The 144,179-nt window shown below is 34.3% G+C and overlaps 1 non-coding gene across 1 annotated transcript; it reads right to left on the reverse strand.

The window, feature by feature from the left end:
• Positions 1-80,547: 80,547 nt before the first annotated feature.
• Positions 80,548-80,653, reverse strand: LOC129064329 (U6 spliceosomal RNA). The gene has a single exon (XR_008528439.1). It is a non-coding gene; the product is annotated as a U6 spliceosomal RNA (small nuclear RNA).
• Between the last annotated feature and the right edge of the window lie 63,526 nt (positions 80,654-144,179).

Genomic DNA, 144,179 nt, shown 5'->3' on the forward strand with positions numbered 1-144,179 from the left:
GCTAAAGGAATTTCAAGAGAGATATTTAGCATACACACACATATTAAATCTAAGTGTCAGTTTCAGTAGTTAAAACACTTTTTTATTCCCTGCAATCATTTTATCCTAGGGGAATTTGTCTAAATATTATAGACAAACAATATATATAATACTGATAAATCTAATCCAGGAGGCAGACTTGTTTTAGCGTGATGACGATTTAAGTTTAGTCGTGGCAACTACTGTTAGAACTTTGGCAATTTTAAGTCTTTCTAGTCTGAAATCTCCTCATCTGACTTTAGATCAACAATAATATAACCTTAAGGCTATTGTGTGTGAGTGTCAAATAGGGTAACAGGTTAGTATTAAAAATGCCATTAATGCTCCCATTGGAAGGCCGTCTTGTTGCCTGACTTGTTTACTGCCATCAAGTAGAGACTGAGAGCCTGCCTGGGTTCTGCAGTCAGATTGCCTGATTTCAGTTCTGAGACCTTACACTGTGTAACCTTGAGCAAGTTACAGTGATTAATGAATGCCAGCCTTAGTTTGCTGATCTGTAACATAAGGTATAATAACAGCACCTGCTCATAGGGTTTTTGTGCGAATACAATGACAAAGTTATTTAAAATACCTAGAAACAGCACTGGTTATTGTTATTACTGCAGTATATAATAGTTCCTGTCACATAGTAGATGCTCATTAAATGCTGCTTGCATAAATGAAGAAAATCTATAACTTATTTTTATTAATTTCACATTTAAAATTTATATTATGTATATTACTTAAATTTATTTTAGGCATAACAATTTTCTTACCTATTCTGCAATAGAAAATTAAAGAATAAAAATATAAGACCAAAGATTGCTTAATGTATATTTCTAGATAGAACAAAGGTCTCACATCAAACCTGCTTTCCATGCCCACCTTTATTTCAGCCCCCTGTTCATATTCATGTTGGTAACTGCATCATTTGACTATTTCCATTTTGGCACCAACTAACTCTATTTTAGTTCCAGTATACAACAGTTTTACTTTGAGATAATTCTGTTCACGATAAATCTCTATTTGCTATTGTTTTAATTGCCTAGATGTTTAAAAGAAACATATTCCACTTGACTTAAAAATAAGTTAGCTACTCCCATGGTGCACTAATTCATTGGCTGTGTCGTATCATCATGGGTCCAGGTACTTTCCATTTCTCTGCTCTACCATATTCAGTGTGTCACCTTTGATCCTCACAGAAACTCACCTATTGACAAGATAGCTATAATAGTTCTAGTCACAAAATGAAAGAGAAGAAATTCCTCTTTTTTGCGGGGGAAAACTTTGTCCAAATTTTCTTGCATTATTCCCCTCCCCAAACATTCTTCCTTGTATGTGTTCTTGACCAGACTGAGTTATTTATCCACACCCAAATCAACCTCTCCCAAAGGGCATGATTGGGTGGCAGTATTCAGGATCTAACAATGATTCTGAGGGAAAGAGGTGGGTGCATTTAACAACCAGAGCTCTGCTAGCATACAAGATGGAGAGGAAGGGTTTTGTGGTGAACCACCGGTAAGAATTAAGCTTGAGATGCCACCTGATTTCTCTGGACTTTTATTTATCTATTTTTAATAAGGAAAAACAGTTTAGTTGTGGTCTTTTAGTTAACTTCAGAGAAACTGGGCAACTCAGGGGATCACAATTTAAAAGTCACTGAAATAAATAGCTACTGAGGTCCATTTCGGCTTTGAATCTTAGGAAAATGGAAAGAAAAGAAAGAGAGAGAGATAATAAAAGTTCAGAGCTGCATTCCTTTCTTGTGGGGCTGTAACACACTTCCACAAACTTTGTTGCTTAAAACAACAAAAATGTATCCTCTCACATCTAGAGGCCAGAAGCTCAACATCAGTTTCACTGAGCTAAAGGAGGTCAGCAGGGATGCTCCCCCTGGAAGCTGTAGGAGAGAATCCATTCCTTCTTCCTCTAGCTCCTAGTGTCTGCTACAACTCTTCTTGTGACCCCACCATTCCAACAAATCCTCCATGGTGACATGCCTTCTTCTTTTCTGTGTTTTTTTAAAGATTTTATTTATTTTTTAGAGAGAGGGGAAGGTGGGAGAAAGAGAGGGAGAGAAATATCAATGTGTGGTTGCCCCTCATGCGTCCCCTACTGGAGACATGGCTTGCAACCCAAGCATGTGCTCTGACTGGGACTCGAACCAATGACCCTTTGGTTCGTGGGCCGGCACTCAGTCCACTGAGTCACACCAGGCAGGGCTCTCCTGAGTTTGTTTATCTCACTCTGCCTCTTCCCTGAAAGGACACATGTGATTACACTGAGAACCCACCACATAATGCAGGCTGATCTCCCTCTGCTGAGGCTGAGGATCCTGTCAAGATCCTCAATTTAATCATATATGCATAGACCTTTCTTTTTTTCTTTTAAAGTAACAATTACAAATTCTAGGGATTAAGACAATATTTTTAGCTAAACTTGATTTAGTTTATTACCAGGATGTAGAAAAGGACACATATGAAAGAGCCATAAAAACATAATTATACATTTCTTACTTGGACAGAAAAAAGAAAAAATGATACTGGAATAAACAATTGCAAAGATTCCTAATTCATTGAGATCTTATGGAAATATATTTAAAGGAAGCTTTATTCACAAGGCTGCCAAACAACTGATGCTTCTTTAGATCAATTTTCAGTTCGATACTATTGGATTTTAATGGAAAGAATATCAATAAATGAATTATTCCTATGTTGCAAAAATAAAATTCATAATTTTATTATTTTATATTTACAAAAAACTCAAATTTTATACATGTTGAACAATTATATGTAAATATATAAATATGTATATCAGAACAAGAAAATTTGAATTAAGACACATCTTTCTTTTGCTTTCCTTCAGTTCTTGAAATACATTTGATGCTGTAAATTCCTCTGCCCTATAAAGTGGAAGAATACAAGACAGGATATTCCCTAATAATTACTGGATATTATAAAGCCTTTTCAGTAACAAACAAAGGCTACTCCAAAGCCAGTAACTAAAGCATCCCACATATGTATAGTTACACCTTGATGTTTTAAATTGATTTAAAATGATTTCTTTTCTCCTCTATGACCTCTTTTGCATGGAACATCTAACTGTAAAATAAATGGGGGCAGGTTTGGTTTCTTTTCCTCCTTTTTTTTTTTCCATATTTAACCCTCCTGCACTTCCTGGAGTTTTTATTTTACATTTTTTTAATATTATTTATTTACTTTTTAGAGAGACGGGAGGGGAGGGAGAAAGAGAAGGAAAGAAATTTTACGTGTAAGAGAAATGCCAATCAGGTACTTCTTAGGAGACCAGGTCCCAAGCCAGACATGTTCCCTGACCAGAATTAAACCCCGAGGAAAACGCCCAAGCAAATGAGCCACACTGGTCAGAGCCTGGAGCTGTTTTGCTCTCCTGTGGGTATTAGTAGAAGGAGAATGAAAGGAGGTGAGAGGTAGGACAATGCTCCTTTAGCTAGGTGGCCTAGAGCCCTGTAGGTCTAGAAAGTGATAAAAACTAAGGCCTCCAACTTGTGCCCGCAGAGGGTTGAGTGAATTTACTCATGAGCACATTGTAACTATTAGGCAGCTCCTTCCTGGACTTCCTGTCCCCTACTTTCCTTATGTGATTACCAGCCTCTATAGGGTAAGTAGCAACTTCATTTTCTTTTGTTAGCCACTGAGCGTTTGGTGGAATAAACTAGCCTCTCTTCGCTAAGATTTGCTTACCTCATCCGGGAGCCCTACAGAAAATGGCCCATGGCAAGCAACCACAGCACCATGAGCAAAAGATCCAAGGCAAACATTCAAAAATCCAGTGAACTCTGGAAATCATCTGAGTTCTAGGTAGGAGGTTGAAATTCAGACTTCCATTCACAATCCCATCATAGCTGTCTAAGATGTAATTAAGGCATGAGTTTTTGGTCTAGAAAGCAATGGAAATATTTACATATTCCAATTTTTCCAAGTCCTAATCAAAAGGGTGGTAGCCTCATGGAACTATTGTACAAAACCTTTCCTCCTCAAATTCTGATTTTTCTTTCTTTTTTTATATTCTTGGAGGAGGTGCTAGAACTCAAAAGTGGTGGATACTTTTTTTTTGTCTGAAAAGCTTCATATGCATATTGGTCTCATAATCATTTTGATATCTAATTCTGCCTCATTGGCATTTCAATAGGCATTTAAGAAGAATGAGTCTTTTATAATGGTCTGTTGTAAAAATTTTAAATGCAAGAAACTAGCATATTTGTGTACACAATGGAAACAGTTGTAAGTGCTATATTTTTAATGGCTGGTATAAATGCAAACTGAAAAAAATTCTTAGGGTTTTATATATTACTTTAAAAAAAAAATAGTATCGTATTCAGATTAAACCTAGACAGGCACCATCCAGTCAGAGTTACTCCACAGAGAGGAAATTAAAGCCTGAGCATTTCTAGTAAAAAGTACATTACAGCTTTTCAAACACCCAATTTCTCTCACTGGTGTGGGATATACAATGATAGGTAGCACTTCTCTAACTTAAATGGCTCTTATACATCATCTGCTTTTAAACGGCGTAAACTGCTTTTCAGTTTTTAATTTTTCATTCTTCAAGGAAGTGTTAAGGATAGAGCAATCGTGTACAAAAAATCATTTATTTTTTAGTCTTTCAGAGCAAAGGGTTATGAATCTAATAGCACAAGCTTGGATTTAATGTTTTTGCATTTTTTTGGACTTTTTCTGTGATTAGGTAAAAATATATAAAATTATTTAACATTTTTTTCTTGTACTAATATATACCATTGGAACATATAAGATATGTTCTGCTTGTTTTTAAAAAGAAAATAAAATATGTAAGAGAAAACAATGCTAGGTAATAAAAATCAGTAACATTATTTTTAATACAGATGTCATTGCCTGTATGAAAGTTTTGCAAATATTGTAGATGTAAGAAATTATAATTTCTCTATGTAAGGGAGAGAGAGAGAGCAGGAGAGAGAGAGAGAAACATCTCTTTGTTGTTCCACCCATTTATGCATTCACCATCAGTTCCTTCTTATGTATGCCCTCATCCAGGATCAAAGCCCCAACCTTCATGTATAAGGAAGATGCTCTGACCAACTAAACTATTGAACCAGAGCCAGGAAAGTAAATTTTAATATTACTCCTGTTTAGCATGGACAAAGGAGTTTTCAAAGTATTAGCAAATGAAAATGGAAGATCAGCAAGTATTTAGGGCCCACATCAGAGTAGGAACCCAAATAAGATGACAAGGGAATAACGCAGTTTCTAAAAGAGAAATGTTGCAATGATTAGGAAAGTTGAAAAGTGTTCTGGTTTTTTCTCTAGGTCCTTGAAATACTGAGATCAGGAGTGATCCTGTGTGCTGTTTAAGCCATTGGCTGGTGAGTAAAAATATATGTGGTGCTTTCTGATATATGCTTTCTACATAAAAAATATATGTAGAAATGTGAAGAATCTGTATGAAATTATCAAAAAACACAACTCTGTATCATGGTGGCTATTGAAAGCATATGTTAAGAAGCAGTTTCATTCAGCCAACTAACCAATAAGCCTACTGACCAATAAGCCAATGAATCGTGTGTTTACTGCAGCATGACCTACTCTATCCTGACAGATAAAGGAAATTACACATACCAACTGATTTTAGGAAAATATTTTTGTTAACTATTTTAAGGATTTAATTGAAGATGCAAAGAAATATTTATCAGCCTATTTGTCCATTTACAATTTGTTTAAACTACAAAAGGGAGGAAACTAAGTGACAAATAATGGCATATTTATTAATCATGGATATGTATACATAACTTACTATTTAGAAACCAAAATGATTTTAACCATGACTTTATGAATGTAGACCTGTATTAATTATATATAAACATGTACATACCACAAACACACACCAAGGTCTGTATAGAAATCATACAGACATGTAATATGAAAAATAAAGACATTTATTGAAGAAGATATAAGATATAAGAAACATTGTACAGGACAATTATATCTCAGTCCCCTTCAAAGTAGGCACCTTGGGACCGCACACAATTCTCCCAAACGCCATCAGCTGGCATGTCATATTTTCCTGAATCTCATCGATGGCCTGAAATCTCTTTCCTTTCAAAGGTGACTTTAGTTTTGGGAAAAATCAGACATCACAGGGCACCAAATCTGGGATGTAGGGGGGCTGAATCACCTAGGTAATTCGATGTTTTACCAAAAAACTCTGCACTACAGGTGATGCATAGGTGGGCAAGTCATCATGATGAAGCTGCTCATCACCAGTTACCATAGCTCTGGCCTTCTGAATCATCTGAATAGATTTTGCAAAGGAATGTTCAAGCTTAATGCAAAATTTGATGCAGATTTGTTGCTCTGCCAGCTAAGTCATCCTGAATGCAATGGCCACACAGTACACCTGCTCACTCAACGGCGTCTACCTCTGCCACTGACTTGTACAGTGAAGTTGTCATTGTTCACGCATGCATATTACAGTCCACTCTCCTTGGCTGCCAGGTTACATCGATGTCATTCAAACTGTTTTTGTTATATTAAAAATGGTTGAACTTTTTCTGAACATCCTATGTGTGTGTGTATATATGACTATTATGATTATTCTTAAGGGAGGATAGGCTGATTTTGGAAGAGTTTTAGTGAAGAACAGAATTATTGTTTGTCTTCATTCAAAAATAACCAGTAAGTACTCTATGTCAAGCACCGTACTTGGCATTGAGAATAAGTTAGAAACAAAACATGTTTCCTAAAATCATTCAGCTTCAAAGCTAAAAAGACATGGTATCTGTGATAATATTGTCCCCACACTAATAAATATATGATGACAAATGTGAAGGATTATGTGAAAATATACTGAGTAAAAATGATGGACCTTTTTTATATTGTAGTGACAGGGGACTCCTTCTTTAAGAAAACCTAAAGAATAGTAGAGCATGCTCAGTTGAAGATTTGTTAGATAATCTGTCCAGCAGAAGCACAAACCTGTGCATGCCTTGAAAGTAGAAAGCCATTTGGCATATTTCAAAAGATGTGAGAAGGGAAATATAGGGAATATAGAGGGACCTTTCATGTAAATCAAGGGCTAACTCTTGAACATATTATTTTTGTGATGAATACATGCATCTGAAACTTGGAAGAGAATAAAAGTGAGGGATATCAATCTAAACTGACAGTACAAAAAGGCTTTGCAATTTATGCAGTAATGGAATCACCAGGAGCTAAACGAATGAGAAGAGAATGGGTCCTTGAGGAATTTGACCATGTAAAGATTCCAGAAAGGATAAGTGTCAAGTACCATGAAGGTTTTTTAGATTCTTCATATAAGTAATATCATAAATACTTGTCTGTGAACTCATCGAAGCAGAGAGTAGAATGATAGGTACCAAGGGATGGCTACAAAGAGGATTAGGGGAATTACGGAGATTTTGGTCAAAGTGTATAAATTTTCAGTTAGACGATGAGTAAGTTCTGAAGATCAATGTACAGCAATGTAATTATACTCAAGAATACTGTACTTACTATATACTTCAAAGTTGCTAAAAGATTAGATCTTAAATGTTCTTACCACAGAATAAAATAATTATGTGACTTGATGGAGATGTTAGCTCACCTTATGGTGACAATCACATTGCAATATATAAATGTATCAAATCAGCATGCTGCACACCTTAAACTTACAGTGTTATATATCAATTAAAAAGAAAAAAAGAACTGTGAAGGGTATGAAACTTTTGTCCTATTTGCAAGTTAAAAATTTAGCCTGAAAATTTTATTCCCAGGGGTAGAATACACGAGACTGACTCCCCAGTTCATGTCTCAGCAAGTACCATGGCATCATTGTACTTGTAGCAGTTTTCCTTACCCCAGAGCCCCACAGGTCAATGCATGCAGACTCAGATTGATGGCCACATATACACTGAACTATGTTACTGGCCAGACACTCTGAGATTAGGAAACCCAATTTTTTTATAAAAGGAAGTAAGTCCTCCTACCCTATGATCTGCAAGACAACATTATCTTTATTATACAGAGACAATAAACATGCTTCCAGAGTGGGCAACACCCTGATCTTCCAAGGCTGGTTGCTCTACAAATATTTGTGTAAATGTTGAATAAAACAAAGTGCAAATAGTGCTTTGCACAAAATGTGAAGAAATTCCAAAGACCCAGGGAGAATTGTCTCTCAACAGTAATGAGACTGCAAAGGCCACCAGGGAAAAGCAAGCAGAAAACAAGTGTAGAAACCAAGAAGAGAGTGTTACCATAAGGAAAACGCACTCAGTGGTGGATAAATCTCTTAAGAAATGAAATCAGATAATAACTGCAGCATTCATTACAGTAAAGCCATTATAAGTGATGCAATTAATATTTGTAATAGCATACAATAGAATATGATTGACTTAACCTGAGCAAGAAAGGAAGATGATCATCTCTTGTCTTTTGTACGGGGAATCCTGAGTGTATATGGAGTCTTGATGTAATGATTAATAGCATCTCCATTAACTCTCAATAATGTCCTGGTTTGGACTGTAAACTGTATCTGGTTAATATAATAGTTCATAAAAGTAAAGTAAGAGGAGATTATGTAAGATCAAATATGATAGGAACACAGGCTGCTGCAAGATCTTTCAGAAGGAGGATCTTATGGACATTTTTTGGAGAGGTACTGATCAATGACAGTTTTTAGTTTTTATATCTCATTATTTAAGTATTTAAATATTATTTAAAGATTTAGAAATAGTTCACTTTGCTTTAGCTGTCTTTGCACTTATTTTAATCATCCAAGCCAGAAGATATCAGAAGGAGAAAATAAATTTTTACTGGAGGATATTAATGAGTCAGCAATGATCTCACTTGATGTTTCCTGCATTGGCGGTAAAAAAGAGAGCAATTTAGGTGGTGCTGTGGGAGCAAAAGCCAGATTAGACTGGGTGGAAATATATATGGACAAAAAATAAAGATTTCATATCCAGACAATTCCTACAAAACATTTTGCTGTGAAAAGGGTAGATGAGTACATTGCCGTTAAGATTAGGACAACATTTGGCAGTTTCAAGAACCGATGCCGGTGGTGAAGGGTTAATGATGTAGGGGGGTATTTAACAAGTGACATGTGTTTTCAAAGTCATCAGCAGTGGTGAGGATTCACTGTGCACATGGAATAAATGGTTCTTGACTAAAAAAAAAGAATTTCAGCTATTGTGCACAGAAGTAGAAAGGAGAACATGGCTACACATATAGGGGAGTTTAGAAATTTGATATCAGGAAGATGAGAAAGCTCTTTGACGGCATTCACTTTTTATGTGAATCATAAGATTATATGATGAGAATCAAGTAGGGGAAAGACAATTTTAAGATTAAAGGTAGAGAACACATAAAGTTGTTTCAGAAGCTAGGAAAAAAATGAGGACAAAATAAAACCCTGGACAGTTTCAAGACCTTAGTTCATATTAGTGTTCAAAACTGTATACTGTTATCAACTTGCCAATTATGGATTCATAGTGACAATGGTTATATTTGCATAAATTCCAAATCAAATCATGGCATATGTAGTCTATTAGTAGTACATAATATTTTAAATCCGAGAAAACCTGATTTTTAAGTGTATATTTTCCGGCCTTCTCAAACGGTATTAGGGAAAATTATTGGGTATTTCTTTCCTTTTATTCGTGAACATAAATTTAAATCTGGAGAGTAAAAATATTTGAGATACAAAAAAATTGCATCTATTTTCTCCATAGGTCTCACATCTCATACATTATTTATGATTGGAAATATATGGGTAGTTTCCATATCTTCTAATAAGAAACATTTCACTCTGAGAAACCAGACGTACCAGGAAGAACCTAGGAGATAAGGAAACAAGATACTGCCTGCAGGACTTGTGTGGTCCTGGTGCAGAGCATTCATTTAACAAGCATTAGCTGAATGGGGAAAAATAGGGGAGGGGGGAATCATAAATGAGTGAATTGAGTGGCATAGAGACCAGGAGAATAGGTCTGAGATTTAATTTTTTTAAATTTATTATTTGAGATATAGAATATTCATTTGGCTAGACTGTCCATTGGATGCCATTTCTCAGAAATCTAAGCATGATGTTAGGTGCAGGATACAAATTAATTTCTCAATATCTCATGCAATAATTATCTCTTGGCAGTAGTTGTTTATGGGTTGCAGAATGAGAATCAAGTCAGTTAAATTTCCATAGTAGGTCTCTTTAATTTCTCATGGGGTGTGACATTTTAGTTGTATGGATTAATCATATTTTTAAATCTGATTATATCATTTGTGATGTATATTTCTTGTTATACTTTAAACCGTTCCCCCTTCCTATTCCCAAACCATCCATTTCCCTAACAATCTATAACTTCTTTAAGAAATAAAGGAATTATGTGAGAGTTTCCACCCAGGCATGTAAATTTAAGAGTGAATTTAAAGCTTATTGATATCTCTTTATAATATTATCAACATTTGGTTTTGTTTTCCTAAAATTTAACTGATATACATGAGAAATGTTAACTCATCTATTATTATACACTGAGTCTACATATCAAAACTGATAATACTTTGCTGTGCTAAGAAGTAATTTGCCCTTCTTTGGAATCTGGTATGACCACATTTCATATCTTAAGTCAGAATGAAAAGTATACCAGATATTGAGAAAGATGTGTTAAAACTTACTCTGGCCCTAGCTGAGTGGCTCAGTTGGTTGGAACATCACCCCATACATCAAAAGTTTACAGGTTTGATTCTTGGTCACAGCACACACCTAGGTTGCGTGTTCCATGCCTGGTTGGGGTATGTATGGGGGGCAACTGATTGATGTTTCTCTCTCTCTCTCTCTCTCTCTCTCACTACCCCTTCCTTTCTCTCTAAAATCAATGAAACGTATCCTCAGAGAGGACTGAAAAAAATATAGATACTTTGTGGTTTTTGAGTTTTCTACATCTACTTTTTACTGGCATATAGTTACTGGTATACATTATCCTTAATCTTCTTCTTAGATCTATAGTTCGTGCAGCTACTGAAACATTTGCATTTTAATACAGCCTTTAGTATTGCTGTATTTCCTACTTGTGCTATGTTCTTTTATCTTTACTCACTCTCCTTTGGACTGAGATACAGGTTTTGCTCTATTTATCTATTTTGTTCGTGTAATTCTAACATTCCCTTTCTATTGACTTGTTATTAATACTCTGTTGCTATTTTTGTTTTTACACTAAAGTTTATCTAAGTACCCCAAATTAAAATTTGATATAACTTGCTCATTTTATATCTTTCTAATCATATATATTTTAATCCCCTGAGACATTATTGGTGTTTTCTACCAGTGATTTGTGGGTATATTTGCTGGTATATTTATCTTTCAATTTTTTTCTTTATAATTATTTTGTCATTTTTCTTAGGACCAGACAATGCCAATTAATATACTTTTATGTGGATCTGCTGGTTTAACATTTTATCTGATTTTATTGAAAATATAATTATTTTATATCTAAATTATATTTACTGTGTATAAAATTTGGGCTGTCTCATTATATTTCAACATGAAGAATTAATTCCATTGACTTCTGTTTTCCATTGTTCAGGTGAATAATACTATTTCATTATTGCTACTTCTTTAAAAGTGATCTGTCTTTTTCCATTGGCTGTTTTTAAGAACATTATTTTTGTCTTTAATTTGAAACAGTTTTTTCTAAAATATAAATTTAAGTTGATTTTTCCCCATTTTACCTGCCTGTTCTTCTTTAGGTCCAAGTAGAATTATGTTAGGTTTTTTTACTCTGTCCTCATTATCTCTTACCACTATTTTCTTTGGGATTTTTTTTTTTGTATCATTGGGGATTATATGATGTGAAAGAAGAAAATCTGAAAAAAAAATCTATATAATAGAATTTATAGGTGAATAAGACAAAGTGTGGATAGAAAATCAATCTATTGTATAGAACTAATTTTTATTTCTATCTACTATTACCAAACTAATATAAAATGAAAATTTTTCAAGTGTCCACTACAATAGTGTCAAGTCACCAAACATCTAAAAAATCTTTAAAAAAATATGTTCAGGGACTCTATGCTGCAAACTAAAAAACATTGCTGTACGATGGTGGAGAAGATGTAAATTTAATGAAGATATGCATCTTCTGGTATGCTATACTCTTCTGTTCCTGATCTAAGTATTGGTTACAAATACGTGAAAAATCTGTATATCTACTCAGTTACGATATTCATACTTTTCTTAATATATGATATACCTCATGGAAAAGTTTATTAAGAAAACTAAATGGGACATTTACCACAAAATACCTATGAACAGGCAATTCCCAGAAAAATAAAAAGAATTAAAACTACTGTAGCGATAGTAATGAGTCAAGTTACAGATATATATGTATATTCATTCCACACACAAAAATGATAAGAATGGCTTTAAAGGAGTTAGTTGCCAGATCTTCACCTTCCATAAATTCCTTTTCCTAAGACTGATCTGCCAAATATATATTTTCTAGTAAAGAAATTTGTGACGTCTTCTTTTTCCTCCCCACTTAAAGGAAAATATTTTCACCTCTTTTGAATTTTAGTTATCATATATGAAAGTGTTAAAACTTCCAAAATATCAAAGAAAAAGGCAGTGTTAAATACTGATGTTCATAAAACCTCCTTTGATCAAGGGAGTTTACATGAATTCAGCTTTCATATCTTTCTGTCTCAGAGATATTTCTGGTATGGAAAATCATTATGTTAAAAAACAGAATCTTTGACCCTTAGAGGTGTGTTCTGAATTCAAATATTTTGTTGAGCAGTGCAGCAGCATGATAACCATTTTAATTTATCCTGTTTTTCCACACCCTCTCCATTGTCAAAGAATGCATTGCTCTTGTGGAAGTGTCCCAAGACAGTAAAAAGATTGTCAGGAAGATGTAGTGAAGAATGGGGCACTAATTGTTCACAGATAAAAAATTCATAGCAAAGCATATGTTTACCCCAACATCACCTCATTACAATTTCTCCAATATAATATTCCTTTGATGAAGGTTTCTCAGCCTGTATATGATTGAAAATATTAACCATGTCCTGTACATTGTAGTTTTTTTTAGCAATAGCTACCCACTATAAGCCAGCAGCATTTCTTCCTTACTACTTCCTCACCCCCACCAGTTCTCACAATCTAGAAAGTCCTCAGACATTGCCAAATATCCCCAGGGTTGTAAAATATTTCTCCATTGAGAACCACTGCTCAGTGGGAAAGATAACTAAGTAGAAGTGTTAGTGTTATATAAGTGTTAGTAAAGCTTTCTTTATATTTCTCAAAAATTTGGAAAGTAATAACTAATGTAGGTATCAAATGCTCTTGGGAGAGAATTGGTTTCAAATTTGTTGCTTTATCATAATGGAGAGGGAGATCTAAACAATTTGTCAGTTGGTTATTGACAATAATTTTATGGTAGGTCATTATTGATTTTTGGCTGATAATTACAAAGTTATATATTCAAAGAATACATTTAAATAAGTTTCTCAGTTTTATGTTTATACACTTATGCAGGTTTTCCAACACACACAAATAAATATAAAAAATAGTATTAGAATTGATTAAATGAGAATAATTTAAAAAGGAGTGTAATATACTCATGTTTTAGCAATGAGTAATGTAATTTATTCAAATGTGTTATGTGAAGAAAATCAGCTCCAATTTCTTGTCTGCTGCCAATATTCGATTGGCATCTGTCTTAGGTTGTATACCTCAGCTCGAGATAACTTACCCATCATGGATCACCAACCATCACAGGGCAAAGCAGAGGCAGAAGCTATGCCCCTGCCAGTGGGGAATAGGCTATGTCTCCTCAGGGTCCTGTTTCTCCAAGGTCTCCTGCTTATTTCCAGTCTTGGGGCCCTCCCACCTGTCAGCAGGGTTATAGTTCCTTAAACCAGGCAGGGTGTTTCCCAACAGATTTATATGTCTATTCCCTTCATCAAGTCAGGAAAGTTTTCTTTATTTTTTCAAATAGGTTCCCAATTTCTTTATCTCTTCTCCTTCCAGCAACCCCTCTGATTTGCTTCTTAACTTCATCCACTCTACTATTGATTTCCTATATATTTTTTTAATTTTAATTAGTGTATCCTTCCTTTTTAACTTGATCTTTTTATGCTACTGAGGTTCTCACTAAGTTCATTGAGCATACTAATAACCAGTGTTTTGAACTCTTCATCTAGTAGATTGCTTGTCTACAATTTGTTTAATTCTTTTTCTGGAGTTTTGTTTTGTTCTTTCATTTGAGCCATGTTTCTTTGTCTCTTTGTTTGGCACTCCCTATGTTTGTTTCTATGATTTAGATTGAGCTGCTATAGCTCTCAGGCTTGGCAGAGTGATGTAATATAGTAGGTATCCTGTAGGGTCCTGTGGTACAACTTCCCTGGTTACCCAAGCTGGGTACTAAAGGTGTGCGCACTGTATGGACTGTGTATACCCTCCTGTTATTGTTGAGCCTTGACTACTGTTGGCATATCCAAGGTTAGTCACCACATATGTTCTATCCAGGGCCACACAGCATAAGCTACAAAGAGATCTAAGAATGTCTGCTACTTTTCCTGGGCTTGGAGTTTCCCAGGTGAAGCCAAGAACCAAGTCTGCCTGCTGCTAGAGCAGGGCCTGGGGCAACTTAATAAGAGGCATGGGGTTCAGTGAAGTCAGATGCTGCTTATTTGAGAGAATTTAGAAAAATCTGAAGCATGAGCCAACAAAAGCCATTTGTAGGGAAAACTTCTTGGAAATACTGGGGTGGGCCCAAAAGTTAGGGGAGGCAAAACCTTAGGGAATCCCCAGGATGGGGCAAACATTGGGAGTCAGGTTGATGGAGTCTCTTATATGGTGCCTGCTTGTCTGCTCTTTAGGGGAAGGACTCAGAAAAAGGAGCAATGGCCTCTACTAGCACTTTTGTCTGGGAGAAAGCTGCCCCCAGATCTTGCCTTTATTCTAGACTCATAAGTTCCTCCCTGTATGCCTTCAGTGCCTTTCAATCTGCTGCTTCTGTACTGGAGCGAAGAGAGAATGAGTTCAAGCAAGTCTGTGTTTAAAAGGTTAAAGGGACCATACACAGACTTACACTCAAAGAGTCCAGCAGTTTCTGTCTTCCACAGCCTCAATCCTCACTGGTTATTACAGCCAGAAGTTACAGAAACTTCTCTCTCTAGCACTGGAACCCTGGAATGAGCAGTTTGGTATGGTGCTGGGCCTCTTTGGTCTTGAAATATCACTCTCAATTTTTATCTTCCACAAATGGGTGTGGGACCAGCCCTTTCCACATCTCCACCCCTCCTACCAGTCTTGATGCAGTTTTTTCTTTAATTCTGTAGTTGTAGGACTTCCATTCAGCTAAATTTCTGATGGTTCTGAATGATGGTTGTTCAAAAAAGTACAAAAAGTACAAAATATCAATGAAACCAAGTTGGTTTATTTTTTCATAAGATAAACAAGATTAACAAAATATTAGCCAGACCTACCAAGTAAAGAAGTGAGAACACCCAGATAAAATCTGAAATGAAAGAGGAGAAGTAACAACTGACACCAACAAATTGGACAATCTGGATGAAATTGGTAAATTCCTAGCAACATACAATCTTCCAAAACTGAATCAGGAAGAATCAAAAAATATGAACAGACTGAATACAAATAATGAAATTGGAACAGTAATGATCACTCAAAAAAAAATTCATCAATCAAGTGGCTTCATGGGTGAGTCTTACCAATCATTCAAAGAACTAACACTTATCCTTCCGAATCTATTCCAAAAAATTCAAGAAAAAAAAAGACTCCCAAGTCATTCTATGAGGAGAGCATTATCTTTATTCCAAAAACAGATGAAGACACTACAAAGAAAGAAAAGTATATGCCAATATCATTGATGAACATAGATGCTAAAATCCTTAACAAAATATTAGCAAACTAGATCCAGCAATACATTAAAAAGACCATTCCCCTTCATCAAATGCGATGTATTCCAAGGATGCAAAGTTAGTACAATATCTGCAAATCAATCACTGTTATATACCACATAAGCAAAATTAAAGATAAAAATCACATGATCATATTAATAGACTCAGAAAACGCATTTGACAAAATCCAGCATTCATTTTTTGATAAAAACTCTCAGCAAAATGGGAATGGAATGAACATACATCAACATAATAAAGACCATATGTGACAAATCCACAGCTAACATTATACTCAAAGAGGAAAAATTAAAATGTTCTCCTTATGATCATGAACAAGACAGGGATGTTCACTTTCACCACTCTTATTCAGTATAGTTCTGGAAGTTCCAGACAAAACAATCAGAGGAAATAAAAGACAATCGAGCTACAAAGGAAGAAGTAAAACAGTAATTTTTTTAAGATGACAAGATACTATATAAGGAGAACCCTAAAGATTCCACCAAAAAACCCGCTAGACCTAACAAATGAATTCAGTAAAGTAGCAGGATACAAAATAAATATCCAGAAATAAGATACATTTCTATACCCCTATAATGAACTGTCAGGGAAACTATGAAAACAATCTAATTTGCAATTGCATCTAAAAATACCAGGGGAAAAATTTTAAAAAGGGGTTAAAATATCTGTACCTGGAAAATCACAGGACACTGGGGAAAGAAATTGCAAAAAATACAAATAAATGGAAGCATATATTGTGCTTATGAATAGGAAGAATTAACATCCTTAAAATGTTTATGTTATCCAAAGCAATCTATAAATTCAATGCAATCTCTATCAAACAATTATTTTTGTTATGTTTCTACATAACAAAAATAATTTAAAAATTTATGTGGACCCACAAAAGACCATGAATAGCCACAACAAACTTTAGGGGAAAAAAACTTTGGGGCATATTTTGGTATCAAAATATACTACAAGTATGATAATCAAAACAGCATGGTGCTGGCATAAAAACAGACATACAAATCAATGAAAAAAAATAGAGAACCCATGTGCATATGGTCAATCAAAATTTGACAAAAACCTACAATGAGGTAATGACAATCTATTCAATAAATAGTGTTGGGAAATTTGGACAGATATATGCAAAAAATAAACTAGATACCTTCTTATATCATATATGAGAATAAACCCAAAATGTATTGAAGGCTTAAATGTAAAACTTGAATCCATACAGCTCCTAGAAGTAAACTTAGGCAAGTAAAATCTCTGACATTTCTTGTAGCAATATTCTCTGATATTTTGCCTCAGGAAAGGTAAACAAAAGAAAAAATAAACAAATGTCAGTATATCAAACTAAAAAATTTTTGCACACCAAAGAAAACCATTAATAAAACAGAAGACAAATTACTAAATGGGAGAACATATTTGCCAGTGATACATCTTATAAGAAGTTAGTAACAAAAGTTTTAAAAAACTGATAAAACTCAACACCATTACCCCCCAAAAGTGAAAATCAATCCAATTAAAAAATGGGCAAAGGACCTGCATAGACACTTCTCCAAATAATACATACAGATGGCCAACAGACATATGAAAAGGTGTTTGAAGTCATTAATCATTAGAGAAATGCAAATTATAGCCATAATGGGATATTACCTTACACCTGTCAGTATGGCTATTATCCTAAATCCACAAACAGCAAGTGTTGACAAGGATGCGGAGAAAAGGGAACCTTTGTGCACTGTTGGTGGTAGTACAGATTGGTGCATCCAATGTGGAAAACCGTGTGGAGGGTTCTCAAAACATTAAAATAGAAACTGCCTTATGAATCAGAGATTCCACTTCTGGGTACATATCTAAAGAAACCAAAAACACTAATTCAAAAGAATAAGTACATTCTTATGTTCATTACAACATTGTTTACAATAGCCAAGATATGGAAGCAACTCAAGTGCCCATCAGTATATGAGTGGATAAAAAACAGTGGTATCTGTATACAATAAAATATTACCTGGCCATGAAAAACAAATTAAATCTTACCATTTGTCACAGCAGGAATGGGCGTAGAGGGCATTATGCTAAGTAAAAACAAGCCAGGAAAAGATAAATACTATATGATTTTACTCATGTGGAATCTAAGAACAAAATAAATGAACGATAAGTGAAACAGACCCTTAGATACAAAGAGTGGACTGGTGCTTACCAGAGTGGAGAGGGATTAGGGCACTGAGCGAAAGACATAAGGGATTAAAAAGTACAAATCGGTGATTGTAAAATAATCATAGGGATGTAAAGTACAGTAGAGAGAATACAGTTAATAATATTGTGATAACTATGTATGGTGCCAGGTGAGTACTGGAAGGTATCTGGCGAAACACTTTGTAAAGTATATGATTGCCTAACCACGGTGCTGTATGCCTGAAACTAATACAAAATAATACTAAATGTAATTTGTAATTGAAAAATAAAATGTGGCCCTGGCTGGTATGACTCAGTGGATTGAGCGCTGGCCTGCGAACCAAAGGGTTGCTGTTCAATTCCAGTCAGGGCACAAGCCTAAGTTACAATTCAAGTCCCCGGTAAGGGGCACATGAGAGGCAACCACACATTGATGTTTTTCTCTCTCTCTTTCTCCCTCTTTTCCCCTCCCTCAAAAAATAAATAAATAAAATATTTAAAAAATAAAATGTGAAGTTCTTTAAAAATATTCTAATATATAAATGAAAAAATATATATTTTAATTTGTATCGAAGACTCCAAATTATACCTTCTGATTTCAATGTAAATAATGAATACCTATATAATTATAGTATTAATGGAAATCACCTAGCATGTAGAAAGAGAAACTTTTCTGAGACAATAAAATTAGCTTATAATATTTATTTTCAGAATAGTATGAAATCAACATACTTGATTTTTTTGCAGGTTATGGAGACCTGATTTATTTATATATTGGTGTTTACAAAATAATTATAGTGTATAAATGTCTTGAAGGCAAATCTTTCAGATCTATAAGGATGATTAATAGAAATAGCACACTAGCATAAGTCAAGGAATAAAACTAACCCAAAATGTCTGTTCAATCCAGTGAGTCCATTCTTGAGATTTGAAATCTGTACTCCAATTTAATTTTCTATACTCTGTTGGAGAAATGTATTGTTGTATTAGACAAATAGGAAATAAAATGTAATTTTATTTAAAATAAGGAATTATTTGTAATTCCCTCTCATAATATTCTAAATGTTGAGAATTTTAAATAAGTATAATGAAGAAAATCAATGGCTTCTCTTTATTTATTCAGGATATCTTATTAAAACTTTATTTGCATAAAACAATCAACAATATGATTTGTTTCTATCATTTTTAAATTATGTAATTAGTTCTCTTTGACTATTTTAAAAATTCTCTGTCATGCCAAAATTTTTAATAAATTTAACCATTGAATGACATTTTTATTATACACTGAAAATTAGCCATTTTCCTTAAAGGTTCTCTAACCCTTTGAGGATTTCAAATTTTCTTTGATAAAAACAATGATAGATCAGATATTTTAAAAGGTATACAAATGATAGTAGAACAGTTGGGTTAGATTTCATTTTCTTTAAAAATGTCATTATAATTCACATTAGAAAAGACATTTACTGTAAAATATTCACTAACAATTGTATTTTGAAATATTTATCTGTAACATCTATGGTATGAAAATAAGAGAGAATACAGAGAAACATATACCAACAGAAATCTATGTCAGACTCAACACAATGCAGGGAAACACTACTTTTAATCAATCAGATTAAAAATTGAACATATAGCAAGGTCTCATGGACAAAAACAAAGGGGAAGGATTGAGGGAGGGAGGGGGAAGGGGGCAAGGGAAAGTGGTGGGGGGAAGGCAGAGACAAATGTATTTGAAAAAATAAATAAAAAAATAAACATAAAAAAATACATAATATTTTAACAGTTCCCCTGCAAATTCATAAAACTGCAAAGACACTTATATGTATTTCAATATAATTCCTTATTTGAATGATGACTCACTCAATTTTTTTTCATGTTTGTTATTCATCACGATTTAAAGGCAAGTCACTAAAGCTCTGGACTTTAAAATTTGTGAAGCTAGCATTAAAAACCATAATAGAAGAGATCTGAAGAAGATAATATAATTTGCAATTTGATCTAAGAAAATTGATCTTTTGTGTTTACCTATTTGAACTGATGGCTGCTTTTTCCTGAAAATCATCTGAATGCACTCTTCTCTTTCTGACTCTCAATGAAAAATGTTTTTCTCTGAATGTATTTTTATGACAAATGACACTAGATCATTTAAAAAAGTGTTGCCATTAAAAGTAAAATAAGCAAATAGTTTAAATTATTTTTTTATTTTTTAGACTCACAGACATCTATCATTTGTTACTATAACCAGAGTGTACCTGTTGAAATGAAACACTGCAATCTCAGCTGCCAGCTACAGCATGGCTTCTCACTTCTGAAAAAAAAAGAAAGAAAAAATATTTAAGTACTTAAACATATTATAAAGAGTACATCTACAGCATCATCACTATTATCTTTACATTTATGATTATTATTCTTAATTATTAACTTTCTCTTTAACATTATTCACTATTATGACACATATTGCATTAAACTTGAATATTATATCTTTTTGATATGTAATTCCTTTATTCTCTCTCTTATTAATTATTCAAATTAAATATAACATTTTTGTAAATTGTAGTTTTAAGCCTGGCTTGATGACTAAATTGTCACTCTTGTACCTTCCAATAATATTTGTGTAAAACAAAACAAATTTTGTTTTCTATGATTACAACAAATTCCACAAGCAGAGAATTAAATATTCTAGGCAGTCAATATTACTGTTTATTACATAATTTCAGGTCTTTACATTCCAGACAAAAAGTAGGTCTGCACTTTCTGACTTTTTTTTTTTTTGGTGGCTATTGGCCACAACATTGTTTTGGCAAATGAAACTGTAAACTAAAGTGACTGAAGTTGTATCAGTTACCAGTATGAAGTTTAAAAACTAGTATATGAGTTACTATATCCCCTCTGCTCTGCTACAGTGATCTTGGAGGTACATGTTGATGTGAAGGCTTTATCAGCCTCAGTTGCTGCAGTGAGAAAAACCATCCTGCCCTAGACACATGAACACAGTGGATGTAGAGCATTAATGATACGTAATACTTGACCGTGTTAACCTGTTGGCATTTTTTGGTTGTTTGGTACCTCATCACAATCTCATACAATCTCATTGATTCATAAGGAGAGAAATTATACTGAATTTTTTATACAGAATGACACAAAATTCTTGAAGGAAACACACAAATGATTTTAGTGGTATTCGGATTATATCACTATTTTTTATTGCAGTATGCCTGGTTAGAAAAGTATTTAGAAATAACATTGGAAATTAGAAATACTGTGATATTGTGAACATATCATAGGATTAATAATTCACTTACTCAAAAAAAAAAGTCTATTCTATCTATATGTGTTTATCACTGGCGACATAATGATGAAGTGAACTAATGAAACCCTGCCTCTTAGAATTATTTTCTATATGGGACAAGTAATAAATATGAGAACTAGTTGGTAAAATAATTTCTATATGAACTACTATTATCAAGAACATGGGCTCTAATTCCTGATAGTGACCATGACTTTGAAAAGTTTATTTTATAAGTTTATTCACTTATAAAGAAACACATTACAGAAGAATGAATACATCCCTTCAAAACTCATTCTAAACATTTTCCATTTTTCTCCTTCTCTTCTTGAAGAAGTTCTAAAATGTTGATTCAAAGGCTATACTGGCCCTCAGGATGTGTCTTTCTGCAATCTTCTTTGCATCTTTTGTGGGCCACTGAAACTGCTATGTGAGAAGTCACTGATGACCGTCAATCTAACTGAAGAACTTTATCATTCTGAAGCCTTTGGGTTTCCTCTTGGACAACTTAATTCTCCCCATGATTTTACCTACGTCTATTTCTCTCTTATTTTATGTATTACTTCCAAAGTGAAATCTCTAGCTATGGAGTTTGTTGTGATATCCATTCTTAAACTTTCAAAAGCTTTTGTGTATTTTAAGTCTTTTAAAATATGTTTAATATTGAACATAATTTTAATTTAGTATATTTTCAAAGAGGGAATTTCTTCAACATAGCTAGGAAATCTCTAGCTATGGAGTTTGTTGTGATATCCATTCTTAAACTTTCAAAAGCTTTTGTGTATTTTAAGTCTTTTAAGATATGTTTAATATTGAACATAATTTTAATTTAGTATATTTTCAAAGAGGGAATTTCTTCAACTAGTTAACTACATTTTGATAAACTTTTAATCATAGTAATGTACACATGGAAACTATATGAGTCTATTAACAAATATCACCCCAATAAATTAAACAAAAATATTGTTAAAATTTTAATATTAGTTTTAACTTTGAAAACTGAGAGGGGAGATTAGTTGTTCTGTTGATGAAATCATTTTTAAATTGCTGTTCAAGTGCAGTTGTCTCCATTTTCCCCCCACCACTACTCCCTGCCCCACCCACCCCCACCTCCCACCCTCGAACCTATCCCCTTCGGCTTTGTCCATGGATCCTTTATACATGTTCCTTGAAGACCCTTCCCCTATTTTTCCCTATTATCCCTCTCTTCCCTCCCCTCTAGTTACTGTCAACTTATTTTTTATTTCAATGTCTCTGGTTATATTTTGCTTGTTTGTTTTGTTGATTAGTTTCTACTTTTAGGTGAGATCATATGGTATTTGTCTTTCACCCCCCGGCTTATTTCGCTTAGCATAATGCAGTCCAGTTCCATCCATGCTGTCACAAAGGGGAGGAGCTCCTTCTTTCTTTCTGCTGCATACTATTCCATTGTGTAAATGTACCATAGTTTTTTGATCTACCCATTTACTGATCCAAACCTCCTTATTATATTAATATTGTCTTATAAATTTAAAAAATCAGAGTTGTCCTTCATTATAGTTTTTGCCCTCAAAGATTTTTGCTTACAAATTTAGTTGATTCTTCTTTTAGCTAAATTGAATTTTATTTATCCATACATTCTTACCAACCTAGTTCATGCTGTTTTCCCTCACATGTACACAATCTAAAAGTTGTCTAAATGGTCTTTCTATCCACTTCTATCTCCAATATATATAAATTTATCTATTATCCAGGTTGTCAAAAAACCTAGTAAATTAACTGAGGTTACTTTTAAAAAGACAAAAAAATAATAATTACAGTCTATATTGTATAGCACAAAATCAAATTTATATGCAAATATTTACACATTTTTATCTTACCAAATGTACTACCAAGGCTTTGAAGGCATAGTCTGTGGTTACAGTTAATTTTATTTCTTAAAAGATTTAACAAATGTTTTGTACTTTGTGTGGTCAGTAATTATTAGGTCACTGAATTTTAGTAAACATTTTGCAAAATCATGAAATATTGTGAAAAAAAATGTTTAGGCCTGGTTGAGGTCGGGGAAATCTAATAACTACACGTTTTTTTCTGCATCAAAAGCAAAATAATAGTAACATACATTAGCCACGATAACAATATTTATATATAAACAATATTTATATTAAGTCTGAATAAATTCTCCTTGATCTTTTGATATTTTTATTAATTTTCTTTTTTCCCCTATATTTGGACTTCTCAGGAATTTTAGTAAACTGCAGACCATAAATCATGTGTTGTTTTTTTTCTGGTCACATGAAGGGTATATCACTTTATATTGTACTGTTATTGCATGGGTTTTATTAGGATTAATTGATTTGCATATGCACTGGAATTTCCTCAGATTGCTTAATATAAAGTTTATTTTTCTTGGGCCACAAGAATTTTATCCCAATACTATTACAAGATGAAGTAATACCTTCTGGCAATAGTAAAATATCCTACAGTATTTCTATTTCTGGTGCCAAATTTCATTAAGTTTAGTACCAGTATAAATAATTGTTAGATATGAAACTAAAAGATAAATTTTGATTTGAGAATTTTACACAGGCTATATTAGTTTGGCTTAGTTAAATTTTACTGCTATTTTTTTTAAATTTTGAACATGTTAATTTGAACATGTGCTAATTCTCCATTTTATGTTTTTGCAGCTATGTTAATTTTAGTTATCCAGGGTTATATAATGTATCTTATGTTTATAAAACTAACTTTTAAATTTTTTTTTTATTTCTGCAAAGGAAACTGTACCATAATTTATGTTATTAAAAAAATCTATGAATTAAATTACACATTTGTCCTTGTAATATTCTATGTATTGAAAATCAGTTTTTCTCCCTCACTTTCCTAAGTAATGTTTTTTTAATAAAATGACCTGATATCCTAGTTTGAATTCTTTTGTTCACCCTAAATAATGGGAAGACACAAACAGGCATATGCACCAGATGTACAAGATCATTAACTTTCAGGTCATAGAGTCCCAAACCAGCATGGTGGTAAAAAAGTAGAAATAACCTGATTTATTTTAAGGAATTATTATTACCTTTTCAGGCTTTGAATAAAAATATTAGAAATAAGATTTTTCTTATTTAGGCCATTTCATTACCTCTCTAATGAAACTATTTAAACGATACTTTTATTTGTGTTTTTAACAGTCTTCCTGACACAACCCTGTACATATGTAAAATGAGTAAATTATTCCTGGTGCATGTCATATGAGATCAGGTTTTACTTTTACTTTGATATGACTGCTATATTTTAAATAGAGTGATAAATACATATCTAGTATTCAGAAGAAAAGATATTTGTATTGGTGATCAAAAGTTAACAGTTTTGTCAAGTACAATACATAAAATAAATTCCCTCTGTCTGTTTCACAGACAAGGTTGGAACAGAGGTACAAAATGCTCAGGCAGGCCTGACTTTATTTTAATAGTTTATGAATCTGAAAGTTTTTCCAACTCTACTTGGTAATTTGGTAATTATATTTACTCTTATTTAGTTTGATAATAATAGTATGTTAACATTATCCTCATAGAATAGAAAGTATTTACCAGAAATATTCATTATGTATGTGTGAATATAAATACAATAATGTTTGATGCATCTGCTAACCTCAGTGAGCTTAACTAAAATCACATAGTGACCACATATTGGTGAAGAGCTAACCACAGTCCAAATTAGTGGTAATGGTGTGGAACTTGGGGATTCTCATGTATTCTGATGAAAGTATAAAAAAGCAAAGCCAGTTCATCAAAATCTAAGTTGAAGATATGGTTTCTATTGATTTAGTACTTTTTACTCTTAGTGTACGTGACGGAGCCTCAAATTTGTACAAAAATATAAACAAGTGTGTTTATTGCAACCATATTTGTACTAGAAAATAATTCTTAAAATTATAACAGCAAAATACCACAGACTGGGTTGCTTAAACAGCAAAAATGTATTTACCCACAGTTCTGGAGGCTCAAACTCCAAAATCAAAGCGTAAGCAGATTTTGTTTTTTGGTGAGTCCTCTGTCTTGGGCTTGCAGGTAGCTACCTTTCCCCATGTCCTCACATGGACTTTTGTCTGTGTATGTGCATTCATGGAATCTTTCTCTTGTAAATGGTACAAGTCCTATTGGATCAGAGCCCAACCCTCATGATCTCATATAACCTTAATTATTTATTTAAAGGATCTATTTTTAACTGGAGTCATCCTAGGGCAAGAACTTCAACAAATGAATTTGGTGAGGAAACGCAAATCAATCAATAGCAATCAACAAAAAAATGGGTACAAAATTTTACACAATAAAATGAAACTAAATAACATCAGTCAGCCTAACCTAAGTTATTCTGCAGTAACAAACAATCTCAGTGGTTTACAAAGATGTTTATTACTCTCTCACACTACATTCTAGGTTATTCTCTATTCTGTTCTTTCACCTTTGCACTCTAGCAATAAATAATGTCCCTATATAGTTCATTAAACATTTTGTAAAACGGGAAGAAATCACAAAGATATGCTGCTGATACTCATCATTTCCCTGAACATTTTATTGCCTAAAACAAATCTTACGGCCACTTCTGACATCAACAGGACATAAATAATTTTTCCACTGGAGAAGTAGCAAATATTTTGCACATATCACAAAAATCATTTTTTAGATAGCAGTACAGAGAAATCGTACATAAAAAAGTAATGAAAAGGAAACTGAAGATTAATTTATACAGTAATTATAATATCATACTAGCATTAAATACAACTAAATAATTTGAAGATATTTATTTATTTAATATCACCTTAAAGGCATACACAAGACATGATACATACAAAATTGGGCTGAGTGGATTCTATTAAAGAGAGAGCATGGGGCTATGTTTGGAGGAATGGACACAAAGATTAAAAAAGATACTATTTTTTAGTGTCTTCTTCATGTTTGAGATACAATATAAAAAATTGTTAAAAAAAAAACAAAAAAACACCAGAAATGGTTATTATGAAGATAATGAGATTTATGTTGGATTTTATCATACATTTTAGTGGTTTATTATTACTTTTTATATTGAAGTAAATCTGATATGAGAAGAGTACATGATATACTTTCCTTGTTTAAAACTTCTAAGAATTATAACCTTTTCTTGCAGTTATATACATATATTTCTTAGACTGTATGCAGTTTGAGGAGTTATAAGTCATACAGTTGTACGAATTGTGCCTAGAATGTAATTATTAGAAATAAATAAATCAAACTACAAGCTCTTCCTTTTATGTATGCTTTTAGCTTTCTAAATGTATGAAAATTACTTTCAAAAAAGAAAAACATTAAAATTCCACTTTAATTTTGTCTTATGTTGTCTAGTAATCAGTGTGCTATCTAGTTTAATGTTTAATTCCTTAACCTACTCATTACCAATGACCTTCTCCTTTATTTTACTGTCTTTACTAGCTCACATGAACAGATCTTAATGCACTGCCATTTCTTTATATTTAAAAATATTTCAAGTTAAACATTCAACTTCTAATCACATTTTCAATTTTTCATAAATATTTAGCTTTGGAGATTTTACATAAGGATGTGAAAAAATGACAAAAGAACAAGAAAGTTTAAGACAGTGACAAGAGTACTATGCAATGCTGAACTATAGCAAATACTGTAGATAGTACATAGTACACTCTGCTTTCAATTTCTTACAAAATCTTTTTTAGTTGGAAGCAGCACCAGAAAACAAATCAAGGTTGGGGTTGGGGATGGGGAAGGGTACTTCTGCAAATGCATTTTTTTTTCTTTTTAATAATAAGAAACCCCTTTTGCTCCCCTTTCTCTTCTTTCTTGTTTGGAACACTAGTAAGAAGACCTTCTGACCATGAAAAAATAAAAAGCAAAAAATGGGACAGACACCAACTCAGGGAACTGATATTATTGCACTAATGAAGGATCTCAAGTCTTTATTTCCAGTCCTCTTGTTGTATGAGGAAATTAATATCTTTTTCTAACTCATTCAAAGTCATTATTTTTCTTCTAGCAAAAATAAATCTTGATGACTGTTGGGAAATCCCCTGCCTGGTTTCAGGGACTGTGGCCTTGATGACAGGCAAGAAGACCCCAAAGCTGGAGCTAATGAAGGAGGCCTTGGGAAAACAGGCGACGGAGGAGACAAAACCTGTCCCCCTGGCTAGGGCACAGCCCCTGCCTCCTTCACGTCACCCTGCTTGGCCCTGTGATGGTTGGTTGTTGATGACGGGTAGGTTCTCTCAAGAAGAGGGACAACCTAAGCCAGACGCTGGCCAGTATGGGCAGCAGATAAGGACTTGGGGGGGACACAGAGAAAAGGCAAAAAGGCCCACACCCCTTGGCTCAGCTTGGACAAGGCCAGAGTCCTCATTATATCTGAAAGAAGTCTCCTTATCTCAGGCTCAGGCTTAAAACAATACTAAAGGCAGGTACAGCCCTAAACTGAATCGAACAGTTCCTGAAGGGAAATCAGGCATAGAAGTAAGTTCCTTGAAGCATGCTTTGTTCTTCCCTCAAAAACGATTATAACTGTCTCATACTGGGAAGGAGATTTATATTATTCATAGACCTTGACCTGAGGCAGATCTCTTGTTTTCCTTTAATTGTTATCAATGATCTTTATGTGTTTCCTGTAAACATAGCCTTTTGACATTGATTGATGAGTTTCGCTGCATACCCCTGTGCATATGGTTCTCAATAAAAGCCTTTTGGACATGGGGGTTCAGGGTCTTCTCTCCCGTAGAAGGAAGAGCCATGTCCCCTCTCCTGGCAAACAGAGAAGTGTTTGAGATGACTGGTGTTTATTCCCTGATCCGTGAGAACCTTGGAACGGGCTCTGTGGAATTCAGAGCCTCGCTCCTGTCTCAGATGGCTCCAGACAGTAACCTTCAGATCCAGGAGCCCCAAGCTCCACCGCAGTGCTCCCTGCTATGCGTCGTCCCCTGTGACAGATGATAAGATCAAATCTGACTAGGTAGAAAAATTTCAAAGGAAATAGACATGATACACAGATTGAAAGGAAACAGAATAGAGGTGAGATTTAGGGAAAACCCTTTTAAGAGATAGGTTTAAAACTATAGCAAATTGATCCTCAAATTAACTTAAAATTAATTCAATACTCCCAACTTCAAATTAACTATAAATATTGCCCAAAGTTTCTGCTAATTTCTTTAGGTCAGCTCACTGTTGGTTTTACATAATGAGATCTCCACTCTACTCAAACTTCCATTTCCACTAATTCTGACTCCTTGTTTGTATCAGGAGGTACTTCTCCCTATATTCATCTATACATCAATTTTAGAAAGACTTTCATGTTCTGCTTCCTCACTTCCCTCTTGTAATCCAGAGCCTCTTCTTTCTCTTACCTCTGGGCAATGCTTCCACCATTTCCTAAAGTTTTATATTCTTCTTACATATCCAGAAGCAGATTTTATTGATAGTTTCTATCTCCTTTTAAACTCCCACTCAAGTGGCTTTTGTAAAAAATCTTAAAAACTTATTTAGAAGTATCTGACCAACTCTTTTGTCTTTTCTGTTTTATTGTCTGCCTTTTGCTTATTGATTTATAGTTCTTTTAATATTCTTCATGTTAGATATTTGTATTTTGAGAATTGCCATGCATAGTTATTGCAAACAGCTTTTTTATACCCTGTTCAATATATTTCCATTGTCTTTGTCTCCCCTTCATAACATGAGATTCTAATTTCAATGCTATCAAATATATAATTTTATTCAGTGGTCATTTTTTGGTGTTTGTTTTAGGAAATATTTTTCCATTCCAAGTTCACAAAGTTAGATTTCTATTTTTTCCCTGATTTAACCAGTCACATTTAGAAACACATTCAATTGCACTTGAGGATGATAGAGGAGTGAGTGGAAGTCTCATTGACCTTCTCCCAGGACCAATCTGGAATTACAACTAAATTGTGGAGAAATCACCTGGAAAATAATAGAAAATAGTGAGACAGGAGCCTTAAAACTTCAGACAGACAGAGGAATTGGATTTAGCACAACCTACCTGGTAAAGAGTGTGGTAGAGGCTCAAGAAGGTGGACTGGGTTCCCACAGGCAGCAGCACCAGAGGGATATTGAAATGACCAGCTGGATCCCCCTGAGAAGAGTTGGGGTCTAAACCATAAGCGGTAATCTCCAGCCTACAGCACCAGATCCCAAAAAGCACAGAGAATACAGCTAGCTATGAAAAGCAGCAGGGTGCTCTCTACCAGAGACAGATGGCTGGAGATGCAAAGAGCCATGTAAAGGGACAATACAAAAACCTGTAGTGGCAGCCACTTACCCTGGGCTCCAGCAGAGGTGGGAGCAGAGTGGGCTGGAGCCACCTGATGAGAGACTGTAGAGGGAGGCTTTGTAGAGAGAACTGAGAAAGTGGATGGCAGAGTCCCAGTGTTGACTTACCCCATCTGGCTCAGGTAGACCACTCCCCTGAACAGCAGCAGTGTGAAAGGACACAATAGCCCCGCCCACAGAAGGCTCTGCCCTGGCCACACGGTGCACAGGCCTCGTTTCTCACTACAGAGCTGCAGTCACAGGTAGTAGATCCTTGGCTAAAGGGAATGCAAAATGGTCTAGAGAATTTGAGGAGAGCTGGGTGATGAAGGCATTGTGGAGAGAACTGAGGGAGTACCAGGGGGATCCCAGTGCTGACACCTCCCATGTACAGAAGCAGCCATCTTGCTCAGGCAGTCTACTCTCCTGAGTGGCAGCAGTGTAAAAGGATACAACAACCTGCAGGCAGGAGGGACTCTGCCCGGCCAGGCTGCTGAGGGTAAGGTGACTAGACTAACAAATGGAAGAGACAAACACAGAGAGTAGATTCCTGGAAGTCTCTTAAAGACTGCCTAAGGTCAGATGGATCAACAGCTGACACCATCAGAGGCAGATCCAGAAAGAAAGGAAAAAAAATCCTTTCACACCACAAAGTCAGGAAATTAAGACATGTCAATTTAAGAAGCAGAAACAAAAAGAAGAGTCTTAAAGTAATGGGAAGAAAAAGAAACACCTCCCAATCAAAGGGAAAGGGGGATATTGAGTTTAAAACAATGATTCTAAGGAAGCTCAGTAAGCTCAGTGAGCTCAAGACATAAACCAAAAACTACAGGGAAGCTATGAGGAACTTAGTGCAAACTATATCAGCATGAAAAAAGATATAGAAACTATCAATAAGAGAAAAGAGGAAATGAAGAATATGATTTCTGAATTGAAGAACACAGTAGAAGGAATCAAAAGTGGACTTGATGAAGCAGAGGATCAAATCAGGGAGCTAGAGGATAAGGTAGAAAAAAGCTCCCAGAAAGAGCAAGAAATGGAAAAATGACTCAGAAAGAATGAAGAAGCATTTAGGGAAATTCAGGACAACCTGAAATGTAAGAATATCCATATAATAGGGACAGCAAAGGAGAAGAACAACAATGGATAGAGAAACTGTTTGAAAAAGTAATGGTGGAAAACTTCCCTAATTGGAGGAGAGGAAAAGTCACACAAGTCCAGGAAGCACAGAGGGTCCCATTCAAGAGGAAACCAATGAGGCCCACTCCAAGACACATCATCATTAAGATGGCAAATATCAAAGACAAACATAGAATCCTAAAGGCAGCCAGGGAGAAACAGTTAGTAACATACAAGTGATCTGCAGTAAGGCCAGCAGCTGACTTCTCAACAGAAACTCTACAAGACAGAAGGGAATGGCAAGAAATATTCCAAGTTTTGAAAAATGAGGGTCTGCAGCCAAGACTCCTATACCCAGCAAGGCTCTCAGTTAAAATGGAAGGCGAAATAAGGAGTTTCCCATACAAAAGAAGGCTAAAAGAATACACCTTCATCAAATGAGAACTAAAAGATATGCTAAAGGGACTGCTTTAAAAAGAGGAAGAAAAAGAGTGAGAAAGAGAGGATCACAGATACAGAGGGAAAAAATGAATAAGTACCTATCAATAATAACTTTAAATGTAAATGGATTAAATGCCCCATTCAAAGACATAGGATAGCTGAATGCATACGAAAACATGAGCCACACAAATTCTGCTTACAAGAGACCCACCTCAGAACAAAGGACCTACACAAACTGAAAGTCAAGGGATGGAAAAAAAATATTCAAAGAAAATGGACAGGAAAAGAAAGCCAGGGTAACACTATTTATATCAGATAGAATATATTTCAAAACAAAGGCCATAAAAAGAGACCCAGAAGGCCACTTCATAATACTCAGATAGATCTTCCAAACAAAACATCAAGGGTATATTGTGGAATTGAACGACACATTAGATCAAATAGACTTAACTGACATATATAGAACCTTTCATCCTAAAGGAAAAATAAATGCACATTCTTTTCAAATGCACATGGAACATTTTCAAAGATGGACCACATGATAGGATACAAAACAAACCTCAACAAATTCAGGAAAATCAAAATCATAACAAGTATTTTCTTAGACCACAAGGGCTTGAAAACAGAAACCAACATCAAGGACAAAACTCAAAAACATTGAAACTCATGCAGACAGCATAGCACACTATTGAACAATGAATGGGTCATTAACGAGATCAAAGAAGAAATCAAAAAGTTTCTGGAAACAAATGAAAATGAATGCACAGCAGACCAAAACCTATGATACACAGTGAAGGCAGTCTTGAGAGGGAAGTTCATAGCAATACAGGCTTCCCTAAAAAAGATAGAAACATTTCAAATAAAAGACCTAACACTACAACTTCAAGAACTGGAGAAACAACAGCATATAAACCCCAGAGCAAGTAGAAGGAAGGAAATAATCAAGATTAGAGCAGAATTGAATGACATAGAGACTAAAAGGATAATTCAAAGGATCAACCAATCCAGGAGCTGGTTCTCTGAAAAGATAAATAAAATCGACAAGCCTTTAAGCAGACTCATCAAGAAAAAAAGGGAGAGGACCCAAATAAATAATATCAGAAATGAAAGACTAAAAATAATAACTGATACCACAGAAATACAAAGGATTGTAAGAAATTACTATGAATAATTATATGTCAAGAAATTTGGAAATCTCAAATGGACAAATTTCTAGAAAAATATAATCTTCCAACATTGAAGCCGAAGAAACAGAAAACTTGAACAGACCGGTAACAGCTGGGGAAATTGAAGCAGTAATCAAGAAAATCCCGGCACACAAAAGCCCTGGACCAAACAGTTTCACAGGAGAATTTTACAAAACATTTAAGGAAGAGCCCCTCTCTTTCTCAGACTATTCCGAAAAAACCAAGAAGGGGAAAGACTTCCAAACTCTTTTTACAAGGCCAGCATCATCCTAATCCCAAAACCAGATAAAGATACAGCCAAGAAAGAAAACTACAGGCCAATTTTGCTGATGAACATAGAGGCTAAAATCCTCAAAAAAATATTGGCAAACTGCATCCAACAACAAATTAAAAAGATCATTCAACATAACCAAGTGGGATTCATCCAAGGGATGCAAGGATGGGTCAATATTTGCAAATCAATAAATGTAAAACATCACATAAACAAAAGGAAAGACAAAAACCACATGATCATCTCAATAGATGTGGAATAAGCATTTGACAAGGTACAGCACCCACTTATGATAAAAACACTCAGCAAAGTGGGAGTAAAGGGGGTATACCTCAACATAATAAAGGCCATATATGAAAAACCTATAGCCAGCCTCTTACTCAATGGACAAAAACTAAAAACTTTCCCACTAAGATCAGGAACAAGACAAGGATGTCTGCTTTAACCACTTCTATTCAACATAGCATTGGAAGTCCTAGCCACAGTGATCAGACAAGAAAAAGAAATAAAAGGCATCCAAATTGGAAAGGAGGAAGTAAAACTATCATTGTTTGCAGGTGACATGATAATGTACATAGAAAACCCCATAGACTCCATCAAAAATCTACTCAACCTAATAAGTGAATTTGGCAAAACAGCAGGATACAAATTCAATATTCAGAAAATGAAGGCATTTTTGAACACCAACAATGAAGTATCAGAAGCAGAAATCAAGAAAAAAAATCTCCTTTGCTATTGCAAAAAGAAAAATAAACTATCTAGGAATAAACTTAACTAAGGAGGTAAAAGACCTGTAGGCAGAAGTCTACACAACACTGAAGAAAGAAATTAAGGAACACTTAAGGAAATTAAGGAAATAAATGGAAGCATATACCATGTTCATGGATTTGAAGAATTAACATCATTATAATGTCCTTATTACCCAAAGCAATTTATAGATTTAATGCAATCTTTATTAAAATACCAACGACGCATTTCACAAACATAGAAAAAACACTTAAAAATTTTATATAGAACATAAGTGACCCAGAATAGCCACAGCAATTTTGAGAAGGGAAAAACAAAGTAGGAGAGATCACAATACCTGACATCAAACTATTTTACAAGGCCACTGTAATCAGAACAGTCTGATAATGTCATAAGAACAGACACATAGATCAATGGAACATAATAGAGAGCCCAGAAATAAACCCATGTCTCTATAGTGAATCAATATTCGACAAAGGGTGCAGAAGTATAAAGCCGAGTAAAAATAGCTTCCTCAATAAATTGTGCTGGGAGAGCTGGACAAGTACATGCAAAAAAATTAAATTCAACCACCAACTTACACCATACACAAAAATAAACTCAATATGCATAAAAGACTTAAATATAAGTACAACACTATAAAAATCTTGGAGGGAACATAGGCAGGAAACTCTCAGATATTCCACTCAGCAATATTTTTACCTATATGTCCCCTAGAGCAAGGGACATAAAGGAAAAATAATCAATTGAGACTTCATCAAAATAAGAAGCTTCTACATCGCTAAAGAAAACAACAGCAAAATGAAAAGGGAGCCAACTGTATGAGAAAATATATTTGCCAATCATACCTCAGACAGGGATTTAATTTCCAAAATATATAAAGTACTCACAGGAGTCCACTCCAGGTAGACAAACAATCCAATTAAAAAATGGGCAAAGGACCTGAACAAACACTTCTCCAAGAAGGACATACACAGGACCCAGAGACATATGAAAGTTTGTTCATCATCACTAGCCATTGGGGAAATGCAAATTAAAACCACAATGAGATACCACTTCACACAGGTCAGAATGGCCATCATAAACAAATCAACAAACAACGGGTGCTAGCGAGATTGTGGAGAGAAGGGAACCGTAGTACTCTGGTGGTGGGAATGCAGACTGGTGCAGCCACTGTGGAAAACAGTTTGGAATTTCTTCAAAAAGCTAAAAATGGAATTGCCTTTTGACCCAGCAATTCCACTGCTGGGATTATACCCTAAGAATCCCAAAACACCTATTCAAAAGAACCTGTGAACCCCAGTGTTCATAGCAGCACAATTTACAATAGCCAAGTGCTGGAAACAACCTAAGTGCCCATCAGTAAATGAGTGGATCAAAGAACTGGTACATTTACACAGTGGAATACTATGCAGCAGAAAGAAAAAAAGAGCTACTATCCTTTGTGATAGCGTGGATGGAACTAGCATTATGGTAACTGAAATAAGCCAGGAGGTGAAAAACAAGTACCATATGACCTCACCCATAAGTGGAACCTAATCAGCAAAGCAAGCAGGCAAAGAAAATATAACCAGCAACAATGAAAGAAGAAACCTAAAGGGATGGGAGGGAGGGATGGAGTGAGGTAACGGGGAGGAGAAGGGGAAGGGTCAGATTATGGAACATGTGTGAAGGACACATAGACAAAGCCAAAGCCAAAGCGAAAGCCAAAGCCAAAGTGGGGAAAGATTGAAGGGGAGAAGTGAGGGTGCGTGGGGCAGGAGAAACTAGTGGTGGGTAAATGGAGAGAAATGTATTTGAAAAATTTTTTTTAAAAGAAAGAAAGAAATACATAATAAAAAATAAAACAAATTTCTAAAAATATGGAAATGCAAATCATTTAGAATATATACTAAAGGGACTGCTTTAAAAAGATGAAGTAAAAGAGTGAAAAAGAGTTTAATTTAATTATGATTTCTTGACTTTGCATAAATATAGAAATATTTATACATATAAATACATAAATGTTATATAAGTATATATGATAAGTATATAAATGTACATATAAGTCTATAAATTATATATAGAAATAATATGTAAACAAAATCAATATATAGAGAAGCATTAAAATTTATTTTGTTGTATGAAAATTCATTTGACCCTATACCATTTATTGAAAAGATTAACATTTTTTATTATATCTTGGTGTTATTTTGTCATATACCAAGGAACTATGTATGAAAGTGTCTTTCTCTGAATGCTGAATTCTCTTTCATTTCTATATTGGTTTATCTTTGTGTCAGTATCTCATTGTTTTATTTTATTTTACTGTAAGTCCAGATACCTGACAGCTGAAATCCTTCAGATATTTTTCTCTAAGATTGTCTTGGAAATTTTCTTTCCTTGATATTTCCAAATAAATATTATAATTGGTTTGTTAATTTACATGAAACAAACAACTGTCAAAATTCTTTTGAATCCATAAATAAATTTGAAGAGTTGAAATTTTTACAAAATTAACCTTCCAATCCGTGAACATGGTATATTTTTCCATTTAATTAGAACTTTTAAAATCCCTTTAATTAGTATAGCTTTACAGTTTTCATTGAAAGATTTGAGTCTTAGGCTTTGAATAATTTTATGTTACTCTAATTGAAAAACGTACTTTTGTTAATAGTTTAAAGAAATACAATTATTTTTGTATATCTAATTTGGAATATAGATTGTTGTAAAAAAATCTTTAAACATTTGTATAGACTGTTTATGGATTCTCTGAAATGTTCTAGTACACATTGCCCCCTGTGAATAATGACGCTTGTATTTCTTCTTTTCCATTCTGAATTCATTTTATTTATTATTGTCATATTATTGTGCTGGTTAGAGCCACTGTTACAATGCTAAACAAAAGAGTCAATAGTGGCATCTTTGTCTAATTTTTTATTTCAAAGAGAAAACTTTCAATATTTCACCATTTACTAGGATGACTCTGATAGGTATTTTGTAAAAACTTATTTTCAGATTTAAAAAGTTCATTTTATTCTTAATGCGATAAGATTTATTTTTATCATAAACTGGTGGTGATTTTTATCAAGTTCTTTTTCTCTATCTAAGTGATCATAAAATATTTCATTTTTTTGTTAATGTGATGGCTTACATTGATGAACCTTCAACTATGAAGTGTCTCATTCATTTCTGGCATAAAGGGACTCTTATGTTCTTTTCCTTTTATTGCATATAGTCTGCTAATATTTCTTTAAAATATTTTTAACTCTAATTTTGGAGACATTATCTCTAATTTCAGTGTCTATTATTGTTTTTGACAAGTTTTGGTGTAAAAATTCCGTATACGAGTTGGGAAATTTTTTAATCTATTCTTTGGGAGAGTTTGTGAAATGGTATTATTTCCTCTAATTGTTTAGAAGAATTAACTACTAAAGACAATTGGGTTGGAGATTTGGGGTTATGATTTTAAATATTGGATTTAACATTTATTTTGTTCTAGTTTCAAGTGTTGAATCCTAAACTTTGAAATTTCAAACAGATTTAAAAAACTGGTGTCATTTTGCTTTAACTGCTGAGACTTTATAATGAACTTTTTTTTTTTTTCACTATGGAGAAGAGACATTTACTGAAGAAGATACAAGATACAAGAAACATTGTACATAAGACAAAGATGTCCCCTTCAAAGTAGACACCTTGGGACCTCATATAGTTCTCCCAGCATCTCTTCCACTGTTCAAAACATTCTGCAAAATCCTTTGTTGGAATCACCATCAGCTGCCCCGCAGTATTTTCCTGAATCCCATCTACGGTCTGAAATCTCTTCCCTTTCAAAGGTGATTTAAGTTTTGGGAAAAGCCAGAAGTTGCAGGGCACCAAATCTGGGCTGTATCAGGGCTGAGTCACCACAGTGATCTGATGTTTCAACGAAAGACTGCACAAGAAGTGATGCATGAGCTGGTGCACTGTTGTGAGGAAGCTGCCAATCACCAGTTTCCCATAGCCATGGCAGTTTTCATTTATTGCATCTCTCAACCAATGGAGAACATGGAAGTAGAACTTACTATTAATTGTTTGGCCTGGAGGGGCATACTTGTGATGATCAATACCTTCCCAATTAAAAAACACAGTTAACAAGGTCTTGATCTTGCAACTTTGGCATACCTTCTTCAGGCATGGAGAACCAGATGATTTACACTGGGACAACTGGCCTTCATTCCTAGAGTATACCCATAGACCCATGATTCATCTCTGTTATGACTTTCCTGATGAAATCTTGTTCATTAGTAGCAGTTTGAATCAAGCCATTAGCAACTGCGGTATGATGTTCCTTCTGTTCTGGTAGCAGAAACTGCAGAACGAATTTTGCCATGACACAATTCATGCCAATATCCTGAGTCAAAATCTTGGACACAGTAGTTTTTGTAATCTCCAGATTAGCTTCTAGTTTTCCCACTGTCAGTCACTGATCTTTGTTGGTTACAATCCATACATGATCAACATCCTCCAGTGTTAAGCTTGTTGCAGGCCTTCCAGAATGTGGATCACTTGTAACAGATTCTTGACCATTTTTGAAGTGTTTTTGCCACACTTTTATCTGCACTGCACTCATTGCACCATCCCCAAAAGCCTTCTTAATCATCTGAATAGTTTCCATGCGGAAATGTCAAGCTTAACACAAAATTTGATGCAAATCTGTGGCTCTACTTGCTCAGTCATTTCGAATGTGATGGCCATACAGTACACGTGTTCACTCAACTGTGTCTACCGCTCCAAATGACTAATACAGTGAAGTTGTCATTGTTCACACCTATGCATTCCAGTTCACTCTCCTTGGCTCCCAGCTTACATCAATGTTGCGCAAACTTAATTTTTTTAAGATTTTATAGTGGATTTTGACATTTAAAATAAATAAATAAATAAAATTTGCATTAAAGAAAAAGAAAGAAGAAACTCCTACCTTTTGCAACAACATGGATGGAACTGGAGAATATTATGCTAAGTGAAATAAACCAGTCAGTGAAAGACAAATACCATATGATCTCATCTATAAGTGGAATCTATTCAACAAAATTAACTAACAAACAAAATAAACCACAAGCATGGAAACATGGAGCAGACGGAAAGGGACCAGAGGGGATGAGGAAGGAGGATAATGGTGGAAAGAAGGAGAAGGAACTAAACAAAGAACATGTATGAATGACCCATGGACAACAGAGTGAGCATTGACTGTGTGAGCATGGGGTGGGGTGGGATGGGTGGAGGGGGGCAAAGGGAGAAAAATTGAGACAACTGCAATAGAATAAACATGATTTAAAAATAAAAATTAAAATAAAAATTCAAATATGGCTTCCTACTCTTTATTATATACTGTTTAAATTATTTTTAAGTATATATATTTTTTCAATTATAGTTGTATATTATATTAGTTTCAAATGTACAACCCAGTAATTAGACATGTATGTAACTTACAAAGTGATCACCCTGATAAATCTAGTACTTGTCTGGTACATACATAATTATTACAATATTATTGACTATCTTTCCAATGCTATACTTTATATACTTGTGACTGTTTTATAATACAAATTTGTACTTCTTAATCCCTTCACCTTTTTCATGCATTCCCCTAACTCCCCTCTTTTCTGAAGACTGTCAAAATGTTTTCTGTATATATGAATCTGTTTTTGTTTTATTTATTCTGTTCTTTAGATTCTGCATATGGTATTTGTCTTTCTCTCTCTGACTTATTTCACCCAGCACAAAATCTCTATGACTGTTCATGTTGTCACAAATGGCTAGATTTCATTCCTTTATATGGTTGAGTAATATTTCATTGTAGAAATGTACCACATCTTCTTTATCTATTTGTCTATTGATGGGCACATAGGTAGCTAACATATCTTGTCTATTGTAAAAAATGCTGCAATGAATGAATGATTTTTAAAATCAGTGTTTTTGTGTTTCTTCTAATAAGTACCCAGAAATGAAATTGCTGGATCCTTCTTTATCTCTTTTTACAGTCTTTGATTTAAGGTCTCTTTTGTCTAGTATAAGTATTGCTACCCCAGATTTTTTTTTTCATTTTCATTTTCATGCAATGCCTTTTATTGAGATTTTATTTATTTATTTTTAGACAGAGGGGAAGGGAGGGAAGAAGGGGAGAAACATCAATGTGTGGTTGCCTTTTGTGCACCCCCTACTGGGGATCTGGCTTGTAACCCAGGCATGTACCCTGATTGTGAATCAAACCAGTGAAACTTTGGTTCACAGGCCAGTCCTCAATCCCCTGAGCCACATCAGGCAGGGCTATGAAATGCCTTTTTAATCCTTCTAATTTCAGTCTGCATGTGTCTTTCAATCTGAAGTGAGTCTTATAGACAACATAAGTGTGGGTCTTATTTTCTTATCTATTCAGCCACCCAGTGTCATATGATTGGAATATATAATCCATATACATTTAAAGTAATTGCTTTAATCTAATCTTTATTATACTTTTTGCATTACCATTTAGTCCACTCATAGCCCCTCCCCCCAGCAATCACCACACTGTTTCCCATGTCCATGAGTACTTTTCTCTTTTTGCTCAATCCTCCAACCCCTTACCCTCCCACTCCATTAGCTGTCATCTGATAGATATGTATTTACTGCAATTTTATTATTGAAATTTTTTTTACTTCTTTTCTTCTCCTCAAAAAAGAAAAACAAAAAACCCTGTAATATTTCTTGGTTTGGAATATTGGAATACTTGGAATACTGGTTTGATGTTTATGAACTCTTTTCAGTTTTTCTTGCCTGGGAAGATAAGAGCTTTGCTGGGTAGAGCCTTCTTAGTTGTTGGTCCTTACTTTTCATCAGTCTGGATATTTCATGTCAATCCCTTCTGACCTACAAAGTTTCAGTTGAGAAATCAGTTGATATTCTTATGGGAGCTCCCTTGTAGATAACTGCTTATCTCTTGCTGTTTTTAAGATTCTTTAACTTCTTGCATTTTTAATTATGATGTGCTTGATGTGGGCCTCTCTGTGTTCATGTTGTTTGGGACATTCTGTGCTTCATGGATTTTTATATCTAGTTCATTTGCCATGTTGGGAAAATTTTCTATAATTATTTTTCAAATAGGTTTTCAAGTTCTTACCTCTTTCTTCTCCTTCCAGCATCCCCATGATGCAAATACTGGCGTATCTGATATTGTCCCAGGGGTCCTTTAAACTATCCTTACTTTTTAAAATTCTTTTTCCTTTTTGCTCTTCTGATTGGGCATTTTCTGCTACTTATAGTCTAAATTCCTGATTCAATGCTCTGCTTCGTCTAATCTGCTTTTCTAATCTACTAATCTACTAGTGTACTTTTCATTTCAGTTATTGTATCCTTCATTGTAGTCTGTATTATATTATGGCTGGTCCTTTTTTATGCCTTCTACTTCCTTTTTTATCTTTTCTGTATTTTGTTGAAGGTCTCACTGAATAGATTTATTTTTCATCTAACTTGTTGAGCATCCTTATAACCAGTGCTTTGAACTCCACATCTAGTAGATTGCTTGTCTCCATTTTGTTTTATTCTTTTTCTGGAGTTTTGTCCTGCCCTTTCATTTAGGGCACTTTTCTTTGTCTCTCCATTTTGGATGCTTCCCTGTGTTTGTTTCTATGTACGAGACAGAGCTGCTCTGTCTCCTGGTCTCTGTAGAGTAGCTTTATGTAGTAGGCTTTCCTGTGGGGCCCAGTGGCACAGCCCCTCTGGTCACCCAAGAGAAGCATTCAAGTATGTCCCCCCTCTGCCCCCATTTATACTGTGTGAACCCTCCTGTTCAAGTTAAGTTGATTTCTATTTGCATATCGATGGGAGAGACTGATGCTCCATGCCAATGGATTGCAAGAATCAGCCGTGGCTAGAGCAGAGGAATTACTGTGCAGGTCCCACCCTATTGTGTGGGACTTGCCTCAGCAGGGCTCTTGTGACTGCTGAGACTGTCCCTTAAGTGTGTCACTCGTGGAGGTGGTTGGGTGGTGCTCTCGCATGGTCTGAAGCTGTCCACTGGTTCCACTGGCAATGGGGCCTCCAGAGAGGTGCAACCCAATGTTAGGTACTGCCTGTGCTCTGCATGATGTCACCCAGCATAAGCTATAAAGTGTTCTGTGTATTTTTTCTACTTATGTTGAGCTTGAAGGTACCCAGGAGAGGCCAGCTGTGAACTGAGGTCAGCTTCTACTGGCGCCAAGTCTGGGGATGCTTAGCAAATGGTACATGGCATGACAAGCCTAGATGCTGCTTGTTTGGGGTTTGTGGACCTTTGAGAGATTTCAGAAAATGCTGTAGCATGAGCAGACAGTCTCTTTGTATGGAAAAGCCACAGGAAGTGGCTTGGGTGTACCTCAAAATTTAGAAGGGATGAGGTCTCAGGGAATTACCAGAGCAGAGTAAACAGTATTAGCCAGGTTGATGGAGATTCAGATATGATGTCCTCCTGAATCTCCAGGGAAAGAGCTCAGTAAGGTAACAGTGGCTTCTGCCAGCATTTCTTTCTAGAGAAAGCTGCCCCTTTAGCCCTTACCTTGAAGTCATACAATTAGTTCCTCTGGTATGTCTTTGGTGCCTTTTGAGCTGCTGCCCAGGTGCTGAAGCTCAGAGCGAGTAAATCCAAGTAAGTCCATGCATCAGCCTTTTAAGAGGAACACCTGGGACTGCAGGGGCCCTCTGTCTCCCTCATCCACAACCTCCACTGGTTTTCACAGCCAGATGTTAAAAAGACTTCTTTTTCCAGCACTGGACCCTGGACTGGGAAGCCCGGTGTGGGGCTAGGACTCTCCCTTTTAGGAGGGACCTCTGCAACTGAGACATCCCTCCCAATTTTTACTGGCTACATGTGGGTGTGGATGCTACAATCTGAGTCTCTTAATCTCCTTCCAGTCTGAATTTTGCATCTTCCTTGCAACTATCCTTAGTTGTAGAGACCTTTTTCAGCTAGATTTTAGGCAGTTCTGAATGATAGTGGCTCTGTAGTTCAGTTGTGATTTTGATGTGGTTGTGGGAAGATGTAAGTACTTCCTTTACTTACTCTGTCTTCTTGACCAGCAGCCCCATCTAACTAAATTCTTATGATAGAAAGTTATGAGCACAATAATGAAAAAAAATGCTAATGCACTAAGAATGAGCCCAGATGGTAATATAGTGAGACATAGCAGTATTTCTACATATGAGTTTTATTGTAATATGTTAGACTACTTCTTAAAAACATATTTAAGGATAGTAGTCTAATTTATATTTTATAAAAGACTAACAAATGAGTTAAAACAAAAGAAAAACACTTTTGAGTAATATTCTACTCAATTGTTAAAGTAAGAGTATACTTTGTAGAATATGATATAATAAATTATTCTGACAGATTGTGGTATAGGATTGATTTAGTAATCAGAAAAAATACATATTCAAATATATTTTAATATTTTATTAACATATTCATGTCATTCAACTAAAATTCTAGTTCTTATTTATGAGGGGGGACCCCAAAAAACACAGAATTTATTTATAAAAAATTTGTACATTCATTCTTACATTGTTTAAACTTCAGTCACCTTCAAAGTACTCTCCATTTGATGCAATATACATATTAAGATGTTTACACTGCTCAAAACAGTGTTTGAACTCACCGATTTTTAGTGCTTCTGCAGTTTTTTATTTCACTTCTTCCACATCAGCAAAGTGTTTCCCTTTGAAGAATATTTTTATCCGGGAAACAAATAAAAAAGGTCACACAGCAAGATTGGGTGAATAGGGAGGGTGGGGCACAGGGGTCATGTCTATCTGGGTCAAAACATGCTGAACACTCAGCATGGTTTGGGCAGGTGTGCTCATAAATCACCCATTATGAAATGGCCAAATACATTGAAAGAGCTTAAAAAAAATTCATTGAAGCACTTCCAGTCAAGATGGAAGCATATGTAGATACACTACACCTCCTCACACAGCACAGAAAGAATCACAGCTAACCTCAAAACAAAACACCCAGGACTGTCAGAAAATTGAACTGTATGGAAGTCTGACAATCAAGGGTTTAAAGAAGCCAAATTCATCCAGACAGGTATGAGGGGCAGACACAGGGGGCTGGGGTGGAAAGGATGCAGTGGAGTGAGGAGAGGCAATGGTGGTGGGATGGGTGGTCCCACATTCACCCATGATGGTTAAAAATTGGAAGGGATACCCTGGGGAGCAAGCAATCCCAGACCCAGGCCAGACTGGACAGTCTGCAGTTCCAGCACCTGGCAGATTAAGCCTCAGAGCTTCTGGCTGTAAAAACCAGTAGGGTTTGGAGCAGAAGAAGAAACTGTTGGTTTCTCAACAGAGTCTAGGGTCCTAGAATGTACCCAAACCCACCCGCTCTAGGAATCATCACCAGGGCAGCAGCTAGAAGGGCATCAGTCACATACAGGAAGAGGGTGAAGTGAAGTAACTGAAAAAGGGGCAAGTGCCAGGCAAGCCTAGGGAGGCCAGGCAGTGATATTGTCCCCTCTCCAACTCCTCTACCCTACACAATGCCACAAAGCAGTAAAGTGACTTGCACCACCCTGGCAAATCCCTAAATCCCCACCCCTTATAATTTAACTGGTGTGCTAAGGCAGGGAGTCAAAGCAGCTCTACCTCGTACACAGAAACAAACACAGAGAAGCTGCCAAGCTGGGGAGACAAAGAAATATGGGCCAAATGAAAGAACAAACAAAACCCTAGAAAAAGAACTAAGCAAAATGGAGACAGTCAACTAATTAGATGCAGAATTCAAAACACTGGTGTTAAGGATGCTCAGAGAACTCATTGAATATGGCAAAAACATAGGGAAGAAATGAAGGCTACATTAAGTAAAATAAAGAAAAATTCACAGGGAACCAACAGTGAAGAAAAGTAAGCTGGGGTCAACAATTTGGAACATATGGAAGAAATAATGATTCAAGCAGAACAGGAAGTAAAAAGAATTAAAAAAAACAAGGATACTATAAGGACCCTCTGGAATATCTACAAACACACCAACATCTGAATCATAGGAGTGCCAGAAGGAGAAGAGGAAGAGCAAGAAATTGAAAACTTATTTGAAAAAATAATGAAAGAAAACTTCCCTAATTTGGCAAAGGAAATAGAAATACAAGTCCAGGAAGCATAGAGAGTCCCAAATAAGTAGGATCCAAAGAGGACCACACCAAGACACATCATAATTAAAACGCCAAAGATTAAAGATAAAGACAGAATCTTAAAGGCAGCAAGAGAAAAGAGAGTTATCTGCAAAGAAGTTCCCATAAGATTGTCAACTCATTTCTCAAAAGAAACTTTGCAGGCATGAAAGGACTGGCACGAAGTATTCAAAGTGATAAAAAGCAAGGACCTACAACCAAGATTACTCTATCTAGTAAAGCTATCACTTAGAATGGAATGTTAGATAAAGTGCTTCCCAGACAAGGTAAAGCTAAAGGAATTTATCATCACCAAGCCATTATTACATGAAATATTAAAGGGGCTTGTTTAAGAAAAAGAAGATCAAAACTACGAACATTAAAATGACAACAAACTCACACTATCAACAACTGAATCTAAAAAACAAAAACAAACACAAACTAAGCAATCAAATAGAACAGGAACAGAATCATAGACATGGAGATCACTTGAAGGGTTATCAGCTGGGAGGGGAAGGGGCTGAAAGAGGGAACAGGTACAGGGATTAAGAAGCATAATTGGTAGGTGCAAAGTAGATAAGGAGGTGTTAAGAATAGTATAGGAAATGGAGAAGCCGAAGAACTAATATGCACAACCCATGGACATGAGCTAAGCAGGGGATTGCTGGAGGAAAGGGGGTACTGGGTAGAGGGAAAAAAGGGGGAAAATGAGACAACCATAATAGCATAATTAATAAAATACATTTAAAAAAATCTCCTTGCTCCCTGCAGAGAGGAGAGGGTGTTAAAATACACATCCCCAGGCCCTGCATCATCAGAGTTGCATCATCAGAATCTCTAGGATAAAAGCCTAAGAATTAGAAGTTTCAATAGCCTCCCCAGGTAATTCTTCTGTTTTTAAAACCCTCACCTGAGGATGTTTTTTATTGACTTTAAAGAGAAAGGAGGAGGGAGAGAAACCTTGATGTGAGAAACATCAATCAGTTGCCTCCCATATGTACCCCAACTAGAGACTGAACGAGCAACCCAAGTATGTGCCCTGATTGGGAATTGATCTGGCGACATCTTCATGCACAGGATGATGCTCCAACCAGTTGAGCCACCCAGCCCAGGTAATCACCCCAGGTAATTCTTAATTAAGTAAGCAGTTTATGATGAAGGTGTTGTAGGCAGTTAGACGGACATGAGCAGAGGTAGGATGATGCGCCAGGTACAGGTCACCAGAGCAGAAAGCCTCGCGTGCCTAGCAATGGGAAAATAAGGACCTCATCCCCAGGGTAAATGTTCCTCCCCTAGCACATTTCTGGCCATGCAGTTTAGACCCCCTATCCTTTCATATTGCTGCTCCTGTGTTTTGGACCCTCCCCTGATTTTTCCTCCCCTGGGTGTTGCTAGCCATGTGGGTTAGATCCCCTTAGAACAGGACTGAACAAGGGGGCCAGAGAAGAGCCCTTAAGCATTAAGCCCTTGGACAATGAGGTTGTGACCCACATAAAGTACATCAAGGCCTCAGCTGTGTTTCAGCTCCAGACCCAGAAAAGCCGCAAAATCAGACAAACATGCCATAATCAGGACCAGCTATGTTGGCTAATGACCCCCTGACCTGGCATTGAACAGTCGGTTAAGATCAGGATCTTGAAAGGAGACACCTGAAAGCTGATGAATAGTCTGTTAGGATCCTCCCCTGAGACCGCCAGATAAATACCCTCAAGACTAAGACCCAGTGTTTCTCTCTGGAGCACTGCCCTGTCTTTCCCCACCCCCTACCCCTAGATGTCATTTCTTTGCCTCTCTCTTTCTCCTAAGCAACTAGGACATTTTTCTTTTGTTTCTGTAACTTGTTTCCTGAGCCCATTTCTTCTGCCCTTGATTTTCTAAATGAATTCTCTTATAGTTTCAGAAAAATTCACTGAATCAGATTGCAGCCTCTCACAGCATCAGTAGTGGGTACACTGACACAGATGGGTTCCTAGAACACTGCCCGAGCAGGGGAAGCCTGTACTACAAAGGCGCCAGCCCTCCAGAAGGTAATGCCAGTTTCTTGGGTGGTCGTCCCTTGTATATAACATCTTAAAATATGGAAGTGTTTTTGTATTAATCATTCTCTCTTAACGAAGTAGTCTAATTGTGGCTGAGTTAATTCAAAATTGTAACCAGGAAAGATATGGTTTTCAATAAATAAAATAATAACCACAATATTTTAAAATATATTTTATATTTATATAACTTAACAATCAGTAGTAATAATGTTTATAAGATTCTAAAACAGAAGGAAAATAACAGAGAGGAAATATTGTCCATATATTTGCAAGTTTAATATGCTCTTCTTAAATAAATGGAAACTACCACGAAATTAGTAATCTTATTATATGTTTTTGTTCATAAATTTCTTGTTTTGCAAAAAAGAAATTACTTCCTATGTACAATTACAAAGATAATATAGTATAAAAGGGATGATATGATAGAAATTTCAACTCATCTGTGAGTATAGTATGCTGTCAGGAAAATTTAGATAATACTGACTGGTAAGGCTGGTTAGTTTTACTGAGAGTTACTCTCTAAAATGTTTCCAACTTGACTGAAAAGGAATCAATATTTACTGATGAAAGATTATACAACTTTAAAAGAGGCAGACAAACTCTAAAATTTGTGTCTTACTACCTGAAAGAAGCTCCCATTAGTGTACAGTCTGTGGAATGAAGAATAAAATAGCATTACCTTTGACTTGTAATTGATTTTAGTTGTTTGAAGACACTAAACTAATCTATAACAGTAATAATGACAGGAACTAGGGCCTCATGTGTGAAATTTTACTAAAAATTGTTATCTGTATTCCGAGCAATGTTAAGGTAATAGGCACGAGCTCTCTACCATGAAATGCTTTTCCAAGTAGCTACAGTGATGTTTAAATCAATATGTCCAAAGCAATGGATAATATGCAGAATTTTCCAATTGAGGACAATAGTAGAGAGTGGTGTTAAAAATAGGAGAATCAAAACTGAATTTTAGTTACGCTGCTTTTGCCTGCAAGTGTAGAAGAGCAAATTATCATGGATAAAGGATGCAAATGTATTTGTTTACACAACTGTAAGTCTAGAGGTGCATCTGATTCAATTGAGCTAAATCCAGTGGCTCTATTCTGTACCTTTCCAATTTCCCTGACAATAAATTTGTCTGTCTTCATCTCTAAGGTGAGGGATGCCTCATGAGAACAAAGTAACTATGGAATTTCGAAGTTTCACAATACCATAGTACAAAATCAACAGAATGAAAAATAGTATATCCTATTCTTTATTTAATTCTTAATCTTGGACTCAGCCATATGCTCATCCTGGAATGAAAGGCATTTTGTAGTTAATTGGTTTAGGGATTACCACCAGATTTACCAGGCTCATCCTGATAAAAGAAACTGCCCTTCTTCTATGAAAGAAATACGGTAATCAGAGAGGAAAAAAAAGAATACTTGCAAAAGTAGAAATAAAAAGTTTCATGTGTTGGCAAACAAAAACATTACTAAACTCTATTTTTATCTATCTTTACTGAAGCAATAAAAATATACTGAAAATGCAAATATAAATTTTATCTGTAAGAGGAATTGTCAAAAAAAAAAAAAAAAAAAGGCCGATGTCCAAGTAAAATCTACTCAGTCTTTTTACACATTTATTTTCTAAGGAGGTCCTCTAATCATTGAGATGATATTGTAACTTAGAAGAAACACATGTCAATAACTAAATGAACAGATAACTATTTATTGTTAAAGATCCATGAAAGAAATGAACAGGCTGATATTATAGAGAATAATAAGAGCCCTGACTACTTTTATTAGAATGATTAGAAAAAATTCCCTCAGGAGGTGAACTTTAAGCTTAAAAATGAAAGTTGAAAAAAGGAAAAGGGTAGTCAATGGAATAGAGATGGTTGCTTCAGAAAGAGGAAACAATAGGTAAAGCCCTGGTTTGTGTGTGCATGCACATACACATTTGCACACATGCTCTGCCCATATGGAGCCAGAACTCACTATGTTAAGGCTGAAAGTAAGGTAGAGAAGACTTAAAATAATGAAGCCAATGCAAAATAACAAATGTGTAAAGATGATTAGTGCTTTGGACAAAAATAAGATGGGAAGAGTAAAGTGGAAATGATGGGAACAGAAAAAGGGTTGAAACGTAAGATAGAGTGGTCGGGGGCAGAGCCTCAAAGTAAAGGAGAAATTCAGGCAAATGGCAAAAGAAAAGGAAAGAACAGGCTATTCAGAGCTCTGGGGAAAAAGAAGTTTAGGCAGAGGGAAACTCAAATACAATTATTCAAGATGAGAATTTGCTTGGCATTTTTGATAAAAGGAGGAAGGCTAGGTAGCTAAAGCGAAGTAAGCATGTTGGAGGACAAAAGGAGCTGAAGCTTGCGTGGCATTATATGTCTTGGTGAGAACTTCGACTTTTACTCTTGAGATCAAAGCCATTGGAAGATGAGTTGCATAAGATCAGCAATAACCTACATGATCTGACAGATTTTAAAAATCACTGAAGCTGCTGTGTTGTGAGTTCAAATGCATATTAAAGGACAGAATGGGGAAGCTTATTAGCCATTGATTAGCATTAATAGCAATCATCCATTGCTATTGACAAATCTAAGATGAAGGTAAAGTCAATTAAGACAGAGCAGCAGCAGTGGATATGATAAGGGATCACTGGAGTCTATATCTTAAAGCAAAAACCGAAAGGATTTGCTGATAGATTAGCTGTGGATTTTTAAAAAAAAAAAAACATGTGTAAGGGAAAGAAATGTCACCTTTCAAATTTCTTGGGAAAATCCAAATACATATAAATGTCATAACAAGATAACAATTGCTTCATGTATTATAATTCTTCATGTCTTATTCAATGACTTTTAATTTTACTATTTTTTGACAAAGCGAAGTTAATATTGGTGAGCCTAATTTTACCTTTGGAAATAAGTTATTTTTCTTAATAATGAGCAGCTACACCAGCATTATTTTACAAGTATTATTTCTAATGATATTGCATGCTTTCTTGTAAGGGTTTTGTGCAGAAGCATAACGATTGAAAAATATAGAAATTAGAAAGCAATGAGTGAAAAAAATGAAACAAAAATTTACAATGATCTCAAAATTTTGCCAAAACCATATATACTAAATATAAATAAATCAAAAGGGTTTTTTCTTTATTTATTGTTTGATTACAGTTGTCCCCACTTTTCCCAAAGTATAACATACACACAGAAAAAATGTTATACCATAAGTGAATAATTGATGAATGTTCACATGCTAGATACAACTCATGTAGTAATCACAAAAGAAACACAAAATAAATAATAACTCAGAAACCATTTTCTTGCTCTGTTTTAATAACTATGCCGTGAGTAACTGACATCCTTACTTGCAAAAGCAAATATTGGTGTTACCTTTTGTAATATTTTATATGTAAACAAATTTATTTGACATGCACTCTTGTGTCAGGCTTCACTAACTCAACATAATATTTGAAAGATTCATCAACATTGATGGATTGAACTGTCAATCTCATCAATGTATTTTGTGGTAGCTAATATTTTCAAAGATGGCCGCAGCAGTGTCTCCCAGCCCCCATGATCTGCAAAGTGACCTTGCCACTTCCAAGGGATTGAGTCTAGCTCTCCTCCTCTTGAATCATGGTAACCTTAATGACATGCTTCATATCAATACAGTGTAGCTTAAGGTATAAGGTGTGATGTGTGACTTTTAAGGCTAAGGCAAAGAAACACTGTAGCTTTTACTTTGCTTTATTGAAACACTACACCTTCAAATGTTCTTTATAGGGACTCTCCCTTTTTAGAATGAAGCAGATCTGCTCAAGAGAATAATAAGCCACGTGCAACTTTTCTAGTTGAGGATAGCACCTGTTAATCTCCAACAGACATTAAACACATGAGTGAAGAAGCCTTCAGAAACTTTTGGTTCCCAGCCATTAAAGTCAACCCCAGCTATTTGAATCTTCCCAGTTGAGGCCCTAGACATCATAGTACAGAGAAAATCCATTTCCATTGGACCTTATTGCATGACTTGAGTCACAGTACTTGTGGTCATAAGGTTTGTCATTTTAATCAACTGAATTTGGAATGGTTTTATATGCAGCAATAAACAATCGGAACATGTGGTATTCATTCTTTGAAGGTACCAGAATTTATTAAGTCAACTGTGGATTAGAATTTGAATTATTTCCAGTTTGTGCTTCTTATGAATACTGTTTCTGAGAACATTATAGAGTATATTGTTAAACCTCTATAAATATTTGCATTAGGTATATAAACAGAGATAAAATCAATAGGGTACACATTACTTCAGGTTAGGAGACAAAACCAAATAATTTTCCAAAGTAGATGTGACAGTTTGCATTCCTACAAGCAGTATATGCATTCTGATTATTGAAAATCCTTCTACACATCTGAGGTTTTCATCATTTTGAATTTTAGCTAGTCTTCTTTGTGCTACTCATTTATATCTCCATTTGCATTTAATGTTGCAAAAAACACAAACCATTTTAGTTACCAACACCCATACCATGTTATTTAATTCATATTCCACCACCTCTACAAAGACCTAGTAAACCTCCATCATATTTCAAAATCCAGCACATTATTTACTCCTACTCTTCTGTCTTATATTGTTCGTATCCTTTTCAGTCCCCACATAAAAATAATATACCCATCTTACTTCTTCACTATTTACTAGAGAAAAAGTCACATTGCTTATGATTAACTTCTATTTGCCAGACTTACACATTAACTGACCTTATTTGCTTCTAACAGGTTGCTCTCTAACAATGATTAACAGAGGAGCAAAACCTTTCCTAGAATGTCAGTACTGGTGAGCAGCTGCCTTCATTAATATTCTCTTCTTTTCTGTTGCAAAAAAATTTATTCAGCTCTCCCTATTAGAAACCAGTAGAAAAGTTTATTAAAACTAAGACCCCCATATATAATGCTTCTTGAAAAAACTATTTTAGAAAGTATTCTTGGTAGTGATATATTTTTGAATGGTAAAACAGGTAAATGTTAGGTTTTCTTTCAAACTTTATGTGCTTTATAATTTCAAAATTTGCAATTTAATAACTGCAACTATATGGAAGAAGTATGAAGCAGAGAGTGTTACTGCTTTTATAATATAATCAATTTCTAATTTTTTTTCTGTTATTAAAATATTTCCTGAGCCTCTGCTCTTTGTATTTGAGCACCCTGAGGGATAGGGAATGATGATCATGCTTACTCTGCATTCTCTACATAGCACAGAGCAATGTTGAACACAGAGCAGTTGCTTAATAAATTCTTAATTAATGAGCATTAGTTACTGTGCACGCCAAGCTTATGGGGTACGCATGAAATCAATAGGGACAGGTGACAAGAGACAACTTGCTTAGAGTAGAGACTGCCAAATGCCTCTTACAGCTCTGACTTAATCATTCAAATTCTCATATGATTTAATTGTTAACTCTACTAACATACAGACAAGGGGATAAATGAAAGAATATTTATCAAACATTAAATTTGTTGTTTTTCAACATACATCATTTTATTTAGTACAGAAATAAGAGTGTGTGGTATAGTGTACGTGAGATTTACAGATAAATAAGCTGAGAGTCAATAAAGTTAAATAATATGATTGATATTATTTAGTAATGAAGCAGAGTGCACAGGGCTTCATGCAGCCTGACTTTAATGTATTACTTTAATCTCTGCTTCTATTCCACTGACATCATAGTAGTTCTAAAGCCACTGAACTACTAAAGCTGAATAGATGTGTGTCTTATGTCCCAGAAATTCCACTACCAGGTTATAGACATTTCAGGTGTATGTACATCCATTTACCAAACACACACACATATGTTTATAACAGCATAATTTTGTAATATTAAAAACTAGAAGTAACTTAAATTACTTACCAATACAATCAATCAATAAACTGTAATATAATCACCTGGTGGAATGCAATACAATGTGAAAAAATGAATTATTGGCATTTGCAGCTATATGGATGAATCGGACAAACTGATGTTGAAAGAAGCCACTTAAAAGTTTAAAGTACCATCTGATCTCATTCTTTCGAAGTTTTGAAACAGGCTGAACTGAACTCTGGGTAGTGCGTGGGCTGTGGCAAGATGGTTGGCTCTGCGTCCTAGTGCTGTGCTGTGTGCATGGTTGACCCGAATCATAGTACATAGCTGTGTTCATTTGCTAAAAATTCAACTTGTAACTGGAGTGCTTTTCAGTTTGTATAATACTTAAATAAAATGTACCCCCTCCAAAAAGTAAATACAAAACATAAATAGTACATGAAGAGAACATATTTCCTCTGACTTTATTATTTTAATATATTTTTGAAAATATAAAGGGACAGTAAATTTGTAAGCACATAAAATTCATAGAACATCTGGATAAGAGGTTGTAACATAGTTTTGCTAAATAATATATCACATAAGTAGCTTGAGACTGCTGTTTTCTAAATTCTAAATATAAATGAAATTTTATGGGGGCTACTTATTATTTTAGGTGTTCCCAAGATTGTTAGTGGTTAGTGATAACTGACATCTTAACTTTACCTGCATGCATTTGTCCTATGTCCTTTGAATTAGTTAAGCTGGTGGTTTTCACTGCTACATCCTGAGAAAAAAAATTAACATGAAAAACAGGACAGATTTTTTACATTTTTCTCCCAGATTAAAAGGAAAGGTATGAAAACACCTGTGTATTAGCACACTTTAATGAAGATCAGCAATATAAAAAGATTGAGGAAAACTTAAATTTAGATTTCCTTGTTTCTAAAAAACATATTTCTGATACTTTTGTCAACTGAGTCTTCAGCTTTTAAAGGGAAAAAGGAGGGAGAGAGGAACAGAGGGAAGGGGGAAAATGAGAGAGAGTGTGTCAGAGAAAAAAAGAGAGAGAGAGGACCATTTGATTTTTCTAGGTAACACATATCAATTCTCTCCCTTTAGACTCAATAGGATGGACTCAGTGCCAACTCCATCCTACAGAAAAGTTCTCAGCCCTCCTGAGAATTAAAAAAACTGATACTTACGCACATTTCCCCTAAAGGAAAGTCATTTGTTCAGAATCTCACCTATTTTTTATTCCACTAATAACTGTAAGTGGAAGGAAACAATAGGAAAATTCTTTTTCTATGATTATGAATTATGCACCAATACTAGAAGGCAGAAGAAACTATTATCAGTTTTACTTTTAAAAAGAAAAATTTTCCCTTTGCAATTTTATTAAATCATTTTTATTGTTATTCTATTACAGTTGTCCCAATGTTTCCTCCTCTGCCCCACTCCATGCATCCCACCCTCCGGCTCCCGCAGTCAGTCCCCACTCTGTTGTCCATGTCTGTGGGTCATTCATACATGACCTTGGTCTAGTCCCTTCCCCTTCTTTCTACCATTATCTCCCTCCACTCTCTCCTCTGGTCACTTTCAGTCTATTCCATGTTTCCATGCCTGTGGTTCTGTTTTGTTCATTTGATTCCTCTTATAGGTGAGATTGTATGGTATTTGTCTTTCGCCACCTAGCTTACTTCACTTTGTATAATATTTTCCAGTTCTATCCATACTCTTGCAAAGTGTAGAAGTTTCTTCTTTGTTTCTGCTGTGTAGTATTCCATTGTGTAAATGTAGCAGAATTTTTTGATCCACTCACTTACTGATGGGCACTTAGGCTGTTTCTAGCACTTAGCTATTGTAAATAGCACTGCTATGAACATTGGGGTGCATAAGTTCTTTTGAACTGGTGGTTTGGGATCCTTAGGGTATATTCCAAGTAGCAGAAGTACTGGGTCAAAAGGCAGTTCCATTTTTAGCTTTCTGAGGATATTCCATACTGTTTTCCACAACGGCTGTACCAGCCTGCATTCCCACCAACAGTGTACTAGGCTTCCTTTCTCTCTACATCCTTGCCAGCACTTGTTTGTTGACTTATTAATGATAGCCATTCTGACTGGTGTGAGGTGATATCTCATTGTGGTTTTAATTTGCCTCTGTGATGGCTAGTGATGTTTAGCATCTTTTCATATGTATATGGGCCATCTGTATGTCCTCCTTGGAGAAGTGTCTATTCAAACTCTTTGCTCATTTTTTAATTGGATCATTTGTCTTCCTGGCGTTGAGTCATATGAGTTCTTTATATATTTTGGAGATCAAACTTGGATACAGTAAATCGAACCTTAATTCTAATGATATAGGCCATTGAGAGCAAATTCATTATTTTAGCATTGAGGTAAAATGGAGGTGAATAAGTACTCTATGTTCAAAAGCTATTATTAAATATCTAATATAGAGAAAATAATTTCTTCTAATTATTCCAAACAATTCATATTCATTCATATACTTCCTAGGCTTTGTTTAAAATTGCATGTAAGCTTACTCATAATTTCTTACCAACAATAGTATTAGAGTGAAATGTAATTATAGATCACAGTTTAAAATGACTAATCATTATTCAACTGTAGTTCTATTCTATGTAAAACATTTTATTTGGAAGAAAACTCTTGACATACATACAATAAAAGATTTATCCTCTGTATTTACTATTTAGAATTAAGGGGATATTTCTATGTAAAAGAATCTGATTACATGTTTTAGATTCTCTAACACTTACCTATAATATTTGTGTGGGGAATGAAGAGGACATTTAATGTAATTTTAAGAGAAGAAAATATGTCTACATATTATAAAAATTAGCAACTATATGAAATGACTACATATGTATTTAGTTTATCAAGACCTAATTATGAACACTATTATGAGCAAGTTATTCCTCAGTAACAAGGGATCTAGGAAAATTTTAACCCCATTTATTGTAATCCTATCTTGCTTTTTAACTACACATATAATTATTAGTTTAATAAAGTTTCCATTAGCTAAGGTTTATTCAGAAAGTTAGCAATTCATTTTCTCGCCATTATTTCTTGTTTCACAGGCATTCCTTCTGAGATCACTTTCCTTATGCCTGATGGGTATCCTTTCAAATTTCCTATAATTATGACAAGTTCTTCATAGTTCTGAAAGCATTTTTGGGGACATAGAATTCTAGGTTGAAACATTATTTTCTCAGTACCCTGACTTCCTTTGTTGCTGTATAGAAGTGAGCTATCAGTCTTACTATCATGCCTTTGAAGGATACTTTTCCCTCCAACTATTAATATTTTCTCTTTGATTTGCTTTTTTTTATTGCTTAGTTTCAATACATTATACTTAAATGTATATTTCTTCTATTGATCTGGCTTGGGATTCATTGGGCTTCATGAATCTGTGGCTTTTGCCATTCAATTCTGGGAAATGCTCAACTGTTATCTCTTTTTTGTTACCTGAGACCCGTTCTTGCTAATCTCCTTTTATTATAATTAAACTTTCTCATTCTATTCACCATGTTGTCTATCTTCTCTGAAGTATGTCTGATCTTTGATATTTATCTGCTATGTTCCAGATAATTTTGCATACCTGTTTTCTATTTCCTTGGTTGTAGTATTAATTATATTTAATGAACTCATAAACCTATGCAACTAGTTTTTTTAGGTTATGCAATATTTAATTTTTTCAATTCTATTTACTCCCTCCAACTCTGAACAAAACTGACAAGTTCACTGTGTATAATGCCTATTCTCTGTAGAGGTTTTAAAGATTAAAAAATATATATATTTTAACAAAGTAACCAGAGCTCTTTATATGTCTGATGATTTTGATATTTGTCTTGATAACCTGTGTTTATTGTCTGTATTTAGAAGCTCATTTTCACTCATGGTGTTTTTTCCTCAATTAGTTTGTTATTTTTTATTCTAAGCTGTGGGTTTTTCTTGAAAAAAATTTATTTGATTACTTTGCACCCTATGATAAAGTTTTACCTCATATGTAAAATGGGAGTGATAATACTGACTTTATCAAACTACTAGAAATATCTGATATTATATATAGGAAATACTATACTTATATTAGGGATTGGGAAATTTGTGCCTTCTATTAATAATGTTGATTCTGTGGTGGTTAATTTGACCCTTCTGCTGTCTCATTTGTGAATATTTCATAGTTAAAATAATATTAATTCAGTTCTCTTTCACTCCCTTATACAACCATTTGCCTAGTAGGTACAATATGTTATGCATTGTACTAGGTACCCTAGGACAGACAGGAGGCTACAGTCAGTTCAAGAGATCTCTAATTTATACAAGAAGCAAGCTTTTTCTGGAGGCTGAATAAATAACATCCACATATAAGTACTATTGTTTTCTAATTGTGTAATGTGGTTAATAGAGGTAATTAAAGTAGATTTTTTTGAGGAGAATTTTTAAAGATCTTTTGTTAATGGCCATTAGAGATGAATGTGGGAAAAAAAGTTGTATGCATAATTATATATGTGTGTACATTTTCAGGTAAGCAAAGGAGGGAAGAAGCACAGAAAAGGAAGTTGATTAGTTGTTAAACAAATATTAACTGAGCACTTATTCTGAACCAGTCACAGGAAGTGCCCTTCCAAGTTAGGATTATAGATACCTGACAAGTAAACATAATGTGTGCATCATTCTCTGATAGGAAAGAGAGAGGCAACTCCAATCTTTAGTTTCCCCCTATCTTCTCCAGATAGTCTAGTCAGTTCAAAACAATTTGTCTCCGGGACCAAGTCAAAGATATGTGCTGGCAGGTGTTTGTGGTCCCAGGAATGGTCTCCTCACCTTAACAGGAATTGCTCTCAGAGCATCCACTTGTACTCACCCTCGCTTACCACAGGGAGATGAATCTCCAAGTAACTTATTTTTTATACATCTACAATGCATTTAGTCCATTCTCTTTGAAAATTTTACTAGCAAAACTGTTGTATTTGGGCACTAAAATAGGATTTTTCAGGATTTGTGAATCACTATATTTTGAGGAACTTTGCTTTGCTAGAATATATTTTATAAACTATGCAGGAATTTTACCCATTGAGACTTAGGCTATACAGGCAGAGACTTTTCCCTGACTCATTCCTGCCCCCCAAAATATTTTACCTTTCGTCCTCAAGTCTATTAGTTTCCAATGTCTTCTAGTAATTGTTGAAGTCTCTATTATAAGACTCAAACTGGAAGGATAAGCTCAATTTTGGACACTTTACTTCCATTAGACTTATATAAATTGAATTATATAGATTAAGGTGTGAAAAACTAAGATTACTTTATTTGAAAAAAATATCTTCTCCCAGATTTCTTTTTTTATATTGCTATTCAGAGAGAATATTACACATATCAAGACATAATACATCTTGCAGTTTTGTCTATACTTTTGAGAGAAATGAGCAAGTATTCAATAAAGAAATATAACAACATGAATATTTTTCAGTTTTTTGGGACTATCTTCATCTTACCTCTTCATCTGAACAGAATAAACTCATTTTTTAATATTTCATATGCCCTATCTTAATCATCTTCAAAATCTTTATACTATTATTTTTAATTCCATACAATGGATAAAATTTATGTATGCTGATTTCTATAGTTCAGATGTAATATATAGAAAGTATATTTTTAAGAAAATTTCACTTGATTTCCAAAACATTACTATGAAAATACAGAGTTTATTGATAATTTCTATTTGTCACAAATGATGTGGAAGAAAACAACCAGTTAATGACCTTTGATATCAAGTACTTCTATAATTATAAAAAGCTAATAATACAATGTTTTAGCCCAAACTTTTCATAAGAATTTGCAAAGTCCTAAACAACTACATGGAAGCCATACATCATCATATTAATATTATGCCATCATGTTATTTATGTATGATAAGAAAACACAATTTTTCCACAATATGTTTGTTTTATTCTGAGTTTTAAAGCATTTTCTACTTCTTATGTTTTTTAATTGAATAAACATTTTCATAATTCACTTAAAATTCTTGTAGTTTCTTTTATTAATCATTTCCTAAGCATTTATAAGTAGTAGAAGAAATATTTTATCTATAGAAATACCTCAAAAATTATGGGCTCTTTGCTAAAACTAGGAAAACAGGGACTGGAAGCCTACGTGATCAAAGAAGAAAGCAGGTTCATAAAGTCCAATCAAAAAGCAATTAAATGTGATGTAATTTGAAATCTACCTGGTCAAAGAAAAAAGTAGGTTCTTAAAGTGCAATATGACCCAGAAATTCCACTGCTGGGAATATACCCTAAGAATCCTGAAACACCAATTCGAAAGAACTTTTGGACCCCTACGTTCATAGCAGCACTATTTATGATAACCAAGTGTTATAAACAGTCTAAGTGTTCATTAGCAGATGAGTGGATTAAAAAAATCCATTTACACAATGGAATACTACACAACAGAAGGAAAAAAGGAATTCCTGCTTTTTGTGACAGCATGGAGAGAATTAGAGACTATTATGTTAGGTGAAGTAAGCCAGTTGGTGAAAGACAAATACCATATGACCCCACTTATAATTGGAATCTAATGAACAAAATAAACTAACAAGAAAAAGAGAACCAGAGACATGGAAGCATGGGACAGATTGATAAATGTAAGAGGGAAGGAGGAAGGGGAGCAATGGTGGAAGGAAGAAGGGATTAGTCAAAGAACTTTTATGGATGACTCATGGACAGGGACAATGGAGGGAGAGAGGGTTGATTGTAGGAGAGAGGGATGGGCTGGGTAGAGAGGAACAAAAGGGAAAAAAAATGGGACAACTGTAATAGAATAAACAATAAACAAGATAAAGTAAAAAAAAGAAAATTATATAATGTTATTAACAAATGTTACCCCCATAAATTTAATTCAGAAATAAAAAAGCAATTAAATGTGAGTTCGTAATATAATGAACAATATCAATATATCTAAAAATAATGCTACTATAAGAAAAAATATCTAGAAAACAGTAATAAGAGCAACAATTTGGCACTACTTATTCAATTTATTGCTTCCTGTTCAGTTTTGACACAGGCTAGTATTATAAACACTATATTCTCCTAGGAGATGATATCAGTTATGAGACATAAATGGCTCATTTTACCCACAATAATCTCACCTTCTTTTGCTCAGCTAAGCTATTCACCAAAACAGTCTGCTGAATTTTTATTCCATTCTTTTTAGGTTTTACAATTTTAGAAATAATAGAGGGCAGAGGAATGTCAATAACTGTTAAAGAATATATCATCTAGTGGAATATTTTTGTCTTGGTCATGTAGTTTATTCATCATTCTCTTACAATTTTAAGAATTAAGTTAAATTCAACCAGTCTTTCCCTGTTGGTATTCAGTTACATTAAAGAAGGTTGACTGAGCTTTAGCACATGCGTGGTGGGACTGAGACTCTGAGACAATAGTTAATTACTTAGCCCTAAGAGGCCCTGCCCTAGAGGCCAGACAATTTTTTAATTTATTTTAACCATATTTGAGGATTCTGGAAAGTATGTTAGGACTAAAATAATTAGGCAACTCATATCAGTCATCAATGAACTTATTGAAACTCAGTCTGTAGAAATTCCAGGCTGCAGAGGGTGGGAAATACAAGTAAATCCCAAGGTATTTAAATTTAGGGGTAATGTCAGAAGCTTTCCTTTTCAAAGTAAATAAAACCAATCCAATAAAACTTAAGACAATACTATAGGAGATGTCAAAGCAATAGGTGGACCAATACCAGTTAATAATGTGGAAAGTATACAGTGAGAATTCAGAGGAGAACAAGATCATATTCTATAGTAGTTGATTGAGAGCAGCAAGAATGGGTAAAATAGACTGGGTTTTAGCGAGGCAATGTATGCAATTTGTTGGACTGGGAAAGGATACAAATTGACACCACCAGAATGTGGAACACCCATTCTGATCTGTTTCTAAAGGGCAAATTATAATCTACTGATGGACTCCTTCCAAATGGACACAGTGCTGAATAAATAGTTTACCTTCCTTTCTGTATTAATCCTGTGACCACTAGACATCTTCCAGGAATAGCCCCCCTATCTGGAGTCTAGTTCTCCAAATATTTCAAATTCTTCTCTCTTTGGAAAGGCCAAATCTTACACCAACTATGGGATATAACTTCTTATGTTTCCCCTGTCACCTCAGCTGCTAATAGAAACATACTCTATTCTCTAAGTATACTAACCTGCCCTAGTACTTAAGTATTTTCCATCGATTCTGACTTTTGTCTGTTTTAACAGGAAAACTGTGTACATCCTTATTTATCTTTAAAACATTGAAGATAGACAACTTTGGGGGAGTTATTGTAGTAAAAACATTTAACATATGTACCCTAGTAACAAAAGTTTAAGTGTAAAATACAGTATTATTAATTATATGTGAAATGTTATACAGCAGATTCTACAATTTACTCTTCTTTCATAACAGAAATTGTGTATGTGTTGAACAGCAACTCTACTTCCCCTCACCCCAGGCATTGACAATCACCATTCTATTTTCTGTTTCTATGTGTTCGACTATTTTAGATACCTCATAGAAGTGGAATCATGCAATATTTGTTCTTCTGAGGCTGACTTTAGAAATAGGAAGGAAAAGCACTAAACTGTTTACACACTGAGCCTCTAACTGGAGGAGCCATAACTTGTTGGAGGGCATCTTTCTTTGAGGCAATAAATAAGCATAGAATTTTAACCAGAATTTTTAATCCTTCCTATTCCCACCACTATTTTTTTTTATTATTTCCAAAAGCATCATGAAACTGACCAGGCTTTCCTTATACATAATTTTAAAAAATGTTGTTTATGGTTTGACTACAACAGCAAGTAGCTAAGCATGACCATGTGTGTTTGTTTCCATGTTTGTATATTTTGAGTAGAAAGGGGTAAGAACAAGTACTCTTCCTGTCCCCCAAATAGCCAGTGACATATTTTTATGTCTCTGTGTACTGCGATATATAAAGATACTCCAGTGCTGTTGAATCCCCTAAAGCCTTTGTTAATATGAATTAGCTGCTAAAAAAAACTTCTTGAAATAGCTTATTTATTTCACCAACATCAAAAAGTCCTGAGGTCCTAAATATTTCTATCAAAAATATTTTTTCTTAGTATTTAAGGTTAATTTCCCAAGGTAATTCATTTATGTATTCCCACATTGTTTTTGTTAAATTAACAAATAGCTAACCTTAAAACTAACAAAAAAAGCAGCAGCCCCCTAAGACCTATTGATGCAGTGCACTCTGAGTTCATTGCTCACATACAGTATAGCCCCTTTGCTGGTGGCAATAACTATGGCGAAGAATATTTTAGTAGCCTGAGTGACATTGTGATAGCGCTCTCTATCAACTTCAGCAGTATGTTAAGAGCCGAAAAAAATTGAAGAAAAAAAAAAACTCTAAAAGTTGGCAGCCCCTGGCAATGTTCATTAAAGAGTGTGGCACAGAAGTTGAAAAGCTCATCGTGGAGCTGCAGTCAGCATTAACACTACAGGGCTTCAGCACTTTCCCAGAAAATGTGACACCGCCAGGCATTCTTTGAGTTCCGATTGCCAACCAAAGCCAAGAACCAAAGGCCAGAGAGAGCAAGAAAAATTGATCATCTGTCAGCAACCAAAATGACCTATCATCTTTCCCTACTTGAAAATTTTTAGTAAGTTGTGGACAAGCTTGGGAAAAGAAAATGTGGTAAAAACACCTTGCTTGAGGTTCTTCCAAGATAGTCATTGTTCATCAAATGTCTTACAAAAATATATACTCATGGATGCTTAAGACAAATAATTTTGAAAAGAATATTTTATATTTGCAATATAAGATGTATTATGATAACATCTTAAGTGGCTAATTATGTTTATTATTACATCAATACTATGAGATAGGTACTGTTGTCACCCTTGTTTTACAAGTGATGAAACTGAGGTGAAATGATATTAAGTACTTTTCTCTAGATTATGTAGCTCATAGATGACAGAAGTGGGGCTCCAACCATGTATCTAGTGCCAGGTCCTGCTTACCTTACTACTATAGTACCATGCCACAGAACCTTATCTTTCTGATGTCAGTGAGAAGCTACTCCTTTCTTTGCTTCAACTAATGACCGAATGACTATTTATAATAAGTGTTAAAAGGTCAATTGTTTTGCAACAAAACAACTGACTATATGCAATCCCCTTTGCTCAAGAGTATCATTCAATCTTTGGTATTCTATACAACCACATAATTTCTTTCCTACAAATGTATTTTTAATTATCTATTTTTGTTGTCTTTTACAAATATAAAGAAGCTTTTATTCTTATTACTGTATTACTCCTCAAAAGGAGAATCCTTAAAAAGTTATGCTTATTCTATATTTTAAAATGAACATAAGGTTCATTAAACAAACCTTATACATTTTCTAAGTATAACACTGTGATATCACCCATTGATGAGGCAAGTAGGGAATCTATTTGCTCGGCTAGAAGCTTCATTAATTCTTATAAAAAATGGCAGCAGTTCAATAGTAAAGGGAGACATTCTAAAATTCTATCAGGAGATAATTATAAATATTGGATTGAATAGTTGTGCTCACCAAATGGGTTAGAACTGAAAAAGCGTGACACCACAGGTTTGTCTAGAATTTTTAAAGAACCATACAGACATAAAATATATACATGAAAAAATTATTTTCTCATTAATTTTCATGTTTCACTTTAGATATCTTTTTAATGATAGTCAATAGAATTAACTCATTGTTTGAATTGGATTTTACATGTGTATTTTACCAGAGTCATTTTTACTATGCAAATTATTTTTTGAAAAAGATTAATTATTTAGCCTGATTCTCTTTATAAACCTGTTTTAAATTTGTCATGGATTTATAATTCAAAAGAGCAAGTCACTTCTAGGAGCATTAACAGTAGCATTATCTTGCCACCAAGTGGCAGTTTCTGAATTGCATTGCAGAAGTTTGCATTTTCACAAGTATGTCTTTTATATTTTTAATATTTCCTACAATTCATCAAACCTATTGTGAAAGAGAAAATAGAAGAAGCTAATAATACATGCTTTTCCAAAAATATTCATATTTGAGATGTATTTATAATAAAAGGACTTGGTATTTGTGCTTCTTGTTTGTTAGATTGATCCAAATTCCAAAATTTTAAAGTATTCAAGATAAATAGAAGGTGATTAGGTGTAAGCACTCTAAGAGCTTCATCAAGTACTTTGATTTTGAAGGTATGGTATCATCCTTTAATCTCTATTAAAGATTGAATTCTGGTCCCCAAAAAGATATGATGAAGTCTTAACCCTCAATGTTTAAGAATGTGACCTTATTTGGAAATAGAATCATTGCAGATCACATCATTTAAGATAAAGTCATGTTAGAATAGAATGATCCCCTAGTCCAATATGACCGGTGTTTATGGGAAGAGGGGAATTTGAACCAGACACTCAGAGAGGGAAGATGGCATGGAAGTACACAGAAGAAAACGGCTCTGTGGATATGGAGGCAGGGGTTCGAGTGACATCTGCAAGCCAAGGAACATCAAATAACATCAAGTGTCAGAGAGCCCTGAGGACACTGTGATCATAAACCCCCAGCCCATGAGACAACACATTTCTGTTATTTTAAGCCACCCAGTTTCTGGTAAGTTGTTCTAACAGCCTCGGAAAGCTGATATGATTTCTACTTTGAAATTTAAATATGTATGCTAGCTAACTGGATAGAAATTAATACTGACAAGACAAAGATTTATGGAATGCTTAATCTTAACAGAGTTCACCAAATGAAAATATCTTTAATGAATTATTAGTTCATGCATTGTAATCTAGGGTAAAAAGCAATACCTGTTCAGAAAAGTGAATGTTAAGGTAGAGCTTAGAGTGAACAAACAACAAAAACAAGAAAACAACTAAAGAGACATCTGTCTTGCCTAATCTGCTATATCCAAAGGAAAAATAAACTTCTCAAAACAAGAGTGTTTTGCAAACTGGAGTTAGACTACTCCTCTTCCGCAGAGACTGAGAGGGATGCTAGGTTTCTTGATAAAATTTCCTAGAGAAGGTTCTCAGATCTGTGAGAAAGACAGCCTTGGGTTAGTAACCTGGCAAGAGGCTTTTAAAATGGTTTCTATCTCAATGATGCACAGAAAAAAAATGAAAGTACAAATCTCCTAAATCCTCCAAGAAAAAGGAGAAGTCCTCTGTGGTCAGGCCTGGGGGAGAGGGCAGTTAGGGACCTAGAGGCACACAGGAGCCTTTGTACACTTAGACAAGCTGAGGGAAATTTTAAAACCTTGTTGGTTGCTTCTTATGGTTGTTTTTTTCAAATGTCTTAGAAGCTATAGATAACGTCCTGAAGATCTTCCTCCTTCTCAGGTTCAACCCCCAGATCCGTGGCTTTCATCTCCTAAGTGTTTACTTAATCTTTCCTTTTCAAACTATTCCCCAGCTTCTCTATAACTGGTGAAGCTTCATCCCTTGAACAGGCCTGGACCCTGATAAAAGCCTCTTTATTTTATGTTATTACTATTTTTGGTGTATTGATTTTGAGAGAGAGAGAGAGAAGGATACACACAGAGAGAGAAACATCTATTTGTTGTTCCACTTATTTATGCGTTCATTGGTTGCTTCTTATATGTGCCCTGATCAGAGACTGAACCTGCAACCTGAGCATATCAGAACAACACTTTATTGATCTTATTTTCTCCATCATTCTTCTCATCAGTGTAACCATTTTAGAATGTAAACCTGTTTCTGTCATTTGGCTGCTTAGAGTCTGTCACTAATTTGTCATTGTCAAAAGTACAAAATACAAATTTTGAGGAATTTCATTAAGTTGGTTAATTGGAATATTTGCCCCATTCTTTGCAAGACAAATGCCATCATTTAGTTATGAGAAAAGCAACTTGATAGAGACTGGCTTGATAGAACATCGCATTCTTGTAATTAAATCCATGCTGATAACTAGCTTTATGACATTGAGCAAGTCACATAATCTGTGGTAACAAAACCACATCATCAATCAAAGTTAATTAGAGAAGGGACCTACTGCTCTCCAATCCCATGGTTTATTTTAGCAAGGGAGAATACAAACATTTTTTTCTTTGGACTTTTGTCTTTGGTGAAAGATGTATCCTGAAGATACAAGAAGGCGCAGCACTAGGGAGATAATTTATACAATAATTTCAGGAATTTTTTTCTTAAAAGGTTTGGGGGGTGGTGAAGAAAAGAGATTCACAAAGCTAATCCCTTAGGCAGTTTTTCTTGGGTTCTAACTACCTATGCCATTAAAGGTGTTATTTTTACTATTGCCTGTGGGTATTTGTGTGAGGATTTTTTGATAAGAGAGTGAAGGAAAGAATAAAGTTCATAATCCTCACTTAGTAAAACACTCTGAAAAGATTCTAAGATCTCTTGGGTAAATTTACTTTAAACTTGTTAATATCAATTTGATATAGCATTTTCTCTAGAATGTATTTAAAAATTTAATGGTACAGCAATATTTGACCTTAAAAAGATTGTGTAAAGATGGAAAATAATACTGAAAGCTGAACCTGGAGTCACATTATGGAATAGAAAAAAAATCAGAATTATATATCTTTTAGAAGCTATTTTTTTCTTTGTCCAAGAATACATTTATTGATTTCAGAGAGAGAGGAAGCGGGGGAAGAGAGAGAGAGAGAGAGAAACATTGACTGGGCCCCAGGCACCTGCCACCTATGTACCCTGACTAAGATGACGTACCCTTTGGCGTGCAGAATGATGCTCCAACCAACCCACTGAGCCGTATCGATTAGAGCTAGAAGCTAAATTTTTTATCCCAATTAAAATGAAACAGAATTTCAAATTCAGAATATATAAGCACCCTATATGCTTCACATGTAATAACTATATCAGAACACTGTCAACATATTTTTAAATTATCGCCAGTGAGAAATTGTTCAATAAAGTTAACAAATGGTTAACTTGAACAACCAGGAAGATAGCAATTGTTATAGCCTTTACAAAATGATAGTTTTAGCAGCATATCCAGTTTCCATTAATGTGCCTGACATTAGAGGAATTTTGAATCATATATTAAAATTTTCACTGTGACTTTAGAATAGCCAATAGTTTTTGTTTGTTTTGTATTTTACTTTCTTAGAAATCATTCTTAATATAGCCCACTTCATTAGTAATGTTTCCAAAAGCCATCTTCTACAACATATATGGTTCCTTATATGTGTATTATAAAGATGTGATATAGCAGTAAAGACTTTATGGCAACATGTAAATATAACTACAGTAATTATACTCTGATTTACCATGTGATAATGTCCTCTAAGAATAAATAATACAACATTCAAATAGCATGTTATACAAAATTTATTCTATTTTCTATTTGAAAGGTTTTATTCTACTAATTGGATAGAAGTGAAAACTGTACTGGACAGTTAAGAAACAATGACAATTACAGAGAAAATTAGAGTCATTGTATTTTCTTATATTTTACTAATTGACTATCTGATATAAAACATCAATGTCCTAAGACTATTTCAGGTACCAAAAATACAGTTTAAAAGTAAAACATAAGCCAGTCCTCTGTAAGTTAGTATGTAAATTGCATGCATTTTTTATTAATTCACAACAAGTGCACTGCAGATTCAGCTTTGAACACTCAAGCAATAATGAAAAGATGAGAACATGATCAATTATAAATAACCCATTTCTCAGCAGAAGCAACACTATTTCTAGAAGAGATACCAGAGGGAAATTTCTTCTCTAAGAAATCCGAGTAATCTAATGAAAGATGCAATAAACACTACTCTTCAAGTAATTAAACAATGAATTTTACAGGGCAGTTTCTGATAGTAAAAATAATAACAAGAAAAATAGAATTTTTATGTGCCAAGCACTGTCGCAAGCTTTTTATGTATTTTTTCTCAATTCCTGTGGTGATTTTATGGAATAACTACTATCAATATTTGCATTTAGCAGATGAGGGAACTAAAAATTACCACGGTTAATAACTTTCCCAGGGTCACACAGTTGGTAAATGATGGAACTGGAATAACAAACTCAGGAGCTTCAGAATTTTTTTTCACACAATTACATCAACTATTTTCTGACCTAAAATGGCATAAGGCTGAAATACTGTTAATGAATGGAATAAACACAATTTATGAGCTAACATAAGCTATTCAACTAATTAAATGCTTGTATTATTTTAATAGCTTTTTTTAATAAAAAACTTTCTTACTGTATTTTTCCCATTGTTATTTAGCCCTCTTATAACAACCCCCACAATCACCACACTGTTGTCCATGTCCATGAATCCTTTTTCCTTTTTGCTTAATCCCTCCACACCTAACTGTCCCCCCATGGAGCCATAGCTGTCATCCTGTTCTCTGCTTATGAGTCTGTCTCTATGTTGCTTGTTAGTTTAGTTTGCTCATTAGATTCCACATATGAATGGAATCATGTGGTATTTGTCTTTCTCTGACAGGCTTATTTCAGTCAGTATAATGCTCTCCAGGTGTATCCATGCTGTGGCAAAGGGTAAAATTTTCTTCTTTTTTATGGTTGAGTAGTATCCCATTGTGTTTGTCAGGCCCTGAACCAATTCTAGAGATACAATGAGGAGTAACTAGTCCAGGGTTCCATTATTACAGACAGGTTCTCTGCAAGAAAATTTAAAAGACCATGATGATTTATTGCAAAACTGTACCCCATCTGGGTAGAATGTCACATAAAAATACAAATGGCTTAGTAAAGAATGGAACATAGACCTGACCAAAACATCTCTCTTGAGATAGGCAACTTTGTTCAGCACATACACTTCAAAATCCTGCTGAATGGCCCGGAGGTAGACATAGGCATTGCCCACACCAAGCTCTTGTTTAATGAAAAATAACAATTAATTGAAAGAGTGAAAACATCAAGTGTATTAACACTTATAATCAAGGAAGCCCTGTGCTATGTGACTTACACTGCAGGAACACACCTAATGCATTGAGATTTGAGCTGAGACTTGCAAAAAGATATGTAAAGAAGATAAAGTGTCAGTATTTGCAAATGCTGACAAAAAATAATGCATGAGTAGTGGGGATTTTATTAAAAGAGAGAAGAATCAGTATGGCAAGCTAAATGAGGAGGAGGATGGGAAAGATAACTGATTTGACTTTATTTTAAAGAGAATAGAAATTCATTGATGATGTTTAAACCTAAAGTTGATTTATCTTTACCTTATCACTTTAAAATATTGGCTTCTTATAAAAGTATTATAATGCCTTAGACAAACTAGTGAGGCAATATACAAAAAAGGAAACTAAACTATAAAGCAACCCGAGGTGTTATATTCCCATCATACTAATAAAACATAACAGTGCATTCAAAAGTGGTAATTAAAAAGGTTAAAACAGCTGAAATAAACAAGTGCTTATGAAGTCCAGTGTACATTGCAGTGTCACTATAGGTGATCTTCTGTACTGGAATTGTGTATTGAAGCAAGAAGACAGAGAATAATTTGGAATTATTCTCTCATGAGAGAGCATGCCCCACAATGGGTAGATTTCAGTAAGTTCTAGCATAAGAGACACTTTTAAGTTTTTGAAAATTCTAACTCCCTCAGAGGACACAAGTTGTGGCTAATGGTCTCCTCAAAAATAAGCAAAAAGATAAGCTTACTTTTTTTCAGTGAACATAAAAAGTAGTAAGGCATATATAGCCTTTGTTATGTTGACATATGTTCCTTCTATCCCTAATTTGTTGGTAATTCTTATCATAAATGAATGTTGATGTTGGGAAATGTCCCATCTAGTTTCAGGGACTGTAGCCTTGCTGACAGGCAAGAGGGCCCCAAAGCTGAAGTAAATCAAGGAGGCCTTGGGAAAACAGGCCACTGAGGAGACTAAACCTGTTCCCCTGGCAGGGGCGCAGCCCCTGCCTCCCTCACATCACCCTGCTTGGCCCTGTGATGGTCAGTTGCTGATGACGGATAAGTTCTCTTGTGAGGAGAGATGACCTAAGACAGACATTGGCCAGTATGGGCAGTGGGAGAAGGACTTGGGGGACACGGAGAAAGGGCAAAAAGGCCTGCAACCCTCAGCTCAGCTTGGACAAGGCCTGAGTCCCCATTCTATCTGAAAGAAGTCTCCTTATCTCTTGGTGACTCTCTGCCCCACCTCCCTGGCTCAGGCTTGAAAGAATTCTAAAGGCAGGTACAGCCCTAAACTGAATCGAACAGGTTCCAGAAGGGAAATCAGGCCTAGAAGTAAGTTCCTTGAAGCATGCTTTGTTCTTCCCTTAAAAATGATGATAACTGGCTCATACTGGGAAAGAGATTTACATTATTCATAGACCCTGACCTGAGGCAGATCTCTTGTGTTCCTTTAATTGTTATCTATGATCTCTATGTGTTTTCTGTAAACATAGCCTTTTGACATTGATTGATGAGCTTTGCATCCACACCCCTGTGCATATGGTTCTCAATAAAAACCTTTGGACACAGGGCTCACTTCCTTCCCCACTAGAGGGAAGAGCCATGTCCCCTCTCCTGGCAAACAAAGAAGTGTTTGCGACGACTCGTGTTTATTCCCCCATCCGTGACAACCCTGGGACAGGCTCTGTGGGATTCAGAGTCCCACTCCCTCCTCAGGTGGCTCCAGACAGTGACCTGACTCAGGTCCAGGAGCCCTGTGCTCCACTGCAGTGCTCCTTGAGACATGTTGAATTTTTTTAAAGGTTTTTCTGCATATGTTGAGATGATAATACAATTTTTATCCTTCACTTTGTTCATGTGATATATCATGCTGACTTATTTGCTAAACTGAACCTTTCTTGCATCACTAGAATAAATCTCACATGATCTTTTTAATATATTGTTGAATTTAGTTTACAAATATTTTCTTGAAGATTTTTACATCAATTGTAATTAAGGATATTGGCCTATAATTTTCTTTTCTTATGGTGTCCTTCTCTGACTTTAACATCAAGGTAATGCTAGTCTCATAAAACAAGTTTGGAAGACTTACCTCCTATTTTTTTAAACAGTTTGTGAAGGATAGGTATTAATTTTTTTTTTTTTTTAAATGTCTGGTAGAATTCACCAGTGAAGCCAGGCTTTTGTTTGTTGGGAGGTTTTTGATTACTGAATCAATCTCCTTACTAGTAACTGATCTGTCCAAATACTTTCTTTCATAATGATTCAGTCTTGATGGGCAGTCGTTTCTAGAAATTTAACAATTTCTTTTAGGTTGTCCAATTTTGGGGTATATAATCATTCAAAGTAGTCTTTTATGAGCCTTTGTATTTCTGTGGTATCAGTTATAATAGCTCCTCTTTTATTTCTGATTATATCTGAGTCCTCTTTTTTTTTCTGTTTTGGTGAAATTAGCTATAAGTTTGTCAATTTTGTTTATCTTTTGAAAGAACCAGATCTTAGTATTATTGATATTTTCTATTGTCCTTTTGGTCTCTATTTTATTTTTTCTCTTCTAAGTTTTGTTATTTTCTTTCTATTACTAAGTTTGGGATCCATTTGTTCTTCTTTTTCTAGTTCCTAGAGGTGTTGAATTAGATTGTTTATTTAAGACTATCTTAGTTTCCTGAGTAGGCATTTATCACTATGAATTTCCCTCTTAAGACTGTTTTTGTTGCATACCATAATTTTGAGATATTACCTTTCTATTTTTCTTTATCTTAAAGAGTTTTTTGAATTCTCTTTTGATTCCTTTTTTGACCCATTGGTTGTTCAGTATCATGTTGTTTAATCTCCACACATTTGTAAAATTTCCAGTTTTCCTCATGCAATTAAGACCTAACTTCATACCATTGTTTTCAGAAAAAACTGCTTGATATGAGTGTTAAAATGTCTACAGTACACAAAGTAATCAACAAATTCCTCAAATGTTTGCTGGACTGCAGTTCCAGAAGAATGCTTTTTATTTAATTTTGGTGTCTTTCTCCACTTTAAGGTCTACACCTTAATATTTAAAAATGTACGTAAATTGGAAGATTTCAAGTCAAGATGGACACATAGGTAAAAACAGCTCACTTTCTCACACAAACACATCATAAGTACAATTAAATTGTAGGACAACTATCATTCAGAGCTGTCAGAAATCGAGTTGAATGGAAGTCTGACAACTACTGAATTAAAGAAACCACATCCATCCAGACTGGTAGGAAGGGTGGAGACATGAAATGGGCTGATCTCACATCCATATGTAATAGATAAAATCTTGGGAGGGATATCTTTGAAGCAAGCAGTCCCAGCCCCATATCAGGCCCCCCAGTCCAGGGTTCTAATCCCAGGAAATTCATTCCCCTAAACTTCTATGTGCAAAAACCAGTGGTGATGAGTTGGTGAAAGAAAATCCTGGAGTCCCAAGAAGTTCCTCTTAAAGAACCCACACATGGACTTACTCAGACTTACTCCTTCCTGGCTCCAGCACTAGGGTAGCAACTTGAAAGGCACCAAGGCACACAAAGAGAAACTGAAGATTCTGGCATCAAGGCATTAGCTGGAAGACAGTTTCTCCCTGAAGAAAAGGCAGGAGAAGGCCATTGCCCCTTTATTGAACTCTCTCCCCCCAAGAACCACAGAGCTGGCAGACAAGTACCATATCTGAGACTCCATAAACATGGATAACACTGTTTTCCCCACCCTGGAGATCCCTTGAGACTCTGTCTAGTCCACTTTATGAGCCCACCAAGCTGTTAACAGAGACTTTTCCATAGGAATGGCTGGTCTTGGCTTATGTTCATAGATTCCTGAATCCTCTTAAACAAGGAAGAGCTGACCTCAGTGAGCCCCCAGCCCCCATACATCTTGCTAAGGTGCCCCAGGTCTAGCACTAGCAGCAGCCAGCCTATTCACAGCTTGACTTTGTCTGGGAATCTCCAAGCCCAGCACAAGCAGCAGTTATCTCAGATTGCTTTATAGCCCAGGAGTGTGGCCTGGGGTAAAACATAGATGGGGGCTGACTTTGGCCTTCACTTACCAGGACCCCCAGAGCCTGTGAACCCAGTGGACAGCTACAGACCATGTCAGAACACCACCACCTTGCCCTTGCACAGCTGATCTTCCTTGGAGGATGGAGGTTGGTGGTCAATAGTTACAGTGAATCCTTTCAGCTGACTGCCTAGGTATATTCCTCCTATTGATGAGCCAACAACAATCAAGGCTCAACTATAAGAGGAGGATGTACTCAGCCCACATGAAGGGTGCTCTTCAAGTACTAGTTCAGTGATAGAGGAGGCTGTGCCACAGAATCCAACAGGAAAACTATGACACAGGTGACACTACCAAGTCAATGAGTCATAGCGGCTCTACCTAATACATAGAAATGAATGCAGGGAGGCTGTCAAAATAAGGAGATAAAGAATCCTAACCCAAATAAAAGAATAGATCAAAACTCCAGAAAAAGAATGAAATAAAATGGAGATAAGCAATCTATGAGATGCAGAGTTCAAAACAATGGTTATAAGAATGCTAAAGAAACTTAGTGAGGACCTCAACAGCATAAAAAGAGCCAGTCAGGAATGACGGATTCACTAGTTAATATAAAGAACAATTTATACAACAAGAAAGTGGATGAAGTAAAGAATCAAATCAATAATTTAGAACACAAGGAAGCAAAAAATGAGCAATCAAAAGAAGTAAAAAGAATCTAAAACAACAAAGAAAGTGTAAGCAGCCTATGAAACAACTTCAAGCATTTCAACATTGGCATCATAGGGGTGCCAGAAGGAGAAGAGAAAGAGCAAGAAAATGGGAATCTATTTGAAAAAATAATGAAAGAAAACTTCCCTTATTTGGTGAAGGAAATATATTCAGGTCCAGGAAGCACAAAGAGTCTCAAACAGGAGGGATACAAAGAGGCCCACTCTAAGACACATCATAATTAAAATGCCAAAACTTAAAGATGAAGAGATAACTTTAAATGCAACAAGAGAAAAGAAGTTACTTACCTACAAGGGGGTTCCCATAAGAATGTCAGCTGATTTCTCGAAAGAAACTTTGTAGGCTAGAAGGGGTTGGCAAGAGATATTAAAAATCATGAGAAGCAGGGATCTACAGCCAACATCGCTCTATCCAGTGAAGATATCATTCAGAATTGAAAGACAGATAAAGAGCTACCCAGACAAGAAAAAAATTAAAGGAGTTCATCATCAACAAACCATTATTATATGAAATGTTAAAGGGACATATTTAAGAAAAAGAAGAGGATGAATAAAGTGGCAATAAATATCTATCAACAATTAAATTTAAAAAACAAACTAAGCAAACAAGAAGAACAAAGACAGAATCATGGATATGGAGAAGGTTTTGCTGGTTGCCAGATGGGAAGGGTTGTGGGAAAATGGGTGAAGAGGTGAAGGGATTAATAAGCACAAATAAGTAAGTTACAGAATAGCCATGGGGATATAAAGTACAATGTAGGAAATGGAACACCCAAGAACTTATATGCATGACCCATGGACATGAAAAAGGGTGTGGAGATTGTCTGAAGGAGCAGGGGGTGCTCAGTGGAGGCAGGTAAGGGGGGAAAATTTGGACAACTGTAATAGCATAATCAATAAAATATAATTAAAATGTACATAAATCAAAACAGAGAAGGAAAAGAAAACAAACTGATTAACTGGTAATTTATATGACATATTTTCTCTAAAAATGGAGTATTCAGTTACAGTAAATATTCAGAGGAAAGGATCCTTGACTATGCAAATCAGATATGGCTTTGATGGCTAGCTTTGCAACTCAATTAGCTGTATGATCTTTGGAAAGTTCCTGAAACTTATTCAACTTCAGTTTAACATCTGTGGACAGGAAAAGAGACTCACTTTCAAAAAACATATTGAGGATTTACGTAAACCTAAAGTGCCTAGAATTGAGCCTAACATAAAGAACACATTTAAGAATTGGTAGATATTACTAAATATTTCAAATTTCTCTCTACATTATTTTCCACTATTCCATGCCACATTACCTTAAGGGCTTACAGGCTAGAACTCTTTTTACAACTATAGCAAATATTCTGTAGTAGCTCTTTGCAGAAGAACTTATGGGTTTGCAAATTTACCTTTCAGTCCTGTTATGAATTGAACTATTAAAGATCTTCAAGCTTTCCTCGAATCAGACAGCATTGTCCTTATCTAAGTGCCAGTGACCAAAACACTCTCAGGAAAGGCTAATACATTCTTCTCTACACTGTTAATTAAGTATTAGGTTGGCTGAAAAGTCATTTGATTCTTTCCCTAAAATAAAAGACACATTTTTCATCTCTGTCAATAGCTTTATTGATTTAGATATTTTGAATATATCAGTTATCTCCCTTATGATACAATGTTGATGGTTATCAATTAATGTCTCAGTTTTATCACTATCAGTTTCAACTGGACTACTTAACGGTGGAGCATCATCCAGCAACAAATCACCAACATGAAACTTCACAAACCACTTTTGACATGTTTGATCAGTCACAGCACCTTCTCCATATGTTGCACAAATCTTTTTTTATTTTTGTTTCAGTTGTGTTTTCACTTTTCTTGAAATGATAAAGCATAATATGCTGAAAATGCTGTGTATTTTCTACCCTCTTCAACATTAAAATGGCTACACAAAAATTCACCACTTTTTTTTAAAAGGCACACTGATATGACAATCTAATAGAATTGTTTCAAATGAAGTTAAATACAACTAAGTGCTACTAGAGCCATCCTATATAAAAAAACTAAATGAACTTTTTGACCAACCTAATACATATGGTAAAACTGAAAAATTCTTTTATACCTACAAATTTAGGCACAATCTTTTCACTTGAGGTCCCTCCAAAATATGCTAACTTTCCTAATTTAGCAGCAGGAACCTGACAAGTCCATGAAAAGTAACAGGCTAGAGTCCTGGAAGGGCTTGGTAGACATTGCTTCTACACCTGAAGTGGAAAGTTTAATGGCAGGCTTGTGAATTTCTATTAATAAAATTTATTCTCAAGTATGAAGCTCCAAGTAGGGCCTTGGTTCTACAATCAATGTGTCCAATTATGTCCTAGTACAAAGGAGGACAATTTCTAACTGGACATGTGTAAATATCTATAAAGCCATCAAAAGTTAAAAGATGATGTAAAAGTCTTTCTCAATTTTTGAGAGTTTGATGAAAACAAGATATTTTTTTAAGTGTTTGATTATGGTCTACAAAACCATAGTCTACTAAAACGGGAGTTAAGTATGGATCAAGAAAAAAAATGAAAGTCTTTTTATAGACTTACTGGATATTATATTTTCAAAAATCCAAGGAACATGTATAAAGGACCCATATACAAAGCCAGAGTGGGGAAGGATTGAGGGTGGGAGGTGAGACTGGAGCGGGGCAGGGGAGAGTGGTGGGGGGAAATGAAGACAAATGTATTTGATCAATTAAAAAACCACATACTTTTTTTTACCAGTTTACTTAATCCCAAGTAATTAATTCTTATTCTGCTATACCAGGCATCCTATTACTTGTAATAACATGGTTTCTTTAAAAATACAGCAGAAGTAACATGATTGTAAGGATTTTTTTTAACGGTTTAAGGAGTGAGGGAATTTTATCATTTGCACTTTTTTTGTTATTTAAAAAATAATTACAAACAAGATCAATTCAGCATAGAAGTACATAAAGGTATAGTGAAAAGAAAGTTTTGATAATAGGGCTGATTATATACTAACTTCCTTTAGGAGCAAATTGCATACTACAAAAACAATATGTCATTTTAACAAAGAGAAAACAAAATTCTAGTCTTACAGTAATATAACAATTAGCAGTAAAGAACGTATAAGATTTATTTTTATTTGAATAACCCAATTCAAACAGAACAAACTTTGTCAAAATTTTAGCACATTGCATTGCTTCTTTTCAGACTCATTATCTGAAGGTATATAAAACCAAAAGACAAGTTCAATTTCCCTCACATGTTCACTTTCCCTAAGATGTTCTACCACTTTCCATATTTCTACAAGTTAATATATTCTTTCAACTTCTGGTACAATTACACATTTTAAGTTTAAGGTATTAGTCTTTTTCTCTCTTTTTCCTTTTATAACCAGAAACTACAGTATTGATTAAAATAACACATATACAATCTTCAGTACACAGTTGTGTTTCTTTAATATCATTGGTTCTATTATAGTCTTGATCATCAGTATTAATTGCAACTGAAATATTTTTTCTACAGACATTTAGAAAATTAAGAGAATAATTATTTTTATATATGTATATATACATATATATACTATACATAAGACCAGTATAGCTCACAAGTATATACTATGTTCCACATATCTATTTACAATAAAAATATAGTATTGATATTATATATTTTTGATTTCTACATATTGATTTACCACCATCTTTCCAGCTTAAAATAACACAGATACAGTATCTGAATTTTCATGACTCAGGAGTCCAGGCATAGCTTAATTTATTCTCTGCTGAGTCTCGGCAGGCTGAAATCAAAGCGTCTGGTTGTCTATAATCTTAACTGAAATTTGGGGCCTTCTAAACTCATACCATATAATAACCTTGTGACTGTAGGACTAAAGTCCCATTCTCTTTCTGGCTGTCGAATTAGGGTTCATTCTTAAATCCTAGACACTGTCCTCAAGTCTTTGCCACATGGTTCTCAACCCAAGAACCAGCAGGAGATTCTCCCCTCTGCTACTCTATTGTTAAAAAAGGATTTCTGGGGACAACGGAAAGATGGGGTTTCCTATTTTGCCATCTTAATGACATCAAAAGCTCAAGGACTTTTTTTATTAACTAGGTTTTCTAAGAAAAAACAAACCCAATCCTTAAAATTTTAAATATATACTTTTATTATATTCTACACAAAGTTTTCAGAAGTAGTGACTGTGCTAGCAGCTTCTGTGAATGGATATTTTTCTGAAAACTTTAATATATTTAAAGTATTAGTTTAGATTCTTTGTTTTCTCTGTATACCCAAATTAGATTATATTCAATTTAAAAGACCACTTTGATCAGATTCATATAAGCATTTATTCTTTATTAACCAGTCAGTATAGGAAATTCTTTAAAGTTAAGAAATTTATAATTTAATTTGGTTTTTTATCCTAGAAAAAGATTTCACACTAATATTAAGACAACAAGAAAGAAGGCTCTTTTCTTTTACAGATAAGATGCCTAAAACCAAAAAAAAAATAATAATAATAAAATGCCTAAAACCACAAAGAGCTTACAACTTCTGTTTTACATCTTTATCCATAGATGAAATAAAGTAGAGGCATATAAATACATGAAAACAACTCCTAGGGAGTTAAATGGACGAAAAACATATCTTTCAATTAGGCAGACCTCTAAGAATGCATGCTTTCTTACTCTAAACACACACACACACACACACACACACACACACACACACACACACACGAGTCTGTCTGGAGAAAGTCTAGCCATTGTTAATATAATGACAATGGTTTGCACAACATCAATGTTCCTGGCAGCCGAGAAGAGTGGACTGGAATACACATGCATCAACAATGACAACTGCACTATACTAGTCAGTGGGGCAGTAGACACCAGCAAGTGAGCATGTGTAATGCGTAGCTGTTGCATTCAAAATGACTGAGCAAGCAGAGCAGTGAATCTGAATCAAATTTTGTGTTAAGTTTGAACATTCCTCGTGTAAACTATTTGGATTCAGAAGGTCACAGCTATGAGCTACTGATGATTGGCAGCTTCATCATGATGATGCGCCCACTCATGCATCACTTGTAATGCAGGTTTTTGGTGCAACATCAGATCACCCAGGTGACTTCATCCTCACAGCCCAGATTTGGCACCCTGTGACTTCTGGTTTTTTCCAAAACTAAAATCACCTTTGAAAGGGAAGAGATTTCAGACCATCGATGAGATTCAGGGAAATATAACAGGACAGCAGATGAAGAGAGGAACTGTGTGAGGTCACAAAGTGACTACTTTGAAGGGAACTGAGACATCATTGTACTGTGTACAATGTTTCTTGTATCTTGTATATTAAAGAGGATAAAAGATACAAATAAATGTCTCCATTTATCATATTACATGGCTTGATATGTGTGTGTGTACTTGTGCGTGTGTGTGTAATTTCACTATTTCTTTGGTTATAAGACATTTTCTTTCCAATTACTTTGTGATACCAAGCTCCCCAAGCCATGAAATCATGAAATCCCTTTAACACAAGAAACACTATTATACACTTAAAGTTTATTATCTAATTTCACCTTTTGAAGCCTCCACAGATCTTTATATTGAAATAATGACATTCCAGACAGCACACCAGTTTCAAAATTAAAAAGACAGGTGTCCGACCAGAGCCAGATGGACAAGGTTCTGACTTTGGATGCACAAACTGCCACCATGAAGTACAAAATTAATCCAGACTTGATATTTCAGACTTCTATTTGAAAGTTAGTTTAGAGAAGATTTGAGAACTATCATTTTATACAGTCAGTAAAGGAACAATAAAATGAGATTAGTAAACTATAAATGACTGATTTTTGAATAAACTTTTGGAGTTATCCACTCCTTACTGGGCAGAAAAACATCACAATTTACAGAAATATAAATTATACCACACCAAACAATTGTTCAAAGTGTGAATTTGTCCAAAGAGTGAGGAAGCCTCATGCACTCAAGCAGCCTTGTTAGAAAAATGCCCTAGCATGGTCTTTAAAGATTACAGTCAGTCATGTTTACCTTCTTTTAAAATTAGGATAATTTTTTTAACATATACAAAGGGAGTATTTTTCTTATACTGTAAGAACATATTCATGTATATATCATAAACACCCCCATACGTAATTTGTACATGATAAAAATCCAAGAATCCATCAATTCACAACCAAAATTAGGTGTCAAGAAATGACAAAATAATTATATTTTTGAGGACTTTTTATGATGAGAGTTTATCACTGACTCTTTTCACCCACAGATAAACCACTTGCCAGAATATTGTGTTTATAATTTTGTGGTTATAGTTTTGTATAAATCTACACATGCTCAACCATATACTGTTTAGTTTTGTATGATTTGCTCTTTATATTTAATGATATCATATTGGTTATTTTTTTTCTGATTGAATAAGAAATTGATTCATTTTGATGCATGCACCTGTATATCATTAATGTTCACTATATGAACAAGCTGTGGTTTATTTATCCATTTCCATATTTATGAAAACATTGTTTCTGGCTTTTTTTCTATTATAAAAATAATTGTTTGGGCATATTGGAAATGTTACCTAGTACATATATTTATTGAGCATTTATCAAGGAGTGCTGGTCATAGATGGTTTACTGTCTCAATTTTATAAGATTTTATTAAAATGGTGGTCAAATGATTGCACCTTTTTATTCTCAAAGATCACATTTAAGCATTTTTTATTGATTCTACATTTTTACACACTAAAATATTTTATAACATATGTAAAAAAATATATGAAAGTGTCGATGCCCTTCAACCAATGATCTCCAAGAAAGAACCTGCAGTAAACACCTTAAGTTTATGACTTGCTGCAATGATTGAAAACATAGCTTTGGAAAATATCAAATGTCTTAGTAACAGGATATTTAAAAAAACTACTACAGTGTTTAAGCTCTGCATGGGTAATTTAGATAAGGTACTACAGAAATAGAGGTTCTTTCTTGATTAGATGCTCTCAGAAAGCAGGACGATTGTATGATTGGACATCTCAATAAATCTTTTCCATAGGAGGACAGACTGGTATGAGAATAAAGCTATCATTGGCAAAAGTCACTTAGTGAGAATGAGGGATGTTTAGTATTTTTTGAATTGCCTAGTGACCAGGTTTTTGTCTCTTTTTATCATGGTCTTAGAGTAGCCTTATACAGACATTCTGACACATTGCTATATTAAATAATAGAAAACATAATCTAATCATCAATCAGTACGTAATAGTATCGAGTCTTAGCTATGAGCATCAGATTAGTTCCTTGATATCAAGGGCTGCACTTTATTTTTTTAGAAACAAAAGCTAAGTTTACTTGTTCATTTCAATATATGGAACACTTCATGAATTTGCATGTCATCCTTGTGCAGGGCCATGCTAATCTTCTCTGTATTGTTCCAATTTTAGTGTATGTGCTGCTGCAGTGAGCACAGGGGCTGCTTTTCTTTCTTTTTCTTTTCAGTGAAAATAACACAAAGCCTAGGAAGAGATAAATGCAAGTATACAATTATGAGAGGTTTCTACATTAAACGTAAGGTAATATCACTCAGAGACAAAGTGTGTTAAGTTAAAGATCTATATAAATTCTAAAGCAATCATTAAAAAGACCACAACTAACTAAGGAGATAAAATTCTATTTAAAAATATTTAATTTGTCTAAAATAAGGTAGAAAAAGAAGAGCAGATGGATATATACAGCAAACAGAGCAAAATGGTATATTTAAATCGAGCACTCTCAATAATAAAAATAAATAAATTAAGAGACAGAACCTGTCATATTGTACCTAATAAAAAGTAGAGCCTAACTACAAGCTGCATACAAGAAAATAACATTAAATATATAACTAAAAAATGTTAAAAGTAAAATTATGAAAAAGACATACTATGCTATGTCTTTCTGAAAATAGGGGTGGTTCTATTAGTATCAAAATAGGTTTCAGAACAAAGCATAAAGAGAATAATTGCACAATGACAGATGGACCCATTCATCAAAAAATATACAAAACAAAATCCTACATATTTATGAACCTAACAAGAAAGATTCAAAATACTTAAGCACAAACTGATAAAACTGGAAAGAGAAATATGAAGTCTGTCCAGAAGAAGTCCAATCATTGTTAATATAATGAGAGTAGTTCACACAATGTCAATGTAACCTGGCAGCAGAGGAGAGGGACTGAAATGTGCATGTTTGAACAATGATGACCTCACTGTACTAATCAGTGGGGGCAGTAGACACTGTTGAGTGAGCATATGTACTGTGTGGCCATCACATTCAAAATGACTGAGTGAGTAGAGCAACAAATCTGCATCAAATTTGGCATTAAGTTTAGAACAGTTCTCCACAGAAACTACTCAGATGATTCAGAAGGCTGTAGCTATGGGTAATGGTGGTTGGCAGCTTCATCATGACAATAAGCCCGCTCATGCAGAGATTTTTGGTGAAACATCAAATCATCCAAGTGACTGAGCTCCCCTACAGACCAGATTTGGCACCCTGTGACTTTTGGCTTTTCCCAAAACTAAAATCACCTTTGAAAGGCAAGAGATTTCAGACTGCAGATGAGATTCGGAAAAATATGACACAACAACTGATGGTGATTGGGAGAACTGTATAAGGTCCCAAGATGCCTACTTTGAAGAGGACTAAGGAGTCATTGTCCTGTATACAATGTTTTTTTGTATCTTGTTTCTTCTTCAATGAATGTCTCTATTTTTCATAGTATTACATTGATGGATAGCTTCTGGAAAGATCTCATAGACAAATCCACATTGGTACTTGCAGAAATCAACAAATATATGGGAAAATTAGTAAGGATTGAAAAAATTGAACAACAATGTTAAACAAGTTAATCAAATTGATATTTATAGAACACTTCACCCAACAACAGCAGAATGAACATCCTTTTGCAGTGCACATAGAACACTCATGAGGAACAGGCAGTCTATTTTATGCAAAAAAACAAAGCCCACATAATTCAAAAGGACTCAAATAGCACAAATTTCTTTGACCATGAAGGAAATAATTTTAAAATCATTAATTAAAAGATAATTTCAAGTATTTGAAAATTAAATCATGTACTTCTAAATAACACATGAATCAAATTAGAAATCAAAGGCAATTTTGAAATCTTTTGAAATACAAAAAGTGAGAACACAACATAATGATTTACTTGATACAACTAAAGTTAAAGGAGAAATTATAACAGTAAACATCTAAATTAGAATAGAATAAAGGTTTCTAATGAATGTGTGTTTGATATTATCTTGAGAAACTACATAAATACAAGCAGATGGACCATGAGTAAATGAATGAAAGAAAATGATAAAGGTCATAGTAGAAATCAATATTAGAAAAAAAACAAAAACAATGAAAAAAGTTGGTTATTTCAGAAAATCGATCAATCTCTGTTAAGACTTATATGAAGAAGAGAGACACACACAAATTACAGATACTAGGAAAAAGTAGTACCACTTATAGCAACAAAAGAATACAAACTAGAGATAATTCCAACAACAACATAAATCCAATAACTATGCACTGAAAAGTATAAAACATTAGTTAAGAAATTAACTACATCCATGTTTCTGGTTCTATTTTGTTCATTTGCTTGTTTTGTTCTTTAGGTTCCTCTTATAGGTGAGATCACATGGTTTTTGTCTTTAGCCCTCTGGCTTATTTCACTTAACATAATGCTCTCCAGTTCCATCCCTGCTGTCACAAAGGGTGGGACCAAACTGACAACAACCAGAGTGGGAGGAGGGAGGTAAAATGGGGGAAAGAAGGGGAAGGGCCTAGTCAAGGAACATTTATAAAGGACCCATGGTGATGGATAATAGGGTGGGGACTGACTGAGGGAGTGGGGGGTGGGAGGGTCAGGGGAGAGCAATGGGGGAAAAATGGGACAGCTGTAATTGAACAATAGAAAAAGAAAAAGGAAAAAGGATAAGAAGTTTGCCAATAAATCAAATGGGCTGTTACTGTGTACATGGTACTATGATATGTAATACATTTATTTCAATTTTATTGAGATATAATTGACATGTAACATTAAAAAAAAAGAAATTAACTACATCAATGATGAGATATACAATATTTATGGATCAAGAGACCTAGTATGTTTATTTTAATTTTTCTGAAACTGATCTACAGATTCAATACAATTTCAATAAAAATCCCAGCCGGATGTTTTGTAGAATTCAACCAATTGAAATTGATATTGAATGCAAAGGACCTGTGCTTTCAAGATATTGAATACAATAGCTGTGGTGGTTAGGTTTATGTGTCACCTTGACTGGGCCACAGAATGCCAATGTATTTCATCAAATGTTATTCAAGATGTTTCTGTGGGGGTGTTTTCAGAAGAGACTGACATTTAAATTATTAAACTGAGCAAAATAGATTGCTCTCTCTAATATGGATGGGCCTCATCCAATCAGCTGAAGTCCTAAATAGAACAAAATGGATGACAATCCCTCAAGTAAGAAAGAATTCTTCTGTTTGCTGCATAAAACTAGGACACTGCCTTTTCCTGGCTTAGGAATCAAGCTGAAATACATCAACTATTCTTGGATATCAAGCCTGCCAGTCTTTAAGTCACCAGCTTGCATGCAGTCTCAGCAAGCAGATTTTGGGACCTGTCATTAGATACACACATACAAACACATATCTTATCAACTTTGTTTCTCTGAAGAGCCCTAACCAATAGAGTAAATGAAAGGGCTTTCCTAAAATAGCAAAGTTGGAAGATATGTTATAATGTGGTATAAGTATAAAGATAGAAAAATAGGTCAATATAGAGTTCAGAACTAGATCCATACATAGATCAGAATATAAACAACTAGACCCATGCATGCATAGCCAATTGATATTTGTCAAAAGTGCAAATACATTTCTGTGGACAAAGAATAATCTTTTCAATAAATAGTACATAATCCACAACTATAAAACTTCTAGAAGAAAGGATAATAGGAATTTATTTGTGGCTTTTTTCTAGGCAAAGACTTTTTTTTTTTAATATGACATAATATCATCAGTAAAATAGAAAAAAAAACACAATTTTTTTTTTGCTAAATTTAAAAACAACTTTTGCTCCTCCAAAGCCTGTTGAGAAAATGAAAAGCAAACTACAGAGTGGGAGAGAATATTTGCAAGTAATAAATCTGATAAAATACTTAGATTCAAATATATAAAGAACACTTCAAATTCAGTCATATGAAAAGAAACAACAATTTTTTAAATGAGCAAAAGATTTAGTCATGTACTAAATTTTATAAAAGAAGATATACGGATAGAACATTTGTGCAAAATCATTAGTCATTAGGGAATGTCAATTAAACCACAATAAGGTACCATATATGTCTATTAAAATGGTTTACATTTTAATTAACAAACACCACAAAATATCAAGTGGGAGTGAAGATGTAGAGCAACTAGAGTGCTCATACACCTAAAATAGTACAATAACTTTGGAGAAATGTGAAGGTACCCATTTAGAGTGATGTATTTTTATCATATGACTCTGGAATTACACTACTAGGTGAAGAAAGAAATTGAAGAAGATACAAATAAGTGGAAGTACATACCATGTTCATGGATAAGACAAATTAATATCATTAAAATGTCCACTACCCAAAGTAATTTATAGATTCAATGCAATTCCAATCAAAATTCCAATGACATGTTTCACAGAACTACAGCAAATATTTCAAAAATTTATATGGAACCACAAAAGGCCCTGCATAGCAACAGGGATCCTGAAAAAAGAACAAAGTTGGAGGAATCATGCTACCCAACATCACACTATGTTACAAGGCCATAGTAATCAAAACAGCCTGGTACTTGCATGAAAACAAATATATAGATCAATGGAAAAGAATGGAGAACCCAGAAATAAACCCACAATCTTATAGTCAATTAATATTTGACAGAGGAAGCAGGCTCATACAATGGGCTAAATATAGCTTATTCAATAAATAGTTGTGGGAAAATTGGACAGATATGTGCAGAAAAAAATGAAACTAGACCATCTTATTACACTAAAAACAAGAATAAATTCAAAATAGATCAAAGACTTAAATGTTAGACTCCAAACCATAAAAATCATAGTAGAAAACATAGGCAGCAAAATCTCAGACATAGCCTATAACAAAATTTTATCAGATATGTCTCCCCAGGCAAGGGAAGCAAAAGAAAAAATAAACAAATGGGACTACATGAAACTAAAAAGTTTTTGAAAAACAAAGGCAAATATCAACAAAATAAAAAGACAACCCACAGAAGGAGAGAACGTATTTGACAATACATCTGATAAGGAGTTGATATCCAAAACTTATAAAGAACTTGCAATACGCAACACACACAAAAACCCAAAAACAAACAAATAACCCAATGAAAAAATGGACAAAGGCTCTGAATAGATGCTTCTCTAAAGAAGATATACAGATGGCCAGCAGACATATGAGAAGATGCTCAATGTCACTAATCATCAGAGTAATGCAAATTAAAACCACAGTGAGATTCCATCTCACACCTGTCAGAATGGCTATTATCAATAAATCTACAAAAACAAGTGCTGGCAAGAATAATGAGAAAGGGGACACTTTAGTCTTGTTGGTGGGAATGTAGATTGGTGCAGCCACTGTAGAAAGCAGTATGGAGACATCTCAAAAAATTAAAAATGGCTCTGCCTTTTGTTCTAGTGATCCCACTTCTGGGAATATGTCCAAAGGAGCCCAAAACACTAATTTGAAAGAATGTGAGCGCCTCTAAATTCATTGCAGCAGTATTTATCATTTCCAAGATAATGAAACTGCTCAAGTGTCCACCAATAGAAAAATGGATAAAACAGCTATGGGATATTTAAAAAGTGGAATTCTACTTGGCTGTTAAAAAAAAGAAAGAAAGAAAATTTTACCATTCACAACAGTATGGATGAACCTGGATAACATTATGCTAAGTGAAATAAGACAGTCAGAGAATAATCATGTGATTCCATTCATATGTGAAATCTAATGAACTGAACTAACAAGCAAAACAGAGACAGACTTATAGATGGAGAACAGATGACAGCTAGTTGGGGGGGGAAGTTAAGAGGTTGAGGAATTTAGCAAAAAGAAAAAGGACACATGGACATGATCAACAGTGTTGTGATTGCTGGGAGGAGGAAGTATAAGGGGACTAAATTATAATGGAAAGAATATAATAAAGATTATATATTTAATCAATCAATCAATCAAAACTGGTTAATTTTTGTGCAGCTATTTTAATATTAAATATGGAAGAAAATATGCAATATTTTCAGCATATTATGCTCTTTTATATCTAGAAAGGTAAAAACGCAACTGAGACACAGAAAAATTTGTGTAGTGTATGGAGAAGTTTCTATGACTGATCAAATGTGTCAAAAGTGCTTTGTGAAGTTTTGTGCTGGAGATATCTTGCTGCACAATGCTCCATGGTCAGGTAGACCAGTTGAAATTATTAGAGATCAAATTGAGACATTAATTGAGAACCATCTATGTTATACCATGCAAGAGATAGCCAACATATTCAAAATATCCAAATCAATAAAGTTATTGATGAAAATGAAAAAAAGGAGAAATGGCCTGTCCACAGAAAAATTGTTAAACAAAATTTCATGGAATTTTTATTTGTAATAGTTACAGTACAAAATTATTAACAACATAGGTAGTTTTCAAGTGGCAAATTGATTAAGAAGTTGAATAACAAAAGTGGTAAACTGATTAACAAAATATTTCATCAACATTTGCATAATGAAATACTAGTTATAAAAAATTGTCAAATGCAGCAACAAGGATCAGTCTCAAAACAGTTGAGTAAAAGAAGCCAGACACTCTCACCACCCCCATACACACATACAAAAAGATGGCACACTAGTAACTCCCCTTATGCAACAGTCTTGTAAGTGCAAACTAATCTATAATGATGTAAGATGGAAAAAAACTGTGGTTAACTGAGGACTGGGTGAGGAGCTTAAGGGAGGTGGACATGGAGGTGAATGGCAAGATGGATGGAGAAATTACAAATGGGCATGAGGCAACTTTTGGAGAAGATGGACAGCACCATTATCTCCATTGTGGTGATGGCTTCATGTTTATTTATACAGCAAACTTACAAAATTGTGCACTTTAAATATGTGCATGTCAACTCTACTTCAGTAAAGCTATTTAAACAATTTGCATTTCTTATATGACAAATGAAGTAGAGTATTCTAGATGAGCGATGGTATAAAGTATCATTTATACATGTTTAGCCTTAGGTTTTTCCTGATCTGTGAAACACCAGTTGTGTCTTTTGATTTTGGCTGGCTCTAAGACCAATGTGCAGTTTTCCTTTAGGACTGTAATGCCCCTCTTTTTTCCAGTTTTATTAAGATATAATTGACAAAAATATTATATATATTTAAAGTGTACCACATAATGATTTGATATGTGTAAAATGCAAAATTATTGCCACTGTATCAAGTTAATTAACACATCCATTACCTTACATGGCTACCTTTTGTGTCTGTAGTGAGAATGCAACAAATTATGATTTGCTGTGCTGGGGGCAGGGGTGGCGGTGCGGGGTGCAACACCATCTTCTGCATCTATTCATCCTTTCAACTTACCTTCTGGTTTCTAGAATCAGACATATTTATTTTTTGGTTTTAGAAGTTTGATTTGTTTATCTTGTGCATTTCTCATAAATTCTTAAAAACTTAAAAATACATTTATAGTTGTAATTCATCCAACCCCTAAATGTTTTGCTTTTCATAGTATCTAGAGTGCTATACTATCATAACAGATGTCCTAGATCGATGGTGTCTTTTTGTGTATTTTTGTCTAAGACACTGAAGACTCATATGTGTGATTCTTCTGTAACCCTGGAACAACAGAAGAACCATCTTGATATAGTCTATAAATTCATAAAAACCCCAAAGGGATAGCTTCAAATCTTTTCTGCATATATGAGAGGATTTCCAAGTTAATAACAGAGGAGATTTTGTGTGTCTTAGAAATACTTTTGTATTTTTGTATTGTTAGTGTGAAAAATGGGGACCCCCAGAGGTTGCTACAAAAGAAAAGGTTAAAACAGCAGAATTGATAAAGAGAGAGGGACAGGCAGAGACAGTACAGGAAATTTGAGAACCAGCGATCTGGAAAAAGAGGGAAGCATCGGAATCATGAAGCTCTGGTCCACTCAGAATCTCAGGCTTCACACTTGACTCTGACACATACTAAATATAAATTTGGGGAAATTATCAAAGCTGAAACTCAATTTTTCTTCTGTAAATTTGCCAGTGACAATTCTACTTAATGTATAATATTGTGGGGATTAAATGAGATAAGGCAGTGACTTTCAAATACTTTGCTCAAGCAACACTGTAGGAGATGCATTGTTGCATCAAGAACAGAGACACACAAACACACACAAAGACATAATATAAAATTCAAACAAAAGTTACACAGAATAAAGATTAATTTTTCTAAAAATGAGAAATTCTGAAATATATATTCTTTACTATACTATTCTATAAGAAAATGTGGTTTGAGACACTAAGATACTTCATGGCACACAGAGGAGTTAGACCATAGTTCTGGAATTAAAAAGCAAATAAAGTACATAAAGGACTTACCACAGCAACTGATATATTCCAAGCAATTTTTTTAAAAGTTTTAGTGTCTTTGTTTTTGTTTTATTTTTATTCTTTATTTTATTTTATTTTTATTTTTTTACTTTTGTTTTCTTTTTTAGTGATTGTTTGCCTTGGTGTCTATAATATATGTCCATTTATTGTCCATAATATAAACATTTATTTCCTCTGTACTTTCTTTTAAGATCCATAGTTCTAAGGCTATAATTCATGACCAAAGCACAACATAATATATCTGGAAGCTGTCCTTTTATAAAGGACAAAAAAGTATAAAGGACAAAAAAATCTATTTTCAAAAAGTATACATGATATTTGCTGAGAAAAGCTAAATACATATTCATAATAACATTTGAAAAATTTAAAGATATTAAAAAGGAGTCTCTTGTCAAAAAAACAGTAAAATAAGTCATTCTAACAAATCAGTATTTATGTACAACATTTTATTCATTCAATTTCTTAGTACAATTGAAGGTCTTTTGTATTTTAGCTATGTGAATTCCAAATACATAATATTCATGTATTTATGTATGTTTGTGTGAATCCATAATCTACTTTTGTAAAGAACTGAACATACACTATAAACGTGGACAAAAATATCAATGATGTCTCTATTTGTCTCTATATGAAAATGCAAGTGATTTTTAATTTCAATATATTTGCTTGTTCCTTTTTGATTTTTTTAAACAATGTATGTTTTGTGCACTAGAAATGTAATATAAATACAATAACACTTTAATAAATATTATTGTCCCTGTCTCTTGAAACATAATTATCTTCAGAAAGTTCATAAAATGGAATTATTGGTCTTAAAGTTTATCCAATATTACATATTTTTCTCCATCTTGATAAACTGTTCTCCAAAATAACTGCATACATTAAGTATATCACAAATACTTTGAATGGAAGGTCTTTTTTTTCTTCTTTACAACATATTCATGAGCATTTAATGCTTTCTCTTACAGTTTGATAAGCTTTCTAATTATTTGAGTTCCCACTTACTTGGTTCGTATAAAATTTACATATCTTTCAAAGTATATTTGCCATTTTAATTTTTTTATTTGTCTGTGTCCTTTGCCTATAGCAATTGTTTTTTGTTTGCTTGTTTGTTTTTACTTTATTGCTTTTATGAATGATCTCTGTGAGAATTAAAAAGATGAAGTGTTTCATATATTTAAAATTCTATTTAGTATCAGAATAAATTTTAAATTAAGATAATATGATGTTGCAACACCACATACTTTCTAATATTTAAAAGTAGTTATTAATGAGAGAAGGAGATCTGATTTTTTGCATTTCCATTTTACTGTCTACATTGAATATTGTTAAAGGGTTTTTTCGGCTTAACTGCTATCTGTGGAATAAAACCTTAATTACTGGTTAATTTTTTGCTACGTTGTACCATTCAAATGTCTTATTTATATCTGTCTCCCTAGTGCCTAAAACACAAGGCACACTGTCAGAGCACAATAACCTCGTAAGACATTTTTAAGAAGTTGTCAAGATACATGTCATTTATTTTAATAAGTTGCTTAATATTTAGAAAGAAGTAGTATAGTCAATGTCCTAGGAAAAGATCAATAAATAATCCATACAAAGTATTAATAAACTCAGTTTCAACATTTGGTTTAATATATTTTTACTTAACTATAATTAACCCCATTGGACACTGAACTCTTCTGGAACTGGGACAGTGTCTTTTCATCTTCAATCTGTGGGACTTAGCACAGTTCCAAAAATGCATAAGACACTCAATAAAAGTATTTTAAGCAACTGAATTTTTAGGTTCTAAAAATATGTTGCATTAATGAACAAAAAATGGTTTAAGGATACACAAAATAGAAATCTATGAGCATGAATTATAACCACTATTTTATTTAGAAAGTCCACCTCAGAGTCATGGGCAATATATCAGAATTTTCTTAATGAGTTTAAGTGATCTTTCCTTATTTTATAATATCTGCCGACTTATTGAGATAAGTGAAATAATCTGGAATACTTCAGGGGTATAAATAAAAGAAAAATATCTAAATTTATTAATGGAAATCAATCATGGAAGGTAATGAATATGTTTTTCAACTTAAAAATATTAGAATTCAACTACTCACAAGAATAAATGACTAATTTATTGTATATAGTCTATATTTGTTCAGTATTTTCATATGCATTGATCTTTTTAATAAGGATTTTCAATAATTATATTTATATTCTACATACAATTATGTTATTTTTTCACAAAAGATAACAAGCTTTTCTATCATATTTTTACAAGAATTTTAAAGCTGTTTTAATAACTGCAAAATACTCCAATATGTTGTTGTACAACATATTTAATTTTTTTTTAATGATTTTTGGCATTTTTAATGTAAAAAACATTGTTATTAAACTCACCTGAGCTCTGTCTTTTAATCTATAGAATGAAGCTATTAACAGTTTAAGATTTAGAGTTTGGCACACAGATTGTAATGAATAAATGTTTCGACTATAATCAATAATACTTTGAATAGTAATGGTTCTTTCATTAGGTAAGACCCAAACTAGGCGGTAACAGTGATGAGATTAAATAATACTTTATTCTTTATTTAACTCATGAAAGAGTCCGGATGGAAGTGGGCTATCTAGATTAAGTAGATAATTCTACTTAATCATGTCATTCAAGGACAATAGTTTCATATTCTTTATTTAATTATAATTTATTTATTTTTGCTTCACCATTTATTATGATATTGTTATCACTTGTTTCATCTGAGTCCTGCCAATTAAAGCACATTTTTTAAAAAATTTCTACACACTTTTTCTGGTCATTTTTTTTCTTTTAAAAATAATTATATCCTTATCTTACTTCATATGCCAACCTGACCATAACTGAAACTTTCCTGGATGACTCAGAATTTTCATAAACAATTTTTATCCTTTTACTGTATGAAGATACCGCTTAGGTCAGCTTTTGTTTTTTTATCTTTCAATCACACAGCTGTCAGCTAGCTCACTTTTTACCTACACTTAGTCTCACTAACAGCTCAATAAGAAAAAATAAATACATTGGATGTATTCCTTGAATGAATTTTATGACAAAATATTATATACTCTAAAGTATTCTGTTGTGTGCTATTTGGTTTATGGTTTTGTTACTAAACATTGACGTTTTATTGTTGAATATCCAAAATTGATACACTATTTGTGTCTATATTTTGAGTTGAATTCAAACACCCGTGATTTTAAAAATTATACTATTTTTTGTGCTTTAATTCATTTAGAAGAGATATTTCAAATAGTGCATGTAATATTTGCAAATGCTGAATTTGAATTCAGAAAGTTAACACTAAAATACATTTTTCTCACTACCAAACCTAATATTATATTGATACTATGCATTGGTATATCAGGAAGAAATACTGCTGTTGTGACTGTTCAACTTGTGCCAAATATTCTTGCTCTTCCATCCCCGCTTTGAAATGTCATGTCTTTCAGCTGTTCAACTTCCAGCTGCCAAAAATCAATGGGTTTGCATCTGCTGGTTCCATTTTCTTGTTCTAAGTCAATTTACTGCCAATTGGATACAACAATAAATTCTCTATGTGATATTACTGTTGATAACAATAATAACGAATAACATTTACCAGATGCATGAAGCATCAAAAATTATATTTTTCTGTTTCTGTTTTTCAAATAGGTGAAAATGTGAAATGAGTTTTTAAATCTAATAAATAAATCTCTCTCTGTCATATATATTTAATACATATAGAAACACAAGCATTTTATATATGTATGTATTATAATACATGAGGTTAGTTTTATGGAAGTATAGCAAAGTCCGAAGTTCATCACTGTCCAAGCAGAAGTAACTAAAGGAATAACGTTTTTGTCATTGCAGATTCATATTTGTATAATATTAATATCAACTCAAAGTTTATAATCTTTTTTTGAGATTTTCTAGTAACTTAACTAAAGTTTCATCATGTAGAGAAGTGGAAATTACAGAAAATTCTATAATTAAAAGTTTTCACATTAGTACCAGTACTTTATTATTTTTTTCATTTTTACAGTATTTTTCCATTACCATTTAGTCCCTTACACACCCCTGCCCCCACAATCACCACACTGTTGTCCATTTTCATGAGCTCTTTTCCCTTTTTGCTCAATCTCTTCTCCCCTACCTTTCCCCTGCAACGCCTTAGCTACCATCATGCTCTCTATGAGTCTGTCTCCATTTTGTTTGTTAGTTCAGTTTATTCATTGGATAATGCATATGAATGAAATCATATGCTATTTGTCTTTCTATGACTGCCTCGTTTCACTTAGCGTAATATTCTCCAGGTCCATCCATACTGTTGTAAAAAGGTTAATATTCCTTCTTTTTTACAGTTGAGTAGTATTCCATTATGTAAATTTCCCATAGATATTTTATCCATACATCAACTGATGGACACTTAGGCAGCTTCCACATCTTGGCAACTGTAAGTAATGCTGCAATGAACATAGGGGAGCTTATGTTCTTTCAAATTAGTGTTTTTGGTTCCTTCAGACATATTCCCAGAAGTGGGATCACTAGAACAAAAGGCAGAGCCATTTTTAATTTTTTGAGATGTCTCCATACTGCTTTCCACAGTGGCTGCACCAATCTACATTCCCACCAACAAGGCGAAAGGGTCCCCCCTTCTCAATATTCTTGCTAGCACTTGTTTTTTGTAGATTTATTGATAATAGCCATTCTGATAAGTGTGAGATGGAATCTGGTGTGGTTTTAATTTGCATTACTCTGATGATTAGTGATGTTGATCATATTTTCATGTCTATTGATCATCTGTACATCCTCTTTAGAGAAACATCTATTCAGAGCCTTTGTCCATTTTTTAATTTTTTTTTTTGGTGTTGCATATTGCAAGTTCTTTATGAGTTTTGGATATCAACTCCTTATCAGATATATTGTCGAATATGTTCTCCCATTCTGTGGGTTGTCTTTTTATTTTGTTGATGTTTGCCTTTGTTTTTCAAAAACTTTTTAGTTTCATGTTGTCCCATTTGTTTATTTTTTCTTTTGCTTCCCTTGCCTGGGGAGACATATCTGATAAATAGATTTTGCTGCCTATGTTTTCTACTATGATTTTTATGGTTTGGGATCTAACATTTAAATCTTCAACCTATTTTGAATTTATTATTTTTTTATTTTTTCTTAAATTTATTGTTGTTCAGTTACAGTTGTCTTGCCTTCTTCCCCATAAGGTCACTGTCAGTTTGTTCTCTATTTCCAAGTATCTGGTTCTATTTTGTTCATTTTTGTTTTGTTGATTATGTTCCACTTATAGTTGAAATCATATGATATGTGTCTATAACAATCTGGCTTATTTCACTCAGCATAATGCTCTCCAGTTCCATCCATGCTGTCACAAAGACTAGGAGTTCCTTCTTTCTTTCTGCTGCCTAGTATTCCATTGTGTAAATGTACCACAGCTTTTTGACCCACTCATTTACTAATGGGCACATAGGCTGTTTCCAGCATTTGGCTATTGTAAATAATGCTTCTGTGAACATTGGGGTGCATAGGTTCTTTTGAATGGGTGATTCAGGAATCTTATGGTATAATCCCAGCAGTGGGATCACTGGATTAAAAGGCAATTCCATCTTTAGTTTTTTTAGGAAATTCCATATTATTTTTCACAACCGAGAGTATACTAGGGTTCCCTTTCCTCCACAACTTCACCACTGTTTGTTGATTTATTTAACAATGGCCATTCTGACCAGTGTGAGGTCATTTTAATTTGCATCTCTCTAATGACAAGTGATATTGAGCATTTTTTCATATGTCTCTGGGACCTTTGTATGCCCTAATTGGAGAGGAGTCTGTTCATGTCCTTTGTCCATTTTTCAATCAGATTGTTTGTCTTCCTGGTATGGAGTCGTGTGAGTTCTTTACATATTTTGGAGATCAAACCTGTGTCTGAGGTATCACTGGCAAATATATTTTCCCATATGGTTGGTTTGTTTTCCATTTTATTGATGTTTTCTTTAGCTGTGCAGAAGCTTTTTAGTTCAATGTAGTCCCATTAGTTTATTCTTTCTTTTATATCACTTGCCCTAGGCAATGTACCATTGAAAATATTGTTGCATGGGATATTTGAAATTTTCCTACCTATCTTTTCCTCTAGGACTTTTATGGTGTCACGATTTATATTTAAGTCTTTTATCCATCTTGAGTTTATTTTGCTGTATGGTGTAATTTGGTGGTCTAATTTCATTTTTTTGCATGTGCTTGTCCAGATCTCCCATGAATTCTTGTGTTTGGTGTAAGAAGATGGTCTAATTTCATTTTTCTGTATTATCTCTCCAATTTTCCCAATACAAGAGTAGCAATTTTTATGTACAGAAGATGAATTCTAATTAAGTCATTAACCTATTCTTTTCCTCAAACTCTTTGTACTACTTATGCAACAGGGGTCAACTACTATCAGCAGAATATCTCTCCTAGACAAGACAATCAGCTTATTTGAAGGAAATAATTTAAGTATAAAAAGTTTTCTATTTGCATTAACAAGATGATGCCTAGCTAGACAAAGGAAAATTTGAATTTCCCTCTTAAAGGCTTTGCATATTGCTGACATTTGCTGCAATAAAGGTGATAATGACTTGTGGAAGAGGTTTGACTATAACAGCATATAGGCCAGGTAGTCTTGAATTCACCTCACTATGCTAAACAATAAAATACCTAATCTTGTTCAGTTATTATTCATCATTTATTTTTATTAATAATTGCAAACTCAGCATATTGGTCAAGTCTTTGTAAGGTGTGTTCAAGAAAATTAATTTATCAGAAAAAGCTATATGTAATGTTTATGAATAGTGCTTTTAAAATTAAGGGAAGTTTTAAATGCCAAGGTTTTAAAAATAGACCTATTGCTTCATTTTCTATTTTACAACTGATCACAGGGATCGTATAATGATTATATTCATTCTATGTGTTTTCTTTCAAGGTAATAATGTTTGTATAAATTTTAACTTTATTCATGATGTCGTAACATATCTAAAGAAATAAATTTGACATGCTAAGAATTTAGAAAACATTTTAATTTTCTTTATCCAAAGGAAGCTTTTTCCCACACACAATTCATTTTTCATCTGAACAGCTTTTCCCTCCATATTATTACCACCTACAATAATTATACCAAGTGGCAGTGTCCTGAATATAACATCTGTATAGTTATGTATTTCCAGAAAATGGCCACGAAATAGCCCATCACGAGTTCATGCCAACATGTGAAACTGTGATTATCTGCTTAATTGTATCTCCCATCCCTAGTCTCCTTTACTTTAAGCACACAACTACACAGCTGTTTACTGCTGTCAAAAGGTCCATTTGGGGAATGTCATCAATTCTAGTGTTGCTGCAGCACAGCCAATAGTTGGACATATTTCCTTATGAAATTTGATAACTTGTTTTTTTTAGTATTTTGCAGCAGTCCAGTAACTTTTCAGGCAAAGAGATTCTGAATCAGTTGGATAATTCCCCAACAATTATGTCTGTTGTTAACATGTTGATACATTTTTTAATCATCAAAACACCTGGGATACATGCTCAGTTGATCAAGCATTTGGGGACAAAAAGAGAGAAGGTAATCAAAGACAAGAAACCCATGAAAAGTTCCATGATTTTTCTAAAGGAAAAAATGAAACTATTTAAATTATAATAGAGACATCATTGAGTGAATTGGCAAGAACGAAGTGAAGTGAATTTTGGAAAAGCTTAATAGATTATGACTGAGAGAGAGTTTCTAACTTGGGAGTCTCACAAATTCCATTGTTCAAGTTCTTAAACTCATTTCATGCCGATGTTGGTAGGCATAATTTCCTCATGTGTAAACTGGAGGGAATACTAGCTAATGTAACTTCACAGAAACCTTATTTTCTTTATTATGACCCCTTATTTTGATATTTTTTCCCATGATTCAAACTGGCCTCATCTACCACCCTGACTCGCCCACCTCCCTCTCCCTTGCTTAATCGTTAAGGCCTCAAGATGGTGAGGTTCTGGTCGGCATCCAGTAGTCTTAGGAACAAGGTCCTGGATCTATTGACTACAGAGACAAGAGTTTGCAATCAAACTAATGATAATATCTTGGCCTCAGTTGTATTTTAGCTCTGGATCCAGGGAAGCCGAACAATCCCATAGAACAAATCCTTATGAAATTGAACAGAACAACCCTATGGCTAACAACAAGGCTGCATGCAGTGATCAATTACCCCCTATCTTCGCACCAACCAGTCAGTAGAGACCACAACCCTAGCTCTATTAGTCACCATTATTAATGTGTTTTTTCCCTACATAATCTTTCCCCTAGAAGCCATCAGGGAGCCAAGTCTTTGAGCATGAGCTAACTATAACTCCAGGCATGGCACCATCTCCTAAATAATTCTTTATTTTCTTGGCTGAAAAATTCTGTTTGCATCTTACTGACCTTTGATGTACACAGGCAAATGTATCTCTTTAGTCTGGTAACACTAACTTAGAAACGTATTAGAGAGACTAAATAAGGAAATTGTAGTTGATTAACTGTTATAGCTCCTTATTTTTTCCTTCAGATTTCAAGGACTCTTCTATCTTTAAAGTTTGTTTAAGAATACATATTTTAAGTATATGTATTTTATATAAGTATAAAACATATAAGGACATATTTTATTTTTATAATCATTTAATTATTCCCCTCTAGTAGAGATTATTGGAATGTTCTCCAAAAATCCTACATATTTATAACATAAAATTGCAATGCAAGTTTTTCCCCATAAACAACATTTCTTTAATTAGTGCCATTTCTTTCAGTTTTATACAGAATCTGGTAGCATGGAAAGGAGATAACTAAAACAATGTGTATATTTATATGACTAATGTTGTTTTAATGTGATAAGAAAAACAATGTGTGCATGAAGTTCAAAGCTTAGTTTATATGGTATAAGGAAGTATAATGCAACAAGTTATGCAACAAGTATATGCACCAGTCTTAAAAGGAAAGGCAAACTATGCCTATGGAAGTCTATCCAGATGAGGTAAAAACTAACTGATTTGATCTTTGTAGGATGCATATCAGCTTAGATGTACACAAAATGAACTGGGATTCCAGGTAAAGAAGAGCACATATGAAGCGATGAAGGAGGGGAAGAGCATCAAATACACAGAAAACTACAAATTGTCTAGGATTGCTGAATTATAGAGGGCAAAGAATGATTTGAAGGATTAGATCCTATGGAAACTACACTGTATGTCTTCCTAAGGATTTTGGACTTTTTCTAGAAATAAAATAATGCTGAAATAGTTTAAGACAGGCAGTAGCCTGATATGATTTGAAATTTTAAAAGATTATTTTATAGTAGTGTGAAAGATGAATTTAATCAGGACATACATGGGAAGCAGAGAGAGTTGTTAAAAGAAGTTACGTAGGTTCTGGTATAACTTTGTAGCAGGGAAAATAGGAAAGAGGTAGCAGAATTTGGACCTATGGATGAGATAAATGGGCAGATTTTAATAATCAGTGTTTAATTGGGGGAAAACAGGGACAACTGTAATTGAACAATAAAAATAATTAATTCAATGTAATAAAGAAAATACCATGGATTGGGCTTCCTTGGAAAGCCTTCTGACAAAGCTGTGTGTGTACAAAGCTCATATGGGAGTGCTCTAGGAATCAATCTTATGCAAGAATAAAAGAATCAGGATTGGGCAGAAGCAGTTGTGTTATGCATATAGTCTCAACAAATCTATTCAATGCCTAGGAAACTCTGGTGCTAGAATGGTCATCCAGAACTGTCCAGAATTGGCCATGGACCAGTCATTGAGCTTGAACTTGGGAGAGTTCTTGAGTAATTTCAGGACAATGAAGTTGGGAGCCAAGTGTGTACTATTACCCCAGAAGGGTAAGTATTTCAGTCCTAAAGAGGATTGGGGGATATGAGTAATTCATGACTGCATGCAGTGCAGAGAAGGCAAAAAGGGAGAGGCTGAAAAGTTTTTTTCTGAGGTCTAAGTATGATTTGAGGACAGTTTCTTAAAAATATATGTTTCTGCTGATAACATTAGATATCACACGATGCAGGTTCTTCCTGAGAAGCACCAACAGCAGCAAAAACGCTTTTTGTGATTGTACATAGAGAAATAGAAAAAGCCAATAAGATTTCCTCATGCCAAGTCATTGAAAGTGAGTCCTCATTGAAATAATCAGAAATAGCCAATCTCATGAAACTGTTAAACATTATGTGACTTTGGTTGTTTTGTCTTGCTGACTAACAAAGTTCAGTCAAACATTTAAACAAAGCATTTCAAATTGTAATATTAGAACACTAATATGGGCTTATCCTAAAATCGATGAGATTAAGTTAACAGTTTAGCAAATAGCTTTTGTTAAGAATGAATCAAGTTTATTATGTCCAGCATTACTAACCTTGATGTTTGTCCCATAGTGACAATGTTCTCCAATATTTTGCTAGCATATTTTTAATTCATTAAAAATCTTTTTCCCTTTTAGTTGCTTTCTAAAATTTTAAATATAGTTTTCAATAGACAAATTTTCTGCTATACTATATGTTTCATATGAACATAAATATATTTTTCATAACCCTGGAGCTACAGCTTTAGATCATTCAATTTCAGTTTATAAAAAATATTCACCAAGTATTATCGATGACACAGCCAGTTCTCATTGTCAAATTTATCAATTAAATTAGATTAGCTTTTTGCCAAAAAGGGATACCTTCATTCTTTTCTCCTTCCAAAACATGTCTCTTTTAACTACAGAATTCTAGTTGTAAGATAGATGGAATGACTAAAAGAAGTTGGAAGTTAGAAAGGGAAGCAGAAAGTCATCTTTAGGCAGTAAAAGTACTTGTGTCACTTAAGGATGTACAAATTCTTTCGTGAAATCCCCCCATGAGAACCCACTGGGAAGTCTGTGTTTCTCCAGGAGGACATGCCCTCCAGTATAAAGGTGTGTCTTCTGTGGCAGAAAGTCTATGGTCACTTAGCTTCATGTACTTTGTACAATTATTACTTCCTTGTGGTCACTAACCACTTTTTAAAAAAATAATATATTTAGATTAAAGGAAAATAGTTACTAATTTTTTCATAATATTTACCAATATATTCTATCCTATCATATATTCATTTGCTTAATTAATTTATGTTGTTTATTTTCATTAAAATGTAGCTGTCAGAGCATAGTGTGTTCACACTATATTTCCTTTACTTATAGCAAACAAACCATTTCTTAGATATGAGGAGAAAGCCCCCCCCAAACTGGAATCATCTTCTGGAGGGCAGGCTCCTTGTAGTACAGGCTTCCTCCACTGAGTGAGTGTTCAAGGAATCCATCTGTAACAGCTGGCATTGTTGTGAGAGGTTGTGTTCAGCTTCAGTGATTTTTTTTTTTTAAAGACTCTTTCAACCTATTTGCCCATTTCATGATGTGTGATTTATGAGCACACCTGCCCACACTGCATTGAATGTTCAGCATTTTTTGACCAAAAATAGCATGACCCCTGTGCCCCACCCTCCATATTCACCTCATCTTGCTCCAAGCAACTTTTTTTTTTTAATTTCCCCAGATGAAAGGAGTCCACAAAGGGAAATGTTTTGCTGATGTGGAAGAGGTGGTGAAACAAAAAACTGCAGCAGCACTAAAAGGCATCAAAACTGATGAGTTCAAAAACTGTTTTCAGCAGCAGAGAAAAATGTCTTGAAAGGTGTATTGGATTAAATGAAGAGTACTTTAATGGTGAATGACGTCTAAACATGTAAGAATAAACACACAATCTTTAAAAATAAATTATGTATTTTGGGTCTCCCCTCATATGTAGATAAACTTCAACAGTTTTCTGTTTCTTTGTTAGAAACAACTGTGTAAACCTTGGCAGAATCCATAAAGAAGTACAGATCACATTTTTCTATATAAAGCAATTTTTTAGAAGATTTTTATTTATTTATTTTAGAGAGAGTAGAAAGGAGGGAGAAAAAGAAGGAAAGAAACATTACTGTGTGGTTGTCTCTCAGGAGCCCCCTACTAGGGACCCGGCCTGCAACCCAGGCATTTGTTCTGACTGGGAACTTAACTGGTGACCCTTTGGTTCAAGTCCAGCGTGTAATCCACTGAGCCACACCAGCCAGGGCCTATATAAAGCAATTTTTTTTAATTGTCTTTTGCATGTAAAAGTGACATTTTTTTTTCTGAAGTGAATATTTTACATATATTTTTATTGAGACATTTAACATATAAGTTCAAGTGCAAAACATAATGATTTCATATATACAGATGAGTATATTGCTAAATGATCACCATAGTTACTTTTTTGTTCTTGTGATAACTTTTAAGATCTACTCTTAGCAACTTTTAAATAACAACACAGTATTGTGAACTGTATCACCCTTCTGTACATTACATCTCTAGAACTTATCCTACAATTGAGTTTTTACCTTTTGACCTCCTTCATTCTAGTTCCCCCATCAAAATGCCTGTAAAAACCACCAATATGTTCTGTGTATCTATGAAGTTTGATTTGTTCTTTATTTTTACATTTCACATACATGAGATCATACAATATTTGTCTTTCTTAGTATGACTTATTTCACTTTGCTTAATGCCCTCAAAATCCACCCATGATGCTGTAAATGGCAGGATTTATTTTTATGGCTGAATAATATATATTTCATTTATATATATGTACATTTCTATATATATCACATTTTCTTTATTCACTTATTGATGAATGCTTAGGTTATTTTCATGTCTCGGCTATTGCAAATATTACTGCAGTGGACAGGAGACGGAGATATTTTTCCCAGTTAGTGTCTTAATTTTCTTTGGATAAATACCTCGACTTGGAAGTGCAAGATCATAAGGTAGGTCTGTTTTTAGTTTTGTGGGGAAATACCATACTGTTTTTCAGAGTGGCTGTATCAATATACATTCCCACCAACAGTGCAAAAATGTTCCTTTTACTCCCTATCCTCACCAACACTTGTTATATCTTCTTGTTGTTTTTTTTTTTATAATAATCACCCTAACAGGTAGGAGGTAATATCTCATTTTGGTTTTGGTCTTTATTTCCCTGAAGATTAATGATGTTGAGAGCCTTTTCATGTGCTTCCTGTCCAGCTGTGTGCCTTCTCTGGAAAAATCTCTATTCAAATCCTCTGCCAGTTACATAACAGGAACTTTTTTTTTTCTGTCTTGAGATGTATGAGTGCTTTATATTTTGGATATTAACCCTTATTCAGGTACATAACTAGCAAATATTTTATCTCAATCTGTAGGTTGCATTTTCATTTTATCGATAGTTTCTGTTGCTGTGCAGAAATGTTTAATTGGATGTAGTTCCCCTTGTATATTTTTGTTTTGATAACCTTTGCTCTTGGTGTAAAATTCAAAAAATGATCACCAAAACTGATGTCAAAGAGCTTACCACCTGTACATTTTTAGGAGTTTTATGGTTTCAGGTCTTGCATTCTGTGGCCTTTATTATATTGAGATAATTTTTTATTCCTATTTTTTGAGGACTTTTATCATGAAAAAGAATTAAATATCATCAAATGGTTTTTATGCATCTATTGATATGATGATATGATTTTTTATCCTTTGTTCTGTTATTGTGGTATACAGCATGGATTGATTTTTATATAGTTGAACCATCCTTATATCCCAGGGATAAGTCCTACTTGGCCATGATATTCAATCCTTTTAATGTGTTAACAAATCAGTTTGCTAGTATTTTGTTGAGAATTTTTGCATATGTATTCTTCAGGAATATGAGTTTGTACAGTTTTATAAGCTCTTTTTCTGTCTTTGATATCAAGATAATGCTGGTCTCATAAATAGAGTTTGGAAGTATTCTCTCCTCTTCAATATTTTGAGTAGGACGAGACAAAGAACAAAGGAAGATATGCATCTTACCTAAAGTCACTGAGAAAACATTCTTTGGATCTCAAAGAAGGAAATATGATGCTTCATCCCTCCCTCTCCTTCTAATTACCTTCATTATACATATCTACACAACAAAGTACCACAGTTCTCTGTCATAGTTTCTTTCTCCATTATAAGTGCCTTCTTGACCAAAAATAATGTGTATTATTGATGTATTCATAATAGATAAGATTAAAACCACATAACTAGGCATTTCTATCCTGCTCACAGGCAGCGATGCTATCAATATGCCCCTTCTGTGAAAGTTTTTGAGATAATGGAATACTCCATTCTGAAAATGGAGGTGTGGTGTTGGCAGTAGGTGTGATCAGAGAAAGTGATAAAGATCTACATAACACTAGAAATCGCCATCCCTTCATTATCATTAACAAGCATAGATTATTGACCCTATTCCTTCATAAAACTCTTTCATATGCAAATAAGCTGCACATCTCTCCCCACCCCCAGCTGTAAAGTTAATGAATGCAGGAGTCATGTCTGCTTCTTATATGCTTAAACTCAGGACAAGTTGTTGTTTATTCTAAGTGACTATAATATTGTTTGAATAACAGACTGAATGAATTAATACCAAATATAAACCCAACAATTTACCTTTTCTTTCTTCAGAGAATTCTATAGATGCAAGCAAACTCTATCCAGTCACTGTATTCAGGTGAATCTCCAAATGTGGTTAGGTCTTCTTACCTAGGTCTAGAAGTGGTTCTTTATGGTCCAGTGGCCTATGAACTTTTGATTAAATCTTAATTCTGTTCTCTGGAAGGATATCCCTTTAACATGTCCTGAGGTCTTTGTCTTCATTTAGATTTTTATTTCATTTCTTTTGCTCAGCACTAGGGCAGGGTGGAAGTTTCACTAGTAAGGTCAGGATTCTCTAGACAACAAAAAGTGGCTAACAAAACCCAGTTTCTCCACTTGTGCTTGACACCAACCATAATACATGAGAACAGAAACAATTTTATTTCTTTCTTTGCAGACTTCATACTTCTTCTTTTCTTATATTATTACAATAGCTAGGACTTCCAATACAGTGCTGTATAGGAATGGTGAAACAGGGCATCCTTGCCTTCTTCTGTGGTGGAAATTGCATAAACTCTTACCATTAAGTAGGATGTTAGCTGTAGTTTTATTTTTTATTGTCCATGTTCTTTATTAATTGAGGAAATTTCAATATTCCAATTATGCTGAGATTTTCCTTGTCACCTGTGGTTTTTGGAATTTGTCAAAAGCTTCTGTTACATCAGTTGATATATGTAGATGATATTTGTTCTTTTATATGTTAATGCTATCAGTTACATTAATTGATTTATTTTTAATGTTGGGTCAGCCTTGCTTACCTGGAATAAAATCTACTTGGTCATGGAGTATACTTTTTATACATTCTTGGAGTTAACTTGTTAATATTGTATTGAGAAATTTTACATCTATATCATTGAGAGATATTAATCTATAGTTCTTTCTTTTAATGTCTATATCAGATTTTGGTATTAGGGTTATGTTAGCCTAATAAAGTGAGGTGTAAAGTTCCATTAGTGTGGTTGGAGCTATCCTAACAAAATATCATGGACTTGATGGCTTAAACAACAGAAATTTATTTTCTTACATTTCTGGAGTCTAGAATTTCAAAATAAGGGTACTGACAGGTTTGGTTACTTCTGAGGTCTCTCTCCTTGGTTCGTGGATGGACACCTCTATACTGTGTCATCACATGGCCCTTCCTCTGTGCTTGTGCACCCTTGGTGTCTCTCTGAATGTGCAAGTTTCCCCTTCTTTTAAGGGTATCTACCACATTTGATTAAAGTCTATCATAACAGTCTCATTTTAACTTTAACACACTTTAAAAGGTCTTGTCTTTAAATACAATCACAGAAGTCACAGTAACAGGTATGTTTACCCTCGTATATTCTGGAAGGAATTATAGAGATTTGGCATCGTTTCTTTCTTAAATGTTTGGTAGACTTTACCATTGAAACTATCTGGGCTTCATGATTATTTTTTGTAGTGTAATTAATAATTGATTTACTTTCTTTAATAAATATAAGCCTATTAAGATTATTTACTTTTCTGTGTGTAAGTTTGGTAGTGTTAATTCAAGGAATTGTTGTGTTTCATCTAACTTATGAGATTTATGACCATAATGCCATGGAAATATTTCTTTGTTAACCTTTTGAAGTCCTCAGGATCAGTAGTGATTCTTCTTTTATTTCTAATACTGGTAAGTAGTGTCTTCTCTCTTTTTTCTTGGTTAGACTGGTTAGTGGTTTCCCAATTTTATTTCTTTTCAAAGATTTTCTCCACTGAGTTTTGCTCTATTTTTTATTATTTATTTATTTTATTGCTTTAAGTTGCTATTGCTCTTTTATTCTCCAGTTTCTTAAGAAGAAAATTTAAATTTTTGATTTTAGATCTTTATTTTCTTTTGATATTGACAAATTCTAGAAGAAAATAATTGTCACCCATAAATTCCATATATAAGAAAACTGTACTTCTGGTAAGAGGAATAATAAAACATTCTCAGATAAAAGAAAAAAATGACATTTACAAACTTGTCACAAAGAATGGCTAAAGCATGTTTTTTAAACATCAAAATATGTGAAATGCAACTAAATTATTGCTGAGAGAAATATTTGTACCATTAAATGCTTATATTAGAAAAGAGTAAAGGTGTCAAATGAATAATCTGTTTCTACCTCAGGTAGCTATATAATATGAAGCAAAATATACCAAAGAAATCCAAAGAAAAAATAATAAAGATAAGGACAGAAATATATGAAAGCAATTGATAAAATAAAATAAAAACCTGGTTCTTTAAAAAAAATCAGTAAAATTTAAAACCACAAATAAGATTAACAGAGAGAGAAGCTACAAATAATCAATATCAGACATGAGACAGAGAATATCACTACAGATTCTACAGCCATTAAATGGAAAATGAGAGAATATTATCAACGATTTTATACTCATAGCAATGCCTCAAAAATCAGAAAATAGCACAATTCAACCAAGATGAAAAAATAATCAGAATAGGGCTCTATTTATTCTATATTGTTGCACCATAGAACTCTACCAAACTTGTAAAAAAGAAATAAAACCAACTTTCCACTGTCTCTCCTAGGAAACTGAAAAAAGAAGAAATAATTCCCAACTTATATTATCAGGTTCCTACTATTCTGTAACCACCTCCCCCAAACAAAAAGAAAAGAACTTACAGACTAACATCTCTCATAAATTTAAATGCAAATATCTTACAGAATATTAGCAAATGGAACCAAAACACTGTATATGTCATAACCAGATGGTTTATCATGAATGAGTTTGGGACTTCGTTGAATGCCTTTTCTTTGTCAATTGAAATGATCCTATGATTTTTATTCTTTAACAGATTGGTATGGTCAATCACCTTGACTGAATTTTAAAATATTGAACTTGCATACCTGGAAAAATCCCATCTCGTTATGGTGTATACATTGTTTTGGCTCCATTTGCTAATATTTTGGAAGATATTTACATTGTATAAAAGACCCATGGACCAAGACAATGGCGGGGGGATTGAATGTGGGAGGTAGGGGTGGGTAGGGCAGGGGAGAGTAATGGGGGGGAAATAAGGACAATTGTAATTGCACAACAATAAAAAGAATTAGCAAGTTAGGAATAGAAGTGAACTACCGAAACTTGATAAAAGCCCCTTAATTTTGTTTTTAAAACCATAGTGTCTAATGCCATTCTTAAGACTAAAAAGCTGAATGCTTTCATGCTAAGATCAAGAACAATGAAATGTCAGATCTTAACCTTTATTCAACATAGACTGATGCCCACTGCAATTAGGCAAGAAACAGAAACAAAGCATATAAATTATTTTAAAAACTAAAACTGTCACTGTGTGTAAAGGGCATGATTGTCTACATAAAATATCCCAAGGGATCTATAAAAAAACTCATAAAATTAATAAGTGAGTTTAGTAAGTTCACAGAATAAAAGATCAACTAATAACAATTAATTATATTTTTGTCTATTAATAGTGAACATGCTGAAATAAAAATACAATGTCATTTATATTTGCTCCAAAGAAAACAAACATTAAGTTATCAACTTAAAAAAACATATATAGGATCTATATGCTGAAAAGTTAAAAATTAAGAAATCAAAAATTATCTAAGTAAACAGAAAGCTATATCATGCTCATGTATTGAAGATTATAATTTTCCCCAATTGATCTATAGGTTTTAGTGCAATTCCTGTCAAAATCTCAGTATGGAACATTATAAAAATTATGTGGAAAGGCATGATACTAGAATAGTATCACTTGAAAAATACAAGATACTAGAATAGAACTCTTGAAAAAGAATACAGTGGTAAGAATTATTCTATCTAATATAAAGATTTAGTATAGTATATACTATAGCTGTCAAGATAGTACAACACTAATGGAGAATTAAACAAATAAGTCAATGGACTAGAATAGAGGAATCAGAAATATAACTACACAAAGGTACAAAAACACTTCAGTGGGGGAAGGAAATGATTCTGAACAAATTATACCGGAGATTTTGGGTATTTAGAGGCAACACATAAATAAACTTTGATACAAATCTCACATGATACACAAAACTGAACACAATTATGAATTTAAATGTAAATTGTAAAACTATAATACCTTCAAAAAAAAGTTTGGTATCAAGATTAAACAAAGATTTTTTTAGACCTAATATCATAGCTACTGTTCACATAAGGAAAAACTAACACATTTTATGTTATAAAAATTAAAATTTTTTCTCTATGAAATACCATTAGGAGGGTGAAAAGACAAAATATAAAATTCAAGAAACTATTTGAAAAACACCTGACAAAAGACTAGTTTATATAATACATATTATATAAAAATCTCTCAAAACTTAAAAGTAAAATACAAACAGTTCAATTAAAATTTTCAAAATACACTAAAATATATTTTACCAAAGTTCACATACTAAAGAGCAAATATGATATCAATATTATTATTCATTAGGGAAATATAAATTAAAAACATAATGAAATATCACTACACATCTATAGGTATAGCTAAAACAGAATACAGTTACAACAACAAATGCTGTCAGGTGTGCAGAGAAACTTGCTCATACTTTGCTGGTAAAATACAAAATGATATACCTATTCTGAAGAGCAAATTATAGTTTTATAAAGTAAACCTGTGTACACATCCAATCCTACTACTGAACCATTGGGCATTTATCCCAGAATATATGAATGCATGTATTTTTTCAAAAAAAGACTGCATATAAATGTTTATAGTAATTTTATTCCAAACCAGAAACACTCCAAGTGACTTTCATGGCTGAATTGTTAAACAAACTGGTGTATATATGCATAAATTAGAATAACACTGTGCACTACAACGAGCAAACTACTGATCTATGCACCAACATAAAATGAATCCCCAAATCGTTATGCTGAGAACAGAGCTATCTAAAGGTCACTAGCTGTATCATTCTATTCATATAACATTATTAAAATGAAAAATTTATAGAAACAGAAAACACATAGTCATTGCCAGAGATTAGGGGACTAGAATCAGGGAGAGAGAAGAAAATTGGTGGAGTTGGGAGAGAAATAAGGAGGGATATGAATTTGGCTATAAAAGAGCAACATGAGCAATCCTTGTTTTGATGGAATTGTTCTATATTTGGACTGTCCGTATCCTCTTGTAATATTGCGCTATTGTTTTGTAAGAAAGTTACCACTGGAAGAACTGGGTAAAGAGCACATGGGGCATCTCTGTTGTTTTTTACAACTTCATGTGACTCTACAATTTTCTAAAATTTAAAATGTATGCTTATCACAAAATCTTTGTTAAATTGTTAAAATTTTGCAGGTATAACTGAAGTACTTATAAGAGGGGGGAATCCTCTCAAAATGGAATTTATTTATAAAAATCATGTATTTATTCTTACATGTTTAAGCTTCACTCGCCTTCAAAGTACTCTCCATTTGATGCAATGCACCTATCAAGACATTTTTTCCACTGCTCAAAACGGTTTTTGAACTCATTTGTTTTGATGCATTTTAGTGATTCTGCAGTTATTTGTTTTACCTTTTCACATCAGCAAAACATTTTCCTTTGAGGACTTCTTTTTATTCAGGGAAACAAACAAACAAAAAAGTCACATAGGGTGAGATTGAGTGAATAGGGAGGGTGGGGCATGGGGGTCCTTCCATGTTTGGTTGAAAACTACTGAACACTCAATGCAGTGTTGACAAGTGCACTCATAAATCACCCACCGTGAAATGGGCAAATGCATTGAAAGAATCTTCAAAAAAATCCACTGAAGCCCAATGCAGCCTCTCGAAAGAAAACCAGCTGGTATACTGATATAGAGGGACTCCTATAACACTCACCTAGTGGGGGAAGCCTGTATTACTAGGGGTTCACTGTCCAGAAGATAATTCCATTTTTGGGAGGGTTCCCTCTCTTATACTTCTTAATATTAAAATTACTGATTAATAAAGTAGGCATACTCTGTTCAATTCCTCTGTATTTACCTTTTAGAAATTTGCTTGTGTATTCTGTGGTCATGAAGGTAATATTTTTCAATTGTAAAAGAATTTATAATATAAGTAGGTATAAGGAATAATCCTATCTGCATCAGCTTCATTCTTCCTGCATTCTTTCTTTATTGCATTGATATTGTTTCTTTTCTTGAAGTTAAGTTGATCATTTCTCTTATGCTTTACATTTCTTCACTTTTTTTGCTTTGTCAGTAAACTTCAGCTATCAATCAACCCTTTATCTTTAAACTTCAACATATTTTATTTTCCTTATGTTAGCAATTCTATATGGTCCATCAGTCTCATTCAGGACACCAAGTCAAAGCCAAAGGGCACAGAAATAACCTTTCAAGTCAGTTTTCCTCTCTGCATGTGATTTTTTTCCCTCTTAACAAATTTTATTTACTCCTTCTGAACAATACACTTTCTATCCTTAAATGTCCACAGATGTTACAATCATTAAAAATATCAATAATCTCAATGTTATTAAAAAGTATACACAAAAGTTTCTGCTACTTAAAAATTTCATTAGAGTCATTGTTGCCCATTCCCAAGTCAGTACTAAGCACACTGTATTTTGTATTTAATCAAAAGTTATAATGTGAAGCAATAACACCTAAGCTTCAGAATCCTTCACTTACACTGTAAAATGCACTAGTAATGTATTCATGCTTATGTTTTTCACACAATTTTGGAAAGTAAGACACTTTTTATTACAAAAAGTTAAACCACTATCATTTTTTAACACTCTAAATTATTTTCATTCAGTTCCCTGCCTTTTGGGTGGCTTTGACGTCAGGCATTTCTGGGGTCTAGCTAAGGAATTGCTGCATTTCGTCTAGTGGAATATATTTGTGTGGTTCATAACTGTTTTTTAAAATAGTAATAGTCAGCCATTCTGTTATAGGAATGGCTTTCACAAATATTCCTTCTTCCCTCTGTGCCCACACACTAGATGTCATGACAAGACATACATAGTCAGATATCTTATTGAAATATGTTTTCTGTGATCCCTAATTTCAAATTATATGAGGAAAAGAAACAAACCTTGAAATGTACAAAGCCAGACACTAGCCTTTGGAAAACTGTTTTAGTAATTGCATGTGAAAAATTGTTAAGCAAAACACTTGGTTTTCTTTAAAGCATGGCCACACCAAAAGTTCTCTCCTGACAATGTGTGAAGTAATCATAGATTGTATATCCAAACATTTAGGGAAAATATGTTTGAGTGGTATGTCAGCCAGTTAATTGTTATAAACTTCATGCTATTTTATTATATATTTTCAAGTTTGTAGTAGTTTGCAGACATTTACTTAAATTCAACTTTGAAGTGATTTTTCCAATTCTAAAAGAGCATTCATTTTCATATGTGATTTTGTGGTTGTTATTTTGCATTTTTTTTAAAGAATAGTGATCATAATTTTACATATTCAGTTTTCAGACAACCTGGAACTATCCCTATTTATTCCAGAGTTCATTTTTACTTCATAGAATGAGCACAATTATAGACAATGGACACCTTAGCTGGCTGCCTTGTCTTATCCTAGAGATCATGGCTCCATTTTTGTGCTAATGAGTACAACTAGATATCTCTGATTCAAGCTTCTCAAAGGCATGTACTTATGAGAAGCCTTTCTGTTTGTATGTTTTTAATAAATAATGTGATAGCCATATATGAAAAAAGACTAGGTACAGATCAGACACTATTGAAATGAAGACAAATACCCAGATAGACGGCCATCTTAGAGCAGAGATCTATAATCAGGTGAGCATCTCAACTGGCAAGACAAAAAGGAAAATGTTAGGGCAAAGAAATACATTTGAAATAAGACATGTTCAGGAATTATGCATATGTAGTTGTCAAATTACAAGGCAAGTAGGATAAGAGGTCAAAAGGTGAGAAGAAAAGCCAAAAATCAAAATATTCTTAAGAATATGTGTGATCGGCAAGATGGTGGAAGAATGAATGGAAGTCACACTGACCTCCTCCCAGAACCAATCTGGAATTATAACTAAATTGTGGAGAAATCACCTGGAACAAACAGCTGAACAATAGCAAGAGAAAAGCCTTATAACCTTGAACAGACAGAAAAATCAGCTTCAACACAACCTGACTGGTAAGGAGTGCAGTAGACACTCGAGAAGTCTGACTGGCCACCCATAGGCAGCAGTGATGGAGAGATATTTAGGCAGCCGGTTGGATCCCCTTGAGAAGAGTGGGGTCTAAACCATAAGTGAGGATCTCCAACCTACATCACCAGAGCCAAAAAGGACACATAACAGCCAGCTGCGAAAATCGGCAAGGCGGCTCTCTGCCAGAGATGGGAATCAGGGGAAACAAAGAGCTGTTAAAAGGGCCAACACATAAATTTCCTTTTGCAGCCACTTACCTTGGTCTCCAGCAAAGGCAGGGGTAGATTAGGCTGGAAAACCTGAGGAAAGACTGAGGATGAAAGCTCTGGGCAGAGAACTGAGAAAGTAGACACAGGGATCCTAGTGTTGAGTCATCTCCCATACGACAGCAGTCATTGCGCTCAGGTAGACCACTCTCCTCTAAGCAACAGCAGCCTGAGGGGAAACAATAGCCTCAGCCCCAGGAAGATTCTGCTTTGCCCTAGGGTGCTTAAGACTGACTGCTGAGTGCAGAGTGACTAGTTTAACAACTGAAGGAGACAGCCGCAGACACTAGATTCCTGGAAGTCTCTGACAGACTGCCTCAGGTCAGACAGAGTCAACATCTGACATCACCAGAGGCAGATCCAGAAAGAAAAAACAGTGGTAAATACTAGAGACTAATGAGATGAAATCTACTGTGGTCTTCTCCATGATTTGTGATATTTTCTTTACTTCATAGCTTTTTAACATTTATATCTTGTTCATCAAGTTTGTGCATATTAAGTCACTAGATTTTATACTATAATTCATTTCTCTCCTTTCTTATAATAGCCTTAATATCTTTAAAGCCTTATTAATACTGGTTCATTTGCTGTGGCTAGTGGGATTGTGGTGGGAAGGGAGTTATGTGGATGTGGTTTTTTTTCCTGGGCTTTGTGGTTTTGTTCTGACAGCACCTGCACAACAACACCCAAGACATGGTGGGCAGAGTGACCCTTGGTCAACCAGCTAGAGGGAAGATCCCACCAAAGAATGACCAAACAACAATCAAAACCCAATTACGTCCAGAGAGCCAACATAAACTGCATAAAAGGCATCTGAAGAGCATTGACTTCAGGAGATCAAGGAGACTGCACCACTGAATCACACAGGTCTCCTACCATAAAGGTTCACACCATACAGTCAGGGAGTCAAAACAGATCAATTTAAGAAACAGAAGCAAACAGTAAGAGACTCACAAATAATGGGAAGACAAAGAAACAACCCCCAAACAAAAGGAAAGGAGGAATCCTCAGAAAGAGCCCTAAATTAAACAGAGGCAAGTCAACTATCAGATATGGAGTTCAAAACAATGGTTACAAAGAAGCTCAATCAGCTCAGTGAGAATAACCAAACTACAGGGAAACTATGAGGAACTTAATTATGAGGTAGCAATATTTTATCAGACAAAAATAGACTTCAAAACAAAGACCACAAAAAGAGACACAGACGGATATTTCAAAATACTCAAAGAATCCATAAAGACATAAACATTGTAACCTACATACACTCAACATAGGAGTACCCAAATATATGAGGAAAATCTCTGAGAACTTCAAGAAAGATATAAATAGCAACACACTGATAGTAGGGGATTTTAATATCCCACTGTCAACAATGGATAAATCTCCCAAACAAAATATTAACAAGGATATTATGGAACTAAATGACACATTACATCAAATGGACTTAACTGATATATATATAGAACCCTTCATCCCAAAGAAGCAAAATATACTTTCTTTTAAAATGCACAGGGAACATTTTCTAAGACAGACCACATGATAGGACACAAAACAAGGCTGAACAAGTTCAAGAAAATTGAAATCATAACAAGCATTTTCTCAGGCCACAAGGGCTTGAAACTAGAAACCAAACTCATTGAAAAACTTAAAAAGAATTCAAACTCACAGAGAATGAATAGCATGTTATTAAGCAATGAAGGGTCAATAATGAGATGAAGGAAGAAATCAAAAAGTTCCTGGAAACATGACAAGGAACACTCAACAGTCCAAAACTTAGGGGACCCAACAAAGGCAGACCTGAGAGAGAAGTTCATAGCAACACAGGCATACCTAAAAAAGATAGAAACATTTCAAATAAACAACCTAACCCTACATCTACAAGATTTGAAGAAACAAAAACAAAGCCCAGAGCGAGTAGAAGGAAGGAAATAATGATGATCAGAGCAGAATTGAATGACATGGAGACTAAAAGAACAATTCAAAGTATCAAAAAACTTAGAAGCTAGTTCTTTGAGAATATAAACAAAATTAACAAGCCTTTAAACAGACCCATCAAGAAAAAAACAATGGACCCAAATAAATAAAATCAGAAATGAGAGAGAAGAGATTACAACTGATATCACAGAAATACAACAGATTGTAAGAAATTACTATGTACTATATGTGAAGAAATTTGAAAAGCTGGATGAAATGGACAAACTTCTAGAAAAATAATCTTCCAAAACTGAATGAAGAAGAAGCAGAAAGCCAAAACGGACTGATAACAGCTGGTGAAACTGAAGCAGTAATCAAAAAACTCCTGGCACACAAGACTCTATACCAGACGGTTTCACAGGAGAATTTTAAAAAACATTTAAGGAAAAGCTAATGCCTGTCCTCAGACCATTCCAAAAAATCCGAGAAGAGGGAGACTCCCGCTCTTTTTATGAGAACAGCATCATTCTAATCCCAAAACAAGGAAAGGTCACAAGAAAGAAAGAAAACTACAGGCCAATATAGCTTATGAACATAGATGCTAAAATCCTCAACAAAATATTGGCAAACTGCATCTAGCAATACATTTAAAAATGCATACACCATGATCAAGCAGGATTCATTCCAAGGATGCAAGGATGGTACAATATCACAAATCAATAAACATAATATAGCACATAAAAAAACAAAGAGAAAAATCACATGATCCTATCAATATATACAGAGAAAGCATTTGATAAGGTACAACACCAATTTATGATAAAAACAGTCAGCAAAGTGGAACTTAAGGGGGCATACCTCAACATAATAAAGGCCATACGTGAAAAACCTACAGCCAATATCATACTCAACAGACAAAATCTAAAAGTTTTCCCACTAAGACTGGGAACCAGACAAGGTTGTCCGCTTTCACTACTTCTATTCAACATAGTATTGGAAGTCCTTGGCACAGCAATCAAACAAGAAAATTAAATAAAAGGCATCCAAATTGGAAAGGAGGAAGTAAAACTGTCCTCATTTGGTACATAGAAAACCCTATGGACTCCACAAAAACTACTTGACCTAATAAGTCAATTTGGTAAAACAGCAGGATGTAAAATCAATATGAAACCTAAAGCATATTTGTACACCAACAATAAAATATCAGCAACAGAAATTAGGAGAAAAATCCTATTTGCTATAGCAACAAGAAAAATAAAGTACCTAGGAATAAACCTAACCAAGGGGGTAGTTCAGAAAACTACACAACACTGAAGAAATTAAGAAAGGCACAAATAAACGGAAGCATATAACATGTTCATTGGTTGGAAGAATTAAATTAAAAAATGCCTGCCCTCTTTACCGTCATGAAGAGTGTGTGTGCATATATGTGTACACACATATGTATATATTATATATAAAAGATAAAATATTTAAATATAGAAAATATGGCCAACATTGCAGATTATGAATATTCAGAATATCAGTGAGCTCACTCTGGTTATGTGTAGGGTCATGACATACTTAGTTTGGCTAATTAGTACAAATGTAGACCCAGAAATGGGTGCACCATTTTGAAGTTCTACCGACTGGCAAATATTATTTGATATTTGGCAATCTCCACATTTCAGATGATCCCTAGCTAACAGATAAGTATATCATTTCCATTTGTACAATCACTGTGTGTTTATCATCTCTTTATGTGTTCATGACCTCTGATATTTGTTTTATTGTATATACCTGTTGCCCACTTTTACATTGAGGTTGCCATCCTTTTATTAAATATCTAGAGTACTGATGTATTCTTCCTTAAGCACAGCATATAACCTCCCATCCTGTCACCTATATTCACGTTGTCTGTAGTATCTTTCTTTGTACAAAATCCTCTAATTAATGTATTTTTTAAAAACAAAAGCATACCTACAATAAACACAGTCCATTTATAGGGCCTTAGAATAAGTAGTTTTACAAGAATTAGCACTACCATTCCATTGCCCTTCTATCTTGACCTAAATTGGAGACATTACTACTATAGTAGGTCTGAAAATATTAGTTGAAAAATACCAGGAAAAAAGTCTTCATGGTGTGTTATACTGAGTACCATGATGAAATCTCCCGCAGTTATGCTCTGTTCACCATGGGTGTGATTCATTCTTTTGTCTATTCTACCTACACAGTATATGCTACCCACCCATTAGTCACTTAGTAGCTGTTTAGGTTATCGGATCCACCTTTGCGGTATCACAGTGCTTGTGTACAATTAACCCTTAGTTTAGTTAATAATGGCCCCAAAGGCAGTCACATAACTTTTATTGAAGTATTCAATATATTGTTATAGTTGTTCTGATTTGTTATTAGTTATTATTATTAATCTCTTATTGTGTCTAATTTACAGGTTTAACTTTACCATAGTTAATGAGGTCTGCCCAGAGAGTGTCCAGCTTGTAATATGAAAAATAGAGACATCTTATTGAAGAAGATGCAAGATACAAGAAACACTGTACACAGGACAATGATGTCTCAGTCCCCTTCAAAGTAGGCAACTTAGGACCTCACACAATTCTCCCAGTGTCTCTTCTGCCCATCAAAACACTCTGCAAAATCCTTTGTTGGAATTGCCATGAACCATACCATCATATTTCCCTGAATCTCATTGATGGTCTGAAATCCCTTCCCCTTCAAATGTGGTTTTAGTTTTAGGAAAAGGCGGAAGTCACAGGACACCAAATCTAGACTTTAGAGGGGCTGAGTCACTTGAGTGATTTAGTATCACAAAAAAAACTCTACGTAAGATGTGATGCATGAATGCGTGCATTGTCACGATGAAGCTATCAATCACCAGTTGCTCATAGCTGTGATCATTTGTGTCATATTGCATCTCTCAAATGACGAAGAACATCGAGGTGGTACTCCTCATAATTGTTTAGCCCGGAGAGGCATACTTGTGATGGGCAATACCTTTCCAATCAAAAAAACACAGTTAACATGGTCTTGATGGCAACTTTGCTGTGCTTTCCTAGGGTGTGGAGAACTGTGGGATTTCTTTTAGGATGACTGGGCCTTTGTTTCCAGATAACAGCCGTAGACCCATAATTCGTCTCCAGTTATAACCTTCTTAAAGAAATCTGGTTCATTGGTAGGGGTCTGAATCAAGTCATTAGCAGCTGCAGCAAGATGTTCCTTGTGTTCTGGTAGCAGAAGCTGTGGGATGAATTTTGCCACAACACATTTCATTCCAAGATCCTGAATCAAAATTTTGGATACAGTAGGTTCTGAAATCCCCAGATCAGCTTCTAGTTCTCCCACAGTCAGTTGGTGATTTTTGTTGATTGCAGCTCATACACATTCAACATTCTCAGGTGTTCTGCTTGTTGGAGGCCTTCCAGAATGTGGATCACTTGGAACAGATTCTTGACCACCTTTGAAGCATTTGTGCTGCACTTTTATTTGCGCTGCACTCCTTGTATAGTCCCCAAAAGCCTTCTGAATCATCTGAATAGTTTCTGTGGAGGAATGGTCAACCTTAACGCAAAATTTGACACAGATTTGTTGCTTTGCCCACTCAGTCATTTTGAATGTGATCGCCACACAGTACACATGCTCACTGAACAGTGTCTACTACCTCCACTGACTAGTACAGTGAAGTCATCATTGTTTACACATATGCATTCCAATTCACTCTCTTTGGCTGCCAGGTTACACAGAGGCCACACAAACCATTTTCATTATATTAACAATGGCTGGAATTTCCAGAAAGACCTCAATATGTGAACCAATATAGTTTGGTAATATTTTTCTATTCACATTTTATAACTTAAAAAGTCATGAATCTGAGTAGCATTTTTAAATATTCCTTCACTCAGTTAAAAAGCCAACTGTATGAGCCTACCCGTATTGTTTTGATAACTTGTACCATACTTTCCATGGCTTTTTGCTATCTGATGTTCTACTACAAAAATTGTTCTCTATTCTCAACAACCTATTAGGTATGACTTTATAATAACCTATAATAAAGTTTGATGATAAGGATCTCAAATATTAATCAGCTTATGTCAAATGCTTTAGATACTGCAGCAAAATTCAACATGAAATAATGAGTCATACTTCCTCAGTTTTTCATCCAGAAAAAATTTAACACATTTAAAGATTGATAACATTTAAAAAGGTACATAACCTAAAAATTAATTATTTTTTTCATGGTATAAATTACTAATTTAAAATTAAGTAAGTACTATTTTTCTAAGGGTAAGAAAAGAAAATAAATAGAAGGTGAGTACTTTGCCAGACACCTCAACAGAGAGAAAAATTCCTGTAGCTACTTAGAGTATATTTGTGTGTGCATATGTATGTGTGTTGAACAAAAATGGAATAAAATTGGCTTCTAGTTTATTGTTAGCAACAAAACATACATAATATTCCAATAAATAACTGGAAAAAAATGAGGCTGGTATTTATTACATATTAATATACCATAATTAATGCTGGGTGTTTCAATGATGTTACTCTGTAATATAGCATTAACATTATGTTGCAGATAAGAAAATTAATGTGCAGAAAGTTTAAATGATTTGTCTAAAGTTACTCAAGCGGTTAGAGAAAAAACAAGGCTATTACCCAATTAGGGCTCTTTTCATTATACCACACTGCCTCCAGGCACTCTAGATGGAAATTTTGAGAGTTACACTTTTCAGCCATATATTATTCATTTTCCTATTTCCTTATTGGAGGCATCAGAAAAAAATGGTGATTCACAACAGTGATTCCAAGTCTGTTAAAGTAAGGCAAGGCAAATATATTGGGTTGACCAAAAAGTCTGTTCAGTTTATTCCATACAATGGCTCTAAAGTGCTTAGCTGCCTTTAACTTCACTTGAAACAATTTTGTGAGATTGTATTGTGACAGCTGTTATATTAGCACACATTAAAAAAATCAAAATTGGTGAATTTTTATGCAGCCATTTTAATATTGAAGATGGAAAAATATATGCAATATTTCCAGCATATTATGATTTTTTTTCAAGAAAGGTAAAAACAGAAATGCAAAAAAAAAAAAAAAAAGTGCTGTGACTGACTGAACATGTCAAAAGTGGTTTGCAAAGTTTCTTGGTACTATTGACATTTTGGACAAGTAATTCTTTGCTGTGGGGTGTCTTATGCATTGGAAGGTATTTAGCAGCATCCCTGGCCTCTACTCACTAAAAGCCAATAATGGGAAATGGCCGACATACTCGAAACATCCAAATCAATAAAGTTATCGGTGAAAATGAAAAATGTGTCTTCTATTTTACAGAAAAAATCTTAATGGACTTTTCGGCCAACTCAATAGTTTTTTTTTTCTTTCTTTTTTTTTTAATACTCATCTAAAGGCATGCTTATTGATTTTTAGGGACTGGAGAAGGGAGGGATGGTGGGAGAGGGAGAAAAACATCTAAGTGAGAGAGACATATTTGTTAGTTGCCTCTCATATGGGCTCTGACCTGGGACCAAATCCATAACCCAGGCATGTGTCCTGACCAGGAATCAAACCCATGAACTTTTGGTTTTTGGGATGTTGCTCCAACCAACGGAGCCACACTGACCAGGGCTATATTTCTCTTTTTAAAAAGAAGTATCTCCAATAATATATTTATAAGGAATTTATGTAATCATATCAAACAAAAGCTACATCAGAATTCCTACATCAGATTTTTGTTAATAGGAAACAAATGCAATAGATATAAGGAGTAAAATATTTTTGACATTATATAAGCATAATGATATTCAAACCTGACTTCTCCTGATTAAGATTTCAGTTTTTCTTTCTTAAAAAAAATAAATTTTAAAGAAATAATTAGCTTTCTCCATAAACAATTTTATCAGAAATATTATTGTTATATAATAGAAAATATATAAAAATAATAATGTCATTAAGTTGATTTTTAATTTGCAATATCTGTTTTAGCCACAGGTATAATCTTATTTAATAAAGTAATGCTTGAACAAAAGCTACCAGCAGGTTCTCTAGTTCTATGTATTACATCAGAAAAATTGCTTGTTTCAAAAGGAAGCTAAACTAGCATATCATTCCTTAGGCCCCTGCTCTATAACACAACATACAAAATAGATAACATGTTTTTAAAAGATAAATAAATTGGGTATTATGAAATAGGCCCACAAAAACAAGAGGCAAAGCAAAGACAGTTCTAGAAAAAAATTGATGATGCTGAGAATACATTTCCTAAAACCTGTCTGGTTAAGCAGCCATTAAAGCACCTGGATATCCCCAGGGGAGCGAAACAGTGACTGAAGAAAGAGACTCTAGAAGAATTTTGCTGAGTTGGCCAGAGATTTGTTTTTTATTATAGGTACTCTGACATGGAGTAGAAGAAATACGAGTTTAACAAGTTTAAAGGATCTAAGTTAAGGCTGCCTAAGCACAGATATGTATACTTGTTGGAAGCTTTGCAAACTGGCTTAGAACATTGCAAAGCCTTGCCACACTCACTGAGAGTTAGCGTCTTCTTTGAAGCAGCAGTTGTGTGTTGGGTTTAACTATGCTGTCACGAAGTGTGAGAAAAAATATTTTAGGAAACTATGAGTGTAGCTCAGTTGAGAAAGTTTTTCTGCCAAAAATTCATTTGTAAACTGGTCTTTGGAACTTTGACCCCATTTCTTAAAATATTTAATAGTGATTAGTACATCGAAGTTAAGCCACAGATACCTAATTAATCCTTAAATATGTATAATTATATACATTTGATGAATACTTTTTTAGATGTCAAAATCATACTCTAAGTTCCAAATGAGGATGGCGAGAACACACCTCACTGGCTGAGGATCCTGCTGGCTGCAGTGGTGGGTCACATGGGGTGGGCTAGGTAGAGTAGGGACTCAGAAAACCAGCTATCACAGAGCCTCTGAGAACTTTTTAAAGTCAGTTTTCTTGATAGCCATGCATGCTCTTTATAACACTTTATAAGATAATTTAACCAAAACATGTAAAATAGTTTTACAAGATGGCATTATATTTATGGTCCTAAAGAATATTATTATTTTACTGATATTTCTTCATTAAATATTGATTCTCCAGGAGGTGTGTGTGTTTGTTTTGTTTGTTACAATGTCATTAATTATTGCTTGTGAAGCTTCTCATGTTTATTATATCATTATCTTCTTGGAGACGTTTCTTAAAATTTTTACAATTGGAGAAAAAGTATAACATCTGACCAGATATTTTCTTTAATTCTCAAGTAAATAATTAAAGAGGCTTTTGATACAATAATGTGATTAAATAATTCTTTGTAATGTAGATCTGGTAATAAGACACATTTAGAATGTATAAAAAGAAGTTAGAATTTTTTTTAATACCAGTATTCATTTATCAGGTAAGAACAATCCCCTAAATTGCAATTCTGAGGAATTAATGTAACTTTTTTTAAACGCCAGGGGAAAACACTTCCTTTCTCCTTGTTTCCTTCCTTCTGTCTTGTTTTCAGCCTCTCCCTCTCCCTCTTCCAACGTTGCCGTCTTCTACTCATGCAAACACTCATTTCACAGATAAGTATTTATATGTTCCAGGCACTGTACTAGGTGTTGGGGAAATAGTGTTAACCAGAGAGGTTCTGCCCCTTACCCTCAAGAGGATGTCATTTTATGGAAGATAGACATGAAACATTTATTAGGAGTAAGACGATTATTACAAAAAAACCATGAAATACAGGGTTCTGTGAAATATGTAAAATAAGTTTCTGACTTCAGGTTCATATCTGGGATAGTAGTTAAATGAGAGAATTTATCATATATTGGGAAATTAGATAGCCCACTTAAAATTGATACTAAGTATTACCAATGTAATTCCTTTCTTCCCCCCTAACAATGTTGTTAAGTTTGAGAACAATTACAGAGAAAACAAAAGGAGTGATTCAGTGTCTGTGACCAACATACCAGAATGATAAAGGAAGTTGAAATTTGAGACTCCCAGAAAAGACTTAATGTTATTACTACAACCAATGGCTTACCTTTCGAGTGGTAGGTTATTTACCCCTGTTCACAGGTGCTTTGTTCTAGGAAACATAAAACAAGAGGTAAAAGAAGATAGTGTCCAATCTTCTATCGGTGGTTGCTGTGCTGTTGCTGGACCACATGTATCTTCCCTCTTTGTTTCCTCGTGTGTTTCTTTAGTTTGTAGACACCTAATGCTTAAATTATTTTCCTCTACGTCTCCACTTCCATTAACCCAGGTTCCTCTGCCTAGTTCAGCTGCTTTATTCCTCAAGTTTTGGCTTGACTTATTTATTTCTCGTTCAGTAATACTGGTTTTCTTCGTAATTGTCCATTCCTTCTTTAAAAATAAAATACGTGGATATAGCCCAGCCCGCCTTCTGGAAATCTTCACTACTTACTGATTTAATTTGATGTTTGCCAACTGCTTTCTTATGTGAAACAGATTTTATGGCTGTTTCTCTTCACTTCTGGCACCACAGGATCTGGAATCTGCCATGTCCATAGACTTGTTATAGCCTGCCAGCTGTCCTCTGTGCCAGCTGGTCTGCATGTGTGCATTTTTAATTTAAATCTTCATAGTTTTCTAGACCTTTGAACTTGACCTTTACTAACCTGATTTGAGAGGCTCTTTCACCCATTAGGAAATGGTCCCCTAGAGGTCAGATCTGTTTCCATTATAGCCACATTTGAATGCCCAGTGTTCAATAAATGTTTTTTGAAAGAATAATTTCCTTATTTTATTTTAGATCTCTCATGTTTATAAAAATGCATACAACTGTTTAAACTTCTGCAAATATGGCTACATTTCTTAACACTTTGCATTTCACAATCATGCATCCGATTCAGTATTTAAACCAACATTTCTAAATGGGGAAACTATATTGAAGTTTGTTCTTTTATTTTTTTTATGCCATATATGCTCAAGATGACATCTAACTTTGCTCCTTCAAAATAAAAGAGCTATGAATACTAAATAATTTTATAGCTTTCTTTCTTATTTTATTTTAAAGCATATTTTATTGATTATGCTATTACAGTTGTTTACAGTTGTCCCATTTTTCCTTCCCCTTTATCCCCCTCCACTCTGCACACCCCCCCCAACTCTCCAGCATTTCCCCCCACACTTAGTCTATGTCCATGGGTCATACATATAAGTTTTTTTGCTTCTCCATTTCCTATACTATTCTTAACCCTCCTCCTGTCCATTTTGTACCTACCAATTACGCTGCTTATTCACTGTACCTTTTCTCGCATTCTCCCCTGTACCCCTCCCCACTGATAACCCTCCATGTGATCTCTATTTCTGTGATTCTGTTCCCGTTCTAGTTGTTTGCTTAGTTTTTTTTTTCTTTCTTTAGGTTCAGTTGTTGATAGTTGTGAGTTTGTTGTCATTTTATTATTTATTGTTTTGATCTTCTTTTTTCTAGATAAGTCCCTTTAACATTTCATATAATAAGGGTTTGGTGATGATGAACCCCTTTAACTTTACCTTATCTGTGAAGCACTTTATCTGCCCTTCCATTCTAAATGATAACTTTGCTGGATAGAGTAATTTTGGATGTAGGTCCTTGTCTTTCTTGACTTTAAATAGTTCTTTCCAGCCCCTTCTTACCTGTAAGTTGTCTTTTGCGAAATCAGCTGATAGTCTTATGGGAAAGTCTTTGTAAGTAACTCTCTTCTTTTCTCTTGCTGATTTTAAGATTCTCTCCTTATCTTTAATCTTGGGTAATTTAATTTTGATGTGTCTTGGTGTGTTCCTCCTTGGGTCTAGCTTCTTTGGGACTCTTTGTGCTTCCTGGACCTGCATGTCTATTTCCTTCACCAGATTAGGGAATTTTTCTTTCATTATTTTTTCAGATAAGTTTTAAATTTCTTGCCCTTCTTCTTCTCCTTCTGGCACCCCTATGATTTGGATGTTGGAATGGTTAAAGTTGTCCTAGAGGTTCCTAAGCCCTTCTCATTTTTTTTGAATTCTTGTTTCTTCATTCTGTTCTAGTTGAATGTTTATTTCTTTCTTCTGTTCCAAACCATTGATTTGAATCCTGGTTTCCTTCACTGTTGATTTCTTGCATATTTCCCTTTTTTCTCTTTGCATAACCTTCATTTCTTCTTTTATTTTGCAACTGAACTTGATCATTTCTGTGAGCATCCTGATTAGCAGTGTTATGAACTCTGCATATGATAGGTTGGCTATCTCCTCATTGTTTAGTTCTTTTTCTGGTATTTTGATCTGTTATTTAATTTGAGCCATATTTCTTTGTCTCCACACACCTATTACGTTGTAAGGGGTAGAGCCTTAGGTATTCTCCAGGGCAGGGTTTGGCACTGTATGTACAGGAGGGCTCAGAGAAGGAACAATGCTGCTTGCTCTGCTCTCACCCCACTTTGAGTCATTTCCCCTGCTTCCCACAAGTGAATTCCCTTCTGTTGCTGATTCTTAGATGAGTGGGTTTGTGAACATTCTAGGATCTCATGGGCCCTCCAGTGAAATCTTCTGTGTGACTTGGAATTTCTCCCACCACAACAACCCCCACAGGATTTTACAGCCAGAGGTTTTGAGGCCTTATTTCCCCGCACTGCAACCCTAAGTTGAGTGGTATGTCTCACTCTGCAGTTATTCCTCCCGGTTCATCCGCATGTGAAAGTGGGACTGCCTGGTCCACCAGCTGCTGCCTTGCCACACATCTTCCCCACTCTGGCTGCTAGTCTCTGTCCCTTCTTTCAGTCTGTGTGAATGTTTCTTCTTTAACTACTTGATTGTAGGACTTCCATACAGTTCAATTTTCTGGCAGTTATGGTTGTTTATTACTTTTAAATTGGCTGTTATCCTTCTTTTTGTTTATGAGGAAATGAAGTGTCTCTTCCTATACCTCCTTCTTGGCCAGAAGTATGCTAGAGCTTTTTTAATAACACACCTTCATCAAGGCATAGCATACTGTTTATTATGAATGAGATATATGTATTTTATATCACACAAAATCACTCTTAATGGGACAAAAATTTTTCTTGAATGAGGGTAAAATAATTTTCCTCTTTTTATGTATAACACACAGATATTTTTAAAGTATAGAACAAATAGACAATATGTTTGTGATATCAACAGTTCATGCAATTGATTAGAAAAAAATGTTGAGAAACACTTAAGTAAAGGTAAGAAAGAGCTTCATACCTGCTTTAGGGAGCATCCAAGTCAACAGCTAACACTTACCAGGGACCGGCTCCTTTAAGAAGTGGCATATTTTGAGAAAACTGTAAGCACTGCCTGGAAAATGACATGATAGACACAGAGGAACATAGTCAAGAAAGACTTCTCAGATTGTCAACATTTTTCAAACTTGAAAACAAATGAATTTGTTATCTTACAATATTTCAATCATTTAATTATTTTTTATATTTTGTTTGTAAAATAAATAGCCATTTCATATATAACACAATCTTTTTGTACTAATGCCATTTAGTTTTTCAAGCTACATGCAGACAATCCCCAACCTACAATAATTAGACTTAATTTTTTTTTTACTTGCAATGATGCAAAGACAATTTGCATTCAGTATAATCCATACTTTAAATTTTGAATTTTGATCTTTTCCTCAGCTGTTGACATGTGGTGTGATATTTTCTTGTGATTCAGGGCACAAGGAGTGGAGCCACAGCTCTCAGCCAGCCATGTGCTCACAAGGGTAAATAGCCAATACCCACGTGTGCTCCTAGTATTAGGCGATTTTGCCCAACTGTAGGCTAATATATAAGCATTCTGAACACATTTAAGTTAAGTTAGGCTGAGTTATGAAGTTCAGGAGGTTAAGTACATTGAATTTAGTTTCTACATTAATATTTTCAACTTATTATGATTTTATTGGAGGTGCTCCATCAGAAGTTGAGGAACGTGTGTAATTATGGAGAACATTTATTTTAATTCAAAAAGAGCAAAATTGGATTCAAATAAGAATCTCTCTTGTCTTATGAACCACAAGTTTATTTAGTCACAGCTACTTCGAAGAGCAAATTATTTTCTACAGAAATAATTCATTTCCATTACAGCCAACTTTGTACAAGTCTCAAAGGTCTTGTGTACTCTTAGAAGTAAGCACACTCTTCATAACTCAAGTGCAATCAGAGCCGTGACTAAAACATTTTAAAATATTTTCTTTGGATTGATGACTTACATTAGCTTTACTATCCCTAACTTTCTTCTCCATTTCAATGACTTTCTCTCTATCCTGCCAATTAAATCAACACACTTCATTACTTGCAACTTTGGAATTCTGGAATATTAAAATGTTATATAAATTTCTTTGACATGCCTATTACATGTTAAAGATAATCAATTTAATATCTTCTAAAATCTCATCCACTTGATATTTTTTGTGACATTTCATCGATTTTAATACCTTTTAATTTTGAATTTTTGGTACATTTTGCAGTACTGCATTTTTCAGATTTCTTCTTGATCAATCTTAGTGCTCTTTTGAATTTTCTGTCTTTAGCCCCTCTGTTCTAAGACTAATACCTTTTTCTTTCTATTTATAGATGTTCTCAATGATTTCCAAGAGTTTGCTGTCAGTCGTATACCAAACTATACTAATGTACAAAGTGCTAGGTATACACAAAGGTAGACTAAATACAAACCTGCCTTCTAGAAGCTCTGATAAAATCTTTCCTAAATGTCACACACATATTTTCAGCATAATTTTAGAAAGATTTACTTTCAAGCTCTGTGAATACCTGAAGCTTATTCTTCACAAACTTAATTTTTTTAACCCTAAAACAAATTCTTCTTCCTGTATGCCTCTATCTTGGAAATGGCACAGAACCCACCATAACAATTATATAGTTAACGTTTTCCTCTAATCTCCGCAAACCTCAAATAAAATCAGAAAAGAATTCAATATATTTCAAAAGTATATTTCTTATTCTTAAGAGTGCAAAAATTGTTTTAGTGACTCATTAAAGTTAGTTTAAAATTCTGGTTTATCCACTTACAACTTATGTTGTCTTGAACAAGACATATAAAATCCTTGTTATTCAATCCCCTTATAGATACAATGGATCTAACCTCTAACTAATAGGATGTAGTAAGTATTACTTGAGGTAACATGAGAAGAGCAGAGAATATAGTATGTACTGAATATATTTTTATGTTTTCTCTTTCCTCAAATGTTTCTCCTTTCCCATGCGACTGGTATAGATTATATACACATTCAGTGCCATCTGGATATTCTGACATAGGTTTGTATTGTCTCTATTCTCGAAGTACCACAGTGTTTATTAAAATGATTATTCTGCTGACGGCCTTCCAGAATGATCAATCGCTCACAAAAAAAATATTAATTCCTAAAGCATAACTTATAAGAATCTTTATCACATCTTATATAGTTTTGTATATGCCCAGTAGAGTACAGACTTAATGTAGAGCAGATATTTGTCAAACGTTTTTTTTTAATTTGCTTCTATCTCCTTTTTTGTAAAAACTTGTGTATAAAGGCATGCTGAATCCTTTGTAGGTATTACTTATTTTTGGAAAGGGGTTTTTAGCATCAAACTAATGTTGTTTTAAGAATTCCATGAGTTTGGAAAAAGAAGCACAGCTTTCATTGGTTGTATAGAATCTAATGTCCCCTTACCATGTCTGTTTTGGCACCTTTCTGGGTAATTTTCATTGTTCGGGAGCTGAGAAAGACCCATAATACAATCAAGTGATCTGTATACTCTCAAATGGAGCTAACACTTCTTTTACCATCCTTCTATCATTTCTAATACTATTCCCTGGGTTGAAGGTTAAGTCTGGGTAGTGATAATAATGATGTGAAAATTATTATTAATAATGGTATACAATCATATTTCCCCTCTAAGCTTCACTTTATCTGTACTTCTGTGGTAGGTATGACTTCAATCACTATAGAAAAATACAGGTTCCAGCTGTTCTCATATGATACTAGGTCCCAAAACCTTGGTGATTGCATGTGACAGTACACTGACACTTTTTGGAAAATTCTCTGTGTTGCCTGAGAACTGAGGAATTATGTATCACCTTTCAGTCTCTTCCTGTAATTTCTTCCAGATTTAACATATACGGCAATTTTTCTTTCTAGTTTATAGCCTATGTTAGCACAGCTCATTTTTCTTTTTCTGAGTGAACTACACTCAGTTTGGAGTGTAATGTTGGCAGGGCTCATTTTCTGATTTTCACATGTCTTTAAACTCTGATTAAATCAAGTTACTTGTTAACACCAGTAATTTGGAAATATAAGCTGTGGCATAGATGAATATGTGAGATTTGATAGAATATGAAAACACCTAATAATCAAATTATCACTATCTCAAGCGTTACAGAACTTTTATCCAGTGGTCTAACAAGATCTCTTGATCGTAAATTTTCATTTTCAGTATTTTACATAACATAATTTTATCCCTTTTATGACTTCGATTTTCTTTTGAATGAGCATAGCACATTATTTTCATAGTAAAAGAAATTTGCAAGTTATAATTTTCAAAATTATATTCATTATAATGAAAAGCAAAGTATAAATGCATGGTTTCTTATTAAAGTGATATATTTGGTTGCAATATATTTTTCAGCTCTAATTCCATTTATTATCAGATATTTTATTCTCCAGGGAGATCAAAGTAATGGTAAAGCTGCAAAGTGCAAATACATCTTGAACTTTTTTTTTAACCATCTGTCTTGACTACTTCCACTATTGTCTTCATCTGTAACGCTCATCCTCACATCCATCCAACTTGAATTGAATTTAACTTTTTTTCTGTTTCCTCATTGTACTCTAGTTTAGCACTGAGGTACATTATATTACCATATGATGTATCGTCATATTCTGAGATAAATTACTGATACTTGATATGTGTTGCTTCTATAGCCAAATTGAAGACTTTTGAGCGTAATAAAATGTCTTGTTCTATTTGAAATTTTCAACTATGATTGCGGATTTTCTTTCTTCCTATATTCCTGTTTATTGTATCTCTCTGTATTTTGAAGTTTTCTATTTTAGGTTCATAACTTAAGATGATTATGACTTTTTGATAAAATTCACTCATCTAGTTTACAAAATATTCTTTTTCATCTCTAGTATATTTATTTGTCTTTGAGCCTACTTAATTGGACATTAATATAGCCACAAAAGTTTTCTTTTGTTATTATTTGCATAGAAAGTAGTCTCCTACGATTTTACTTTTAACTGGTTGAGTTCTTTAATTTAGTGTATTTCTTAACAGCATCTTATTTTTTTAATCAAATGTTATAATCTCTGCTCTTATATGTGTTCAATTGGTTTATATGTAATGTAAGTGCTCATATTCCTGGATTTAAATCTATGATGTTGCATGTCTTCTATTTTTGTTGTCCTTTTTCTTTCTATTTCTTATATCCTGCCTCTTACTGTTTTAATCAAATTTTTTTTTAGTATTTCAGTTTATATCTTCTATGATTTTTTAGTTAAAAATATTTGGATTATTTTGGAGATTGTTTTAGAAATTCCAGTATGCATGTTAACTTCATAGTCTACTTTCTAATATTATTAGACTAACCTTATAAGCACTGCAAGAACCTTACAATTGTACAGTTCCATTTACCCTCCTCTTGCACTTTGAGCTCTTATTTATTCTGGCTGTTTTCTAGATAGGTAACAATCCCATGATGTATGGTTATTTACTTAAAATAGTCATTAGTGATACACACATAGTAATGAGTTGTGCACAAGTTTACTTTTAGAAAGAATTTCATAATATCCAAATATTTACTTTAGATTTATTCTTGCAGCCAGATTTCTACTGTGACTGTTTATTTCAGTTGGAAGAACTTTTGGTATTCCTTATAATACAGATCTGTTAGAAATGAAGTCTCTCAGCTCTTGTCTTTCTGAAAACATTATTATTTTGCATTCATGATGTTTTCACTGGTATAGAAGTGTGGGCAGATGGGTATAATTTTCACCCATTTTAACAATTTATAATAGTAGTTTGTTTCCTGGCTTTCATTATTTCTAATGAGAAGTAGCCATTATTTTTAATGTCATTTCCCTCTTTTTAATGTGTCTTTCACTGTATTCAGAATGCTTTTTGATTATCTCTGTATCTTTGGACTTTAGCAGTTAGAACACTATACCTAATCTGGTTTTATTTGCATTTTTCCTACTTGAGATATTTTAATCTTGTTAGATCTTTGTAATATTTTTATGTACTTCAGAAAATTTTTGTTCGGGAACTCCTCAAATAATTTTTCTCTTTCCTTTATCTTGCACTGAAAATAATAATACACACATTTAATATTGCTCTCCATATTTTCAGACAATCTATTATATATTTTCTTCACTTTTTATTAGCTTACATTTCAATTTAGACTATTTTCAGTTTCAGTGATCTTTCATCTACTGAGTCCAAAAAAAGGATCAAATGACCATTTTAAGACCATTAAGTGAATTCATTATTATTATATTTAAATATTTATTTTTAGCATTTTCATTTGTCTAAGGTTTTTAACAGTTTCCATGTTTCTGCTAAATTTTTTCATCTATTTATGTGTATTATACACTGTGATGGTTAATTTTATGTGTCTGCTTGATTAAGAGATGCCCAACTAGCTAGTAAAACATTATATCTGGGTATGTCCATAAGAGTATTTTTGGAAAAGATTACCATTTGAATCAGGAGATTGACTAAAGGAGAGAGATACATATGTGTGTGTGTGTTTATACACATGTGTATATACACACGTGCACACATATGTACATATATGTGTGTATGTGTGTGTGTTGTGTATGTAAATAAAGATTGGGTCTGTTTTTCTAGGAAAGTCTTACTAATACATACACATTTCCAGACTGCTTTTGTATAGTTATGATAGTTATTTTAAATTTCCTGTCTGAAAATTACAATATCAGGGCCATTTGCGGGGTTTTTTCTAGTGCCTGTTTACTTTCCTCATCATAGGTCTCATTTTTCTGTTTCTTAATGAGATTTAAACTTTTCCTATTGTAACCTAGATATTGTGTGTAAAATAACAGGAGACACTGCAATAATAATAAGAAAAAAATACATCTTTCCTCTGAAAGTTGATAGTGTTTCTGTATCATTCTACTCTGAAGTTGAGCTAAGTCTAGTCATCGTTGGAGCTTTTGATAGATATAGTTCATCAGTAGCTTCTTTTTGAAGGGGAACTAATATGTTTCTTGAAAGCTCTGTATGTTTTACAGCATAGTGTCCAGTTTTCAGGAATGTTGGGGAATTCACTTAGCTTCTTAATAGCTTTCCTAGCTTTCTGCACCTCATTTAATCGCTCTCTGTCTTGCTGACCCGTCCCGGTATTTGAAGGTTTGATTCGTACACTTGCAGCAAGCAGGTCCCATGTACTCCGTGCGTTAGTCTCTCAACAACCCTGCCCTGGCCTAGCCTTCAGCATATGACCTGTGTGCTCATTGAAGATTAATGGGAAAACATTAGAGGTGGTTGCAGACTTTCCTTCTTCTCCCATCATTTTACTAGTGAAAACAGCCACATGACTTTCTCCTAAAGAGGGCCCAACAACTTGAAGTAAATTCACTAAAATTTCTTAAACTAATTCATCATCAGTTTTCTGATGGGTTTAAAAGTAATTATTATTTGGTAATTTATCTGACTTGTTTTCTTTTTTCTTTTTTTGTTTTTGTAAGGGTCAGGGGCACAATCTCTTGTAACATTTTGTAACTGAACCAAAGTCAGAACTCCCCTATCTTCTTCTTGTAACATTTTAGTTCTTACTAGGAGAATTTGGAAATATATACACCCAATACACATTTATTTAACTGAAAATTCTGCTTTTATATTAGAGATGTTAAGACTTTTTCTGATAAATAAATGATTATGGATTTTTTTAAGGAACCTCTCTGCAGTACCACATTGAAATGCCCTTGGTGTTTTCTAGGGGCCATTCAGTTTCACAAAATGCTATAGGCCATGTTTGGCAGGAGGTTCACTCAGAAAGAGTTAGCTCAGAAAATACAATTTTCCAGCAGGCAGTTGAAGTATATTCTACTCTATGTGTGTTCTTGAAGTACGCTGTGTAGCATCCAGGAGCTGTTCTCTGAGGTCATGGATGAGAAAACGGAAAGGGACACACTGAGGAGATGTGGGAGTTAACTGAGGTGATACTTATTCCTTACGGGGACTAAGATGTCTAGTAACAATTTTAAGGTATGGTTTTCAGGTTTCAACAAAGGACAGACTAGTTACAAGGGTCACTAAAATTAGGAATGTATAAAACTCTGGCTTCCTATCAGGTATTCATAATTCTTTCATCTCAGATGCAGTTTACCTAACAGCGGTCAATTTTACCATAAGTAATGTTCTCCTCATATAAAGTTCTCAGGAGTAAACAAATAGAAAACTGACTGAAGGTCAAATTCTCTTCAGGATCTCACATGATGATTCAGAAATATTTATATTTTCACTGTTTCAGCATTGAAAATTTCAGAACACTTAAATTATATTTTATGAATCCTCAGCAGTTATAACAATTTTGTGTGTTTGTGCATAAGATTTTAACATAACCTGAATACTATTTGATATGGAGCAAAATATTTTATGAAAACCACAAACTTAAATTTGATGTCATTGGTTTTTATATGTAAAAGAAATCAGAAACTAAATCTCTGTAGGAAGTATATATTTTTTGTATTGCAATCATCTCATGCAAAAACAGACAGGAATTATAATTCCTTTGTCCATATGTATTGCAAAACAATTTATATTTATAGTATGCCATATATTACTCATGTAGTAAATGTTGTCATTTAGACATCAAAATATAAAATTAAGGAGTGGGAGTATTGTTATAGCCACCTAAGAAATAAAAAGTATGAGTCTTAGAAGAGTTAAGCAATCTGTCCTCAGTCACAAAGTCATTGAGTTTGTGTTGCAAAGCTATATTTAGCCCAGATCACTTATTGACCACTACCCAAGGACTATATATAATGCTTTAGGAATAAATGGATACTATATATTGAATAGTACTAAATATTTATATTAAATATCATAAATTGACCACAACTGGTCCTCTCTCATCCTTATAAATACTAGGCCTCTCATAGACCACAATATAATGTGCATTTCTTTTATAAACAAGTTGATTTTTAGCCAGCTATATATGCTGTATGAAGATATTTTGGAAAGACACAAATATATTTCTGTAGCTTATGATACCATTGATTAAACTCATAATTCCTACTAGTACTAAAAAATTATTCTTAAAATATTGCACACATACAACACACACACACACACACACATTTAATTGACATTAGGGTATGGTGAATGTGAATTTAGGACTATAAAATGGAATTGATTTTTATTGGCTATATTTAAATCTAGAGTTTACAAGGTCAAATTTTTAAAACTTAGTAGTGGGTACAGAAATTCCAAATAAGATGTGAAATTTGGGACAGAGACATTTAAATATGTATCTATTCCAGTGTTTTTACCATAAAAATAATAAAACTCCCACCCTACTATCTCAAAAAATAAAGAATTCACTCTCATATAACTAGTTTCAAGGAAAAGTATACTCCATAATAGGTCAACTTAGCAGAACAATTACATCACTATGGTTCCAAATATTGTATCTTTTCATTCTTCCACCTTAAGTATAATGAATTTGTCTTTAGGCTGCCTGCTATTCTGCCTATAAGACCTCAGATAAAATGACAGGCATAAGATGCAGATATAACAGTGCCAGTCAGAAAAAGAAGAAAAATTCAATTTTCTTATTGAATTTTGTAAAATCAAAGAAATAGTTTCAAACACTCTCTCCATAGACCCTTTTATTTATCTCATAGATCAAGAACTTCATCACAAACCCATACTAAACCAATCACTGGTTACCAGAATGGGCCAAGGAAATAGGCTTCTTAGGCTATTCATGACTTACCTAAATCTTAGAATTGGCTTCCTTGTTCTGAGTAATAGGAGGGGAAAAGGGAAAACATCTAACTCATTTGACTGCAATATGAAGGTATAATGGCTGTTGGCATACAATATCTGCTACTCAGAGTTTTGCTGATTAAAAATGGTCATTGATTAGCCTTTCAACTGCAATGAAACTTTTAAACTACTATACATGATTACAAATATGTTATTTTACTACATTCATAGAAACAAATAAAGATTTTTTACCCTAAAAGTGGCTAGGAATTACATAAAATAGTTGGGTGATGTCTGTAAAGTAATGTAATTTTAAAACTATAGTTGATAAATACTAAACCAGACTCTGATTGCAGGTGCACTTTTGCATTTTCCTTGTGAAAGGGGTAAGTTTTTTAAATTTATTTTCGGAAATTTTTATAATTAAATTTATTGGGGTTACATTGGTTAATAAAATCATATAGATTTCAAGTGTACAATTTTATAATACATTACCTATATATTGCATTTTATGTTTTCCACCCAAAGTCAAACCTCCTTAGATCATCATACATTTGATGCTTTTTACCCTTTACTGTCCCCCAAACCTCTATATGGTAACCACCATACTGTCGTCAGTGTCTATGAGTTTTGGTTTGTTTGTTTTGTTTGTTCACTTGTTGTTGTCAGTTTTATATCCCACATATGAGTGAAATCATACGGTCTTAACTTTTCCTGTCTGACTTTATTTGCTTAACATGATATTCTCATTTGGAGCTTTAGTCCTGATGCCTAGATACCAAATAATATTGTAAAAATTACATGGTTTATGAGCTTACAGAAATAGCTCAGTGTAAACAGTTTAGGTGAAAATTGTCTAATTGTAATGACATCTACATTATTCCTTATATTTAGAGACATAATTTATTATTTAAAGATTCCCTTTTATGATATATTTTGAATATTTTTCTTATGTGTATTTGGGAATGAAATATTTAGAAAAAAATGAATACTAGGAAATGGGAATACAGCAAGAGGTAGAATAAGAATATAGTTGGGAGTAATCTGGCTCTAACAGAGCTTTTATCTATATTTAATCTGTTCTAAATTGTTTACAAAAGCTGTTCAGTATTGGCTTTTCAAATGATTTATTTATAAGTATACTCATAGCCCAATGATCATTTGACATGTACACTGTATAACTTGGTGTTATTCAATGGCTGTGCTTCAGTATTTTTTTAATCTGTAAAATGGAGATAATAAAATTACCCATTTTATAGAAAATCATATATCATTGTATTATAATCTTAATTATCATCATTTTCATCATCTTCACCATGATCTGGTAACATAAAAAAATGCTTCCTATATTTTAAAGGGAAAGATGAATTTCCTTTTGGGAGTTGGGTCATTTCATTAAAAATGCACTGTGAATATATTTAAAAACAAATCATATCCATCCATCATTTTTAAGATAATCCTGAACGAAGAGGGGCTGGTTCAGTTTTTAATAATGAAGAGCATGTTACAGATTTTTTGGTGTGAATTGCTTTGTTACGTTTCTTTCCAAATAACAATTTTAGTTTAGAATGACAGACTGACCTCAACAGCTGTGTGCGTACCTTTGTTTCTTTGTTGGTTTACTTTTGTTGGTAGAGGACATGCATTTTGGGAATTGTGAGTGTGTATGTATGTATGTGTGTGTCTGTGTATTTAATACCAGGCACATTAGGAAGAATCTTTTAAGAAATATATTAGAAAGAGACTTTTCCAGAACAAAGTGATTTTTTTTTTTTGGCTCAAGAAAAAAATGATATGAAAGAAACTGCCCAGTTTAGTACTGCAGTAACTGAAATACCATTACTTATATCTAAATAAGTCACATTAGAAATATATTGGTATCTGTTGTCATTATGTACTGAGTCTTGGAGGCCTGTTCATCACAGGTGATTGGGAAAGGAGATCTCTAAGGAAGGCCCATGCCAGGCATACTGGGAGCAGAAAGGGGGTAGGAATGGAACCAAGAAAGGAAATTGTATATTTAATTATGACAAAATGAAGAAGTTTTTAGTGAAATTAAAAATGATATTGACTAGCAGAAGGTGAGGGGAGGAGGCTATTAGAGGTTTAAAGGAGAAAGATATATAAGATTTAGTTGTTACTGGCATGTGTAAGAAAATGGTGATAAGGAAGGAAATCTATATACACATGGACAAATATACACATGGATATTTATGCCATGCTTACAGTTTTAAAACACTTTATAAGATATTAAAAAGGTCTTTGACTTTTTTGTTGAACTAGATATAGTATTAAATGTACACTAAGTTTTCTCTTAAAGAAAATGTCTTTTCAAAATAACATTTATGCAAAAACTTAGGCATAACCACACATAAGAGTTATAATTTACTTCTTCATTATACAACCTAATGCTGAAAGTAGGAATGAGGGAAGTTAGAATGTTTCCAAAATAAAATTCTGGGTGAAAGATTCTAAAGCAGAACATATTAAAGTAGCAGACATACCTAAATAAGTAGAAATTTTTAGTACCCAGTCCAGAAATTACTGTTTTATGTCCATTCAAATTTATCTTTCATCCAGTGGATTTCACTAAAGAAGACATTTACAGTCATGTCCCCATTGAAGTTTATTTGAAACAACCATATGCCCTTTAGCTCCCATGGAATGCCAGAGTGCTTGGATGCAGAGTCTTGAAGAGATGCGGGCGGGGGATGGGCACAGGACACCTTCTGAACTGTGACTGTCAGTGCGTGACCTGTGGGGATCTGCGCAAAGAGCATGAACCTGCTCTCAACCACTAACTTTTCATGGGGTGGAACTGAATATGAATGCAATTTACAAATGTGCATTACATCAACTGCCTGGCTAGGAAACCTGCAGAATCAAAAAATGATATAATTTAGTTAAAGACCAGGAAATTAAATGAGATTAGGCAAGAATAAAATTTTATCCTTTGCAACACCATGGATGGACCTGTAAAACATTATGCTAAGTGAAATCAGCCACAGGAGGACAAATACCATATGATTTCATTCATACGTGGAATCTAATGAACGAGCCAAACAGAGACAGGCTCATAGATAGAGAGCAGGCTGACAGCTCTCGGGGGAGGTTGCAGGGTGGAAGGAAATACAGAGAAGAGAAAAAGAACTCATGGACCCAAACAACAGTGATGATTGTGGGGGGAAGGGGGTGGGTGGAAGTGGAAGAGGGTATAAGGGAGATAAATGATAATGGAAAAAATACAATAAAAAAAGAACTTAATGATGAAGAGAACTTTAGGAAAGGTTAGGATTGACAGAAATACCTGGAATTACATTGGCTGATAATTAGTAGATCCAGTCTGTGCACCACTTTCCTCCATGGTGTTCCCTCTGCTGTGAACACGTTTTCCTCCTTACTCTGATAGTTTTAGGATTTTGCCAGGACTCTACACCTATTCAGTCATCTATACATTATCCAATATCATTCGCTTGGTATACACACTATACAAGTTAAAACAATTATTTAGAAGTATAATTTATTTTTATCCCCATTTTACAATTGAGTGTAATAATGTTTTTGCAGCCAGAAAGTCAGTGTCCAAGAAAATCAATTTATTGAGTTGAAGGACTAAGATTTTTTTATTATGTGACAAATCACTTTATTGCTGTCTGGCATTGCTGCTTAAATTGTGGTTACCAATGATAATAACAGTTAACTTTCTCAACGTTTCTTTGTGAATGTAGTAAGAAAATGACAAACTTTGTTTATTTTTTATTCACATATGTACTTTAGAATTCCCATTCAAGAACTCAACCATTAATTCCTGGTATCTGGTCTCAAAGAATGATTTGAGTTCAGTAGTCAGAATCATGCCTGCTCTGTGAGCCCATTGTCCTTGAACTTAAACTATACCACCAACCTTCTAATTTTTTTTAGTTTAACATATTAGAAAGAGATGCCCTAGTAACAGACCCCAGTTGAAGTTTTCTTATCAATTTTCTGGAAACGCTCACATTTAGACTGAGCAGAGCAAGGATATAAACCTAGGTCATCACAAATAAACGCCTGCCATTTTACTCACTTGAATAAATTGCCACATTGTTGTTCTTTTGGAAATTCTTTAAGATTTTGTACAAATACCATATAATTTTACTCATATGTGGAATCTAATGAACAAACTGAACTAACAAGCAAAATAGAGACAGACTCATAGATAGAGAGCAGGTGACAGCTCTTGTTGTGGAATTAGGGGATGAAGGGATAGAGCAAAGTGGAAAAAAAATATTGGAAATGGACAACAGTGTGGCGATTGCAGGGGGGAGGGGGACATAAAAGGGATAAATGGTAATGGAAAAAAATATATAAATAAATTTTAAAAAGAAAAAAGAAAGGTCTAAAAAAAGAAAAAGAAAACTTAAAATGTTACCATTACCACTACTTATTTATGTCTACATTGTCAGAAGCAAACTGATGAAAAAGAAAAAGATTTTGTATTTGGAATGGAGAAAAACTAGTGGAATATACTGTTCAAAGGCATGAAGATGATAAATTGGACAACCCTTTTTTCAAGGGCAACATTCAAAAACAAAAACTTCATTTGAAGCTAATGAATGGTTAGATTATATGAGGATTATTGAAAAACACTTTTTTGATAGGAGGTAATCAACTAGAAATGGATATCCCAGGGAACAATAGAAAGTGTGAAGCATGAAAACATAAAAATCAATTTGAAATCATTATAGGCTAATACCTTTGTTAGTGTGCTCTTGCACAGAGATTTTAATTTTTTTTCCTTTTAAATCATATGTCCATTACAAATATTGCTTCAGTTTTTTAAAAATAAAATATATACTGCCATAAAAATTTTATCTCCTAAATTCAGTAATTTTTCTGAAATCTTTGGAGGGTAGCAATATTTCTCTATAAATATCTATTCCTATGACTCACTTTCATTTATTTTCTCCATCCTCCTAAGAATTTGATTGATATCTTGTTAATTACATCTTCTTCAAAATATTAGAAACAATCCAGCTAACCTAGATTCCTGCCCTCAAACGTGAATCAGAGGCAAGTACTACAATTGCCATCTTTTTTATTCCCTCACCTATTAGGAAAGCATTTTATTTCATTCACAATTGTCACCTACTTTCATAAGTTTGCCTGACTCCAGCATCCTATTTATTCAAATTCTTATTTCTTTACCTATTGATATTTACTGTATAAAATGGTTTTCTACAGTCTCTTTTATTCCACTGGACCCTCAGATACATTTTAGTCAAATATTTTGAAGGAAATGAGATTGTTGGCATGTATTGGTTGCCATTTATGGATGTGTAAACCAGGTGCTGAATCCTGCCTCTGAGGGAAATATAAAATGTTTGTATGATTTAATAAGTTAGATGTTAATTTAACTAATCAGGTTTCTTAGACATATTTTTATTTTACTGATAACAGTTTAATTCCAATTTAATGTCCTTTTCCTGCCAGAGGAGTGAGATATTCCATCCTTTACCTGAAACTTGTCCCACAGTTCTAGTATTCCACATGGAGCCATGGTGTCAGGGAAGAATCTTTGATTAACAGCAAACCACCTTTACAGTCTGCAACCCTCTCCCAGGCTATTTACTCTGTTGCTCCCAGGCCAGCTTCTGGACCTCAGTGCCCACAGTCCCTCTGAAGGCACATAGCACAGTCATCCCCCTCCAACTCATCACCACCAAAGAAGCGCCGCCGATTTGTACGTATGTCTCTACCCTGTCGTCAACCCCGTTGCACCGTTCAATTTTTCACTCCATTGTTGTCTGAAGATTTTTGCCTTTCTTTTTTTTGACCTCAAGAGTTTGGTGATAGGAACCCAGAATATCCCCTTCAATAAATTTAGACTTCTCCAAAAGTCAGAAAGAAGGCTTCAGACAACCATTGATTTCTGCTCTGCAAAAATTACCTGAAGTATAAACAAACAAGGCTGGGGTATGTGCTTGGAAGTAAGGAGTAGGGACTAGAGAGAAATACAGAAACACTTATTCTTGCCTCATTAAATTTTCCTAACAGGTAAACAAGTATCTTAGGCTTTAAAATACTTCAATAAATATTTACTCTCAAGCCATTGCCTTTAAACAGGTAAGATACATTGCATAGATATGATAAGGCAAATGAGGTTCATACAATATTATATGATTGACCTAAGCTAACATGGGGAAAAACTGATGAGCAAATTAGTATTATCTTTATAAAACTTATTATATAATGGAGAAAATAAATATCAAATATATAGGGATACCCTTAAAAAGTAAAAGAACAGTATAAGATGACAGGGTTTAAATATAAAGCCATAAATTCTATTTTGGATTGTGTATTACTTTTTTACTTCTAATTTAACAAATTACCATATACCTAATGGCTTAATACAGCCCAAGTGTATTATCTTCAAGTCTTGTAAGTTAGAAGTTCAACATGATATGCCCTGGGCTAAAGTCAGGATGTTGGCCTGACTGTGTTCTTTCTGGAGGCTCTAGCAGAGAGCCCATTTCCTAGTGCTTTCCAGATTTTGAAAGACACCTTATATTCCAGAGCTGGTGATCCCCCTTCTCTATCTTCAAAGCCAGCGACATTGTATATCACTGGCCATCCTCCCATAGTCACGGCTTCTGACCACAATCAAAAAACGTTCTCCGCTTTTAAGAACTCAAGTGATTATATTCGATCCACTTGGATAATCCAGAATAATCTTCCCTCTAAATATTTTTTAAAGATTTTATTTGCTTATTTTTATAGAGAGGGAAAGAGAGGGAGAAAAAGAGAAACATCATGTGCGATTGCCTCTCTCACATCCCTTACTGGGAATCTGGCCTGCAACCCAGGCATGCGCTCAGACTGGGAATCAAACTTGCTACCCTTTGGTTCACAGGCTGATGCTAAATCCTCTGAGCCACACCAGCCAGGACCCAACTAAATATTTTAACTTAATCACACCTGCAAATCCCTTTACAACGTACTATGACAGAATCACAGCTCCCAGGAATTAAAAAGTGGACATTTTTGAGGGGTGGGTTAGGCATTAAGTATCTTTGAGGCAGAATTGTTTCTGAGTATTTTTTGAACTATAGTTAAAAATCCCTGCCCTCTGTGTTGGGAAAAAATAGAGAGAGAGTTTCTTTCTAAGTGAAATTTTTAGAATGGTTTATTGGCATCATTTAATTTGTTTTAAGCTTTGGGCATGGAAAGACTAGCTAGAAAGAATAGAAAATTCATTTACTGATCCCCACTAGATATTTGATTGAGCAAAGGGGATAAAATCATTGACTTAATAGGTTTCAAGTAGTAAAGCAAAGATCTTTCTCTTAATCTTTTTTTTTTAATGGGATACAAGTCAATGTGTTTCAAACAGTAATATTAAGATCTGATTTTTCTGTAGATCATAGTGTGTAAAAGTGAGATTTTTGGAATTAGCTTACAATGAAGTGCTTAATGCCAAATTCAAGCCCTAAGCAATTCAGGAAAGTATCAGTAATACAGCCCTCACTTCGTGAGTAAACAGGCTCACTGGTGTCATTGCTGACCTCCGTCAAGTCTTGGCAATGCATTTTAAACACATAGATGAGAAACTTAAAGAAAATGCAGAAATAGGATCCATCACTGAAATAAATTTTTATGGATTTTCTAAGTCCATTATATGGTTTTTATTTTTCAAACAAATTGTTATTTCTGAATAAAAGCATCATACATCTGGTTAACTATGGTTAAAAGTAGAATTGAATATGATATAGTGGGAATGAATGTAATCTTTAATCACCTCACAGAAATAAAATGTGTTATAAATATCACTTCAAAGTGATAAAATGTGGTATAAATACACATTCAAATGAAGTTTAAAGAAAGACCAATTTCTAGGAATGTTAGAACAGTGTTTAAATTATGGAGCAAAAGAATATCCATTTTATGAAATACTATTTTAAACTTTTTTTTTCTTAAAAATGAATATTGAGACAGGATAGTAAGAAGCTAGGAAAATTCCTTGGTGAGTAAGATAGGGAAACTGAGACAGATAGCTGAACACAATGGCCAAGCAATTTACAGCCAGATACACAGGTCACCTCCCTAGAGATAAAAACTAGGACTCAGTTGTGTTTCAGCTCCCAGCCCAGAAAAGCAGCAAAACCAGGTGGGCAATACCAGGACCAACTGCAATGACTAAAGGCCCCCTTGCCTTGTCATAGACCAATCAGTGGAGAACACGACCCTGAAAAGGCACACCTGGAGAGCTGAAGACTGTTCTAGTGAAACCCTCCCGAGACCTCTCCTAACATCCCTGCCTACAAGAGAGATAAAAGCTTCAAGACAAAGGACCCAATGTCTGTACTCCCCCACCATTTCCTTCTCCACAGGCAGGCATCTCCTAAACTCTAAGGCAATTAATGGGGAGTGGCATCTTGTCCCAGGTTGATCCCCTGAACCTGTCTTCCAAGTACCTTTTTCTCTGACTTACCAGTGAGCTAAGGCAGCCCAGCCTAGCTCTCCTGATGCTTCATCTATGCTAAGCCCTTTCTTATCTTACTACCTTCAGCTTTAATAATTTTACCCTCATAGTCATCTGGACTCATGTTGTGAAATCTTTCCTACACAAAGTCAAGAACCCACATATTACAGGGCCCTCGGCAGATCCACTCAGGGCCAGGCCCCTGTACAGTAACAATATAACAAAACTGAGCAACTTAAAAAAAAGCAGAAATCTCTATATTATCCAAATCATTTGGGGGGAAAATGTTGGCATAAAAAGAATTGAACCTTACTAGTATGAAAAAAATCACATTATTTTTAACAGCAAAGGAAATTAAAATAGTGTAATACAATAGTAAATTGTTTCATATAGTAGAAAGAAATGATAAACAAGAATGCACCTAGATTACCACCCAAAAAATAAGAGTTAAATTCTAGCAAAGAGAAGTGAAATTCTTCAAAAGTCTGTGTGACTTTGTAACCAAGAAAACAGGGGCCTATTCATGTGGCACCTTTGTGTATGACCCAACAATTAATATTGGAAGAAACAGGTTTTTATTTACAATATTCCAACCTTGGGGGAGTTGGGAGCAGTTCACCTCCGAGTCCTAACACTTCCCTTGCTTCCCAAAAGGCTAAAAGCCAAAGTCAAACCCAAGAGTTCCCTATATCCTTACGTGTATTTAGGCCAACTGTGCAAACAGTTCTCCAGTTCCTTACGAAAGTACACTTGTGGGTCTCAAAGTCACCATGCTCTTGCAGCAGCTCTCTCCTTCAGGATCTGAGGTATGTTTTTATCAGCCTCCATGTTATAGTCCAAGGATACATGTACTGCGTTACCCTGGATCATGATGAATTCCAGGAAAGACACAAGTCCAGAAAGAGTGACCTTTCCATGTGTCCCAAGTCCCAAGAATCAGTGTCTTGCAAGGCAGAGTCCTTGAGGGCTTCGGAGTCAACTATAGCGGGCACAATCAAAGCAGCAGCACGCAACTCTTTCTTTCTAGCCCAGGCCGTGTGGCTGAATCCGGACTACAAACTGCATAGCTGCTTGCTCAGGGCTCCCTCTTACATGGATGCTACATCATTTCTCCTATGGCAGACCAGCTCCTACAGCCCACATGGTTCCTATCTCCCTGCCCGCAGCATAGCTGAATCTCCCCCGAACGGCTGCTACATCATGGTCCTCCTCCTCATGGCAGGCCAGCCTTGTCTATTTGCCTGCCCTTAGTTTAAATCCTGATCTGGAGCTCCATACATGCCCTTCTATGTGGCTCTTCCCATAAAGAGCTACATCTGCCAATTTCCTGTACTATTTACATTCTCCTGACTGCCACCTTTAGTCAGGGCAAGAGTGACTCTATAACACAGAGGGAACCGACTCCCTGGCTAAGTCCTGAGCCAGGATACATTCTAAAAGTCAGGTACATACCTTTTGTCCCGAGATGGTAGCACAGCTATTAACTAGCTATTATCTAGCTACCAGTTTGCCACAGACATGCAAAGTGTCTTAACTGCCATTTGTCTGCTCTCCCATCTCCCAACAAATGGCTATGGAGATTTTGGGGACTTCTTGTAGTGTATCCCATTTCAATTTAACATAAACTTTCTTTTTTTTTTTTCTTTTTATTTTTTATTTTTTTAATTTAATTTTAATTTATTTTTTCAAACACATTTGTCTCTGCCTACCCCCCACCACTTTCCCTTGCCCCCTCCCTCCTTCCCTCCCTCAGCTCTTCCCCTTTGGTTTTGTCCATGAGTCCTTGCTATATGTTCCTTGACTTTCCCCTTCCCTTCCTTTTCCCCGCCCCCCCTCCCTCCTTCCCTCTTGTCTCTGTTGGTTTCTTTTCCTTTCAGTGTTGCTGGTCTTATTTTCCTTGCATCTTTGTATTGTTGGTTAGGTTCCACGTATAGGTGAGATCATATGGTATTTGTCTTTCGCCCCCTGGATTATTTCGCTTAGCATAATGCTCTCCAGTTCCATCCATGCTGTCGCGAAGTTTAGTAGTTCTTTTTTTCTTTCTGCTGCGTAGTATTCCATTGTGTATATGTACCATCATTTTTTGATCCAATCATCTACTGAT

Source organism: Pteronotus mesoamericanus, unplaced genomic scaffold (genome assembly GCF_021234165.1).
Source record: "Pteronotus mesoamericanus isolate MK-2021 breed Mesoamerican mustached bat unplaced genomic scaffold, CSHL_Meso_final contig_100, whole genome shotgun sequence".
Lineage (NCBI taxonomy): Eukaryota > Metazoa > Chordata > Mammalia > Chiroptera > Mormoopidae > Pteronotus > Pteronotus mesoamericanus.